Source organism: Diadema setosum, chromosome 17 (assembly GCF_964275005.1).
Source record: "Diadema setosum chromosome 17, eeDiaSeto1, whole genome shotgun sequence".
Lineage (NCBI taxonomy): Eukaryota > Metazoa > Echinodermata > Echinoidea > Diadematoida > Diadematidae > Diadema > Diadema setosum.
In genome coordinates, this window is record NC_092701.1 from 22638755 (window position 1) to 22763068 (window position 124314).

General features: G+C 38.8%; 6 protein-coding genes across 8 annotated transcripts; 3 read left to right on the forward strand and 3 right to left on the reverse strand.

Annotated features, from left to right (window-relative positions):
* Window positions 1-212: 212 nt before the first annotated feature.
* On the reverse strand, window positions 213-55806 carry LOC140240424 (protein FAM78B-like). The gene is made up of 3 exons (XM_072320190.1): window positions 55622-55806; window positions 41055-41745; window positions 213-1363 (listed from the first exon to the last, which is right to left on the reverse strand). The coding sequence occupies exons 1-3, from the start codon at window positions 55686-55688 to the stop codon at window positions 829-831; spliced, it is 1293 nt and encodes a 430-aa protein (XP_072176291.1). The 5' UTR covers window positions 55689-55806; the 3' UTR covers window positions 213-828.
* An 855-nt stretch (window positions 55807-56661) lies between these two features.
* LOC140240425 (large ribosomal subunit protein eL28-like) lies at window positions 56662-62846 on the forward strand. 2 transcript variants are annotated; one of them, XM_072320191.1, is made up of 6 exons: window positions 56662-56711; window positions 58491-58579; window positions 59798-59857; window positions 60344-60410; window positions 61627-61742; window positions 62636-62846. In XM_072320191.1, exons 2-6 carry the CDS (start codon window positions 58496-58498, stop codon window positions 62726-62728), a joined length of 420 nt encoding a protein of 139 aa, XP_072176292.1. In that variant the 5' UTR covers window positions 56662-56711; window positions 58491-58495; the 3' UTR covers window positions 62729-62846. The 2 variants fall into 2 exon arrangements, with proteins under 2 accessions (XP_072176292.1, XP_072176293.1); XM_072320192.1 differs by having other exon boundaries at window positions 56688-56711; window positions 58495-58579.
* Window positions 62847-64506: 1660 nt separating this feature from the next.
* Window positions 64507-69724, reverse strand: LOC140240408 (aqualysin-1-like). The gene is made up of 8 exons (XM_072320176.1): window positions 69606-69724; window positions 68827-68949; window positions 68290-68413; window positions 67689-67798; window positions 67117-67255; window positions 66331-66515; window positions 65388-65559; window positions 64507-64613 (listed from the first exon to the last, which is right to left on the reverse strand). The coding sequence occupies exons 1-8, from the start codon at window positions 69711-69713 to the stop codon at window positions 64507-64509; spliced, it is 1068 nt and encodes a 355-aa protein (XP_072176277.1). The 5' UTR covers window positions 69714-69724.
* Window positions 69725-73509: 3785 nt separating this feature from the next.
* Window positions 73510-81815, forward strand: LOC140240931 (4-trimethylaminobutyraldehyde dehydrogenase-like). Its single transcript, XM_072320702.1, has 9 exons — window positions 73510-73719; window positions 74367-74512; window positions 75021-75150; window positions 75789-75995; window positions 76760-76884; window positions 77032-77172; window positions 78033-78221; window positions 80029-80258; window positions 81052-81815. The coding sequence occupies exons 1-9, from the start codon at window positions 73542-73544 to the stop codon at window positions 81257-81259; spliced, it is 1554 nt and encodes a 517-aa protein (XP_072176803.1). The 5' UTR covers window positions 73510-73541; the 3' UTR covers window positions 81260-81815.
* Window positions 81816-85199: 3384 nt separating this feature from the next.
* Window positions 85200-94064, reverse strand: LOC140240958 (selenoprotein F-like). The gene is made up of 6 exons (XM_072320730.1): window positions 94004-94064; window positions 92692-92814; window positions 91751-91927; window positions 90685-90748; window positions 88287-88336; window positions 85200-87212 (listed from the first exon to the last, which is right to left on the reverse strand). The coding sequence occupies exons 2-6, from the start codon at window positions 92737-92739 to the stop codon at window positions 87087-87089; spliced, it is 465 nt and encodes a 154-aa protein (XP_072176831.1). The 5' UTR covers window positions 92740-92814; window positions 94004-94064; the 3' UTR covers window positions 85200-87086.
* Window positions 94065-97765: 3701 nt separating this feature from the next.
* LOC140240750 (uncharacterized) lies at window positions 97766-118143 on the forward strand. 2 transcript variants are annotated; one of them, XM_072320517.1, is made up of 14 exons: window positions 97766-97827; window positions 100464-100561; window positions 101248-101395; window positions 101903-101965; window positions 103003-103074; window positions 104124-104175; window positions 105221-105428; window positions 107388-107505; window positions 108466-108538; window positions 109451-109508; window positions 110438-110532; window positions 110864-110946; window positions 112641-112871; window positions 116134-118143. In XM_072320517.1, the coding sequence occupies exons 2-14, from the start codon at window positions 100488-100490 to the stop codon at window positions 116488-116490; spliced, it is 1632 nt and encodes a 543-aa protein (XP_072176618.1). In that variant the 5' UTR covers window positions 97766-97827; window positions 100464-100487; the 3' UTR covers window positions 116491-118143. The 2 variants fall into 2 exon arrangements, with proteins under 2 accessions (XP_072176618.1, XP_072176617.1); XM_072320516.1 differs by having other exon boundaries at window positions 97802-97827; window positions 100445-100561.
* Window positions 118144-124314: the final 6171 nt, after the last annotated feature.

Below are 124314 nucleotides of genomic sequence, written 5' to 3' on the forward strand. Positions count from 1 at the left end.
TATCATTCTTTCTCTCATTTTCTATCGCTCTCTCTCCACTTTATCTTTCTCTCGCCCTATCTGTCTATTTATCTATCTCTCCCTCTCTCTCTCTCTCTCTCTCACACACACACACACTATCTCTCTTCTCTCTCTCTCAACAGACAAATATACCATGTGAACCCGGAAGACATTAAAATTCTGAGCATTTGTCCAACATGGGCGGTGACGTACACGAGTTGCATAATCAATGGGGCCAACTAAGGCCAGTCTGAAGACAATTATGCTATTTTTTTATTGTTTTTCTTGCACACATTCATGAACAAAATGTTCCTTAAAAAAATAGCTTGAAAGGCACTTCAGGTTGAATCATCCACTGGAGTTGAGGAAAATGTGGATCACCGGAGCCTACTTTGCACCGACTTCACTGATTATTTACGAAAATGCGAAATTATACGAGTTGACTGTTTTTTTTTTACACTATTCAGAAATGGAAACAAACATAATAAAGACAATGGGTGAAATGTCTTGGAAAGCTAGATTGCACATAACCACTGGAAGGTTGAGGGCGTCCGAAGTAATTTTGATGTTTGTCTTTTCACGTGGAGTACTGTCTCTGCATGCATGGAGCTTCCAAAAAGTATCGAAACATTTTTAAACTGGATGGAACGTTTGGTCTGTTGGATTTGATGAAAGTCGAGGCAATGGCCAGGCTGCAGATGGTATACGTATCCTAATTATTGCTTTCTGCCCATTTCAAAAAATATTTCGAGCAGTGAAATGACACTTCTTCTTTTTTCAACCTGTTGACGTTTCAATATCAACATTGTTCTGCAATATTATCCTGGTTTACTGGCTTACAGGAGGCACAATCACAACCTCGCGCCCAGTCATCGGCCTCCATATTAACGTCTGCGCATTGTTCGCATTTGGTGCGCGCAGGGCTTCGGGAGGTGGCAGCTCGTTCTGGTTCGGCTCCAGGAGCTGAGGTTGCTCCTGGATGATGGGGTCCATGAGGTGCGCGCGCCGACCCAGTGGCTGTCGGCCGTCGACTGCGATGTTGATCTGCATCCGCCACTTTATCGTGCGGAGCACGAACTTCTGGCCCGTTGTCTTGTTGCTGGCGATAAGCCAGACGGTGAAGCTCTGGTCGCGAGCGAGTTTGGTCAGCTTGACCTCGTGGCTGTTCCGAACCGGGATATCCCACGTGATCGACGGGTGAAAGTTATCGTTCATGCGCAGATGGCAGACGGTATAGCAGTTTGTTGGCCCTACGATCACACCTACTTCCGTGGTGCACCCGTACCAGGGATAGTGTTTACCATCAGAGTCACTAACGAAGCGCTGCTGGCTGCTCTTCAGTGCAGGAATCTCCCAACTCGATCTGGATAGGGAGAAGAGAAGATAAACACAAACTCGTTGAAAGCAATGACATCCTCTTTTCTTGTTGTCTATAAAAGTCATTACAAATAAGAAAACACATACTGCATCATGAAAAAAGCTAAATGAAATGATCAATCCGGACAGAAACAAACAAACAAACAAACAAACAAACAAATTGACAAACAAACCAGTTCGCCCCCAGCTATGCAAGGAGTCAGATGCAGAGACTATACTTGCGAAACTAATTATCTTAATAAAATGCTCAATCTACGTACATTATAAAGGAGTGTGGGGATCACACACACTGTACATACACACACACAAATTAAAATCGCCATTGCATGATTCACAGACACAAAGTTAATGCATCATTTTTGTCTCTTCTTGTCCTTTTTTTGTTGTTGTTATTTTTCGTTTCTGTGAAGGAAAAAGACCAAATCGAAAAGAGTTCCATGGTATTTACTGTGTAAAGAAATCATTCGTCATGTTTGTTGTTGTTTTCTTATGCAATCATAATGATTACGTGGCATCATTTTCTCCACCATCTCGGCGTTGCTAGGCGACAACATGAGCGATGCCAATTTCACAACGCAATATAATTGTGTAGTGAGTACAGCCTCTTGGAGGTGTTGTACGGACTGCACGATTTCTGACGATGCATCGATTTACGCACGTCCACAAAAGTTGCATGTCGATCAGACAGCTTGTATTGGTGCGATATTACAAAAAAAAAAAAAGTCTCAAGCGATTTACTATTCAAAAAATTTTGGTGATCGACGTTTTTATTTAAAAACACACTCACAGGCAAGAAGAACAAAATAGCACCTAAAATCGAGTAGGTCCTATACATTTTACATTCATTCAAGGTTCGCTTTTTTGTCTGTGCGTGTGTGTGTGCGTATGTGTGTGCTTAAACACAAACATCAATAGGACCACACGGCAGATTTTTCGTTGGCACGCATACATTATAGCAAAATATATCACATGATCACGGGCCTTTTACATTTCTTTAAAAATAACAAAATCTTAACATCATGTGATATTAGTTTGGTGCCAAGTATATAGTTACTACATCACCGTGATGAAGCTTGGGCCTGTACATTCAGATATACACACATACTCACACATACTTACACACACACAAACAGGCACAATACTATTGTATATTCATTATGACTGTTTGTGGGTGTTATAGATGATGGTGTGTGGGTCGCGAAGAGAGAGATATTATCAAATATCATGCATGATAGCAAAGAATATCCTATTAACGTATTGTTGTAATACAATACCAGTCGATTCATTTCGCCGTTCAAGTCTTGTCATTGGTTTTGATTTGTTTTGTATTAATAGAAGTGGTTCTTATCATCAAAACCAAGAATTACTGTTTCGCAGTCAGCGTTCAATGCAAACTCTATACAATGCATTTAGACATGATTGTGTAAAGAAAGCACGACCTTCGATAGAAGGATGTATGTGGACATGAGTTTCATGTCTTGAGTAGCAGGTTACTTGAGGTCAATGGCTGTTCGCATTTTGGATGGTTTGCTGTGCGTTCAACCAGGGAGGTTGGAAGAGATCTCTTCCCATCTCCCTGGTTTAAAGGGGATGGCTATAGTATCTGATCAGTGGGAATCAGTGGGAATGCTGGGGGATGATTGTTCCAAACCTTGTGGGATTCATTTAAGAGTACATTGTATATCTATTGTTGTGTGAAAATTATTTGCTTCAGAACGTTCTGCTAGTTTAATCAAGGAGGTACTAGGCAAAGCTAGTACCTCCTTGGTTCAATGCCCCGTCACTGTACATGCACGCTAACCTGGAAACATTAAACTGCACATTACTTGAATATGAGACCATTCTGAAGCAATTAATTTTCACACAACAATAGTACTCTTAAATGAATCCCACAAGAAATGCAACAATCATCCCCCAGCATTCCCACTGATTCCCGCTGATCAGTTACTAGCCATCCCCTTTAACCATGGAGCTACAACGAAACGATGTAGCTCCACATAACAGTTGAACTGTGCCGCGCCCGACAAAATGAATGCTCATTACACGCCGTCCGGTTGGTTCAATGACTAACACTGTCTTCACATAAATGCGAAACCAGGATTTTGGTTCTACCTGCAGAAGATAAAATCCTGTAGAAATTATTAATAAAACCATGTTATTAATTATTAACAAAACCATTATCAGGAGAAGGAGACCACAAAAGGAGTGAGGAAACTAGTTTAAAGTTCAGTGACAAAACTGACAAAGTGAAAACGCGATCGTCGCAACTTACAGCTTCAAATGATAAAATCGCAACTTCAGGTATTTACAAACAGACGTTACATTACAAAATGCTGCGTATCTATGTTGACGATGCTGCATGCAGACGACAAAAAAATAATAATCTTCATTTCAAAGGAAAAAGTGACTGCTGCACAGCACATCGTCAAGGCGAGATCTACTTGGGAACGAGTACTTTGGCACTTGTATGGAATACACACGCAGTCTCTACAGTGCAGAGGCGTTTAATGGAGGTCCCTTTCACAACACTTCACTGGAGAAAACATTGAGATAAACGTTATACTCGGAATTAAATGTTGAGTGTGAACGAGGTATCTCTCTCTCGAGGGCAGCGGAGGGAAAGGTGGTGATTACTGGCTGGCCTTTGGTAAATTGAATTCTATCAGCACGTCGCGATCCCGCCAGTCCTTTTTCTATAATAACCGCGGGGTCAGGCATAACCTAATTAAATCTGGGGATAGCCGACTGCCTATCAGCCGAGAAACTATAGGGTCTGAATCGCCAGGCTAAATCGACTGCAACCGGCAAGCAAAGCGTGAGAGGAGCGGGCGTTTGTCTTATCGTATTGCAATTGATTTTTCCAATCGAATTCGCATCAACACAACTGCATAATGTCACCATAACTCTGCCCCATACTGATTACAAATAAATAATTCGTACCAGAAATCACCGACAACAGAATCGGAGGGGGAAGGGAGGGAGGGAGGGGGTACGACTGCTGCTAAGGTCCTTGCAAAAACCGTGATGGTTGCTTCTGGAGCTGCGAGACAAACGCGTATAGGTCTACTCTGCTTATTATTATTGTAATAATAATAATAACAATAATAATAATAATAATAATAATAATAATAATAATAATAATAATAATAATAATAATAACAAACCAATATCAATTATAAATTATCGTCATTATTAATATTATTATTATCATTATCATTATTATTATTATTATTATTATTATTATTATTATTATTATTATTATTATTATTATCATCATCATCATTACTACTATCATTATCATTATCATCATCATTATTATTTATCATTATTCTACTTCTTCTGAAACAATTATTACCCTGTTGCCAGTGGCTATATGTATGACTGTTTGTATCAGGCTACCATGAATTAAGGAAACCGCTCGTTTGCGATTCTCGGCTCAGAAATTTGCCTTGGCACGGCTTCTTTGTTCTTCTGAGGGGCTTAGTCACGGCACGAAAATTACTTTATCATGAACCGTTGCCATGGCAACGAATCTGTGACTGGGAACGGGGCAGGAAGTTGAAAAGCGAAACACGGACGAAAAAGGAAGTGCATATTTGGGCTCAGTTCAAATAGGGCACATCCAACAGAAGTACGCAAATATACTAAGATGAGAAATGACCAACAACAATTAAAGAAATAGTCCTTCCGCAAACATTTTTTTTCACATTATAGCTATACTTTACACTGATTAAACAGGCAGGGATAAAAGAATATCTCTCATGACATGTTTGAAGGGTACCGTGTTATAAAGATACTAGAAATATGTTTCCACTTGATAGGTTTAACACCATAAGAATTATTTCATACTGCAGCACAGGTATACTACAGTCGATTCATATCGAAACAACAACTCAGCGAGCATAGTTACTTCATATTGTATGCCAATATCTATATCCATTCATCTATCTATATCCCTATATAATTAGATAGATAGATAGATAGATAGATAGATAGATAGATAGATAGATAGATAGATAGATAGATAGATAGATAAATGGATATAGATAGTGTCTGGAAAATAAGCATGGATTAAATGGAATATATTATTGCAAACGTAAAGGAGACACAAAATTTGTAGCAATAATAAGCATGTTAGTGTCTCCCTAAGTGTCGTCAAAAATCAATACAGTATATAAGTCTGGATCCAGGTTACGAGATACAATGTATGGAAAGATAAGTAAAGCATGGATTGAATGGGACATAACATAGTTGAAAACAGATTATTGTCTCCATCAATATCGTCTAGTGTCTCCTTAAAGGCATAATTTACCATTTGAAGATGAAACAAAAACCCATCCCTAGTGCTTCAAAATAGTTGCATAAAGTGAGTTAGGGATAGAAACAACCAATATAAAAATTTGAATCAGTATAATCAATTTGAAGTATTGTTGAATATACAAAATGTGAACAGTGGTTAGAATGTTTCCAGACTAAACCGTCTACAGTAACTATGGTTTGATGGGGGAAATAGTTATATCTCCTAATGTTTTAGGCTTTATTACGAAATTTGTGTATGGTAGGATGTTTTATGATACAACTGGCCTATAATGCATTAAATATGATATCTCGAACATTTTTCAAATCACTGCTCCCAACAGTAAACTGTACCTTTCATGTAGCAATGATAAGCATGTAGAGTCTCCCTAAGGTGACACTCAAAGACCTCGACAGTGTAGGCTCTTAATATTCCTCCACTTTTATTCGATAGCAACGGAGACGCCAGGCACTCAAAACTCAACGGCAGCTATATCCAGACGCATGAAGGTTCTGCATTGTCTCACCCATTCCGTAGTTTCCACTCAACGTTTCACGTCGTATCAAGGACTTTTGGTCCTTTTTATTCGTTCGCAAGCAATGCGCCATGGAATGATAATGATAGTACATGTAGTAGTAGTAGTTGTAGTAGTACAATTGTAGTCAGTATAGTAGTAGTATAGTAGTAGCAGTAATAGTAATGATAATACCAATGATAATAATAATAATAACCATCATCATCATCATTATCATCATCATCACCACCATCATTATAATCATCATAAGTTACAGTGCTCTGAAGTCGGATTCATATATCAACCATATCCTTCATACTCTACACTCTCTACAACAGGCAAACAGGCGTCAATACTCATAAACTACATACCTATTGAACACAGGAGAAAATAGAAGCTTGCTGTCATGTTAAACATAATTATGCCTGGAAACTATTCATACCTGTCGTTTTCATCTCTAAAGTCAGCGCAATAACGACACCATATAGTACGCAGTCTGTTTATTCTCTGCTCCCTTATCCTCGAGACGGCTATGATATCTCTCGACAATTTACAACCAATTTTTATTCCATCCATTCATGATACTACCGTTGTACACTTATTCTACCTCGTACTCGCTCAGCCCTTTCATTCGACCTTATCTTCTCATGACCTTCTGTAGTCTGTATAAGCTGTTATTTTCGCGTACAGATATTTTCGCGAATTAAGTCAGAGATATTTTCGTGAGATGTTGTTTTCGCGAATTGACAAAGACGCTATATCTTAAATGCATTGTTATCCTAGCGCTTGGCGACATTTTCGCGTGTTGTTAAATTCGCTATCCAAGTTATACTGTGATTTGCGAAATTCACGAAAATCACACCCTCGCGAAAATAACAGCTTATACAGTACACTGTGCTATTGTTCGAACACGCGGGCAATCGCCTTTCCCAATCCTCACTTCTATCATTTTGAATTAAATGTCACAAAGAGTGCTTCGCCTTACACAATACATGAAGAGATCCACGGAGAGTCCAACAACACTAATCGTCTGCAGACTTTAGTATCAAAGACGTGGAAACGTCGTCTCGAGTAATGGATAAAAAAAAAATGGTATCAACGGAGCTGATGCATAAAAGACACTGAGCTTTTGATTTCACAATACAGAGGCGAAAGGGCTGTTGTCCTACACACGTCGTTTGCTGTTGTTTTTGTTGCTGTTGTTGTTGTTGTTAATATTGTAGTTGTTTTATTTGTTGTTGTTGTTGTTGTTGTTTCTCCCACGTTATCGCGTGTGTCTGGAGTAGGAACAAACTGCTTGAACCCCGCAATAACAAAATATCATGTAAGCACATTACGATATTATTTTCTACTTATAGTGCATTCACTCATGCATTAAAACAAACAACGAGATTTCTGGGATGAATGTGACATGCGTAAAGAGCGAAGACTACAAGCGCCACTTTGAAATACCGTTGACCATTGTATAATTTATAAAGGACCAATATGTTCCTACACGGTAGAATTTCTCCAATAAGCAATCACAAGTGAAGTGATTTTTTTAGTTTAGATTTCCGATGGGTATAATAATTTATGCAGGTGTATGTGGGTGAGCTCACTCGTGCAAAACCTGACATTATATCATTTTGTTGGCGTTTACAGTGGGTTGTTTATCATTCACAGAATGAACTACATCATCCTTCCATCAAGCTTGTGGAAAATGGTAAGTCTACTAACCCCCTTTTTTTTAAAATAATCATCTGCAAAACGCTTGCAGATTCAGCGAAATAGCCTCTTTTTTTAATGTCCAAACCAGTAGAGTGAAATTTCAAATCCCCGGTATACGGTCGCCGGACATACAGAGAGAATTAGTTTCATGTTGATATCAATTGTGTACATTCGTGTAGCGTACAAAGTTCTCTGTAATTACCATAACATCCATCACAAATCCTTAGAGGCATAATTTACCATTTGCAGATGAAACAAAAACCCAGCATTAGTCCTTTAAAATATTTCTAAAATGTGAGTTAGGGACAGAAACAACCACAGTAAAAAAATGAACGGGTAAAATATGTGAACAATATAATGAAAATGTTTCCAGACTAAACCGTCTACAGTTACGATTTATTGAGAAAAATTTTATATGATTTAGGGATGTTTTGTGGTATAACAGACCTACACATATGCATTAAATTTCACATCTTGATTTTTTTTTAAATCACTGTTCCCAAAGGTAAACAAGACCTTTAATGTAAATGAAAGCCAAAAACTGAGAATTTGAAAAGTTCAATTGGTAGCGCTTTAGTCATTCCACGGAGGCACCATTATACCTCGTTGGTCATTCCAACAGAAGCACTGAGGAGCCTGAAAAACAGTAGACAAAATTAATGTACTGCATTTGAGCGAAGCATTTAGGAATTGAGCATCAATCACGCCAACATGAAATCACAAACCAGAGTCACTTGAGTCGCTTCAGGGGAGATCGCAATAAAATGCCGTTTAATGGCAGCGCCCCCGATGGGTTTCTGTTGATATTGTTGGAAAAGGGTTTAGAAAACGTTTGAATGTTACATCGATTGTAAGAATAGGTGAAGTAATGGGTAAAATGAAAATAAAGATAAGTATTAGGTGAATGCATGGATAGGTTATGGCATAAAGAATGCTGGGTACTCAAGAACAGACCAATGAATGAATATGATACACATATTCGCTGGCAAGAAAAAGTATGAAGACAGGAAAGAAAGCTTCGTGGGTAGAATAGATAAATGAACAGATTGATAGAAAAACAGATGGATAGACAGGTAGATAGAAAAGTGAATAGATGGATAGCTCGATATATAAATGGAAAGTTCAATAGATGGACGGATAGATAGATGCCACATGGACGATATCACATTTACTGACAGAGAAGTATTATGTGGATTGATTGATTGATTGATTGATTGATTGACCGATTAACTTACATTATAAGTCCACTTATAATTAATCGACTTTAAACGTCATGATTTACTAGGGATGGACGAAGGGGAGGAAGAAAAGAAGAGAGAAGAAAGCACAAAAGGAGAGATCAAAGCTTCGTAGAAAGCAAGCTATCGAATAAGACAAGCTTCTTGTAGAGAAGACATGAATAAATAAATTGAAGGACGGTACGGAAATGACCTGACGGCACTAGATAACACCTGCCATGCGTATATAACGTTTCGCACCAATTGCCGGGCCTACAAGGGGTTTGCTGTTTGTGATGCATGACGCTTGGTTACCCCGGTACATGCTATTATAGAAGGCATTTTCTTCGAGGCTTGTACAGCGTAGTGCAACGAAATGTAATGTGACCATCCGTTAGTTTATCAGTGAGGTAAAACCGACTGCAAGAAGAAAATTTGGCGAATGAAGTTATCTAAATCTGTTCAGAAGATGTTCAGAGCTAACAGTACCTCGAAACTACACGAGCTACTGACCACAGCATGCTACTAATAAGTCTTGCTTGTGTTCAGTTTTGCAAGAAATTATAAAACCGGGGTAAAGTATTGAGATTGTATGATTTGCGCTTTTGAAAATAGCATAATTAGGCTAGCATTAGGCCCGTCATGTTCCACAAGGCATTTCGAATGTCATTCAGTATCTTATTTGATATTGAGCTAAACTTTGAATCTGATGTAGGCTCAGCATCTATTGTCCTTCGTGTTGATTCATGATAATAGTGTCAATAGATGTATTGTTGCATTATCTTCATTAAATAAAATCACCCACGTTTGTCTTTCATTAGTAAACGCGCGCTCCCAAAATGACGGTTTACTCCTGTATCAAAGGTCATGGGTGTGTTTCTTCTAAAGAGACCCTGTCAATAAACCTACAACAAATACCTGATTCTATTGCGTATACACTTTGATGCTATTAAAGGGATTGTATAGTTTTGGTTGAGACCTAATTTCAGGTTTCTAACATTATTTGGTGAGATAATGAGAAACCTTTTATGAAATATGAAAGAGCAAGTATAATTCAATGAGGAATTCAGTGTCTATTCGATGAAAATTGGTTTTAAAATGGCTGAGATATCCAAAACAGAACGATTCTAATAAGTGTGGGACCCACACTTCATTACGATCGCTTTGATTTACTTTGTTTTTGGATGTTTCAGTCATTCCAAACCCGGTTTTCATCAAATAAACTTTGAACTCCTCTTAAAATGGTATGCTCTGTACTTTTTCATAAGTGTTTTCTTGGTATCTCGCAAAAAGTTAAAAGCCCAATTCTCATCTCCACCAATACTGTACCATCCCTTTAATATGATAGATAGATCCATCGCTCATATAACAATGTGTAAATTATTGCTATGTCGGGCAATGCTTGTAAGAGCTTGTGCATGGTTGTTACGTACAGAATTTGTTATCAAAAGTATAGATCCAAAGACTTGACTTGGACTGAGCAAACAGCGTAATTACGACTATTAATCAACTGTGTCGCAGCCCAGTCATATTCACCTGACGGTGCAGGCCTACTTCTCTGACAGAATGCTAGACATGGCTACTGTTCTGAAGTGATCTAAATGGCTGAAAGAAAAGGGAGTGACGCATAGAAATACACAACTATAATCATGAGTGACCTTTTCTTACGTTTCCTCTGATTTGTTAACCTCACTTGACCTCCCCTCCCCCTCCCAAGCTGAACGTGATACTCTATAGGTGCGAATGCAGATAGTGGACAGGTTTAATTAGCGGGATCTAGGAGCCGTTTCTCACTATAGTGAGAGCATGGCTCACTTGATGGTCATACATGGCTGCCATGACACTTGGGACCAAAGGCCAAAATAGTTCGTCGCCCGAAAGGCAGAATGACATTTACACTGTTCACCACCGCCTACGGAAAATTCGCCTTTCTGTATTCATTTTCAACTTATGCAAATTACTCTTTTTTCCTCAGGAGCAAAATGGGAAATGGTGTCAACGTCTCACCCAGCTCGCAGAGCTGTAGCGCGAATCGCTCAGAATATCCACCCACTCCATCAACATCCATGTCTAGGGTGAAAAACTAATCATCTACTCGCAAGTTGCTTCATCACCGATAAAAAAAAGGGGACAAGAAAAGAAAGGAATAGGATAGGGAGCGTTTGCGTGGCTGTTATTCTAGATTTAGGAAGAGACTCGTACGAGCGCCCCCATGCGGACAGCGTTGACACCGTCCGCTAATACAGCATGCCTCAGACAACACCTGCCGCAGTATCTTACGGAGTTCTGCCTCGACGATTTTCACGACTCGATAAATTTCATCTCATTTACGGTATACGTTGCGAAACACACACCCATCTCTCAAAGCTATCAGGGCTTCGTAAATAATAATAATAAAAATTCAGGCATATATAATTTTGTTTTTCTTTTCAAAAGATGTCATGACCGCTGACCTTTAGATGGCATCTAAGGAAGACGTAGAAATACTTGACAGATGCATGTCGTAATCTGCAGCAGCCATCCTCGCTAAATCAATGAACTAGAAGACTGTTCTTGAAAAATAAAATAACCGGACTGCAATGACAATTCACACAGAGTAACAGATAACATGGGAGGAAAAAATCAAACCCACAGTCATGATGTATGTTTATATTCAATTTGGGCATCTGCCTTGCAGCGCGTGGCAAATCGCGCAAGAGTCCTGAGTAAAATCAATTGAAATGGGTGCATGACGGAATATATACGGACACATTTCACTTCTGGAGGTATATAATTTGAGTATTGACGCATGATATTGCAACGCTAAATTCATCTTCAGTCGAGGAAGCTTGCTGAAAAGAGGGTAGCAGCTGTAAATACGACATCAAATCATTCAATGTAGATCACAACACGCTTGGGCGACGACAGAATGTGAAAACGAGTGTAAACTTTCAGAGGGAGATCGACTTCCTGGGTGCTCAGGACCAGACAGACAAATGTTTTCTTTAGTTACTTGCCATGCTATTAATCCAGCAAGATCAACAAATACATGACTCAATTATCAATCCGCCTCGTAAAGGTATGAATAACGCAGGTGTGAAACCGAGAGAATTAAACGTAATCATCGATTCTTTATCCTGACAACTACACTATGTATACCTCCAATCAATGTTGACGATACAATGTGACCACCATTGGTTATACTATATTTCAGTTTTTTAGTAGGCTATATTTCATTTCTCCAAATGTACATTTTAACATTAGCCCATCAATTTTGGTAAACCATCAAGTACACTTTACAAGTACACTTTACACACATGCTCTCCAAGCACACACACACCAAAACCCCCATGGTCCCGCACGCATTCTCGGGTGCAACACATCCATACACGCATCATCCATAGGGTGTGATAATCTTTTATTACTCTGACATAATATACACCTCCCTGCATATACAGTGTCTGGCGCACGTGCTGGGTTGGAAAGATATTACTGTCGGCGCTCTTTCTCAAACACTATTCCCCGGCATAGCATTATTAATTCGTCAATCACATCTCAGTGACGTCACAGAGCATGCACATGGACATATATATATAAACTTCGGATGTATCACATCATCAATATACCTTTAAAGGATACCTGCATGTTAATGATTTTTTTTTTTTCGAAAAGATACGTTGAAAGGACGATCAAGGAATGATATAAAGAGGACAGGAAGGAGAAGAAAAGCGAGAACAAAAGAAAAAGGAAGGAAGAGGAGGAAGAAAAGAAGAAAAAGAGGAAAAGAAAGGGACAAAGAAACAACAGGAAAGAGAGGGAAGACAGGGTGTATGCAATTAAGAATGACGCTTCTTCGACGGAACTTCGCATAAATTTAATGAATAACAGATGATTAAAAACACATACACACATAGTTTATTACGAGTGGAGTGCGAGGATGAATATCCTCACAGGAAGGTGGCACTCTGACTATGACCGAAGTTCTACCGTCATGGACCACGTGCGATGGACGAGCTAGCGGAAGCGCACCTTCCGACTATCGGTTGACTACAGGAATCGGAAATGGATCCACTTGAACATGATTAACGAGCATGGTTTTGGAAATGGACCCCTTCATGCTCCTACGACATAGTACTTTAAACAAAACGGCGTGCAAGAATTCGGAACACCATGCAGCATGCTGTAGGGTCTGAACTATCAAGTTTTGCTAGTACGCACTGCAACGCTTCCACAACGAGGATGATTTACGAGTAAATTGGCTTTGTAATGACCTACTCGTATCAAGTAGGTCCTTACTCTCTATTAGCAGTGACTGCAAACTTACAATCACCACTACTACTTCTACTACTTGCAGTTACGGTACTCCTATATACTAACGATAGAAAAGGACCGAGAATTCGAATGACACTGCAGCATATTACACCAGGTTTGATCATCAGACAATGGTAGGATTGTGATGGTATCTCAAGAAAGTTCCCACATCAAACGTGATGATTGTACAATCTTGAACGCGAACACTCATACAGCGCAAGGAATGGCGATCACAGTTTAGGGGATCTTGGCATTCTTATTCGTGACTTGGTTCAGCTGCGCTCATTACGACAGTTAAGTGAAATTATAGGATCGAGAACATGAGTTACATTACCGCCTAGCACGCAGGGTCAGAAAGGGGTCGGGCGGCGATCACTTATCAAGGCGCTGGAATTGGCTGTTTGTGCCATTAAAAGGAATCTTTCTGTCAACACGCTGGAGTTAAAGATAGAGTGCCGAGAAGGAACAAGAATATATCAGGTTCAGACAGACGGATGAGAGGTCGAGGGACTGGAAAAGGGGGATTTTTTTTTTCTCACGGATAGCTCTGGCGTCCAAGCTGTGGAAACATTTCTAAGCTACATCATTTTTATCAGTCATTAATCCTGCTTACAACGAATCCCCTCGGTATATTTCCAAGTCCGCTCGCCACATAATTCCCTACAGCGTCCAGACAGTCTGGGGCGATGTAAAAGGGGGTTGCACAAACCGATATGAGAGGGTATACAAATAGCCTCATTCAAGACTTCTGGGGCGATGTAAAGGGGGTTGAACGAACCGATATTAGAGGGTATAAATAGTCTTATTCAAGACTTCTTAGGAATGAAGCGAACAGCTCTTTGTCCGAGGACCACTGTATAAACTGACTGTTTCTACAGCCTACTGTGCGTTCGAAGAGAGGTAGAGCAATCGTGATAAATCTCCATGAAGTAATCTAAGAACAATGACGAAGCCGAGGGTGGTGCAGCAAATGTAATTAAAAGCAAGGTCCTCCTCATTTAGTCGTGCGTCACGCCAATTTAACGCGCGACCTACCCTAATATTTCAATTTCCACTCCCCAGCTCACGTTCAGTTTAAAGTATTTAAATACCATTACACAATGCCCACCATAAAACTGGTACCACTCTCACTGGTCAGCTGATCTAATTCAGTGGATTACAAATCGGGATTACGGCCACAAGGGCTTGATGGCGACAATTTAATGTACAATCATTGGTGTGATAAATTACAATAGATGCGATAGAGTGAGGATTTATGTACCGTGCACGCACGAAACGACGAATGCATGATGTGATGAAATGCATCCAAAAGCAAATGAGGCGAGAATTAATGTGCATCAATGTGTCATCACTTAGGTTCTTCACGGAGAGAATGAAAGAAGATAAGAAAGAGGGAGAGAAAAAAAAGGATAGAAAGAGAGAGAAGGATGAGGGAGCGAGTGATGAGAGAGAGCGCAAAGATTCTAGGGATTTACGAGATGAAGATGCTGCAATTGATGCTGGTGGAGGCTTTCTGACGTATACGAAGATGTGACGCTAAATTCATGTACGTCGATGTGTCATCACTTTTGACTCCTTAATGACATTACGGCTTCGTAACAGTCGTCTGCGCACCATTTCCCGCCTAATCTACGCAAGCCAGACACTGCACCAGACTGCGGTGTGGACGCACAGCGGAAGATGGCAGCTTCTTAGTCTTAGTCTTTGAACCGTTATGCAATATTTTACTGTGCGTATAGATATGCAAGTGGCTCCCAGGAGCACTCGTTTCTACCCTGTAGAAATGTACGGTATTGGTATCTTCAAAACACCGTGAAGCTCTATTGCGTGACCCACTACACAAGCTGACGTCACAATCGAATTTGCTGGGCAGTTGTACCCTGTAATGTCCAGGTTTCCGGTCAGAGGAAACCGGACATGAATGACAAGAGGAGGTTTTCATATGAGTGGCGTGGATGCCTCAAAGGCAAAGAGTAGGCCCTGTATAAGCGAAGGGGTTCACACAGGACTTGATGTACACTCCTAGTATTTCTTACTTGCGAGATCAGGCACCTAGTGTCGAATAGGCCCCGCAGTGAGCTTTGTTTGCGCGTGGCAAGCAGTGCATGCTATAGCGGGGAGCACCCTGTCACGGCTAATGGCAAACACACACACACACACACACACACACACACACACACACACACACACACACACACACACACACACACAAACAAACAAACAAAACAAAACAAATAAAACGATCAATGATGATTTTTTCTCTACAGATTTCGACAATGTAAAGCATTGCGCCAAGTATAACAGAGATATTCTAAAGAAGTTTTAAGAAGTTTCGATCATTATCCACAACTGCGCGCTTCTCGCCATAAGACGTTAATCTACAATGCAGCAAGATGATCTAAGGAAGACATGAAAGTCTTATACAGTATACTAATAGAATGGCGCCGTTGTTACATTGAAGGAGGGGGTATGGGAGATGATAAGGTTGAATAACACTGGGGCTATACCATTGCATAGCACAGGGAAAGTTGGTGTCGGTCCCCATAATTATGACGTGTGTGTGCGTGCGTGTATGTGTGTGTGTGAGTGAGAGAGAGAGAGAGAGAGAGAAAGAGTATGTGGTGATTGCATCGGTCACTGTTGCCACACACTTAACGGTCAAGCTCAGTACATGATTACCCACACACACAACATACATGTAAACCCACACACATACTTCCGCGCAGACAACACAAACACAATCACACATTGACACACACACAATACAGGGGCCCTGAACGATAATCACGTTGATGAGCCAAGAATAGGTCAGCACCTCGAGTCGACTCGGGGGTACACAAACGGGTAAAAGGTGCCATGACAACCAAACATTGTGACGTCATCAGGCCCCGACGGACTGGCCAACATAATCTCGTAGCCTTTTAAGAAAAGATCATGAAATGACCAGTCAGTAACTGACCACAATATCGTAGCATTCGATTTAAGGCCAAAGCGGTACCATGGGACGAGACAAACAAACAATATTAACCCAACGGGCAGACGCCTTATCCACAGACTATGCGCAAAGAGGAATGTTCAAGACCACTTTTCATTCCATTCACTACTACGCCAGGGTTATTGTATTTTACTGGTGGTTAACAAGCAACTACAGGTAGGCTACTTGGTTTTCCACTTGCCGTATAATTCCGACACTTCCCATCTGCATATTATAATTGTATATTCTAAGAACATTACGGTATGGAGGGCTTGTAAAAAGGTACAATTAATACGTCAAGGACTCGTTACATCATGCATGTGCTCATTGTGCATAAATAGGTGTATTAAAGGTCACATCATGAACTCCATGTCAAATTATATTCACAGCGCATCTCATCATGAATAATAATTATTCAATAATCTAGCAGCAATATCCCCACCCATTACTTCCTCCCATCTTAAAGGTTACCGCTTTTTGGATCATTATAACTCCATCACTCTATGAAGACGTTATCAACTGATTTCTACCGTATTAATCTATCCAGAAAAAAAAAGAAAAAGAAAATCCAATGAAAATTTATGAGCAGGCCTGTGGGCAAACCTTTTGAGGAAATGACATCACCATCTCACAATAACTCACGAAATTATGTTCCTTCTTTTCTTTTTAAAGAAACAACTAGAAATATATAGAAGATATAAACAATGTCTCCACTTTTTGTCAGATTTCACGTAACAACTTTCACCACAGGTAATAGTCCTTTCATTGACGCTACCCTTTAATGGCAGAGTTATAGTTGCGCTCTCCCTCTCTCCCTCTACCCCCCCCCCCTCCACTTCTCTCCCTTTCTTTCATATCTCCCTCTCCGTAATATATTTTCACAGGGACTATGGGTAATCTTGATTTCGTTCACTGATGGCTACAGTATACCAATCTAGTGCTGGCATTCAGGGTAACCACTATCGCGTTTTAATGTGCAATAGCAAGGAATAAATTGTTAAACTAATTGCTGCCAGCATGTACGTTGTATAATGATCAGCATCACTATGTGTGTTCTTGTCATTGCTTCAAAACTACTAGTACTATTTTCCACACAAGGAAACCCGGTTTGTTATAGAAAATACAGACATCCGGTTATTACAAATGAAACATACTGCGTCAGCAGATAGCAGTTTTACACGTAAGTAAGAAAAAAAAAAAAAGAGGAGGAGGAAGAAGAAGAAGAAGAAGAAATTCAGAATTGCGTTTGGGTTTTGAATATTTTTTTTTTCACTGCTTTGTAAGACTAGATTTTATTCTAGGGAGAGACACTGGTATCACGGATATATTTCGGAGTTGTTTTGTGTGTGCGTCTGTCTGTCTGTCTGTCTGTCTGTCTGTCTGTATATATATGTATGTATGTCTGCATGCCTTTCTGTCTGTCTGTCTGTCTGTGTGTATGTTTGTTTGTTTGTGTGTGTGTGTGTGTGTGTGTGTGTGTGTCCTTGTTTGAATAAGGCAATTATAATTCGTGAAATCCCCAAGTCAAGCAAAAAGCAATTGCCTGGAATCGAACGATTATCGGCTTTTCTTCTTCTTCTTCTTCTTCTTCTTCTTCTTCTTCTTCTTCTTCTTCTTCTGTACGCTTCCTCTCCTCATTCCTTCCTCCCCTCTTCCTCTTCTTTCTCCTTCTTCTTCTCTTTTTGCCAGCACAATATCCACAATATCTACAGAAGCCATCTTCGACAACAAATCCAACTACCGCATCTCAGTCCATGTCGACATGAAATGCAAGTACTTTGTACGTGATATCATTACGATGCCTTGACTTAATCATCGGCCGCATTACTCCAAGGAGTATATTATATGTCCACAGAAGAATGAGAGGGGATGTCCATAAGAACATGGCAAATTAACTGCATTATGTGTTGCGGGGGGGGGGGGGGTTGTCATACCATGAAACAGACCTGGCCGATTCAGTCAAGCACACAATGTTGTATGGCTGAATTACAAATACATGTATCTCGTAGCAAATGATATTTCATATAGATGATAATTATTGTTAGTATAGCTCTACTGTCATCAAACATTAATTTCAGGCAACGTGAGTTGCTTAAGAGCTCGAATGACTATAATCTGCCCGTTTCAAATAGATGCTCGGCGGCGAAATCATCTTGGAGTGGTTGACGAATTGACTGCAAATTTGAAGTTCGCTTCTTGCGGGAAGCTAAAAACACAATTACAGTCCGTGGAACATTTCTTCACATTAATCATGATTAATTTATTATCCGTTGTGAATCCGTAGTGCCGATCAACTTTCCGGGAAAAGAAGTTAAAACTACAAGAGAGTTCTGCTTCAACATTTCGACCTTTTATCAAAGGAGACGATCTTTGACATTCACGTTTCATCAGGGAAGTTAGCTAAACTGTATATTAGTGGCTGATGCAATAAACCGAACCATGCATTTCCAACAAGCCTGATTTGAGGCTCTGAAACAGTTGGTTCATAGACACGTGGAATCCCCCCCCCCCCCTCTCTCTCTCTCTCTGTAAACTCCTTTTACACGTAGGAAGTTACCATTATAATCATCCATATTCAACATGCATGAGATATTAAATAATCTCATCTTAAAGGGATGATATAGTATTAGTTGAGGTGAGGATTCAGCCATTACATTTTGGCAAGATACTTAGAAATCGCCTTATGAAATGGTAAAGAGCATACAAGTCTAAAAGGAATTCAAGTTAATTTGATGAATATTGGTTTTGGAATGGCTGAGATATCCAAAAACAAAGTAAAACAAAGCAATCCTAATAAAAGCATGGGACCCACCTTTTATTAGGATTGCTTTGTTTTGGATATCTCTGCCATTTCAAAATCAATTTTCATCAAACAAACTATGAATTCATCTATCTCAGAATCATATGCTCTTTAATATCTTATTAGAGGTTTCTCATCGTCTCAAGAAAAAATCATCATACAAAAACGTTCGAAACGTGTAGCTCCATCTCACCCGAAACTGCACCATCCCTTTAAAGTAACATGAATCTTAGGGAGACTACAGGGCAATCACACAGACGGAGTAATCTGACATTCAGCGCAATAGTCTTCTAATTACCCAAGCCTTGAAGGAGACTAAATGCAATCAGAGAGACGGGTAATGTTACGATCAACGCAGTTTCTTTTCCAATAGGGGAAAAAAAGAGTCTTGAAGGAGACTAAAGGGCAATCAGAGAGGATGGTAATGTTACGCTCAAAGCAGTTCTCCTTCTAGAAACAAAGTCTTCGAGGAGACAGATAGACCAAGAAGACTAAAAGACAATCATCGGGATGTATAGTGTTACATTTACAGCGCAATTTCTCTTCTATATAGATAGCAAAGTCTTGATGAAGACTAACTCGCAATCATACGCATACACACTGGTACTGTTACATCAGATAACGCCTTGAAGGAGACTATAAAATGCAACGAGGATGTTTTAAATGCTGAGTCTGCTCCATCAGGCATAATATGACAATGATTCAACCAGTCGGAGAAACGTCATGTAGACACTGAAATCCTAGTCATTATATACTGCAGGGTGAATACACACTTCCTTTGCAAGCAGCATCCAAGCAGTTCGACGGAGTTTCAAAGCACACAATATCTATTACTTAAATAAACAAGAGTTTTTAACTCCCCCCCCCCCACAAAAAAAAAGAGAAAAAAATCAAATTATAAGATATTTGAAGAGACCAACGTTGCAATGATAAAACAAAGAAAAGATATAATATGTTGTATTAATTGATTTACTTATTTCATTTATTTCTTTATTATTTCTTATTTATTAATTCATTAATTTATTTATCTATCTATCTATCTATCTATTTACTTATATATTTATCTATTCTTTTATTTATTCTTTGTCACTATCATTGTTACTATCATCCTTAAATCCTTTCACAGTCTCCAGAAAGGAATGCAAAATGATAGTATGAATAATTTCCCGTTTTCATGAAAGATGGATAATGACCTCAGCTGATGAATGGAAAGACAAATGCCGCGGAAGTGAATGATTGTGGAAATAATAAGACAGGTGGGGTGAGTACATGTAAGTCGTAGTTTCAATTACAAGTGTGAAAGTTGCAAAATCATCTTGTGAAAGCATTTTTTTTTTTCGTTCCAAATGGCAAAAATGATTGATGATTTATCAACGCCTCGAATGAGTTTTGAACGGGCATTCTTGACAAAGTCCAAATGATAGGCGAGTTTCACTCAGTTAGAAGCAATAACATAGAAAATGTAGACCTTCAAATATTTGGCGTAAACAAAGATTTACAGGTCAAAATAATAGAAAACGATCTATGAGTGTGTGCATGCTAGATGCTTACAAAGTATGTTGTACTCATGTTAAAATTGTATTCATGAGGAAATGTCTTCTGATTTGTGATTATAATTTTGTTTTATATTTCACGTGTTTGTGAGTAAGACTTCAAACAAAAATAATTTCTAAATGTGCAATAAAGATTAAAAATATCTATCTATCTATATGAATAGATAAATGAATGAATAAATGAATAAATAAATCATATATATATATATATAATGTATAGGGCCTACTTGTTTGTGCATTCGTTTATTGGCATCTCTACATGATTGTTTATATTATCATTACAACATCCTCATCCTGATCGGTATTTTTACTGTTTTAACTCATAAAACTGAGAAAGGACATTTCTCATCGTAGAGCAGTAAAGTATAACTATTTTCGTCACTCAAAGGGCGTGTGATTGCAAAGGGGGGAAGAAGGTATACCAAACCCTTAGCTTCCCGCCTAAAGACGGCAGAGAGTGTGTGCTTTAGTACGAGAGACACATGTAGAACTCTACGCCAGTCAGCTATCCGGTTTAGAATCGACTCACGCAGGAGCTTGCTATAAATAGTAGTGCTGAAAACTAGTGGTTTCCTGTCCAACAAGTCAGCTACACTGTAGGGGGGTCCACTGCGCTCTTCGATCCCAGCAAACATCAACCTGATACACTATAAAGCGCACATTAAACATGCAAACGATGCCCTTATATTGACGCCCGCGCCTGCAGAACAAAAAAACATTTTGGTCAGTCTTCTACAACATTTTTTCTCTATTCTTACGGACGCCATGTATCGTTACATTTTTTTTTTCCATATCATTTATTTAGATACGTTGTAAATAATGACAAGTACGGTATCGATTATATACATACATGTATTATATATATATGGAGACTGGAGACGAAACTTTGCTTGGGTAACAAATCTCTTTTTGGGGGGCACATGAGTAAGAGCGTAATAGACACTACAGGGGAATACTAAGTTTTCCATTATCAAAAATACATTTTTTTTGTGTGTGTAAAAACGTACCCTCCCCCCCCCCCCCCCCAGGAAAAAAAAACTACCTGAATAGAATTAAAAGGTAAATGAATTGATAATCTTACAACTGTGAAGAGCCGGGTATCAATTTGTGACTGTAAAAAGTATCCACATATTAATCATTCATCAATTAGTTTGTTGATACTGCGCATGCGCAACACATCACTAAAGATCACACGATACTGAAAGAAATACGAAACGACCTAGCAGTAGCACCGTGGGAATATCATACGGCAGCCTATGTTGATATGACAATACAGTTCCGAAGTTTATTTTGATTTTCAGACAAATGCATGATAAGGTCAGATCCACTGTTTCACTTAACGAATTTCTGTAGGCCTCACTCATGGACAATCAATCAACTCGGAAAAGGTCACACGTTAACTACCAATTCTGGTCTAAATCTGCTGATTCGTTGTCATGTAACGTCAGTCGGTTGTTACTAAAGATAACCATATTTGATGAGCCATTAGGCTGACAGGTATGTTGCTGGTGCAATTTCGCCACTTAACCAACTTTTACGAACCATACTCAAACACATGCAAACTCTACACTGTCACATCAATGCATCAGATGGGGCATAAGAGTGCACGCCAATGTTTAAGTTATGGTGGAGGAAAAAAATCGCAGTGGTCTCACTCGATGCTGTTGTGGAGTGAGCATGCACTATACACGCAGACAATAGGTGTATTCACACCGCTACGCACGAACCATCGAACTGACCATAACCTCATGCGAGGCTCTTGAAGATCGTTCACCGATAGGAATATCCACATCACGTCTAAACAAAGCAGTTTACAAAATACATGTATTTGCATCTCTGGAATCCATCAGATCATGTATGTTTCGTATCTACTTCTATGATAAGGTAGAAAACGGTATTTAAAGAAATGAAAGGAATCACGGCATAGAATCCGGTGGAAAAATACTCCCTTATAAGTTATATTATACACAGTGTACACGCGTGCACGCATGAACACGAAATGACAAATGACTTATCTACACCATTAAAGGAGACCTCCGGATAATTTTCAGATTTTTACATTTGAACAACTATAAATTAGTTATACAGAGGACAGAGTTTCAGAATTTGTGATGATTGGGATGAAAAATGAGAATATTTTCAAAATTTAGAACAAATTGCAATGAACAAGGATGATGACATGGCAGAGTCACCATAAGAATGCATGAGTTGGGGCTCAAGGAAGCAGAACAAAAGAAGAAGGCATGCATAGATTATACACAGGTGAACTCGCAAGCAAGCGGTATTGTAATGGAATTACACTGCTACATTTCTGAAATATGTGAACCTCCTATGTCATCATCCTTGTTCAGTGTAATTTGTTTAAGGTTTTTCAAAGTATTGTTTCTCTGCTCAAGAACCACAGTAAATTCCACAAATCTATACATGGAGTTGTAGATTTATGTACTACATGATGTGAAATTATGAAAATCGTCTGGAATATCCCTTTAAACTTCTTCTCATTACTCATCCGCAGACAAATCGGACAGAATTATGATTCATGCCCACGATATTGAATGGGATGCCTCATTTGTATAATGAGCTCGAGTGGTACATTCCTCACAATATCCGAGGGATCATAGCTTCGCAGACGTAGTGAAGCAAAGAGTGATACATTCCGCTCAGGACTGACCAGATCGTCTGCTTTAAACAAAGAGGAGGAAATTGGCATTACCCCTCTCTCGCTCAGGCGTTTTCATCATCAATGATAAAAAAGAACAAACAAAACAGTCTGCTATACAGTCTTCAAATCTATGAATTGTTTCTCTTGCATTCAATTAGCAACGAGTTACTAGTACTCCATCCAACTTTCCCTGCTACCTATATTGTAAACACGCTAATTCTGTGAGCTTTAAATCGAGGTTGCATGCGTTACTCCAGTTGCTGCTATTTCGGGCAAGGCTTGAAGAAGCTTTCTGGTTGGTGGAATACAATGTTACACATACAATTTATATCTAACACGCCTGGAATCTACTTTACAGGCATGGGTTGCTGCTATGTCGGCTTCCGAAGTGGCAACCATTTTGAGTTTTAACGGCATATTATTCATGTACAATTCCAATACGCTGTATAATAACAAATGTGCAAGCCCATCTATACTGCATGGATAATTATAACAAGTTATTAGGCGGAGTCGACCCTGCATGAAACACTGGTTGTGAGGCAACTTCGGGTGACGCTTATCATGCTCCGACGGGCAACGTTTACGAAGGAAATACGCATACTATATTTGAACGAATAATATCAAACTGTCTGCTGGTCGATGCTAGGATACGAATTCAGTGACAATGCATGATCTTGATGTCAATATAATTTTTGCAGGAAGATGGCATGGCACATGGTAGACGTAGGCCTATATGTTATCATATAAACGATGTTATGTTATATCATATCATATCATATCATATCATATCATATCATATCATATCATATCATATCATATCATATCATATCATATTATATTATATTGTATTATATTATATTATATTGTATTTTATATTTTCTTTTTCATACACTATGTACTGTATCATCACAATAAATATATGTATTATTTCCCCCTTAGTCTCATTATTCTAATATTACAGCTGTCATGGATGTACATGTTACATAACCCCCCCCCCCCCCAAAAAAAAAAAAAAAAGATATAAAAAGATTCGTGTGCAGTTCAATAAGGGTCTTGTGATATTATTGATTTATCGCCTCTACTGTTTAGAATGATCATGTGAGCATGATTAATTTTCTTGACGTGTGAAAACATAATAAGCAGACTCTTTATACATTGCACATAATGCAGCTGTCTTATTTCATCCCATTTTAATGCCGCCTCTACCATTCGTTTCGTCCGATTTCACACAGTGCCTTATTGAAGCCAACTTGAACATGGTGTGAAATTGCACTTGAATAAGGTAAACAATGATTCCATGCAGACGACATCCTTGACAACCTTACACTTAACCTGTTATCTCGAGTGTCGTCTGATTGCGTGACAACTATATCTATCTCCTTTTTTTCTGTGGTGGTGATTTTAAACAACTTCTTAAGCACTCAACGAATAACTTAACTATTCAAAGCATTTATTGAAGTATACATAATGTTGTCAAAATCTCGCCGATTTGAAATCAAGAATGTCCTCGTACGTCATTAAAGGTGAACACGACGCTTCGTGAACATATCTGATTTCTTAGTATATAATGATGCTGATATTGGGATGAGGCATACACACAGGTTTCGATATCGTAGACCGACGCGCAGATTATGCAGGAAACGAGCGGAAAGAGAGATAGATTCTCTGCATTTCCTTCCTTTAGTCCTGAATAAACTTAAGGCAGAATCATGACAAAGCGCGTTTACCGATACGGGAATTTTAGAGCACATCCTATTTATACCTGACGAATCTAAACGCGCAAACGGATTATGATATAATGAATGAAAACAGAACCAACTTCGATGCCACGAGACTTTGGAAATAATTATACCCAAGTTGTGATCGGCAATAATATGGTTGTTGTTGTTGTTTCTTTATTATCATCATTATTATTATTCTCTACTATTATCGCAAAAACGATGTCCTGGTGAATCACTGAGAGGAGTATCGGATGATGACTTTCATTATATTATAAGTACCCTTGAATTGAGTTTACGAAGAGGCGCAACGAACGAAAATGATCACTTGTCTGGAAAGCGCCCCTCCCATGTGCTTGCACACAATACTGCTCTCAACTGGTAGTGGTAGCAGACATATAATATTCTCTCACTTCACAACCCTATTTATACCTCAAAAGAAAACTCCTCGACGCGCTCTACTTTATCATCTCATAAAACGAGTAAAAACCAAACAATTGAGGTAATATCAGAGGTCATTGTATCATTACACAGGATAGAAACAAATTCCATGTAGGTTGTGAAACTTTGAATTTAAACATGTTCTCTATTCACAGCAGTCATCGGTGGCAAAAGTGGGGGCGCTGTGGCTTAGTGGATAAAACCCCCGATTCCCACATCGGAGGACCTCGAGTTCGAATCCCGCCTAGTGCTTTACGTCCTTGGACAAGATGTTTTTACCCACCATGTCCCTCTCGACCCAGTTGTATGAATAATACCGTTGTTTGATTCTATATTCTATATTCTATATTTACATCAGCTTACAGATGGATTGGAGAAGAATTCCCATTTAAGCACAAACAAAGTTATATTATAAGTACCCTTGAATTGAGTTTACGAAGAGGCGCAATGAACGCAAATGATCACTTATATGTCTGGAAAGCGCCCCTCTCATGTGCTTGCACACAATGCTGCTCTCAACTGGTAGCTGACATATAATATTCTCTCACTTCACAACCCTATACCTCAAAAGAAAACTCCTCGACGCGCTCTACTTTATCTCATAAAACGTGGCGGTGAGTTGGCTCAGTCGGTAGCGCGTCTGCCTCACGATCACGCGGCCCGGGTTCGAACCACAGAACTCTTGTCTGTGGTTCGAACCCGAGTCTGGACTGAGCAATGTTGTGTGTAAGCATACCGTCCCCTCTAGCAAGAGGCAAAACACTCTGTCCCTCGGATAGGACATAAAATGGAGGTCCCGTGGATGAGAGAGTAACAACTCATGCACGTAAAAGATCCCGCTTCATTCATTCGTCGCAAAGAGCAGGGTGTTTAACCCGATGAAGTGGTCCCACCTCACATCCAACTGGACCCCATGGAAGACCAGCTTAACGTAGCTGAATATGGGCTATCCAGCCATCCTCTCAGATGGAAAAGAACAAACAAACAAACAAACAAACAAACAAAGTGAACGTTATTACTCGGATGAGTACCACTCTAACGCAAGCACGATTCTCAAATTTAGCCCCTTGGGCCTGCACCCCCTCTTCGCTTCGATCTAAAACTTTCTCTTAAAGAAGAACTAAAAAGAAATTTCACAAAATGTAAGTGTATTTGCTTTTTAAAAGGACATAGTCCTTCGACTTGATACTTACATATCAAAGGTATACAAGAGAGTACTATTATCCAACTGTCTTCTGAAACAGGTAAGTTCGGCGCGTTCATTATGCTGGAAAATTGCAAATATGTGAAATTTTCCTCACAGATAGCAATGTCCTATGTGTACTGTGACATCACAAGTTGTATAGTCTCCTCATCAAGAGATGACGGCTTATAGATGTATCTAAAGCTTTAAAAAAATCAATAACTTTTGAAGGGATTGTCCGATTTTCATCAGACTTCATTGGTGTGTACAACTATTGCTGCATTCACTGAATCCATCAATTATTATTTTTTAATTATTATTATTATTTTTCTTTGGGGGGGGGGGGGGATTCATCTTTAACATAAATTCCAGACAGTTAAAAGTGGGTCTTAAAGAAAGAGTAAAATAAGACAAGCAAGACAGTGAAAATTTGATCAAATCGGATTATGAGTAAGAGTGTAATGAAATTGCAAAGATTCGCTATTTTTGTACAACAGTTCTTGAACATTATTCATGAATATGTAAATCAGTGAGCTGATGATGTCGGCACCTCACGTTTTTCCATTGATCGTGTGCAAAAAAAAAAAAAAAAATTAAATGGTTAAAATTCAATTTTCCGGTGTTAAAATATGAAACATCTTCCTGATAGTTAGGCCCTATATAGGAATGAATTACTATTATATACAGTTTCTATTCGAGCCAACACCCCGCACCGCAACCATCCCATCCAACAACAACAACAAAAAAAAGATGTTTTGCGAAATGAAAGCTGATACGTTTTCAGTCATAATCATTTAGCCCCATTGTGCAGTGACATACAATGTACTCGATCATTGACGTTGATGAACACGCTACTACAAACTGCACACCATAATCAAATTTGTCATCTAGACAATATACCATGCGTACGTTTCATTTGTAAACTCACTCAAACATAAATGAACAAAAATCAACAGAATGACAGCCTCAAGAGCGCCCCCCCCCCCCCCAGATCGGGTGATCCGAATTCGAAGAGGATAATGATACTGTTGGCTTGGATCAATTACTACATTATTACACATAAAAAACGACAAAATGTAAACAGACCCTTATGTAGGCATGAATGATATATCAACAGTGCATAAATTGCACATTGAACAAATATGTGAGAAAAAACCCGAATGTATATCGAGAGGAAAACTATGAATATAAATGCCATAATTCTATTACTCAGCATTTCTGGGTTTGTTGTTTGTTTGTTGTTGTTTTCGACAACATTCCAACGTATATGGTGTACAAAAAAAAAAATGTACGTTTCGCTTCGCGTAAAGATTAAAAAAAAAAAAGCCGCCAACTTTGTTGTGACACTCCGGCGAAAGGATATGCGTTGTGAGCGAGTCATCTGTTCTACAAGTCAGAATATCAAGGCAGTGCCATGACAACAGGAAATCGGGTAAATGGTGTTCACAGGCGAACAGGACGACCCGTTTTTAAAGGGGCACGCTCACCAGACGCGCGCACCAGACGTTGTAAAGTAACGCGGCGATGTATGAGCTACACTTCACGGATGACTCTTGTTAGAAGCGCAAAATTAGAACATGAAGATTATCTACAGACTACAGCCTACACTGCAGACAAAAATAAGTGCTTTCGAATTGATATATGAGAAGGGAAGATTATGGCATACAAAAAGATAGTCATCATAACAGCAGATTGCACTTGCAGCATGGGTCGGATGTTATGACAGTTAACAGTCGTTTACATCGTACATGGCATTTTATGCCATGCCCTTTCTCTATTCGGTTTCATCACAACATGCATAATTGTGTAAGTAGCACTTCCGGTCAAACAATAATTCAGCGAACACAATATACTTTATATTACAATAGTTTACAGACTACGACATAATGCCCACTTCACATCGTCTGTCCATGCACTTCAGTTTGTCTGCCTCAGCTTCACTTGTTTTTGTAGGTCTATTTCTCTTATAAGAATTCTCCCTTACACCCATGCACGCTTCGGGGAGGGGAGAGGGGTGTTATTACGTAATCACTTGAGGCCTTTGCACACTCTTCGCCACTTGGACACTCAATTTTCAATAGTATAGGGAGAATTATAATTATTATGTTCATAGAACATAATGCATGGAGGCCTGACCGTCTTCGATCGTCATACCCGTGCACCTTACTTGCGGCAATTTTGGCTGCACAGTCCTTCACATTGCGTTCTATGCTAGCATCGCAGGTGTCAAGTAGAGCAATTATTACACCCAAAACTTGACGTTGTAATACTGTAATTACATGCATAACAAAATACATGGAAGATGGTTTGCTTTTATGCCATCTGTATTATTCTCCATGACGAATGATAACATCTGTACTGTAACCTCCTGAAGTGCTAATCTTTTTTGAGCAATGATTAGCGTTTGCAAGTTCAGAGCAAAATAAATGTCATCATCATTATCGATGTTTTCTGCTGGTCTATGTCACCTAAGAGTAATAATTATTATTTAGGACCTACCGGTACATGTCGTTCAGTGACACTATTATCTAGTCTGTTCGCTATCATTCTATTACTTTGTATGCATGGCACGGTTATGATATCCATGATCCTTCTTCATTCTTATTATTACTGTTATCATTACCACATTATCATGATTATGATTAATATGATGACGATGATCATCATAACTATCATTCTTAGGTAATTTATTATTATTATTATTATTATTATTAGTAGTAGTAGTAGTAGTAGTAGTTAGTAGTAGTAGTAGTAGTAGTAGTAGTAGTAGTAGTAGTAGTAGTAGTAGTAGTAGTAGTAGTAGTAGTAGTAGTATATTATTATTAGTACATCATCATCATCATCATCATCATCATCATCATCATCATCATCATCATCATCATCATTATGCCTATTATTAACATACAAATTCATACTATTCTATCACTGCTACCATCGTCGTCACCATTCTTGTTATCATTAATGCCACTTTCATTTTCAATACCGATCTTTGTCATGTTTGGTCAAAATCCTCATAGTGCGCTTTGAGCACTCTATTTCTCAGTGGAAATGTTGCGCAGTATTATGTCAGTATGATTACATTACCCGGATTCATTCACGAAACCAATGTGAGCATTCGCATTTAAATGCCTCTACCTCGGCATGCACTAACATTCAAATTAATTTCAGCCCGAAGTGAACATTAACAGGTGCTACATTGAGGGGGTATGTGCTGCCCCCCCCCCCCCCCCTTTCCAATTAGTTCGGGATAATAAGGATGCACGGACACTGGGGAAAAGATGTGAGGCCGTTGGCTGACTCATCAACAGCGCCACATTTGCCAACAGACGTCCTGCTAATCAGGAAGCAAGAGAAAGATATGGGAGAGGAAAATAGAAAAAGGAAAGAGAGAGAGAAAGGGGGGAGGGGGATAGAAAAGAGAGGTGGACTAGACAGCGGAACCTGCTACAACGATAAGTGACTAGAGAGTGGAGTACAAAGGCGTGTACACAGTCATCCCTTGCCAATGATTTAGGAACTACACTGCACTCCTAAACACTGCTCCGAAACAATGGCGAAAGACTGAGGCACTGAGCTAGAGACGGCCTGCTTTTTCGCTCTACTCGAGAGGGAAATCTGGCCTACAGAACAGAACAGAAGTTCAAGCAATACAGATTTTTTATGTGTGTGCGACAACGCCTTATCTCACGCCTATTGGCATAAACTTGGAACAGTGTATTCCCCACTTGGAAAATGACTCTACTTCCCCAAAACTATTCATTTTTACAAACCAATTCATGAGCATCAACTCTGTCTTCTAATCAGTTTTATGACGTCTGCTGTCATCTCTTGCTGCGAAATTAAAACTTGGATTTGCACTCAAACTTTCTAATTATCGAAAAACTTGGATTTGCACTCAAATTTCTGATTATCGAACTTTCAAAAACACTTTCTAGCGATATCGAAACACGTACACAAACGCACTGGGACACGGTGGTCCATATAGCCTTGAATGCGTGCCTATTCAAAGTCTACCTATAAAGATAAATACGTAAAAAATGATAATGGTATCGTTTAATCAAATGTTTGTACAGGTTCGCTAGTTTTTGCGTTTACTCATTAAGCAGGTTTTTTTTTGTTTTTTCTCAATCACACAGCGAAGTATTTGGTATTGAACATGTTGAATGGTATAGCTCTTTATCGTTATTCATCGTGTACACTTTTAATGAATCAGTTTCTCCCACATCACGTATCTTTTGTCAGAGCACCTTTTTTGCGTCACTTCATGTCGGGTTTTTTTTTTTTATATAATAGCTAACAAGATCGACACTATCAAACTATTACAACAGGTACGTGCTACTGATACCCATCATTTTCACACAGACAGCGTTTATATTCGTGAATTCTAAGATTTGCCCCTTCGGCATATAAAAAATGTGAAAAGTTCACTGATATTCGAGACATACTCGTGGAATTTCCCCCACGTCTCCGGCAGTCATTTCCCTTTAAACATACATGTACAACTTTGGACGTGCCGTGTTGAAATTTGAGCCATGCATCAATTCTAAACTAACTCCAAACGCACAAACTTAACAATTCAGAGGAAGTAAAGAGTGGAATGAAATTTGATACGAGTTTCACTAATTTAAGGTCCATTAAATTAAAACCACGATACACGTGTTGTAGTCCCACATTAATCACACATGCATGTACATAATTATCAAGGCCAGAAAGCTTATCATGCTAAACGATGAGAACCATTGTTGTTTTGTGCCTTTTGTCTGTATGTTTGTATTCTCTAAATGTCTGTGACACATTCATTTTCTCCACTGTGATTTCCTTTTCCACCTATACATAATACTTTGAATCTATCGTGCTGTGTTTCTACTGTCATTATTGTCGGCACGGACTTGCAGATTAAACAGCCACGCTGGCATATTATAGCAAATTCCTTTTTATCACCGCGTTGATATCAAGTTGAAATGAAAATCAATGAATGAAATGCAGAAGACAACGCGAGGGTGATCCAATGACGCATGATCCACGCTTACTTCCAAAGTAAACTTCCCGCCAACATCAACGCTTCTCTTATGAATATTCGATAGCGATCCAATTGATATTTCGGCATTCTGGTGAACTCTTGTTGTCACATATCAATATACACTGTATTTTTTATGTTACTTTGCAATGTACAGTATAGACCTACTGTATATCAATGGTTTCTTCTTTTTATATATATGTTTTGCTGTTTAATGTACACAATGTTCATTGTTCATCAACATCATTCAGGGCCCCAAGGAAGACCACTACTTATTGCTGAATGGGCTACCCTGACAAAAGATTAGAAATAAGTAAATAAATACATAAAAACATGCTAGCGCAAAAAAGAGCCAAACGTTGCTCATCGCAGCGTTCCTACGTGATGAAAACAAATAGTGAGTGTAATAATACAATTTATGAGTTCGAATATTGTAGTTGTGCAGGCTCATTTGTAGTTTCCTTGAGCAGACGGATACACTCCATTACAAAATGTCAATTTCGATTTGGTTTGTCACATACACCACCACACACATATTACCTCCTCCACCCCAATCCCGCCACACACACACACACACACACACACACACACACACACACACACACACACACACACACACACACACACACACACACGCACACACAAACACGACAGGAAGAGTCTAACTATATATAATGCACAAGAGTCATGACCTTTATCACATAACAACTACAGTGTACATTGTATTATATCACCACGCAAACCATAGTGGATCGGTGATGTGTTATACCCATAGAGCTGTTACAGCTCTATGGTTATACCTTATCACCAATGACTTTTATTTGCACTTAAAAATCTTCCGTGCAGTTTTCTGCGTCACACGTTCACGGAGAAGTGATGGAAACCTCAGAGCTTTATCTATTTGAATTATTGAGTCATGCATAGTAAATCCATATATAGCACGCAAAACTAGACTAAACAAGGAGCTTCGAAGCTCCTTGACTAAACGCAGAAACAGTATAGTATGACATGCGACTCATTGTGAGGAAATTCAGCGCGAAAATGCATACATCTACTCCTCTATTCTCCCATATTACTGAAAAAGGAACTTAATTGATATTGTTATAAGAGACAACACCGCAGAGAAAACATATGATAAACAGGAAATGATAACAACCGTGTTTTATGATGATTTCGCTTTGTAATTTTGCACGTGATTACAATTTCTGGGGGGGGGGGAGGAATACGACGAGGGAAAGACTTAGTCTTACACTTGTGAGATAATTATCGACACGCAAGTCGGGGACTTTTCCAATGTACGTGGAAAAGTGGTCAAGTCATGAGTGGGATTTCCGTTGGACTTTCTGCAACATATCCAGGTATACCAACTTATCTTTTTGCTGTATAGCAGATCTTCATTCGTTATAGGGATGGTACAGTATTGGTGGAGATGAGAATTGGGCTTTTAACTTCTTGCGAGATACCAAGAAAACACTTATGAAATAGTACAGAGCATACCATTTTAAGAGGAATTCAGTTTATTTGATGAACATCGGGTTTGGAATGACGGAAACATAAAAAAAAGTAAAAACAAGCGATCATAGTAAAAGGTGGGTTCCACACTTTCTTAGAATCGCTAGAGCTGTTTAGGATATCTCAGCCATTTCAAAACCAATTTTCATCACATAAACGTTGAATTCCTCATGGAATTACATGCTCTTTCATATTTCATAAGAGGTTTCTCATTATCTCACCAAAAAACGTTAGAAACCTGAAATCAGGTCTCAACCAAAACTATACGATCCCTTTAAGCAAGCTGCCTTTAAGGCGAGGACGCATAGCTCAAAGGTATCTAGGTTCCTATAGTGAGCAAAACCTGAGACGAAAAGTAACAGAACGATGAAATTAAAGAACAAATATCTGTAAGCTTGGTATATTTAGGATAAGGATGTCATGGCTCAAGAATATCAACATACGTCATTTGACACTGAGACCAACAGCCACCTCTGTGAGAAGTCATTGTACTTTATAGCAAGCTGCGAGACTGCGAGACAAACGCGTATAGATCTACTCTGCTTATTATTATTGTAATGATAATAATAACAATAATAATAATAATAATAATAACAATAATAATAATAATAATAATTATTATTATTATTATTATTATTATTATTATTATTATTATTATTATTATTATTATTATTATTATTATTATTATCGTTATCATTATTATCATCATTATTATTATTATCATCATCATCATCATCATTATTATTCAGGTCTTGGGACTGTGGCGTCACTTGAGAAGAACTTCTCCTTTGCCTTCAGCATTCACCAATCGTCGATAAATTTTTATTTCTTTCCAGATGTGTAAACACACACACACACACACACACACATACACACACACACACATCACGCACGTGGTTGCACTCAAGATATATATACACAAGAAAAGCTGGGCCTTTGTCGAGGCACAGAACGCCTTGCCATCATTCTGTTGTTCTGCGTTGTAATTGAGAAGTTTAAACAGGAATTTAGCAAAGACAAGCAAATCGAGGCGAGGGTAGAACGTAAAGGATGATCAAGTATTCACTTCAGCATAATGATATTTTATTAAGTCATAATCTTTCCTGTGCCCCATTGTGCCAAATTTATCAATGGCGATTTTGTTTGATGTTGTTTGGGGAGCTCTTTTTCCGCTGAATTTGAAATGAATGTTAATAGACTTTCTCGGAAAAGGAAAATGTTCTCCGTAGGGTAACAAAATTACTCGAACAGGTGGAAATGTATTGTATTATACGAACAGGGTGAAGTGTTGTCAAAGCAAACATGACGTACACTTTTGAGATATTGTATTATACATTAAATCATAAAATATTTATATATCTTCCCCTGTACCAAGAGCAGGTACAATTGACAAAACGTAACGTGCAATGGAACACGGTCAGTGCTTGATACCATCGACTATATCACGTAATTTTGTTCATTCTCGATTTTCTTTCTTATCGTGCGAATGTGGTTGCTGGGTATAGATACAGAGTATGTTCTAGCAACCACTTATCTGCAATGTATCTAGATCGCACGAATGTCCTTTTCATTTAAAATCGGGATATGTCTTTGATTGCGTGACTTTCAATTTTCATTCTCATTTCCTGTGCTCTTCCACTCATTGCTTTATTTTTTCTTTGTTGTTGTTGTTTGTTTGTTGGCGTTCTCTTTTTGGGGGTGGGGGTGAGGGTGGGGACGGGATTGGGTTTACGTGGCGATGAGCGGAGAGTTCTCGAGTAAGACGTAATGCAAGTAGCTATATTATCATGAAAACTTCATTAAAATATAGATCTGGACATTCTATCCATATAGCCATACCACTTGGCAAGAGTTCGATGAAATTATAGCTGGACTTGGACTACATACTACACAAACAAGGATACATACACGAGTGTCTTCGTTTTACTGTGAGGTTTTGTGTTTCTTCGCTGTTAATATTCGTTTTTTGGTTTTGTCTTTTGTCTTTTCCTCCCGGATAGTTGATGTCGAGAGAATAATTCCCCTCGATTATGCAAACAGAAATATGTTCTGCACTCGTCACGATTTAATATTTGAGGTCAAAATTCGTCACCTCCTGCATCGTCGCTTAGCCTATAAATACCCTGTCGACATCACTTTTACTGAAATATCATTGATATCCTACACGGGTGACATACTTGTAACTTAATCACTGTTGGCAATAGTATACTGGAACGAAGCTATAGGCAGTGTGAACAGCCGCACCCACCCCAAAAACATGGCGGGGATTACCTTTCATACTTCTAAATCTTTAAATCGGATCATCATTTCGCGTCTTGGCAGTGACTAGGAACAAACGGTTCTTAGTCCCGCTTTGAGGTCGTGTAATATACCTGTCGAGCATTTCGGCAATACAATTACAGCACGCAAAAGGAAATGCACGTATATCTTGCGAAATATTATCCCTAAGGCATCAATTAAAGGCAAAATAACAAAGTCTTTAATATCCAAACGACAGCTATCAAAACGGATACGGCTGTATGATGGGACTCCCTACAATGTATATCCATAATGAGTAATAATCAGGTCATCTTCGAGAAAAAAAAATCATTCAATAAGTCGTGCCAAAATCAAATCTTAATTCCGTCCCAAGTCGATAGCAGCATTGTAAGTTGTAACTTTGCAACCGCGTGCAGTGAACCAAAAAGGGGAACTTGGCAAAATATTTGGTCTTTTCCACATACAATCCACAACCAGCCCACGAGGCAGTGTAATTGACTTCATGAAAGCAATAATCGGAGCTTGCGTATTTTGTATGCACACGTACAAATTAATGTAGGCACACACTTGTAATACACACAAGTAGATAGCATTGTTTTGATCAACCAGCAATTGATTTCTGTGTACACGATATCACTGCATCGAGGGTAACCTCGTATACTGCATTCTGTTTATCTGAAGTTTTTGGTGCGAAGCAGAACGTGTCGATTTTCGACAATATGAAAAAAGAGTAATATTTTGCCTCTATCTTCCAGAGTGCTTGAGCAAACAGCCAACCATGACCTTGATGATAGTAAACGCCACAACAAACCAACCTTCGGCCTCACGACTCTTGTTGGTTTTAACTCTTTTGTTACGTGGCTGTGGCTCTGTGTCTGATGCCCTGACTTCAGACAACCATGGTGACTATACATAAAATCTCGAAGTCGCAGGGCGCATGAGGGCCCATAGTGTGACTTGAAATAATGTGAAAACTTAAAGGTAGGGAATCCCATTTGCATGCCTTAAATGAAGAGTTGTGTAAATACAGTGGCATGTTGAAGAGAGTATCATTTTAGAAACTCCCATAAAGTATTGAAAGTGGAAGGTAACATTTAGTACATTTTTATTGACCGTTAGATTTTGAATTGATTTTTTTCGGGGCTCACCGATAATTCCAGTACATTACTAGGCTACCTTTGCAGACCCATGCACTGCATGTGTGTCCATCATGTATATTTTGTGAAGAAAGTTCATCAAAATTTACAAACATTTCTATATACATTCTTGCCACACACTCTATATGTTATTACATCAGCTCTTATCCCTTTAGATTTGTGTTTATAGATAATAAAAAAAAATACAGAAGGCTGCAACAAAAAGGCTTAAGTGTGGCTGACACACAGAACTACTGAGTAGCTGAGTTTTGTGCATTATTCAAATTGTAGATAATTGTTGACTTCCAAATTTCTCAGCAGTAGCCTAAACAAGTCCCCTGAGGTTCATATTTAATGTTTTGCTGCATTTTGGGAGGTCTGTAAAAGGTATCCCCTACCTTTAATGACGGTACGCGAGAGGGTTCAATATTATGTAGATCATTATTTTGTTTTAAATGGGTTCAGTGCAGATCTTCTCCAAAGACACACGTATACTCAGTATTCAGATTTGAAAACCGAAAGTTTCAATCAAATACAAAAAGCTAGTGATTCAATGTCTATTCGTGTAATTCGCGATTACTTCAGTCCTGAAGTTTGCATTTTGTTTTGTTCTGTTTATTTGTTGTCGCTGTTTTTTCGTCGACTCTCCTCAGAGATCCTCGAGAGAAGAATAAAGTTTTACAACTTCAAAGATTGCACATGTTTTCTGAATCTATTATACGCCGAAACAAATATATTCCACAAACATTTGAAAGAGACGTGTCCAACCTCCTTAATGAGGAAAGGTTCCCCCCCCCCCCCCCCCTCCGATAATACTGCCCTCATGAAGAACAGATATAGTTGGCGATTATCAAGCTGGTAGCATTTGGTCCTTCAGTTTTTTTTAATGAAATTTCCTTGATTTGATGTTTGATTAGGGATGTTGCTCAGGACGATAATTTATATTAGCATGTATAGCCTATTTATACAGGAGTTAGACCTGCAGATCTGAAGTGATATATATGGGAATACTCCCTGATTTGCTGACGAAAATATGAAGGATGCGTATATCGGTCTTCAGTGATTACTGACATAGATTGAATGCTAATACCGACTCTCACTGAAATTTGGTAGAGAACGAAGTTATTGCACTATGATCTTTGGCATACCATCATGATAGTACAGCAGACTATAACTTCTAAGGTCAGACTCTAAAGGCGTCGTTATATAGTGTAAACTGAGTTGATGTCTGCCAAATGCGGTGTACAAACATAATCATGACGTGTACATACCAAGGTTCATTCTGAATGAGTCATGGATATGGCTAAAAACTAAAACAATATCTCCCTACCTAGCCTTTATTTTTGTTTTACAAAGAGTAGGTATTACTCAGAATGCATAAAGTTACCGTAACTTTATAGTCCATGTGCAAAACCGTGCAGCATAATGTGTGTTGGATCCTCAATTTAAGTGCAATGACCTTTCGTGGACATTGTATGACTGATTTGTCGATGAGTGGAAAACGATACTTAAATAGCAATTACACATCGGTTTATAATAAATGTAGGCCCCTACATGTACGTCCTTTCTGAGCACGTCAATTATTGATAACTCATGGTAACACTAAACTTATACTTGCCATTTAGAAGAGCCATGAAGATTTTGTGTAGCTCCCTTGTTCTCAAGGATCTTCGTAATGCGGCAAAAATAAAAAATCAGCGCCCTTCTATTATAGAATTCAAGAGGCTATGATAATGCATCTAAATAATTTTTTTTTAATAACTCCAAGTGAGACAATAGAACTCAATCTGCATACAATGTGTATGTAAATATATAAATATATGAATATATAAATATATCAATATATAAATAAATGAATTATATATGTATAATATATTATACATATATATGATATGTATAATTATATACGTTATATGCCTACACATTATATCAATGCAACTTTTGACAACACATCCTGACAAATTCCAAAATTCAGACGACAGCAGCTGTACCTAGCACAGGAGTGTCGTGCGCCAACTTCGCAGAAAAGACGGGTATACTACAATTTTTTATTTATTTATTTATTTATTCATTATCTTTTTATTATTTTTTTATTTTTTGGTCACACAACCATACCTGCAACACACACTCGTGCTGTACATAAGCATCAAACAATAGAATACCCTTACAACTGTACTGAGCGCAGCGTTGTAAAATTTAGTGCTTTGTTGCTGGGCAAAGACTTCACAGCAGAGCTCGAACCCCACACCTACAGAAATGGTATCGGCGGATTCCACTGTAGCATAACTGATTGACTTAAAACGCCTAAGATAGCGATTTGTAAATTCAATTGCGTGTTATCATTGCGACGCAATCTGTTGACACAGCCATGACAAATACAGCTTGGTTTCGTGCTGTTTTATTTTCTTTTCAACGAACGACACTTTTTACTTTTTTTCCGGGTTCTCCATTTCAGTCTTAAAACTATCCAATACACACTCTCCTTACGATGATTCACAACGCTTCCCCCGCCCCCTCTCCGTTATGTAAGAAATGTATAGCAAGACATGGCATATATTCAGTGTTAACTTTGACACGATGTCTTCATACCCTACAGCACAAAATATTAATACGAGTGTTCTTCGTCGCCGATTTCTGGAATTCAAGGAAGAAAAAATCACTGCCAACATCAAAAAAAAAAAAAAAAAAAGAAAAAGAAAAAAAAAAAGAAATGGTTCATTTTCACGGTACGACACAAGGGTGCCTGATATTAAACAATCTGTAGTGTATCCCCTTCAATACCGCGGTCAATAACTTAGAAGTATACAAAAACTACTTTCTATCATACAGTTTTAGCTCGGACTAGCAAGAAATGATAGTATTACTATTAGTAAGTTAAATCTCTTGAAAAGATAACATTACTTGTTTAGAGACTAGCAATGAAGAAAAAATGGTACCATCTAAATGAAGTTGATTCAAATGATTTCGATGGTGAAAAATATTATGTCCAATGAAGTGTTATTACTTCTTTGCACGAGGTGTTCTACATGAGTTGGCGTAGTTTTCAGTGCATGACATGTACATGTATATAGATACCGTTCACCGGCTAATCTCGTGAAATCAACTCTTAATCACAGAGTCAAATCTTCACACATCATCCAACACCGGAAGTGAATGTATAAAGGTCACATTTTCTCGAGTGACCTGCCAGTGATATTCATATCCTCTAAACTGTGTCGGGTAAATTCGGGAGGAAATTCGGCACATCCCGTGTTCTGCATAGGCCGGCTGCCATGCTACTTTCTTTTCCTCTCTCTCCCTCTCTCTCCCTCTCTCTGCTGTATACGTCACTCCGCTTTACACAAAGCAAATGAATGAAAGAGTCTTTTCGCATGGGCTGTACATTTAAATACAACACGCTGTGCTTACTATGGGGGGGGGGGGGGGGGTGCAAATACTGAAAATGACACCTTTCCTGAAAACCAACTCGTTGCATTTCCTGTTTTAACTTCTCATATTATCACAGCCAATCACTCTCAAGTGCCAAACACTGGACGAATATCGGAGGCTTCAGACTTTTCATGTGTCGTCATAAACGAGGAACAATTCAGTCTCACTACACAAGATCTTCATTGGAAGAAGACAAATTCCAAGAACGCTTTATGAGGATATTTGAAAGAAGCGAGACACTTTTTGGTACTTTTTTTTTCTTTGCTCCCCCTCAGAGTTTACTAAGAAGGGTTGAATTCTCAGGAGGATATGTTTGGCATGTCTCGCAAATATATCGCATTCCGTGTATGAGAAGAAATAAACTTTTAGGTTGGAGCAGGAACCCAAGTTTCCTTCTTCTCTTCGCGTCTTCAACTTGAAATCAAGGTTAAAAGACATCTTGGTCATTTGACACTTCTCATCCCAGTTTCAATTTGCCAAACATATTCTGGTATATTATAATCATAATTCCTGTCTCTGTTCCTGCACGGAACTTGTGATTTTTGAGGTTTTCATTCGGTAAACTTTGGCGTTTAATACCTCGAAGAGAAAGAGATGTGTTAAAATATGCACCTTTAAATGGCTAGTATTGTGACGAAGGTTTAAAGTTCAATACCCTCCAGGATATGCATGTTTCCCTGCGTAATACAGTACACAAACACACACACATACACAAACACACACACACACACACAAACAAACACACAGAGGGAATGTATATGACAGTAAAGAACAATAATATTAATAATAATAATGATAATAATAATAATAAAAATGAGAGTGACAATAATAATAAAGGTAATGGTAAACAGAAAATCGTTATCGATCCTATGATTATTGTTATTACTATTATCATTATCATCAACATCATCATCATCATACTTGACATTTATACAAATAGAATGGGGTAAGTGTTATGTAATACTTACACTCCTAGGTCTCCATAAGTAATAAAGAAATCCATATTGCTGCAGCCCTGTACCCATCCCACCTCCCACGTGTCACTGGAGCTAACTGGAGGAAAGCGAACTTTCGCCGACGCCCGAAAGTGAGGCGTCTGGTATTTCAGCACCGTGGGCGAAGTCTCTATGAGCGTGGTCGGCTGGGGGTCGATGCGGGCGTGGAGGTCAGTGACTTTGATATCGCCTTCGAGGCCGTGGTTCTTATTCCGTTTGGATAATATACACCCCATGGGGCTGGTCGGTGTGTCGGGGAGGTGGAGGTAGTGAGGTCGGGAGGGAGTTGCGGGAAAGGTGGTCGGTGCTGGTCGGCTCCGTCGTGAGGTTGTTGGGGACGACAAAGGGTATCCGCCAGGTGCTCCGGAGGCTGTGGTCGGGCCACCTCCTGCTAAAACTTTGGGAGAGGAAGAGTCGCGATCTAGTGCCGGGTTGCTGGTCGGGGACGGGTAGTGACTTCGTCCGCCCCGTGAATATTGCCTGTGGAAGTCCTGGTCGTAGGTTGCCGGTTGTCGGTGGTGTCCAAAGTACTGCTGGTAGTTGGCGTCGTCTTCGATCCCAGTTGATCTGCTCGAAGACGGAGTGGAGATGGGGCTTCGACTGCGAGGGGCACCAGGTCCTTGTCTTCGTGACTGGCTGGGCGCAAACTCCCCACTCTCTCTCCCTTAAAGATGAAGTTGAACAGATCCAAACGAAACAAAGTAGCAAAATATGAATCCAGAGCAGTTTTATGTGATTATCCGGGGACAAAGAAAGACTATGGAGTAAACAAGCTGTTGAAAGTGTGTCCCTACCACTTCTGAGCGCGAATAAATCCCACAGCACTAAGTTTGGTCGTACTTTAACAACTTGGCCAACAACTTGCCCGACTTGTGTATCAAAGTTTGTCGCTGCTGGGCGCTCGCAACGCGACTCGGCTGCTGCGAGAGAGGCTGACTTACTGCACAACGCGATAAGCAAGTCTGCCTCAGCTTTGAGTATCACGGCCCCACCGATAGACTGACTATGAGAGACTTCCGCTCGCTTCATTTCCACTTGGTACATAGTGCCTGGCTAGCTCTGTGAGCCGACTTCGACGACTGAGGAAGCAGTAATCAGGTGGACTTGCTGAAGCACTGAGCTGGCAGAACCAACAAATTCTACGCAGCTGTGTACAAAGAACATAGCTGGGCCAGGCTGTGATGTTTTGACACACGAAATATACCGGGTTACCTCCACTCCAACAACGCCCAGCTGACAGACACCACGGCTCGGCGTATGTGTTTGTGTAGCAACCGATGGCTCCGGACACCGACGAAAAGTTTCAGGTAAACTACACGTGATGTTAGCCGCAGCAGAAATACCAACGCCTCTAGATTTCGTCATTTGTAGAATTTGGGCCACAATCGGTGCAGATTGTCACACGTCCAGAATGTAAGCAACCGACAATGAAGGATAAAAACAGCGTGACGCTCGTATTCAAGACCAGCACTACGAGCGAGATGACACTACCAGCATGTTTCTACCACAGCCGTGCGGGCGATCGAGTAACGATGAGATTCCGGCAGCGAGCGGAAGATGTACGGAGATAGCGTCGCCTCGTAGGATATACCAGTGGTATAAAGTAGTGTGGCGACGTACACGGGATCGGAGGTTATACCTTCCGTAACCAGAGCGAAAGCTGCCTCATGCATCTGGTAAATACAGACTGTTGGCATGTGAGCTGTGGGTCTACAGAGCACAATACCAGCTGTGTCGTGGGTGAAACGGTAGGTAATGGAGAGCGTGCCTATACAGTCGTTGAAATGTATCAATGGAATCGTTCATCCGTACGGAGGCGGAGGCATGGTATGGTATGAGCATACAATGCAAACAGCGTGGTTCAGGTGGAGATGTGTTAACACACCTACGACAACGACAGAGCAATTTGCTGTCGAAGATCTCCCCCCCCCCCCCCTTCCGTGCTCACTCATGTGTGACAACAGAAATCGTCGCCATCACAACTGACCAGGTATTGGGAATGACAGTCGGTAACAAAGTGTATGATGAAAGATTATTTCAGCCGCCCACCGATTTATCGAGTCATGGGGGGGGGGGGGGGTTCTTGATGCCTCTCTCTCTCGAAACTTCAGACAACAACAATATTGTATAGATATGTGTATATAGAAATAAAAATCATCGTGCGCTGCATAATTTGAATAACTGAATAAAATGTCATTTTGAGAGGAGATCAAAGCAGTCACGTCGGCCTAAACCAGCGTCGAATCTGTCAGAATTAATCAGAATCAAATTTATTTTTGTTGGTGTGTTCGGGGAGAGTTCTTCAGACGCTCGAGAGTTCTGTCTGCATACCAATCCCTGGATCGGATGACGCGGACCAAGTTTCCACCACTCTGAATAGACGGACCCCTCCTCTCACAGCACGACCTTTCTTTCGACTAGAGTTATTCGTTTCTATGGCAACCCCGAGAGCAACGTCATAAATTTGTAGTTGGGATAGGCAATAGGACGATGGCTAATAAAGGCATGAAATGTCGCTAGATTCCCCTATTTATCATACATTTACTGAAAGTGCGGGCTTTTATGCCTGTCATGATATGACACTTTCATTGCGATACCAGGTCTTTTCTATTGTGGTTATGATACACATTGTAATTGACTTAGAGCGACTGGTCAAGAAACTAGCGAGTAAAATCATTCATGAGTCGCATACATGATTGTCTCACATGTAGTCACAGCAGTTTGCTAACCAACGGAGTTTTCGTAGCAGTTTTTCGCTTGATATGACTTTCAGATTTCCATAGATTCCTGAGGATTTCACCCGACACTATTAAGGTAATACAACTGCAGTATGAATTCTTATGGAATGTTTTTATCGCACTGATAAGATGATAAATGTTCGCTGGTTATTGTATCATAGTTCGCACATTGACTTACAGAACGTAGTGCAGTCAGTAGTGCAGTGCGCGTAGAGTATACATGTTCAGTGAGAGGATGTTTTGACGTGGAGGTGAAAGTGAGAATTCAAGTGCTGTCGTTCTCAAATTGAAAACAAGTTTGATTTAGTGTGAAAGGTTATCTGGACGATGAAGGTTGTAGCACAATAATATGTATGATATAATTGGAGGTACACTGTACATTGCTGTTTTAACGTACATATAGGTCACCAAAATTAAGGCATTTTCTAACCGTTAGTAGGAACTACATTATTGTTAGCTTGACTCCATGGAAACTGTTCCGCGCACAATGCCGGTCGCGGAGTGATATTTTAACCAACATTCCTGGTGAAGAGGCACACGCCTAGACTTAGAGTTAGGAGTTTTACAGTATTGTCACGACGGTGCTATTTGTATCACGTAGAGTATTTCATAATGATTTTCACATGTTGAAGTATTGTTCAAACTAATCAAAGGAGAGTTGGTTATATTTGAACTGCTATTAATTCAGCTCATTGTTTGAGTTTATTTTCACTGTTTAATCTCAGCATCTCAGACAGAGTGTAAAAAGGCTTACAATGCTTGAAGCAAAACATCAAACTGGTATAATCTGTATTCTTTCTTACATGCATACGCAAATTGGAAAAAAAATATATTTTTCACATTTTTCCTCAATTTCAAAGCATACCATGCATTTTGGTTTTACTCTCTTTGTTGTAGTGACAACTTGATTAAATACACTGTAGGCCCTATTATAAATACATTATGGAAAACAACAGTATAAAAAATGAGAGAAGAAACTCATTTCTTGTCATTCATCTATTGAGATGAAGAAGTTGAGCATGTTTATTAGTGTAGCATTGTATATGTGTTTTTTCATAAATGCCTTTCTTGTCTGTTTCGTCTACAGGGTAACCGACACTGTTGTTGAATTTTTGTCCGTTTGTATACCACAAGAGATTAAAGAAGGCAACAAAATCAAGTCATACGCCTGATCTATTCTCTTTATTGCAACAACGTGAGAGATGTACATGAAAGTCTATTGAGTCCACCACAATCTTCAACAACAGCTGTAAACGTGGGAAACAATTGCTACAAACGTATGTAAGCTGAGACATCATGGCTGACATCAATAAGCTGAAACTCTCAAGAAGAAACACAAAGGGTAATTTGACCCGAACCCTTTCAACTATCAAAAGTCTTCTTGAAGATGATGCCAGTGATTTGGAAATATTAAAGGGTTATGTCACCAAAGCTGAAGACCAGTTTCACCGAGTCGAGGAGAAGCATGCAGAGTTAATCGACGCAATCGAGACTGAATCACAATTCGATGAGGAGGAAAAGTGGATGACGGAATGTGAGAAGGACTTCATTCAAGTTCTCGTCCGAGCAAAGCGTTTGATTAATCGTCTTTCTCACCCCGCAAGTAATACTGATTCAACATCAACCTCTCCAACACACACTGCATCGCCATGTCCTTCAGAGCCTGTGAATCCGGGAACCACGATGCCAATCTCTAGTCAAGCTCCCCCTACGTCGTCCCCTGCTCCAATGCAGTCAACGTTGCCTACCCCAAAGATGGCAAGGATGAAATTCCCAACCTTCAGCGGGGATTTAAAGGACTACAAACGGTTCAAGGAACTATTTGTTCACTGTGCAGGAGGTTTAACCGAGATTGAATGCTTCTATCAGCTCACCGAGGCAATGGTTAACAACAGAGAGCGCAACATGATCAAAGGATGCATTAGTGTTGAGCGTGCTTGGCAAGTGCTTGATGAATATTTTGGAGATGAAGACAAGGTGGTTGATAGTCTGCTGAAAGAGCTTGACGACTTGAAACCATACGAGTACAAGGGCAGGGTCAATCTACCAGCCATGAGACGGTTTGTTCAGACCCTGCAAACGTTTGAAACACAAGCAGAGACCGTTGGTCTCTCAGGAGAGCTGAATAGCAGGATTATGTTAAGCAACATCAGGCAGAAACTACCGGAGGAGCATCGCATAGCTTTCTTCAAAAGTGTGAGAGACGAGCACACACCGGATACACTGACCGGTCTTGTGAGGTGGCTGTACAGTCAATTACTGTTGCTCGACAAATCTAAGCCGGCCCGTACAGAAACGCTAACGTCATACAAGAGTGACAAAACCAGTAGATCATCCAACTCTGCCACAGTTAATCCGTCTTCAAGACAACAAGGCAAAGGTTCTCGACCTGAGGTACCCAAGTGTGTACTGCACAAGGATTCACACACACACTACCTGAAAACTTGTAACAAGTTTCGAGGGCTTCAGTTAAAGGAGAAGTATGACCTGATGAAAAAACACAGTATCTGCAACCGATGTGGACACAATAACTGTATAGCCGGGAAGCCTCCGTATGATCTAGGGTCTTGCCAATTTGCTTCTCCCTGTAGTATCCGAACATGTGGTAGCGATGCTCACTTTTCGGCAATCTGTCCGGTGGTGTTCGGGAGTGATGTCAGTTCTCCGAGTCAGCTGAGTGACCCTCCAGGGCAGTTTAACGCCAATGCCAGGCCCTTCCGTCCAGGTCCGAATCCAGCTAATGCGAACGCTGCCACAGGAACGCAGCTCGGTGGCATCCTCCCAACAGTTATGGGCTATCTTCGTTTGGGCAACACTCGTCATTTGGTCCGGATACTACTTGACGGCGGCAGCCAAGCCACCCTAGTCAGAGAGGGGATCTTTCCAAGGACGGAGCATGATAGATATCAAGATCATGAACTGACACTGGTTGGGGGAAACAAGATTTCGCGCAGGTTAAGACTCATCGATTGTCACGTAGAAGATCTGGAAGGAAGACGGTCCTACCCACTGACAGTGACAGAGATCAATAGGCCTTGTGGGAATGCTCCAGTCATTCAGGCAGGCGACTTGAATCAATATGACCACTTGAGTGACGTTGAGGTGAGCGCTGCTCCCTCCACAACGATCGATGTCCTACTAGGAGTTGATAACACCCACTTAATGATATGGGAGGAGTTCTTGCGTGGCCAAAGATCTGACGACCCTGTCGCAGTACGGTGCCCATTAGGATGGTTTGTTCAAGGAGGGCGTTCATGCGGTACCACTTCACTCCTGAACTACCTAAATGTCTCGGCTATTGGTCCCATAGAGGAATTCATCGGGCTGGAGACTATGGGATTGGAGCCCAAAAGATGTCGGTGTTCGTCCGACTTCCTCGACAAAAATGCGACAGAGATCATGCAGCGGAGCATGTCTCAACTGCCAAACGGGGCATACGAAGTCGCATTACCATGGAGGAAATCTCCTGAGGAACTACCGGACAACTATGACTATGCAGTCAAAAGACAAAAGCATCTTGAGAAGCAGTTTGCTAACAGGCCAAACGAATGGGAGATGTATTGCAAACAAATGCGGGACCAGCTCAAGAGAGGCGTTTCTCGACACGTGACTGAGGAGGAGATGAGGGAAGATCGCGCAGCAGGGAAGAAGATGTGGTTCCTTCCGCATTTTGCTGTTACAAAGGACTCGTCATCAACTCCTGTCCGGGTGGTGTATGATGGGAAGGCACGTTTCCAAGGTCACGCCCTGAATGATTATCTGATGAAAGGGGAGAATGTAAACTCTGACCTCTTCGAAGTTGCCTTGCGATTCAGAGAAAAGGAGGTAGGAGTCATTGCTGATATAAGCAAGATGTATCAGGCTATCAAAATCAAGCCGGATGACGCCAGATTTCATCGTTTCATCTTCAGAGAGAACCCTGGCCATCCAATGCAGGTGTTTGAGCTTACTACTGTCACGTTCGGGGACAAACCATCGCCAACGGCTGCCATCATCACTCTCAGACATGTTGTGCAAGAGCATGCACCTCAAGATGAGGAGCTAAAGGAAGTAGTCACCAGGCAGTTCTACGTGGATGATTTGAATGAGTCCGTTCCTGATGTGAAGCAGGCTCTTGAGCTCAAAACGAAACTCACAGAGATTCTGGCAAAGGGCAATTTTACCCTACGCAAATGGCAATCCAATGAGCAGGACGTCTGTGATGAAACAGAGGATACTAAGTCGGCTACAGTCTTGGGTACCAAGTGGAATCTGGAGAGAGACACTCTGACCGTCAAAGAGGTGAAGTCTGACAAAGGAATTCCGACCAAACGCAGCATCCTGAAGCAAACAGCATCATACTATGATGTCTTCGGAATACTCTCTGGAATACTTGTTCGGCCAAAGATCCTCTTGCAAAAGCTGTGGCAATTGAACCTAGACTGGGATACGTTGAGAAGAAAAAGTTTCACGTTCGGAACGCAAAGACACTTGCGCTGAGTGTCAATGCTGCTTGCAAGACATCCCCAATCATCGAGGCTTCGAATTTCTCCAGTTGGCCTAGGTTGAAGATGGTCACTGCCAGAGTATTGTCTATGAAAGAATTGCCAAAGGACCAGTGGTTGAGACAACTCACGAACCGAATTTCACAGTGGCCATCCTGTAGGCTGGTACGAGAGGCTGAGCTATATTGGATTCGACATGCACAGAAGGAAATCAACTTCCAGGATCCACACATCATGAAGCTGGATCCGTTCTTCGATGAAGAGGCCCAGGTGTTCCGTGTTGGTGGGCGAGTGGACCGCGCACCAGTATCCTATGACGTGCGACACCCATATCTTCTTCCTAAGAAGAGTCACATCAGCTGGCTGATCGTCCAGGAATGTCATGCTCACTCTCTACATGGGGGCCATCTACGCACAGCCGCCGAGGTCAGGAAGAAGTACTGGATCGTGGGAGATAGTGACATCGCAAAGCGTGTCGTTCGTGGATGCATCATCTGCAGGAGACATAGAGGCAAACCCGTTCAACAAAAGATGTCGGACCTTCCAGACTTCAGAGTAGATCGTTGTTCGCCTCCGTTCCAGACAACGCTGGTTGACTATCTTGGACCGGTGAATGTCAAGTTGAGTCGTAATACGACAACTAAGGGATATGGAGCAGTCTTCACGTGTGCAGTGACGAGAGCTGTACATATCACATGTGTGCCAGACCTATCCACTGATTCCTTTCTACAGGCCCTTGAACGCTTTGTAAGCATCAGAGGGGCCCCATCAAGGCTGATAAGTGACAACGCAACCTGCTTCAGGGGAGCTGATAACACCATTAATCAGTTGAACCTGAAGTTAGACCACGACCGTGTCAGAGAGCGCTGCCTCAGATACAGTGCGGAGTGGCGGTTTGGACCTCCCGGGGGACCTCACCATCAGGGAGCTGTGGAGCGAATGGTCCAAGAGGTGAAAAAAGGAATGCGACACCTCGTCAAAGCAGACAGACTAACATTTGTCGAGTGGGAAACAGTCTTCTCACAGATTTCTGGGCTCATCAACAGTCGTCCCATCACGGCTAAGTCATCATCACCTCTAGATCACCCACCGCTGACCCCAAACCACTTCCTCATCGGCAGAGGTGATCTATCCTGTCCCGAGATTCCGTGCGATGACTTCAGAGGCGACTTGAGAAAGCGGAGGGAAATCTGCAATGCCATGGTAGACGGTTTCTGGAAACGATGGATGGAATGCCTCCGGAAACTCTCTCCTCGTCCCAAGTGGCAGCAGTCAGCCGAGAACTTAGAGGAGAGCGACGTGGTTATCATCATTGGTGACAACAAGGCTCGCGGCTCTTGGAAGATGGCGGAAGTCGTGAAAGTCTACCCGGGTAAAGACGACCTTGTGAGAGTTGTAGATGTCAAATCCTCGGACGGTATAGTCGCGAGAAAACCCGTTACAAAGATCATCCTTCTGATGAAAAAGTCAGAGCGGGATGATTTGAAGTGATTAAATCGATGGCAGAAACTATGTCGAATATTGGCCTTATCGACCTTTAGAATGTTACAGTCTGTCTTAGAGTTTACACACACAAAAAATGATTGTATTCCCAGGAGATGAAAGCACAACGGACTCCAGATACAGCAAATTGAAAGACTGTTAATGAAAGGACTGTTATTAGGAAAACAGACTGATAGATCTTGTTTGTGCTTTGTTATTTTTTTTTTCTGGACATTGAACTTTAGGCCGCATTTGAATGTTAATATGTTCAGGGAAGTGATGTTTGATGAGTTGTGACGTCCCATCACTTTTTGGGGGGTTGGAATGTCATGATATGACACTTTCATTGCGATACCAGGTCTTTTCTATTGTGGTTATGATACACATTGTAATTGACTTAGAGCGACTGGTCAAGAAACTAGCGAGTAAAATCATTCATGAGTCGCATACATGATTGTCTCACATGTAGTCACAGCAGTTTGCTAACCAACGGAGTTTTCGTAGCAGTTTTTCGCTTGATATGACTTTCAGATTTCCATAGATTCCTGAGGATTTCACCCGACACTATTAAGGTAATACAACTGCAGTATGAATTCTTATGGAATGTTTTTATCGCACTGATAAGATGATAAATGTTCGCTGGTTATTGTATCATAGTTCGCACATTGACTTACAGAACGTAGTGCAGTCAGTAGTGCAGTGCGCGTAGAGTATACATGTTCAGTGAGAGGATGTTTTGACGTGGAGGTGAAAGTGAGAATTCAAGTGCTGTCGTTCTCAAATTGAAAACAAGTTTGATTTAGTGTGAAAGGTTATCTGGACGATGAAGGTTGTAGCACAATAATATGTATGATATAATTGGAGGTACACTGTACATTGCTGTTTTAACGTACATATAGGTCACCAAAATTAAGGCATTTTCTAACCGTTAGTAGGAACTACATTATTGTTAGCTTGACTCCATGGAAACGGTTCCGCGCACAATGCCGGTCGCGGAGTGATATTTTAACCAACATTCCTGGTGAAGAGGCACACGCCTAGACTTAGAGTTAGGAGTTTTACAGTATTGTCACGACGGTGCTATTTGTATCACGTAGAGTATTTCATAATGATTTTCACATGTTGAAGTATTGTTCAAACTAATCAAAGGAGAGTTGGTTATATTTGAACTGCTATTAATTCAGCTCATTGTTTGAGTTTATTTTCACTGTTTAATCTCAGCATCTCAGACAGAGTGTAAAAAGGCTTACAATGCTTGAAGCAAAACATCAAACTGGTATAATCTGTATTCTTTCTTACATGCATACGCAAATTGGAAAAAAAAATATATTTTTCACATTTTTCCTCAATTTCAAAGCATACCATGCATTTTGGTTTTACTCTCTTTGTTGTAGTGACAACTTGATTAAATACACTGTAGGCCCTATTATAAATACATTATGGAAAACAACAGTATAAAAAATGAGAGAAGAAACTCATTTCTTGTCATTCATCTATTGAGATGAAGAAGTTGAGCATGTTTATTAGTGTAGCATTGTATATGTGTTTTTTCATAAATGCCTTTCTTGTCTGTTTCGTCTACAGGGTAACCGACACTGTTGTTGAATTTTTGTCCGTTTGTATACCACAAGAGATTAAAGAAGGCAACAAAATCAAGTCATACGCCTGATCTATTCTCTTTATTGCAACAACGTGAGAGATGTACATGAAAGTCTATTGAGTCCACCACAATGCCTTTTGAAACATCCCCCTCCCCCTACCCTACCCTTCCCTCGCTTATAGCCAGAAATGCAATCACTATTTTTCGCTCATGTCTTCAATATTGCATGCACTGTCTTGCGAAGTCTTTCATGTGTCTGCTACACGCCATGTAATCAAAGCAGTATACTTCACGCTCTATTCATCATCGAACAAATATATTGTGTCTACACGTACATTGTTTTCGTACATCCGAGGACGGTTTTCACAAGTGCAAACACGCATGACAATGTGTAGTAGACGATAAATGCGTAACGATAACACAACGTGACACTTGCTCACGCAGTTGTTTAGTTTACAGAAATATCCTATGAGTTCAAAGGTCACCAATCAAGACTGACTGCATTCAGCTCCATACCTTGGCTGATATTAGTTTATTTTGTATCGTACATATCATGTTATTCATTATTTTATTATCAAGCAAGTAATTTATATACTTTGTCCATTTATTCATTCAGTCATTCATAATTATTATGTAGATGTCTTTTCATGTTTATTTTTTTATTTATTTATTTATTTATTTATTTATTTATTTATTTATTTATTTATTTATTTATTTATTTATTTATTTATTTATTTATTTATTTATTTATTTATCTATTCATTCATTAACATGTGTGCGAGAGTGGTTGTAGGCGTGAGATATCAGCAAACAATCGCAGATGGAGGCAGACCCATTATGACGTAATCATCGAACTGAAACACGCCGGGTGTGCCACGTGAGGGATATGAAGACATGGAGATGAATCGAGTGGAATGCCCGGCTAAGGGATTTCCTGAGAACTCTCTCCATATTGATGGAGTGGAGCGCACTGAGATGAGGACCGACTTGTCGTGATGAAAGGCGACTTCCATACCCCCAGAGACACTTTTATCAATCACACAGTTTGATCACTTCAAATTCAATGCGTTTGCGTGCACGACGATGAAAAAAATGAGGATCACAACATGAAAATCGTGATAACAAATGGTAACACACACAAACAAAAAACAAAAAACAAACCACTACATGTACAAACAAACTAGGAATCCATAGCTTTATAATGGTAATGATTTCAGTGATGACGATATAAATTATGACAATAAAAATGATGAGAACAATGTAAGATAATGGCGATCTGATTTCGAATGTAACAAAGACAAAATGACAATAGTTAAAATATAATCAATGCAATAACGATAATGAAAACACCATCAATACACCTGACATCTGATGATTATTGTGATCATTTGGCATGATAATCATTATTTTTATCATTGTTTTTTAATCATTAGTCCCCCTGCTATCACTACAATTTCTGTGGCTTTATTATTATCAGTAATAGTAGTAGTAGCATCCACTATTGCTATTGCTATCCCTATTATTATCAATATTATCATTACTATTAATATACTACAATACTATTATTACTATAACTATTAACATTACTATTGCTATCACTATCACTATCACTATCGCTATAACTATCACTGTCACTGTCACTATCACTATTACTATAATTATTGTCATAATCAATGATTATAGCGTCATCATCTTGGGTTAAGTAAGGCACAGTGTATTGTATCTCATTGGGATGATCGAGAGCGTTCTTGCGTTTGATCATGTCAGTCGCTAGATGGCGATATGAAATTCTGAGCCCAGACGGATTTTTTTTCCCCCTGTCTCCACCGAGGCAGGTTCACGCGGGAATGAAATGTCTGGATATGTTTTGTTTGGTAGCAATTCCAGTTAAATACAACATGAATTCAAAGAATCATCAAAAGTTACGATATTGCTGATGATAATGATTATGATAAATGTATATATTGTGACCATGGAATGTGAAAGCAACTCTAAAGAAACTAATGAAGGATATTGAAGATGTGATAACAATAACGATAATTTTGATAGAATAAATAAGGAATCATTATCGCATATCATCATTATTTATTGTCATTTCATTTTTAAATCATACCCTATGATCATCATTTTTATTAGTATTATTTCCATCACTAATCATAATTTTCAATAATAAAACATTCATAAGGAATAGCCTTGAACGATTTTTATGTAATTGGTGAGGAGGGTAAGGAGTAAACGTCTTGTTCCAAAATTTGCCACAACAATGAAGTTTTCCCCCTTGGGACAAAAGAAAAAAAAAATGCGCTCCCAATAACAGCAAGCTCATTTTCCTTCGAGTACAGCTTAGTTACTGCGCTCCGTTTGAAAAGGCCTATAGAACTGAAACAATGAGTTAAATTTCAAGCTTCAGTTTATGCTTTCCTTTCAACCTTTTCACAGCTGCTATGAATAACAAATGACATGCATGCCTGTACTATGAGAAGTTTAGCGAATCACACAGAAAATCGTTTAGAGGCAGACACTTTTGCACTGAAAAGGATCAACTGAACTTCTTTGTAATCGAGAATCAATCAAATCAATCAATTCGTTGGCCTACAGAATCATTTGTTACACGAACTTCAGCACATAATGATACTGTAAGCGAGTCTCGGCGTCTTTTCTTTCCCTTACAGCAACCAGACAAAATATTGATACATAATACGAAGTTTCAATTCTATAAACAATTCAGACAGTCTCCCATCTAAAGCAAAACAAAAATTAAAACAGTTACCAAGAATTCGGAGGGTTATAGCAACGATACATTGAATAGGTGCTGGGAGGTAACGAAAGTGAAATGATTTTCAATATGCACTGTGCGGAAAAAATAATGCTGTAAGCCTACTTGGCAATCGAAAGAGAAGCAATTTCAGCTAGTAATTAATAACGTTGAAGTGGCGGATCCAGAGGAAGCGCACCGGGCGCGCGCCCCTTTATTTTTTGTTAAAACAAAAGAAATAAAAAGTGGAAAATGGGGGAGAGGTGCGTGCGCCCCCTTTAATTTTGTAAAGGCGCCTCATCTTTACGGGATTCCTAGATCCGCCCCTGCCTTATGCTGGAGGAGAGTCTTGTGGCTGCGTGCATGCACTGTAAAAACATCGGTGTTAGATTTAACACCACTGGTGTTAAATCTAACACCAATCAAACTTCAATAAAGGACCACACCCACAGGTGTTAAAAATGCACTGTGATGGTGTTGAAAAGTGTTCACCTGACACTTCGTGGTGTTAATTTGACACTGTACCTGGTGTTATTTTGACACTAGTGTACTGGTGTCAATTCAAAAATGACACCACATGGTGTTGATTTGATATTTGCTGGTGTTAATATCAATGGTTTAACACCCGTCCAGCTTCAATAAGGGACCACACCAGCTGGTGTTACTTTGGTGTAAATTTATTTTCACATTTTTTTCAAAAATGTGGTATTTCAATGTAAAATTCTTGATCGTCTTGTTTATATAAAATATCAACAAGAGGTGCAGTTACTAAGAAACTCTTCAAAAAACAGTTTAAAATTTGGAAATGACACCCGTAGGTGTTAATTCAACACCATAAATGAGCACCGAAAATTTAACACCAGCTCGGTGTTCACTATTTAACACCGGACTTTTTGCAGTGTGGTGTATCGTACCTCTCGTAGCATTCAATGATAGTACTAGTCGCAGCAGCACAACTGCTAATGACTCAATGAATTACAATTTACTACAATGAGATGAATGTATCGAAATCTGTGCATGCTCTAACAAAAGAGGGGTTTTTGTCTTTTTTTGTTTTTTTTTTTAGTTTTTTTTTTTTAATCCAGCGTTCCACATCATGTAGATCTACAACTGAAATCAGCCATTTCAAATTTTTACAATAGCATACAAAAATTCAGGAGGAGTCTAAAGTATGTGAAACATTTTTTTCTTTCTACAAGGAGAAGCATTATCATTGACTTATACAGATCACATTTCGAAGTCATGTAACAAATATTACGCTGGTACCACTTTTTTTTTCTTTTTTTTTTACAGTATAAAAGTCGTTTTTGCAGAGATGGAGTAAGGAATTATGTACTGTCAATAGACGGACGTAATGCATAGTAGGTTAATCTGAAAGGATGGGTCTAAATAAGGAGAGAGTGGACAAACAAATTGATGATATCAACTAAGTCATATTTTGAGTTAATCCTTTCGTTGCGTTCTGTAGAAAATAAACATACCTTTGTGACTTTTCGAAGTTTTCTTGCGCTTCAGAAAACGAGAAAAGGGTTCTTTTCTGCTCGTCATCTTTGCCCTTTTTTCTTTGTTTCAGTTCTTTCGATAAAAATTCTTCTTTCTCTTCCCCCCTCCAGTTTTCGTCTGCATCGTAACACCAACTAATTGAACTTTCAACTGATTCATTTAATTTCCAACAAACCTACTAGTTATCAAAAAGTCGTGTCATCAAGCAGAAAACATGAGTACACACATAACTTTGATTGGTCGCGTATTGCTAGGTGACGTCATTATCAACGACGCGCATTGCGCGCTCACACGCGACAATGTTTATATTATGACGTATACTTTTCAATAAGTTCATGACGGGTCAACGAACTACTGAATACTATACTGTAGTAACTGACATATTAACTCAGTGAAAGAGACTCGAGGTGATTGTTATCCTTTCGTGCAGCATACAAGTCTGCGATCATTACCAGCAGTATCAGAAGTCCCTAAATATCTGCAAAACCCTTGAAATTCGCATGTATACATGTGTTTCCGCATGCGCAGCCAGCGCAGAACAATTATTTGAACATGATAGGGCTCTCTCTGAAGTTTACTGGTATGCACTTTTACTTTTACAAATGGTTTTACGTGTGAAAGTAATTGGAGTACAACGTGTACATGTATTGAAAGCATACACACACGACTTTAATTAAGTACATTGACTTAATTACGTACATTGCAAGACTATTCACGACATTAGTTCACCCCATGGCCCGCAAAATACCGAGCCTTCTCTGCGCAAAAGAGGTTTTGCACAGATTGAACAGCGCCAGCTTTTGATGACTGCAGCTGCATGTGGTGCACCGGCCTATATTACTACGCTTCAAATATAGTTCTCCATTTAATCTATTTAGTTTGATTAAAAGCGTGAAGCATTAAAAATTCGTATTAACATGTTTTAATAATGATTATAGGATATTCCTTTTTTTTAAACGCTGCAGTGGTTTATACACATAACCTGACATTTAGTAAGCCGGTGTCACTAAAATATTGTTGCGCACACTGCCAGTCGATCTTTTCCCCAGTCCCACGTACAGAAGGAAGGTACATGTGACAAATTTATGTGCAAGAAAATTTGTAATTTGGGGGTTAACACTATTGAATCCTGTAATAAATTTGTTATCCGATACGTTAAAATAAGTATAGAGTTTGTGACTCTTGATTAGAGTTGTGAAGCAACGCAAAATGACTCAAGAATATGATCTTGAGCCCATTGAAATGACCATTGATATCGTATCCACGACACTGCAGCTGCTTTGCAGTACACTTCTCACGTAGCGTAGCCTACTCTGCATTGCTCACTTCGCAATCGATCGCGCAACCTGCTGCATGCTGCTTGTGTGTATGGTTGAGGGGTCTAGATATCGCGCACGAAAATTTGTGATGCTCTTATAATAGAAATTATTCCACAATCGTACCTGAATTTCTCAATAAATATCACGAAAATGCAGAAAAATCACCTCCCAGAATCTCCTGATGATATGATGACGGAGTAGTGCGCTGTCGCTGTTTGACATTGTATGTCTCGGGGTATGTAAAGGTCGCGCAGCTGCCCTCTATGACATGTAGTTTCATGCATGAAAGTGTGCCCCTCTGTGGCTGTAACGCACCTGTACTTCGGCTTTCGTAGAATGTTATAAACGATCGATCGAACAAATTACGAATTCTATCGGCTATGAGCGAGACGACACATCTAGGCTACAACATCCTTAAAACAGATTTTAAGCTAAGGTAGGTAAATTACCTAGAATCTCTATACAAGGTAAAAAATTGGAAATTTAGTGAAAAATTTGTGCGAAAAAATTGGAAATTTAGTGAAAAATTTGTTTTCGAAAAAATGGGAAGTTTCGTGAAAAATTTGTTCAAAATCAAAATTTCTTACCTGCTTCCTTCTCATGTTTAGCGGTTGTCAGGTATGTTTATTCCATGGGCATATTAACAAATTTTGCGCTTAGTCCTACGGCTACACGTAATATCGCTTGCTATACGCAGTTTCGCTATGCGTGACCATTAAGTCCCTGCGCGAGATCTAGTACCCTACTATACATGTGTATGTGCGGTGTTCGTGTACTGTAGATTCATTGCCCATAATCCTGATAATAGTGGCCGTAGAATCGTGGCCGCTATTATTCTGATTGTGATCCAGTGATTTTAGACAAAAAGGGTTGTCGGGCTGTCATGAAAGCAATGCACAAGTTTTATCGAGATTTTGCCAGTTGGTGAAAAGCAGAATACCAGATGGGCATTACAGGGCAATTACTTATCACTAGGAACTCGCAATTGGCGCCCTGCCCTTAGCTTGTGGCGTTAAAAGCATTGGGTTGGGCAGGTCATAATCGTATGCAATGTTCTGCCAATCATGTGCCATCTGATTCCGATGTACCATGCATGTACTATGTAGCAAAGTGACCAGACTTTGACTTTTTTTTTTTTGGGGGGGGGGGGAGGGATTGGGGGTCATGTTTGTGGTTGGATATTCTGACTGGGGTATCATTATGTATTAATGAATGTTTGTAATTACTCCAGCTAGGAGTGAGTGCTGCGCTTACTGGTGGTGTGGTGACAGAAATTACTGCCATACTGGCAATCAATGCAATGTAAAACTACAACCTGCCAAAGACTCATATGATGACATGGGCATGTGTGTTTGGGTACAGTCTACAGAATTATGTTTCATTGTGACAGTAAAGATGAAGAAACAATTCAGAGCATACTTCATTGGTTCTACCCCCAAGAGGTTTGTTCCCAGAGTGAGAGTCTGTTGTGTATAATTCATAGACACATGTAAGGTAAAGTTTGTGTTATGTAATCATTCTATCTCAGACAGGATGGCATCTGCTGATCTCCAGTGGCTGATTCTTCGTGACAACTCCTGCTTCCTGAGGAAAGGTGGCGGTGTTGTGCTCAGCACGGTGAGTACCTCACACTTTTCACTCTTTGGGTCTGAATTCACATCAGTAGACAAGTTTAAATTAATCTCCATGGTACAGAGTTAGTCTGTGGATTAGGGACAAAACGGCACATTGTTTGTGTACCTTTCACATGCATGTATCAGCGCATGTTCATTGTTGGATGTCTGTTGATATTACATGATCTGTCCAGCGTCACACACATGTAAGCAGACAAAGTATGAGTAATCTGTGGGTTGAACTTAAAACTACCTTTGTGAATTGGAACCTTAAGTTATCCCAATCTTGTGAGTGTTGAGCTTTGATTTCATAGGTGACTAACCGTGGGGATATGTTCCTGAATGATCTATGCTATTTCACTGTGTGCTGTGATTGTTGTGACTCATATTGTTCTTGACTCAACTCTCATGATCTTTTTGCAGTCTACAGTTGATTCTGCATAAGTTTGAAGTAAATTTTTGAAGTGAAGTGTTGGAGTGTTGCTTATGCTTATTCTTGAATCCCATTGGATTAGAATTATGCTTAATCAACTTCATTGTGAATAGGTCGTGCTTTGTCTCATTGGATTAAACTATATTAATTACCAGAAAATAATCAATGATGATATATCGAAAGTTCATATGCATAAATGTCAATATTGTCACGGTTATGGACAGGTACTCTTTGAATAGCATAGTGTGTGTTGTATGATATTTACATCTTTTCATTACAAGGTGGCAGACTTATATTTGATAAGTTTGATATTGAAAATGCAATTTAACACTGTATTAGAGATGGAAGTGTTTAAACGCTGGGAAACAAAATGTTTAGAGACTGGAGAATGTAGTTATGTTTGTTCTCTTCAAGTAACAAGAAAATGAATTGCCCGTGAGACACTGCAAGTGAACAGAGCATGTTACCAGCAAGGGATCAGGCTGCTCTCTGTCTCTCTCTTGTCTTTAATTTTACACATTATGTATGTTGCTTGTCTTTGTTGACATTGTATTCATTGTATTCATAGGTTTGATAGTGAGAAACTTGCTGTATTTTAGATCAGGCTGACTTGTGAATGTTTGTAAACATATCTTCCAGAGACTCCTGTACCCTTCAGGTATCAAGAAAATGACCTCCATGTAGGACACAGTAAGTGAACATTACAGGCGAGGGGAAAGGGTTTAACTTACTTTATTTGTTGTAAATTCCATTCGTGTCATGCTTTATGCATCTTGTCTCTGTCAACAGGAGCCAAACAACTTGAAGAACAGGAACTCCTTCAAGTACAATGGTCTCATTCACAAGAAGGTTTGTGAATTAATCATCTTTTTTTTTTCTTCCGGATTTTATGAACAAGTTCTGTTATTTTTGTGTTTACTTTTGTATGAAGTATAATTATGGTGTCGTTTTATTCAGGATGAGTCAGTGAGTTTATGTGTTCACAATCCAATGATTATTTCATTATGTACTTGATATAGATTATTCTACATCAATTTGCAAAGTGGCACTACTTATGTTTGAAAGGGGGCATTGTAATCTGCCTTGATATATATTTGTCAATACCTGCTTTCACAAAATTTTGCTACAATGAAATGAACATGAAATGAACACACAAGTCTCAAAATTAGTATTTGCATGTCTGTAATATACTTTATTTGTTCAGCTATAACATCTTGATATAACGAAAGAAAACTGCTGGTCTGGAGGACTTTGTTATAGCGTGTCTGCTTAGTACATCATGGCAATGCTTTGTACCATTAATTGTCTTATATTCAATTTCAATATCCTGCGTAGACTGTCGGCGTTGAGGCTGCAGCTGATGGCAAAGGTGTTGTTCTTGTCACTAAGCGGATCAAGGGAGGTGAGTGGATCAAAGCACTCCATCAAAACATACACGTCATATGTATTGTTGAACAAGAGGTGACGACTGAAAGCCATTCTGCATGTGTGCTGTTTGAATTTTGTGTCTAAGGGAGATACAGATTAACTGCATAAATGATTTTCCTAACTTGTCATTTTTTCAAGAATTTGTTACTGTATGCGTAGACAACTATTTCTATTACCAGTGAAAGCATAAATGTGCTCCTAGACATAGCTAGGTGATGCAGAAGAAAGTGGAGTTGAATTATGGCCTGTAATTGAAGCTCTTGGTACTCTTGGACTTAAGGGACAAGTTCACCTTCATTAACATAAGGATTGAGAGAATGTAGCAATATTAGTAGAACACGTCATTGAAAGTTTGAGGAAAATCAGACAATCCGTTCAAAAGTTATGCATTTTTGAAGTTTTCGTGCAGTCACCATTGGATGAGAAGATTACTGCAGTGTATGATGTCACATGCGTACAACAATTTAAAGGAAAATATAAAGAGAATTTCACAAAATGTCATCTTTTGAAAAAAGTACACATTCCCTTGACTCGTTACTGACATAAGGTGTATGTTATGGGTAATATTATTCCCATTGCCTTTAAAAAGAGGCAAGTCAAGAGCTCTTTTATTATGCGAAAAAAAGTGAAAATATGTTGAGTTTTCATTACATTTTCTTTATACTGTTGTACTCATATGACATCACGAGCCTTAGTAGTCTCCTCATCCAGCGGTTCCGACACAAAAATTTTAAAAATTCATAACTTTTGCATCGATTGTCCAATTTTCCTCAAACTTTCACTGATGTGTTCTACTAATATTGCTGCATTCTCTCAATCCTTATGTTTATGAAGATGAACTTGTCCTTTAATGTAATTAGCCAGAATTTGTTTTGCTGTCTGTTTGTTAGCTGGTATGTTTTCATCTTCTTTTAACTTGGTTGCTAGTAAGTCAGGCAAGGTGACTGAAACAGTGTGACAGTCCTGACACAGCCACCATTGTGATACAGTAGGGAGTTATCCAGATGTGAAATCTTTTTCATTGATATAGAGTTTGACATCTGTGCTAACGGGGAAAACAAGCAGAGTATTAGTAAAAGATATTACTGGAGGAGTAATGTTATATGTTCTTTTTTTGTGTGTGTGTTTTTGTTAGAATTCTAAGTGTGATTTAAATTTGTAATTCATGCCCCATGTTTGCCATTTGACAGCAATGAACAAGCCCGCCAAGATGTACAATCGCGTGGAGATGAAGAAGGACTCCCGCCGCACCTTGACCGCCATCCGCCGCACCCTGAAGAAGGGATACCGCAAGGACCTCAAGATGGTGAGAATTTCCTGATCTACTCCGGGAAGATATGAAGGAAATCCTTGCCTCTGACCTAATTGCTATGGATGTAGGGTCCTGTTGCATAGAAGTAGAGATCAAACACAAGTTTGTTTGTTTTATGTTAAGTGCTGTCTGGGGCAAATTATTTGTATAGGGCCCCATTTTTCTCTCTCTCTTCTTTCGTTCTTTAAAACAACAACAACAACAACAAGTCAGAAAATCAAGCATATGTCTCCGAATACTCAAATTCTTATTAGCCAATATGTGACTTACGTTAAATTTTCTCATTTATATTTGATTGCATCTCTTTATGCAACAGGGCCCAGATGTCAATTTTCTTTTTCTCAAAGGCATGTGGCCTAGATTTGTGTCATTCTTTGCCTTTGCATTATGTTTGTTAGTCTTGTTTTAGTTCTTGGTCCTTTGTAACTTGGTGATGCCACAAAACACGCAGATGATTCTGAGTACATGTGTGAGCATACATAGAGAAACAAACTAATCAGAATGTGTCATTACGGGAAGGTGACAGTCAGAGGCCAAATATTAGTATTCCAGTCAATATTGTAAGGGAGATATTCATATCAAGACTGTTAATTGAGTAAAGGTTTATACATTCTTTATGATTCCCCAACCTTAGGACTATAGATCTGCATTGGTAAATTGAACTATGGTTTGGAGAGCATGGTACTTGAGTAACTGTGAGGAACCATCAAAAATAGAAACAGGAGTCATTTCAAATGTTGAATATTTTCTGTGATAATACAGTCAGAACAACATTTTCTAAATAACCCAGCTCCACACATAAAGATCATGAGAGTACTGTCAAATTGTACTTGTGACAAGAGATGAGTTAATTGTTTGTGTCATGAATTTGAATCCTCTCCTTCCAGGCCGCTCTCCGCCGAGCCAGTGCCATCATCAGGAGTCAGAGGCCGGTCACAACCGTTCAGAAGAAGCGCTCCGCCAAGAACAGGAGAACATAAGCTCCGTCTCCCCTCTCTTCGGGCGACTGGTCGTGATTTGTGAACTCTCATGACGTCATGTTGCTCATCCACCATGCTCAATAAATGATTGTCGGTCTGTACATGCAGCAAACACAAAGCTTCATACAGTTTTTTTCTCGTTTTATTTATTGATGTTATCTGTGCTAAACTTGTGAAAGTCAGATTTGTAGAATTGAGTCCAGGACGTGTAGGAATATTTACTTTTTGAAATGCTTTGACAGTGTGCATCAAGTCATGTGTAGATTGTGGCATGAGTGTGTGTGTGTGTGTGTGTATCTTCGTGCCACTGTTTGTTTGTGTGTGTGTGTGTGTGGCGAGGGGCTTTGGTAGGGAGAAAATGATGTTTACACCGAGTGGACAGTAGCATGATTACCCTTCAGCTTTTGATGAATGTGTTGATGGCAGTGGAATGACATGGAATTGATTGGAAACGTGAAATTTGGGAGTGCAGTGATCAATTAAATTTGAACCCTATTACAGTATATTTTATGCACACTCCTTCAGAATAAGAAGAGACAAATTCAGCCATGATATATTACGGTAGCATGTATCACCAGGTACTTTTTGCTAACTTTACATACATGTACAGCTGCATATTAATTTATTACAATGTATTCCTTTGCCAAAAAGGCCATTTGCCACTCCTTATGCAATATGGACAGCGCAAGCTTGGACTTCACCATCAGCAGTACAGAAAGAAGTCCCAAGTACCCAAGTGTATGAACAAGTGTGCGTGTCTGTGTGTGTGTGTGTGTGTGTGCGTACATGCTTCCATGTGAGTGAATGTCGCCACTTCCCTCAATTCAATCTCGATGGTGTAATCAATTGACTCAAGTGTCTGTCGCAATACGTGTATGATGTTTGTTTTACTCTGTGCTTTGCAATCATTCACACTGGGATTTTGCACAAGGACAGTGCAAAGGCAAATACACACATTTACACTTGTGCATTGTCAAAAAATACACACCACACAACAATATATTGCAATACATAATACTAGTAGTCAGAAGGCTTGAAGGGAACAGACGAATCAGAATTCCACGATCAACCACCAATACTGGGAAATGTGAGTTTATTTTACATCAGGCCTACCCTAGTGGCGAAACTGTTCTTCAAATCACATTTCAAAGATCACGACTCGTGACTTTCAATTCTGATTTTGTTGTGCTTCAGAATAACATTAGCCTTGTCTCACTACCTAGGTCTCACCAATTGTGTCAGAGAAACCTTGGTGTGTTCGTTGGTATGGTCACATTCCAGTTGTCACATTTTGTTGTGTTTGCGTCTCAGAGATGAAGTGTAATAGTACTCCCTTCAACTGGAATACAAATACAGAGTGTAGTGTTTTCAGTGCAATAATAATCACCGTTGCATAAGGCAGAAAATAATTGGGTAAGTGTCAAAACATTGAACAGTTTTACTTAACTGTTGTACACTGTAATTAGCAAGCTTTTCTTGACATAAAATTACATGTATCTGTAAGTGATGCATTCGGACAACACACGTAACAACATACTTATATCACATAAGACAAACAAGTATGTACATGAAGTACACGCCCATCCTATGTCAACTGGTTTTTGATGTGGACGAAATGTGACTTGAACTTACACACGCTAGTAACTGTCTAAATATCTGTGGTTTATGGGAGGACCAATATTATATTTTACGATATTTTGCCCTTTTTCCTTCTGCACTGACAGAGAAAGAGAGAGAGAGAGAGAGAGAGAGAGAGAGAGAGAGAGAGAAATGAATCTCTAAACGTAGAGCAGTTTATTGACAGATTCTCCGGCATTGGAGATCTTGTCATTTGATGCGTTGGCTAGCATGGCTTCAGTACTCTTGCCGTAGAGGGCGATAGCACCTGTAAGCAAATCAAAAGAAGAAAGATTTTATTTTCCATGGCATGATGTGGACAGAGAGAGAGAGAGATGGGGGAGAGTAAGAGTAATTATTAAACGTATTAGACTGCATTTACTGTGTCGGTGTGGTGGGTTAATAAATACATTTCATTTAGTCATGCCGCAATGCCTTTTGAAGACACTGTGTAACTTGCGCTTGCTCAACAATGAAGAATGTCACCTGTTGTTTATATTGACTTGTATGTGTATAAAAAACACTCAATTATACACAAGTTTTGAATATTATGCAATCATCATAAGCAGGAATTATTTGTAAAACAAAGAACAAAACAATTATACATTTAACATGAACTACTGTTAGGAAGTTTTGAGTCTGCGAAAACTGGTCATTGGACAGGCTCCCTACATTTTCATGCCTTTGCTTTGTTTTGTTTTGTTTTAGTATTTCATACATTTTCAGTCAAGCATACATCCATCGCTTCATATCAATTAATGCAATATCAGGAGCAAAACTGATTTAGAATGGTAACCTTACCTTTTAGATAATGTATTGCTAATATGACACGATTACTCCATATGATACATTTCTCATTAATCCCGTGATTGTATACAGCCCTAGAATACCACGCGATGGGAAGGTCATTAAACGGGGTTTAGTAATTAGTTCAAATGGATTCTGAAAATTGGTTATGAAGGAAATTGATATCCATTAGCTATTGATCATACTGATCATGACAGAACTGAGAATGATCGTGTATCTTCGTACGTGTATATACCTGCGACGTGTGGGCAGGCCATGGAGGTTCCGCTCAAAGTCGCGGTGGCTGTGTCGCTGGTGTACCACGTGGAAGTGATGCTGACACCAGGGGCGAAGATATCGAGGCAGGAGCCGTAGTTAGAGGAAGATGAGCGAGTATCGGAGCTGTCCGTGGCGCCAACGGTGATGGCCTGCAGCACATAGTTATAAAAACAAATGTCATTACCCCTTACAAATGTCATTACCTCCTTTGTGTGCTTCGGTACCGTTTGACACCGAAAGCCCCGCAGCCTAGCACACACTGTCCATAACTCCTTGACTTGTAGGCCTACATGCCTGCCGAGTTCATTCAGTGACGTCACAAATATCAGACGTGTTCGCCGAGTTTTGGTAGGTTTTCGAAATAGAAAAGGAGAATGGTATTCTTCTCGCTGTATGTGGCGCAAATCTTTTCCGTGTGTTCGGGAATTGTAATAACTAGGGCTAGCTTAAACTCCTATTTGCAATTTCATGAAATATCGTTCATGTTTAATATCTTTGAATGTACAGTTCAAACCGTTTAGTTCAATTCCGGAAGAAGGATGTTACAGGTCGGCTGTAACCAGATTGTGTGAGAACGCCATTGTACACAATTTTGGCCAACACTCGCAAGCTTTGTTACAGATTTAGAGTGTCAAATACATGTATTTCGTAATTTTGAGCTTTGACAATAACGGGTTTATGCGTATCGGCTGGAATAGTGGGACACACTGTTGAACCGACTATTGTGTTAAGATCCTTGATCGAACTGAACCTAATCTACTCTGACCTTTACCGGTGTGTAGGCCCCTCTAAAAACGGTAACGAATCCACACTGTTGAACCGACTGTAGTGTTTAGATCCTTGATCGATCGAACTGAACCTAATCTACTCTGACCTTTACCGGTGTGTAGGACCCTCTAAAAACGGTAACGAATCCTTACCGCCGAGACGCGAGCTGGGGAATAGTTGCACGCATCTGCATTGCTGCCGCCAGCTGAAACGGCGGTTGGGATACCCGCTGCGATCATGGCCGAGACAGCATCGTCAAGAGAGGTGGATGCTCCTCCACCCACAGACATGGACGCGATGGAGTTACCGTCAGCATTGGCTATGACGTACTCGCATCCTGCGGTTAAAACAAGAAGAAATGTACAATGTATAAGAGGACAGGAGACTCCAGAGGACTTGAGCCTGACTGAACTTTAGCCCGATTCCAATGCCACGTATACTTTATTTTTCTTTTTATTGGCATCTGTTGGGTGGTAGAAGGCTCAATGGTGCACCACGTATTCTTTTTTTGAGGGGTATGTGGCCATGAAAAGGGCCTACCCACTCTCGACGTCAAATCTTCTACCACCCAACGTTCTACCGCCACGGAAGACTTTAAAGATTTCATCATACGCCTCTACGAGGAGTAGACCTTCAAGGGTACAAGAAGTATTTTCTTATGCCGTCACTGTTAGGCCTTCTACCACCCAACGTTCTACCGTCACGGAAGCCTTCAAAAATTGGCATCTGTTGTTTTGTACATGATCTCGTTCGTGGCTCACGAGCAGACAAAGGCCTGATAACAATCAATAATTTCTTCGTCTGATGTATGTGTGTGTCTTTTCATTTTGTTTTCGTTTTGTTTGTTTGTTTGTTTTATCAGGACATCCGGGGTTTGATTTGTAGTCAACTTAAGATTGATGAAATGATGTACATATTTGAAAGCCGATAGTGTATACCGCTTAAAATGCCGCCAGTGCTACCACTTCCAAAGCAGTTGAGGGTCTTGACACCCCTGATCTGCACCTCCGTAGCCACCCCGTAGGAGTCCGATCCCACGATACCAGCACAGTGGGTGCCGTGGCCGTTGCAGTCTTCCTGTAAGAAAAGGAGTGAAGGTGTAGCCAAACAATTTGGTGTAGCACACAATTACTGTCATAGAATCATCGTGAATGTGTCATTTGTTTACGGTGTTCATTCAAACTTTGTTATGATATAAGGAAGTATAATGATATACCCTTTTTGGAATACAAAAGGAAACTTCGCCAAACGCTATCTCGATAGCAGTTTTAAAAATGTGTGGTATGGAGTTAATTATGTATTCTCCTGCTATCCACAAATGCCTACAGCTTGTTGTCTTGCAAAATTAATGATGCTTAATGCTTAATGATGCAAAGACCAATATTACTATGGATTGATTACAGATGCTCAACATCAATCGAAACAATACAAAACTGACCTGGCCAGAAAGTGTAAAAGTAAGATGAACATTCATACTCTTTCAGGGTTGTTGTTTTACATGAACACTTACGTTTTCACCTCCAGCATAGTTCACCACCTGCTGAGCGCGGCCTGAAAATTCTTCATGGGTGTCGCGAACTCCGGTGTCGATCACCCAAACAGTGTAGCCACTTCCAGTGCCTGCGAAACCATTCAAAAATTTAAACGTGTTAACACTTTCTAATGAAGATCCTATGAGCTCATCAATATTCATCACGATCAAAATCACTCCTGTAGATAGCCGGAAATGATGACGTTTGTGTCGAAATGATTGTAAAATCAAATCGCGTCAGCACTCTTTATTGCAGATCCTATGAATCTATCAATATTCACCACGATAAAATTTCACTCCTTTTATTACCATAAATAATGAAGTTGTTGACTATTCCTTCGAAAATTGTTTCGGGAATCTGTCGTTATATAGGCTCGGATGTGCTTATTTAGGTTTTTTTCCATGTTTTGATCCAATGGATATGTATGATTTTCGTTTCGCTCCCACTTTTCCTATTCACCAAAGTCGTTTGTCTATAAACACACATCTGATCTGATGGATAGCTCCTAAATGTCAAGTTTTCGTTTCGCGTCAACTGTATGTTCTCACAAAAGACTAATGCCTTTCAAATCTTGCTTACCCCTCGGTCCATAGTAGTTATCAAGGGGTAGATCCCTCTGGTCGATACGGTCCAGACCCCAGGTCACCTGAGCGCGGTAGACGCCTTCCTGCTCCACGTACTCGACGGCTTCTAGGCTGCGGACCTGTCGGGGTGTACAGCAACAAGGAGTCGAGAACCACTATACTGATGCCCTATAATGCTTCTCCAGGGACTCGGGGAGGAGGGACGGAAGAGCGCATAGAGGGACCAGGAGAGTTGGGGAGGGGTCTAGGGGAAGTTGGGTGCACGGGCGGGGAGGCAAGGGATGGGAGGAGACATGAAAAAAGGGGTTCCACTGCCGGTGGTCATCGTGTTGTTGGTTAATTTATTGCAGTTCGCGAATCAAACACAACAAAACACGAATTCATTCGACAAAGTACAATTTTATTAGCATTAACATATAAAGGAAGAAAAGGTTTGAACAGCTGGCAAGTAGGGGGCCTACACATGAATAGAAGTCTTATACCTGTATACGGTACCTGGTTTTCTACACGAGTCTCTATTTTTCAGACTTACGACATCAAGAACCCTGTCGGACAGATCCGCGGCGAATCCTCGCAGGACGCGACGGAACTTGTTTCCAACACGACCACCGGTAAGACTGACAGCGGAGGCGATTTTGTCGATATCGTACTCGTCCTGAAATGGGATGTATTTTATTAAAGACACAATCATGATATTGATGCAAATGAGAAAAAAAAAAATCAGTTTTAAAGGCATAATTTACCATTTGCAGATGAAACAAAAACCCGGCGTTAGTGCTTTAAAATAGTTTTAAAATATGAGTTAGGGATAGAAACAATCACTGTAAAAATTTGAATCGGTAAAATCGATGTTAAGTATTGTTAAATATACAAAATGTGAACAATCGTTATGATAAAAATGTTTCCAGACTAAACCGACTACCTTCATGCGGTTTATTGAGAAAAATACAGATCTCCTTATATTTTAGGCTTTATCACGAAATTTTATATGATTATGTAGAATGTTTTGTGGTACAACAGACCTACACATATGCGTTAAATGTCATATCTTGAAAAAATTTAAATCACTGTTCCCAAAGGTAAACTGAAACATTAACGAATTACCCTGAGAGGGCCTGTTTATTGATATTTTCTTTTCTTTTGAAGTTTTTGTACAAGGAGGAGATGGACACCACCCTGCAAATCATTGCTTGCCATTTCATGAGCAGAAACCAGTGAGGTGCATACGATTGAAATTAGATAATGCATACCACATCTTATAATGCATTGATACATGGTGCATAGAAATTAAGAGAATCTCTATACACTGACCTTGAGCTTGATGATGTACTTGCCAGGGATGGGTTCCGAGTGCTTGAGTAGCGGAGCCAGCTCGGCTGTGGCAGCAGCCATAAGAAGGAGAGCAAGAAAAGCACGCATCTTGCTATACGAGAGAGGTCACAGAATATGTGCTATTTGCAGTTCGTTATTTCGAAGGTTCGTTGATCCGAAAATGCATAGGGGATTGGGGGTGGGGGAGAGAAGGGGTTTCTTATCTCCAAAGGTTCCTTAATCCAAAATGAAATAACGTTCTTTAATCCGAACGTTAGTAATACCGAAGGTTCGTTAATCCAAAAATGAAGTAAGGTTCTTTATTCCGAAGGTTCGTTAATCAGCTAGTTCGTTAATTCGAAAATGAAGTAAGGTTCGTTATTCCGAAAGTTCGTTAATCCGAAAATGAAATAAGGTTCGTTAGTCCGAAAATCAAACAAGGTGCGCAATTCCGAAGGCTCGTTAGTATAATACGCATTTTCTTTATAACAATTTCGGATTAACGAACCTTCGGAATAATGTACATCACCCCATCAATTCCATGGATTATTTAGCGTTTTTCTACAAGAGTTTTGCCTTCTTAGTGAACGGAGATTGAGTTTGGTGGCGATGCCCACTTAGGAAACCTTGAATGAATATTGAGCAAAACTGACTACTGCAGTAAAAACTGTATCAGTGTATGAAGAGTTTCCAAAATGTTTGCACAAAGACTCACCGTTTATGAAAAGCACCGGTCGATTTTGCAAAATATAAGTGTAATGAGAGAATTTGGACTCCTTTTCACAGGAATATCTCCGTTTAAAATGCTTCGTAGGAATTGTTTGCTCGTCCAACACTGTCTTTTCATTTGATGCGCTTTGAGAGATACAATATGCGACGCATCAATGTTCAACTAAACCTTATAGATAAAGCTGTTTACTCAATTTGTATCGCACGCATGTAAAAAGACAAGCTGTTTAAGCTCCCACAATATCATGCAGAAGATGATATTATGATATGCATATTCAGTAAATACTACTCATAATTTGATAGATTACATAAGATTCATGCAGGGTCATTCTGCTTAATTCAATAATTGTGAATCGTGTTCCGGCATGAATCGTACATAATTTTATGATTTCAGTAACTCACAAAATATGCATATTGTCATATTTCTGATCACTAAAAATCAATAAAGAGTTATACCTCCCATCAGTTGCCATCTTAGGCTGAAGAAAACTTTTTGTCAATGGAAACACCTCTCGAATTTCTCGTCGTATTTTGCTATGCTAGGCGAATAAAGATATACTCGTACAAGATTGTGAAGAGGGGTTTACTTGTGTGTTCGATATATATATATATATATATATATATATATATATATATATATATATATATATATATATATATATATATATAATTGGTTTCCCATAACCATGCAGAGATCGAGCTTGCCTACGTACAGCTGATGTAAAAATAATAATGTTCACAATCACATGCTACAACAAACAGCAAACAGTTAGTAATGATACAGATTGCCTGACTGCTCCTGTAGAAAGAATAGTATGAAACACAATGGGATCGCGAACACACCTTGATGGAATACTGTGTTCTTTTCTGCAGAGATGGTCAAATACATCTCAGTACGACTGTGTTGGTCTGTCAGATGAGCTGTATCTGAAATATCATGAACCATAATATATACTGGCCTAGATAGATCAAAGCAGGCATAAGATTTGCATGTCAAGAAAACAGGATTGGACTGTATCAATAGTGCCGAAACTCATAGGTCTATTATGCATACTGACATTAATGAAGGCTACCATGATCAATCTACAGACTATGTCTTACTATCGCATTTGACCTGGATCTGTCACATTTTGATGAACACGTTATCATAATGTAGATAACAACCACCTTCCACCCAAACGTAGTCTTTGTCAAAGGCCCTCTCTGTGTAAGTAATAAATTGCAAGAGCAGCGAGCTGAGGGCCTTCACGCGAGACTTCAGCGACAGTCGGGCCTCTGATGCGACAGGTCTCGCGCTGACGCGCTCGGCATTACAAACAAAGCTTGCTTACAGCTGTTCTACAAGACTATTACAAGGACATTTAAAAAAGAAAAGCAATGGTACTAAACACTTGTATTCATTACAGTCATCCCTATCTGTATAGCTTTTCAACAATATGACGCTAAGTAAAGTACCTACTGTTTTTAATCTTGTAGAAGGGGCATCCTATCATTTTTCGGGATGCATAAAGGGGGGGGGTGGCAAAACTTGGAGGATTATACACTGTATGCGATGGAGCGAGAGAGAGAGAGAGAGAGAGAGAGAGGGATCCCTCCAACATGAGGGAGCTATTGCATTTTTAGAATTAAACATGATCTGGTGCACTCTTTCGATGGAATATTTAGTTGGAAAATTATTCGGGCAAAATGATGTTTGGCCTACTCACCAACTTTTTTCCTCGGAGAAACATCTGCCCCTGCCTCCTGATCGACGTCGTCTTGAAGGGATCATGGGGAGGATATGTCTTGGCGAGAAGAACAATAATTATGTTCACATAATCATATCGATAGCACTTCGGGAATACGACTGCGCTTTTATGGTGTCCATGCGACAGGGAGGTGTAGTGGTCCTCAGATCCAAGTTCTTCCCGCGCAGATGATAAATGATTGTATGCAGAGTAACTAACACAGCACAATTCCTGTGTATGAAATTCGCATGCTGTGATTCAGTGAGTTTATTGAGAAGCCGGCATTGAAGATGGGATTGTTTGTAGTGAACGTGAGAGATCGAGATGTGTATATACTTCGCGAATCAGAGAGCAAGATGATGAGCGAATTATTGACGGTTATAGTGTAGATCTATGTATAACTACGTGCTTTCGCGTCGAAAGTTTGCCAAGAAGTGTGTATAGAACATAGAGCTGTTATGGTATAGAACGAGAATGAATGGCCGACTTGAATGTTCAATGGGAAGTTGTAAAAGGCAAGGGGAACTTTTTCTCGAGTTTTAGCGCAAGAAAGAAAGTGATTGGTCAATAGTGATGTCCCTCTCGCGTTGCTATGGTAACGCAAGGCGTGACTTGCGGTGAAACGACGAACATGCATCGTCCCGAAACAGTCCAACCGTGGCGTAAAAGCATTCTTTTAGTCAAACCAGGGAGGTTATGGAGATCAGACCATGGTCAAACCACGAGCAGATGTGATCTCGAGTTCAAAAACGAGAATGGACAAAACGATTGCAAATGGAGATGACGAGATATGAAAGCGATGAGAAATGACAGTGTAGTGGCCCTACAATCTGATATCTATGGTACACTATAGTTCTGTCTGATCTGCTGTCATCGCGAAGCTAAATTTCAAAAGATATAACATATTGGCGCTTTGGGATTAATGTCCTCATATGGGGTAAAATATATTTTTGCAGCCGTGCATAGTTGCTCCTAAGTTGTATGGCGAGTTCTCCAAGAGCTATCGCTGGTACATGTACCACAAACCAAAGAGAATCTTTTTTTTTTTTCAGTGCGTTTTAAATAAAAATCACTCGTGAAAATGAACTTTGAAACGAAATGATGGGTGCCATCATGGGACAAGACCAAGCTCATCTTCATTTTGACCTCTGTATCGATCGGATGTAAATGAACGACACGGGAAAGGTAAACATCCCGACGATGGCCTTTGCTTCGACTTCCAGAGGGAGCTTGCGCCCTCAAACTCCGCGATACCATGTGCACAGCGCGCGATGATTATGTACCATGTACGTATTACGTACAGCCAAGCTCTGACACTGTGATCCTTGGTACAGCTAGCTAGCTTACACTGTGCGTGCAGCCATATATCCAAATTCATCCAGCGAGGATGTGGCACACGATTGTGCAGACTTTCCCCGTGCACTTCTTACTTTGATTGTCATATTTGGTGCAATATATCATTATCTAGGCCCTACTTACAATGCTCCCTTACACTGCTCATCGACTTTTGCTTACGCAAAGTCGTTTCGTCAAAACGTCGCGATGTTTTATATCCAGCACCTTCTGGGATCAGCCGCTAAATTTTATCAGCGGCGAAAGGGTACGGCCCACCGGCGTTCAGCGCAGCCAGGACTTCCGCGTGCTGGAGCCATCAACAGGTACTCTCGGGCAGTCAGATTCTGTTATAATTTTGGACTGATTCCCTGGAAAAAGTCTATGTTTACATTTACGATCTCACATCTCTCCAATTTCTCGTAAAATTTTAATGAACACTTCGTCATTCTGAAGTGTATGTAAGCCTAAGGCTAGTTGTGAAATTGAGTGCTAGTTGTTGTGTTGTTATTTCTGTGTTTTCATTTGTATACACCTGGCTTTGTATACATCCACACAGATCCACACACATCCTCACGTGGACAACAGACAATGCAAGATGCCTTGCTGTGCGAGTACAGTATTCCCATTGACATTGAAAAACGATGGATGGATCTGTAATTTGCATTATTTTATATCAACAATGAATATGTTGCTGATATTGCATGAAAATGGAATTTAGAAGGATCATAGTTCCTAATCAAGTCAAATCTGTGAAAGGGATTCTCATACTACCTTTCATTCTCTCAAATATTTAGGCACAGACAAAACTTATCAGTGGAGCCTGGGGAGATTTTTTTTCTCTTCCCTATCTGATTTTTGTGTTTTCTTACAAAAGTAGCTTGTTGTAGATTATATCAGAATGGAATTTCCCTTAAATTCATTTTGTGTTATTTGTGATGATTTCTAAATGTTTCTATTTCCACTCCAACAGGTCGGTTACTCTGTGAAAGTCCCAGCTCGGGGAAGGAGGATGTTGACAGGGCAGTGGCTGCTGCACAAGACGCCTTCGGGGTGTGGTCGGAGACTCCTGCAATCGAGAGAGCGCGGACGATGCAGCGCGCTGCTCAGAAAATGAGAGTAGGGCCAAGCAATTCAACCATCAGTCTGTATAGAGTTTAATGATAAAGTAAAACCTAATGAAAATGGCACAGGATATCATGACACCATCTCCAATCATATTGCTGATCTTGGTGGCTATTTTCAGTTTGGACTGAAATTTTAGTGATAATATATTGAACCTTGTGACAAAAATGCTTAGTTTTACATGTTTTTACATGAGCTCAGTGTGAACCAAGCCTCATTTTAGGTCATGTTTATTATATCAATATGCAACATTGTGACTTCAAAAATGACTTCGCTGTAATAGAGCATAGCGAGTTACATCAAATTCTCTTGGGGTATTTCTGCAGCAGTTTTGACTGATGTATAAGCATACCATTTTGTATCTGAAATGCCAGGAACAGATAAGTGGGTGATTGTAAATGAACCCTTTAAAAAAAAAAAAAAAAAAAAAAATGAAACTTGGTCTGTGCACCCAATTATCTTCAGCTAGCTGATCTTGTCCCATTGATCCTATGTGCCCCAGGATAATCTGGAAGATTTTGCGAGGCTAGAGTCGACCAACAACGGGAAAGCCATCTGGGAGGCCAGATTCGATATTCACTCAGCCATCGACGCCATCGATTTTTATGCCGGATTAGCTCCATCTTTGACCGGTGAGTCTCCACAGGAAGCTCCTACCATGACCCCTTTGCTGGTGAACATGCAAGTGTCTTATTTTGAGGGTCTTGCTCTGAAAAGGTCCTTTTGAAGATTACAACATTTAAAGGGAATATTCATCCTGATATTAGGTTGCTTGTTATGAAAACAGAAAAACTAAAGAAGTTAATTGGTGAAAACTTGGGGAAAAATCAGACACCCAGAAAAACTTATGAATTATGTGAGCTTAAAAGTGATACATTTTGGCAACTCTGTGTGATTAAGTTATTGAGCAGCTCTCCAATTGTTTTGTTATCAAAATATCACCAATTCATATTTTCTCAAATGTTGGATGTATGGAGTAGATGACATGTAAAGCATGTAGATAAATCTTAAACAACTCATTTTAAATACTTTCTGTGGCGAAGTCAGCTGTACTTGTCCTGTTGCTAATCTTAGTAACACATGTTTCGCTCATGTATATGACAAAACACTTTTGTCCTTGCTTCCTTGTGTCAAAGTAGAGTTTATCTAGCTTTCAAAGATTATCAAAATACTTACATAAGCATCCTGATATGTACTAACTTTGGTGTTAAATCATTGGAGTGCAACCTATCTTTCATTATCTGCCCTGTTTCCTGCGGTGCTGTGATAGGTCATCACATACCCTGCCCCGGGGGATCCTATGCCTACACACGACGGGAGCCTCTAGGAGTGTGTGCGGGGATCGGGGCGTGGAACTACCCCATCCAGATGGCGGGCTGGAAGTCGGCCCCCGCCCTGGCCTGTGGGAACACCATGGTCTTCAAGCCCTCTCAGTTTACTCCAGCTACAGCACTGCTCCTTGCTGAGATCTACAGTGGTCAGTCTATGCAGCTCTGCATCTTCCTATTAATTCATTGATTTATTGATTCCATTATTTATTCATTCACCCATCCATATGTGCATTCATCCTGCAATTCATTAATTTGTCCATTCATTCATTCTTTTATTCATTCATTCATTCATCCATTTATTCATTCATCCATTTTATCCATTCATCCATCCATTCATTCATTCATTCTTTTTTCCGTCCATTCATACATTCATTCATTTGTTCTTTTATCTATTCATTTATTCATTCATTCATTCATGCATTCATCTTTACTAGTTTTTTGTCCAAATACTTAAATTGTAGGCAAGTTCCTTTGTTCAATCATCCGAAGAAATACAAGCATTAAAAGATAAGTGTGTATAAAACAGTCATTCATGCCCAGTGGAACAAAAAAAAACAGTTCTGGTATAAGTACAAAGACAAGTAAGGGTCTCTTGGGGGAAAAAGCAAAAGCAAAAGGAAAAACAAAAGACAAAATGTCACACCGTGTAAGAAATAAAGTGGGCCTTGGGAAGAATAGGGTGCCAAGTGACATGTGATACATTTTTTTTTTTCAATAAACCATCTTGACATTTATGTTGCCAGCTTTCATGGGCAGGGCAGATGGATTTCATTATGTCTGAAATATGTATATTTTGCTTTTCTATGTTAACATCGACAGTTTTTAGCCTTACACATATTGTGTGTACAACTTGAATGATCCTCAAGCTCTTAGGAGTTATCTCTCCCTCTTTCTTTCTTCTCCTGTTTAGATTGTGGCTTGCCGAAAGGAGTTTTTAATGTCATCCAGGGCCAAGGTGAAACTGGTCACCTTTTGACCTCTCACCCTGGGGTCAGCAAGGTCTCATTTACCGGCAGTGTACCGACTGGCAAGTTGGTGAGTCATTGCTTAATTCTTCTGTTTTCTTAGCTCTGCTTTTAAGCATACACGTAATGGTTGAAATTTCCTGCTTTGATATCCCCTTTGCCTTGAGGAGTGTGTATGTCATAGCCCCAATCATTCGGTTTTATGTTGTGTTTTCAGATCATGAAGACTTGTGCTGATGATGTCAAACACTTGACCCTTGAACTTGGGGGCAAGTCTCCTCTACTAATCTTCAGTGATGCTGACCTGGACAATGCTGCCAAGGGTGCTGTGATGGCCAACTTTCTCTCTCAGGGCGAGGTAAGAATCAGTGGCTAAGTAAAACTTGGTAACCGGAGGCCACAATGAAAAGGCCTGTAGCTATTGAATATGCCCACTGAAGCAGTTTCCACTAAAAAGATTCTTTAGCTCATCTTACATTGTAGCTGAGAGAAGTTGGTTTAATAGGATGAGAGTAGCTCAGTAATACTTGTGTGTCCTCACTGTGTTTGTATTTGTATGTTTTATGAGCAGATGTCTGTCAGCACAGTGTAAAATTCTGGTTCCGTGACATTGGCTCAATTGCTCCATGTAATAATTTATCTGAAATTTAGTTATTGCACACAATGGTACCAAAATTCTAGACTTGTGAGATGATGGTATTGACCTTCTAATCAAAATCATGTAGTTGTAGAACACATTGAACATAATACTCCATTCGTTTCTTATCTTTTATCCACTTTGAATACAAACTTGCACTGTGGAAGTTATATCATTTTGTGTTGTTTACTCAATAGTCTCTGGTGATTAGTTTATCAGAAAAGATATTCAGCAAATTGTTTGCTGTACTATGCTAATAATCATTTCAAGGTTTTTCAAGGTACACAGAAAAACTCAGTCTGAGGTTATGGAAGATGGAAGATTGCATAGAACATCTTTTAGATTATTATGCACCATATTCTTGCATATTATTATTAGAGTGAAATGAACTTTGTTGCATCACTTTTGTTTCTAGTGAATGTCTGCTTCTCTTTATCTGTTTTTCCCACCTTACTTATAGCTTTAACGAGACATTATTGCATATACTAGTAGTAATGTATATGACATTAATTTATGAAAGGTTTGTGAAGTGTAGAGATACAGAAACAGAAAACCTTAACTGTTGATGCATCATTGTCTAGGTATGCAGCAATGCTACCAGGGTGTTTGTCCACCGCAGCATCAAGGATGCCTTCGTGGAGCGCTTCTTGGAGCGAACCAAGAGGATGAAGCTTGGCGACCCTCTCCTGGAAGACACCACGGTCGGGGCCGTCATCTCGAGGGAGCACCAGGAAAAGATCATGGGGTACATTGAAGGAGCCATAAAGGAGGTAAATGTTCTCCAGAAAGTTTATGAAGCGCTAGTAGTTGAAGACATCATCTAAGTCTGTGCTTCTCAACCATTTGGCTATGATGTCAGCCAAAGATATGATAAAAAAGGTTTATGGGAGATCTAACTGGGCCTTAAAAAAATGTTGTAGGAGCCATAGTGGGCCCCTGGCTAAAAAAAGGTTGAGAAAGGCAGAGCTAAGTGATGTATGTGTTTGTGTGTGTGTGTTTGGGTGTGTATAATAGTGCGTGAGAGTGGGAATCATGTTTGTACATAGATATTTTCACAAGGGAATCAACTGAAGGCATTTTATCTGACACTTGAATACTGCCTTGCCATGGCCAAGTTTATAAAGTAAAGAAGTTTTCGTGATTGTAAACTGCAACATTCATAAATGCAATTATTACAGGAGTAGCCAGAAAACAAGAACAACACAAACATTGAACTAACATTTGTGTTTCAAGAGGCAATAATTTTTTTTTTTTTGCTCTTCAATGATTTCGCAATGAAAGGATGACTCACATATGTCACAAATATACAGTAATAACACTGAATAGTATTCAGCATAAACAGTGCGTTTGAGGGAAATTCCCATTTATTATTATTTTTTGTCCCCGCCGAACGAGTTCGAGCAGGGGACTATGAAACGGGCTCCGTACGTGTGTGTGTCCGTGTGTCCGTGTGTCCGTCCGTGCGTCCGTGCGTCCGTGTGTCCGTCCGTGCGTCCGTCCGTGCGTCCGTGTGTGATCAAAATGTTCAAAATGCTACTCCTTCGCCATTTCTAACCCGATTTTTATTCTGTTTGCTTTATATGATAGCACTACATGGGAGCTTTGAAACTTCTATAAAGAATTTCAGTTGTGACCTTTGACCTTGACCTTTGACCTATATTGTACATTTTGCTTCAAAATGCTACTCCTTCGCCATTTCTAACCCGATTTTGATTCCGTTTGCTTTATATGATGGCACTAGGTGAGGGCTTCAAAACTTGTACACAGAATTTTGACCTTTGACTTCTTTGACCTTTGACCTTGATTTTTTGCCTATATTGTACATTGGATACAAAATGCTACTCCTTCGCCATTTCTAACCCGATTTCGATTCCGTTTGCTTTATATGATGGCACTAGGTGAGGGCTTCAAAACTTCTACACAGAATTTTGACCTTTGACTTCTTTGACCTTTGACCTTGATTTTTGACCTAAATTGTACATTTTGCTACAAAATGCTACTCCTTCGCCATTTGTAACCCGATTTCAATTCCGTTTGCTTTAAGTGATGGCACTTGGTGAGGGCTTCAAAACTTCTACACAGAATTTTGACCTTTGACTTCTTTGACCTCTGACCTTGATTTTTGACCTGTATTGTACATTTTGCTATTAAATGCTACTCCTTCGCTATTTCTAACCCGATTTCGATTCCGTTTGCTTTATGTGATGGCACTAGGTGAGGGCTTCAAAACTTCTACACAGAATTTTGTCCTTTGACTTCTTTGACCTTTGACCTTGATTTTTTACCTATATTGTACATTGGCTACAAAATGCTACTCCTTCGCCATTTCTAACCCGATTTCGATTCCGTTTGCTTTATGTGATGGCACTAGGTGAGGGCTTCAAAACTTCTACATAGAATTTTGACCTTTGACCTTGATCTTTTTACCTATATTGTACATTTTGCTACTAAATGCTACTTCCGGCGGGGACATATATTACGCACCGCGTAATTTCTACTTTTCCTTGTTTTTTTTTTAACAATATGATGCCCTCACATCATATTTTCTGGTGGCTCCTTTTCTCTCTTTGTCCCCAGGGAGCCACAGTCCTCTGTGGAGGTGAGCGTGTGGTCCCAGAGGACCAAGCCCTGGCTGGGGGTTTCTACGTCGCGCCCACCATCTTGGATGATGTCACCGACGACATGGTGATTGCTCAAGAGGAAGTCTTCGGTCCCGTGGCAACCATCTTGACATTTGACACGGAGGAAGAGGCAATAGAGAGAGCCAACAACACCAAGCTCGGATTGGCTTGTGGGCTTTTCTCCAGGTGGGGTGGAAAAACTTGACTCATGTCACGTCACAAATAACCTAGATGTCATTTAGTCAGTTAGCCTACATTATGTTCTATCTAGTTTTAAGAGCAAAATTTGTTTTGTTTAATGTATACGCCAAATATTTCGTGAGGTTTTTATATTCTCAAATTTTGTGAGTCAGGTACTATTTGCAAATTTAAAGACATGCGAAAATATTGACTCTGATCTTGATATGTATTTTACATGCATGTATACATTTCCCCATTCAGTACTATTCTCCATGATTTCAACCACTTCTGAAATCATCGGGAAGTCCCGATTCGGGCAAAATTAAGACTCGCTAAATATATGGCGTATACAGTATGTTTGACATCAGGTTTGCTGAGAAGCAAACTAGAAGCTACTAGAGCTTGTGCTTGCCAGTTTCTATCATTGGCTTCTCTACTGTCAATGTCAACAAAATAATACCTGATGTCTAAAGTCTCTGAAATTTGTCCCTTTCATAGTTTGATTAAAAAAAGGGGGAAAAAAGAGAAAACCTCCTCTCATCAAAGGATAGTAGTTACTGTTACAACTATTATAGAGATGCTTTGCTTTGAGATGCAACAATTTTTGCAATACCAAGGGCTGAAGAGTGCTGATGTTGTGACTAAATGTGATTGACATTGTATACAAGGCAGATTTTTGTTTTACACCTAATTTGCAGAGAAATCTTAAAAAGCAGCAGTTGCCTGTGTGTAGATACCTTGATTACGTGTGATTGGTTTTGTGTGCAGTGTAGATTTTTGTTTTCCACCTGATTTGCAGAGACCTCCAGAGAGCACATCGCGTAGCAGCAAGACTGCAAGCTGGCAACTGCTGGATCAACAACTACAACAACCTGGCCCCCGGTGTGCCCTTTGGTGGCTACAAGCAGTCGGGGCTGGGTAGAGAGAACGGACTCGCAACCATAGATTACTACACACAGATGAAGACCATCTATGTTGAGTTAGGAGATGTTGATTGTCCTGTGTGAAGAATCTGTGACATTCTTTTTTAATTAGCCTTGCCTCCGGACTGCTTGCCAATTTTCCCCTCAGCTGTGCCTTGTATTTTTTGATAAATGCACGAGTCTGAAAAAAAAAAAAACAGTCATCTCCATTACTGAGGTTCATGTACAGGTCCTTGATACGCTTGCCTAGGAAGGATCTGTTTGACAGTAATGTATCCTCATGTAAACTGAACAAGGATGCAATATATGCAATGGGGAAAAGAGTGCTCAAGCCTGGAAGATAGGCTAAGGTTTGATGACTACATCTCATATGTTTCTGTATAAGTTTTGATAGAAATGACAAACTTTTCAATTTCAAGTGCTGCTGAAATATAAAGTCAAATGCTCTTTTAAAACCAGAATAAAGGAAAGTATTGCCCAGGGAGGAAGTTATTTTTAAATCAGAAAAATATGAAGAAAAAAAAAAGACTAACAAACAAAGAGAAGAGAAAATGAATGAAAATGTGATGGAAATGTGACAAACTGGAGAGAAGTTAAAATCACTTGAATTTTGGCAGTTCTTCTGACTCATCATTAATCAATCACTTATTTTGGGTTGGTTGAAAAATTTAGTGATCAAATTTGTACATATTAGTACTCATATAAAAACAATTTTTCTCTGAGACATAAAATATCCTGCTATACTGTCTTAGCAAGAAGTTATATGCTAGAATTTCTGTCCTGTGTTTTTTTTTTTCTTTCTTTCTTCTTTGCTGGCACTAAAGTGATCTCAGCATATGGATACAGCTCTTTTGTTCATGCTGATTACTCATTCTCTGGTCACAAGATCTTGTATGTGTAATATGAAGTGCAAAAGATGTCACACAACTCTCTTGAATTAAACAGTTTAGTGCCATAAAACTTTGTGTATTTTTTGAAGATGCAAAGTGAATTTTCTGTGAACATTCCTTATTATCTTTGAATCATCATTTATCTTTGAGTCTATTGAGCCTGTTTCCTACATCTTTATGAGACAGTCTACATTTTTGTATGAATGTATAAATTTAAGCCATTTTGTATTTGTTTTTTTAGAGCTGTTTTAGGTATATATGATTCAAGCGGATATCAAGCAGACAGAAATCTCCTATTGCAGTGCAGAAGAGTATATATATAGCACCTGCACTATAGAAATGTACCTTATGGTTATTATTTTGATAATGAATATCATTATTGTTATTGCTCATTTAGTTTCTATGTTAACAGTACACAATCGATGTGAGTGAAATGTTTTACTGTGATTGAAAATTGTAAGCCACAAAGAGATGTACATATATGTGTACATTTAAAAAAAAAAGAAAATAAAAAAGCAGTACTATCTATCATGACAAAGATGATTTCTCTCCATAGTACTGTATAGGCTGTTATTTTTGCAAATTTTGCGAATCACTGTTGGACCTCAAATTTAGCATTATGTGAAAATTTCGCCATGCCCTAGGGTAATAGTGCACTTACAATAGGCGCGGTGTCAATTCGCAAAAACAACATCTCGCGAAAATGTTGATGACCTCATTTGTGAAAGTATCTGTACGTGTAAAGATAAGCATATACAGTATTCCCCTGGTGATATGGCATTAGCATAGCTGTAAGAGAGGAAAAAGCAGCCATTATGATGGAACCCATTGCTTGATGACAAGAGTTTGCTGTTGAACCATTTCATCTGTATTTTTTGAGAAAGAAAAATATATTTCAGAAAATCTTACACATTATTCTCTTGTTTCTTTTTTTCAAATATGCTGGCCCTCTGTTTACTGTAAAAATGGATATTTTCATTTGAGTCATTTTTCGTGCTTGGCCGATTAAAACAAGTTTGCGTGTATTTGATTCTAAATCGGAATCAAGACCTCAACTACTGGAACATATGGCAAGCAAAAACTTTTGCATAATTATTTTCGTGCTAGGTTCTGGTTGCGCAAAATGTACAAAAAATTCAACAATGCGACAATTTCCACTTTTACAGTTGAAGTTTTGCACTCCTGATATGACAAACATACATGTAGTTACAACAAAATTTCATGACAAAAATTCAGGTCCCAGAATAACTATATAATCATATATCTTATAAACTTTATTTGTTCAGCTGTAATGAAATTTCCATATAACGAAAGAAAACCTGCCGGTCCCAAGGACTTTGCCACAACGAGAGTTGCCAGTATGAAATTATATTTTGTGAATCATTTGTGATTCAATCACAGTGTAATTGCCTTACATTTGTGTATACTAATCATGGCCCTTCATCTACCATGAATTCATTGGCTTTCCACGTGTAGCAATAGAATTGGGACGCCATATATGCGAGATCATTATAGTAGCCTTGCTCTGTAAAATTTCATGTTGGCTGTATTTTATGATACATACAATGTATGTGTATTAGATTTTATATCAAATTGATAATTTTATGCACCATGACACACTTTTGATATCATTGTATTGCTAGGGTTCAGTGTTTTCCATACTGATATTCTGCAAACATTGGTGATGATATAACTCTATGCTGCACTTTGAATGCAGTGGATGATGCTGCAAAATCAAGCAATTTTTGCAAGCTTTGATCGGTTTGTGTGACATTGTTGATTAAGGCTGTGATTGTGATGATACAACTTTAGTTTTCATGCAGCTGAAGATGCCACAAAACCAAACTATTTCAGCCAGCTTTGATCCAGTGTGTGATTTTGGTTTGTTTTTTGTTTTTGATGAAGGATGTGAAATGGAGCATGCAATGTATGAGGTAGCCTTTATAGGTCCAAACAGTGTTATCTTTATACAGTGTTTCATGTTATACATGTGAATGAATGGAACTAATGAGATAAGTATGGTGAAATGATTATATGTAGATTAAAGTGTCATACCGGTAATTTTTACGTACTATGGACATGTTGTTTTTGTTGAAGTTTGTGTTTTTGTTTTGTGCCATAGGCATCAAAAACAGTTGTGATGTGGACAATGAAATTACGCAGGTGCAATTTTACTGTGAAGAATTTCATCCGAGAAACAAGAGTGTTGGATGTTATGTTGTAAGGGAGGATATTTTCACTCTTCCTACTTTGCTCTAAAGATTTCTACAAAAGAATCAATCCTGGAGCTTAGGGATGTCGAAATTGAAGTCCCTACCCCCTAGCCATTTCACTTTTGACAAAATACTTGAAGGTCAATAATTTGACAAACGTGGGAAAATTATATATGCAGTACATTGTTATGTGTTTCATCGTTCTTATGTTTACATACATTGTATATTTATACTTGAAGATCAATAAATGACCAGCATGGGAAAATTATATATGCATTACATTGTAATGTGTTTCTTCCTTTGTACGTACCTGTACAATGTACAGTACATGTATTGGGGAATGGAGGGGAAGCACCACTGAAAATCATAATACATGTACAATATTATTCAATATATTCAAGATTACTTTTTTTTAAAACAGAACTGGACACAAAATACATGTACGGTAAAGCCAGAAATATCCGCAGCATGAAACTTTAGCAAATTTGAGCAGACAGCCTTTTCCATAGGGTGAGACTGCCATTCAGTGCATTGTGCAAATACAAAGCTTTTGTGTGCAATCTTGGCTCCTCACAAAATTCACAAAAGTTTCATGCATACAAAAATTTCTCGTTTTATGATAAAGTATGGAATTTCAATGAATAAATACATATATACTCAATAATGTTGATACTGGTCACCATTATGCACACAAATAGGATGGATTGATGATGTCATCACTCTGGCCTGCCCTAGATCTTCATAAAATTTTCTCCTTTTTTTTGACATGAAATATAAACACAAACATACTTCATTTATATAAACTGCACACCAAGAAAATGCAATGTATCTAATTTGGTATCGAGATCCTCACACTTTGTAAGTTAAAATGAAAACACAATGGCTTGAATGAAAATAACTACACAGACAAAAAGCACAATATTCGTTAAAAACACATTTTATCTTCTCAATTTCTCTTGACATCACATGAACAGTGTTTGAGGGAATTAATATTACACATTTGCATCAATTACGTTTTCAAAAACAACAATGCTGAGCTGCTTACTGGACACGATCACAACATAGCAGAAATAAGAATAACGGCCTCCTTCACTCAATGTACATGACATCTCTCGACCAAGTCACTTTCATTCATGGATTAAATTTGTGATCTACTGGTCAGTGGTTCTTGCTTTCCATTGCACCTTTACAGTTTGTGTACAGTTTGTGTATATTGTGTACATGTGTGTTCGTGTTTGTGTGTCAAGTACACCTGTAGCTGTTCTTGAATTTTGATTTTTAAAAAAAATGTTGGGGGAAAAGAAGAATTCAACAAAGTGCATTTGAAGAACTTCGACATAGATTATTTATATTTCAGGAATGGACTACGACTAAAATGTGACACTCAGTCTTTTAAAACCATTGTATTAATAACTGCTAACTTACTCTTCGACATTTCTCACAGTCGTGTATGATTTCTAAAAAGTGCCAAAAAACAACAAGTGCAAGAGGGATGATATTTTCAAGCGGGTATCAGCTGGTGGCATTCTACTACAAAAGTAACTTGCAAATTAAGAATGATGTTAATTTGATATGGCACTCAGATGAGAGGCACTAGTTCTGGGTTTGTTGTTGGGGAATGCTCATCATAAAACAGTTTATATCGGTACTCTACACTGATAATTTTAAATGGCTAACGGCAATGAATGAATTGCAAGTTAGCGTCACAAATCATACTCTTTTGTGCAGTGAAGAAGAAGAAGGAAAAAAAAAAGGAGCTAAAAATAAATAGTGAAAATGGGAATAATACTATCTCTTCAGTAAATTACTCACATTGTTGAAGGATGTATTAAGCTGCACCACACATAATTCATCCAACAATGCACACCGTCCGGTTTCTTGCACTGTTTTCATCCAGCGTGGCACAGCCTGAGCTTGCTGCCAGTAACTATCGTATCACCAACTTGAAAAGTGTGAGCGTGCGTGCTTCTCATGCATGTGTGTGGACAAAATGTTTCTGTCAGGCTCTCACCAAGTCTATTTTCCACTTCACACTCAAAAAAAGGAGAGAATCTTTTTTCTTTTCTTTTTTTCGTGCAAAGATTACTGAATATTGCAATATTTTCTCTGTAATGTGCATGCAGCCCATGGGGAAGTTTTAGCTAGAACAAAATAAGAGTGCAAATGACAAAAAGCTCATCGTAGAATTAATAGACCATACAGTAGTTGGCAGAAACGATAGTTACTGAGAGCACAGATTCCTCCAACATGGAAGATGTCACACTAGTACATTGCTTTTTCTATCCAAAATCTAAACGGAGGAAGACAATACTACTTGGAATGTACATGTATGAACTGCATATGAGTAAGGACATCCACGTCCTGAATACGACATCCAGAAGTAATCTTTACCCTTTTTTAGCACAGAGGGAATCAGCATTTTTTTGGGGGGGAGGGGGGGGGGGGGATACAACCTCAAAAAGGGTCTTCAAGACAGTCTAACCATCAGCTCTTGTTAACCATATATTGATTTTTTTTTTTTTTTTTTTTTTTTTTTTAATAGACTCATCAAATCTGTAGGCCTGCTTGTAAGGGACTTAAAAGTTATCATCAGTCAACAATCTGCTTCTTGATTTTCTTGTACACAGATATTGTGATAGGAACATCTCAGTTATGGGTCAGAACAGATATGAAATATTTTGACAATAAGAGGGCTTGGATCAAGTCATACATGGAATTTCATTTCACAAATGCATCTCACTTCTTCAAAAAAATCTAGCTGCAATGTACTAGTGAGACATCTCTGCGAGTTTGTTTCTAGGAAGCTATCTATGCAAGTTTTTCCTGAAGGAATTCTTCAACGGAGTCGGTGTTCCACTTTTCAATGTTTAGAGTTTCGACCACATTCTTGTCCTCGTCCAGGAACTTCAGGACGGGATCCGCACCTCGCACATACTGCAAAGAAAGCAAAAAGGACATCAAGATCCACATTCTAAATCAACCTCACAAGATGAATGTTGTGTACATGACCAGGTAGGGGAAAAAAAACAACAACATTTGTACAGGGGACTCCCGTTATAATGACGTCCTCAGGACGGGCAGTTTTCTTTTGTTATTCATTATAACCGAACAATTAAACAATAAAGATATATATAATAGATAATATTGCGGCCTGAATTTTTAATTTTTTGTAACCAGAATCATGTTACATGTATAACCGTCTTCGTCATAATAGGAGTGCGCTGTATTGCAGACAGCACAAAATTAGAGTAGAGCACTGCCCACAGCAGTGTCATGTTCATTTGTTTACTGGCACTGTCTCTCAAAAGTCAAACTCTATCACAAAACGTGAAATGTTGCTATGGCAATTGGCATGCCTCCACCATCTCGCATTATTCTCCCTAGAGGTCTATAGTACATTGTAACAATGTGAGATGACAGTTTCACATGATTTGCAAATAATGGAAATGATATGTTTGAAAGTTAGATGGCACAACCCAAAATGTGTTGAGTGTTTATACATATTCCTTGAACCAGGTTTCAGTTGGATTTTGGATGGGTAAACTGTTTCAGAGAGCAAGTATTCAAGAAATTGAGCATTTTCATTTGACCTTTGACCCTTGCCCTGTGACCCCACTGTCCACAACTCTCCTCAAATAATAACAGCCAGTAATTACTGGTAATATCCAATTTTCAAAATACTTTGAGCTACATTAGAAATATGGGAAAAATAGTGACATTACACCATTTTTACTTCACCTTTAACCCCAAGGCCCAAATCTTCCCCTACAGACTTATTGTGCAGTAACACATGTACATGTATGTACCCAGTTTTATGTACATACCGTACTTCAATTAAGTGTATGCATTGAGTAATTTCCAAAGGTAGAAAAGAGAAAAGGAGAGAAATTATCACTTTTCAACTACTTCATGACTCCATTCCTTACTTTATTAGTGTGTGTCGAATGCATGCATTTCCAAATTTGCATGATAAAATAACGATCAACATTTCTGTGTGTGTCATCGTACCTTGATCTTGAGGTTTGGAAACTTCTTTGGTCTCTCACTCTTCACAAAGGCTGCAAAAAAATAGGAGAGAACGAAAGGAGGTAGGAAATGATTGTGTGCAAAGGAAAGGGAAAATTCACTTACTGTAAGTTAAAACTAGAAATGTCGCTTTGGCGACTGGTATGCCTCCGCCATAATGCATGATTTTCCCAATAGGTCTAGATAGTACATGTGGACAATGTGTGATTACATTTTCACAAAATTGGCAAAATATTGAAATGACAAGTTTGTCACAAATGTGTTGAATGTTCACCTTCCTTGACCTAGGTTTAATTGGATGAATAGGAGAGCATGTATCTAGGGATTTAAGGACTTTTAACTCGACTTTGACCCATTCATACATTTAGGCATTCAGTAATTTTCAAGGTACAGGTGTGGAGAAAAAGTGCAATTTCTGAATTGAATAGTAAATTGTTACCATTTTCATCTGGCCCTTGACCCTAAAATTGATAAGATAATCACTTTCAGGTAGAACATGCATAATATGTACTAAGTTTCAAGATAACTTGAGCCACTTCCGAGATATGGAGGAAAAAGTTAGTTCAGCACTTTCACTTGATCTTTGACCTTTTGACCTTTGAGGCAAAAAAAGAAGAAAAAAAAACCTTTCCAGAGAATTTCTATTAGGTTACACATGTATGCATACACCAAGTGTAAAAAAAAAATAACCCTGCTGGCATTGCATGATAGGAGGGAAATAGTAAAATTTTAAAGTGTTGCACTTGACCTTTGACCCCTGACTTTTGACCCCATGAACCTCATGAACCCCATGAAATATACTATGTTCCATGAAGATACCTTGAACAATTTTCCAAGGTATGGAGAAAAAAAAAAAGAAGTTTTAATATTTTTACTTGACCTTTTGACCTTTGACCTTTGACCTCATGACCCAAACTTTCACCAGAGAATCTTGATTGGGTAATACATGTATACACTAAGTTTCAAGAAAATATTTTCACGTATTCAATAGATATGGTGGAAATAGTGAAATTTTATGTATTTGACCCTGACCTTTTGACCTTTGACCTCATGACCCAAACTTTCACCAGAGAATCTTAATTGGGTAATACATGTATACACTAAGTTTCAAGAAAATATCTTCAGGCATTCAATAGATATGGTGGAAATAGTGAAATTTTATGTATTTGACCTAGACCTTTTGACCTTTGACCTTGAGCATGTGCACCCAAAAGTTGATAGGCACAACTTCACCCCCTAATACACATACATGCCAAGTTTCATTAGGATACCTCAACAGGTTTCGATAGTTACCTTGTCCACAAAATTCATTACGGACGGACGGAAGGACGGACGGACGGACGGACGGAAGGACGGACGGACGGACGGACGGACGGACGGACGGACAACCCGAAAACATAATGCCTCCGGCACCACTTTGTGGCGGAGGCATAAAAAATAGAACAGAATGAAATACAGACAGCTATAAGGGGACTTTGAAGTGAAATACACTGGATCAACAATGGGTTTTTATTCTCACATTTGCTTGGAATTTAACACTAATCTTTTACATTCATACATTACGTACATCATATGTGACCTCATGTAGAACAAGTACAACTTCGTTTCTCAGCGCTTCTGGAGAACAACAATCATGTTGTGGTTGGTTTATAATTACTCCAGTGGTCTAACATCAAGAACAGGAATGCAGGAAAAATGTTCAATTTCCTTACCCACGCCATAATATCCCAGGATGGACACTCCAGGTAGGATTAATTGAGGACTAAGCAGGTATACTGACTCTATGTACTTTATGGAAATGGAAATGCATTTCTAGTTCTAGACAAGCAGTAGGTGTTGTATTCCGTTCGTACGTGTACAGTTTTTAGCATCCAACCCACACTATATACAAGTACAGCAAAGGTGAATTAATCATTCAACAATTATTGCCCACATCTAATGACATATTAATTGCAAACGTACTATCTTGACTAACAATGACATTATGACCGTACACCAAATTTAGTACAAGTAATCTGATTGACAATCATATTTCACTACAAAAAAAAAAAAAATAAAAAAAAATAAATCCACTCATGATGAACAAGACACTCTTAAACATTGTAATCTCTGTGTCATTACATTTAATCACCAGCAAGAATCACTATCTTTCAAAAAAATTGAACAGTTTCCTTTTCACTGCATTCCCATTACAGAAACCTTGACGGGGTCAAAGACACATTGTACCTCTCAACATCGCTATTTAATCTAAATTTAACATAAAAAAAAACACTTGAATTCACCAATAGAATATAATAATAATCTATCTTCTCCCTCGACACTACAAGCTCAAAGGCTGTCAGTTGCTGTTGCTTGCTGTATTATCTGGTTCCATTCTTACCTTGAATTTGTGGAAACCGACCCAATTTTCATCCACATACTTCCAAGTGGGCATGCTTGAAGGACTGCAGTGACCAGGGAGAAATGAATAGACACCACATTACACAGATAGAATGACATATGTCACTGACATCATTATGCAATGGATAGTATACAAATAATGAATGTTTATGAGTGCAATGGACAGAATATTTCATGAGGTGAAAGATGAAATGATCCATTCAACGAGGCTGCGCCTCGTTGAATGGATCGAACATTTCATCTTTCACCGAATGAAATATTCTGTCCATTGCACGAATGAAAAACATTTATTATTTGTTTTATATAACGCCTGAAAGAGATCCTTGTCCTTTCATGTTTTATTCATTTAGAAACAAGAGAGAATCTGAGATCGCGAGAGTGCTCACTCAGTGCTTTAGCCTTTACGCTATTATCAGTAGCACGCTGTCGCATACATACACTGCAACAAGTACACGCAAGCGTATACGCGTAGTGAGCCTGTCACATACATACACTGCAACACGTACACGCAAGCGTATACGCGTAGTGAGCCTGTCACATACATACACTGCAACACGTACACGCAAGCGTATACGCGTAGTAAGCCGGGCTCGCAGTGAGCGTGCAATGGAGCAGATCGTATGGATCCAAAATTGCACGGTAAATGGAACCACAATTGCACGGATGATGATGTCATAGTGAAATGGGCCGAATATTCAATGTCAAACAACCAATCAAATGACAAGGATCTCTTCAGTCGTTATATAATGGACTTTATACATGACAACTATCTTCCCACCATCATTGTATCCAACAAGGAATCACATTTAAAACTCTTGTAGGCATAATGTTTCAATGCACGTATTCAAATCTAATCAAATAAAATCGTTTTTGACCAATTTCAAACCAAGTTTACTCAATGAATGACTTTTGATTATCAACACAGATAATATGGTGTGACTGACATGGACCTAAAAACAGAAAACAACAACTTGGTCATACAGCTGTATGACCACTCCAATCTCTGTAGTGTCACAGTTGTGAAAAAGAGTGTGGATAAAGCATACCACTACTGCTGTGTCTTCTGTGTCCTGTTGGCAGCAATCTTTGCACTCCCCCACCAGACACTCAAGCTTGAAATCCTTGAGGGTGTCACAAGAGCTGCACAGCAGGTTGGAGGAAAAGCCCCTAGAGAGACAGAAATCTGGTGACAGTTGCCCCTGGCTCCCTGCCGTCCTCGAGATCTGTTGCCAATAGCAACGAGATGGAAAAGAAACACAAATCGGTGCAAGAAATCATCACTTTCAAGCTATAACAGGATCAAAAAATACAAACTTTCCTGAAGACTAGGAGTTTCAAAGATTTTCTTTTTTCACAGCTTGTAAATGTAGTTCACCATTTATCAGCCATCCTGTATCAACTTCATCAACAGCAATGACAATGCAGGGGTTGCACTTAACTTTTTTTTTAACTAGCCAGGCGGACTACTTAGAATCAATTTTGACACTGAAGCAATATTTTGGCTAGCCAGACGGACTAGTTACTTCAGAATTTTATGATTTTTAGCTAGTCCGATGTGATTTTGGGTGGCCAATGGCCAGCGGACCATCGCTAATTTCGAACCCTGCAATGTTTAACTGGTTATAAATGTCATGCATGCACTTTGTACTGTATGCCTTCTTTGTCACCAGTGATTTCTGCACAAGTGACACACTTGATGAGTCATAATTTGCATCAAAGACATAGTGGCTGTGAAGATTTGAAACATTCTTTTACTCACAACTGACAAAATTTGCACAACAATCTCTGTGAGATCATGATTTTTAAAATGCTCTACATTTTAAAGGGCAAATCAATAAAAACTGCTTGTGATGCAGCATTACTTCACCATGTTCCAGTGCTAAATTCAATGCAGATTCAATTTTCCCTACTTTTTTTCTTTAACTCTGGAATGGTCACTGTAATATCTTAAAAACAGTATACTTTTGAAAATGATTAGTCAACTGACCTGGAAGATGAGGAGGAAGAGGGCCAGGAACAGCCACAGGTCCACCATGTTGGTGGTGAATACTTTGCCACCTACAGCTGTAGGTGCACTTGATGAAGATGTCACACGGCAGATTCAATGAACCTAATGGAATACAAAACATAAAGACATTTTTTTTCTGTCTAAAAAAATATTTAAAATGTACCAAAAGCAAGCAAGCAAACAAACAAACAAACAAACAGCTGTTTCATTTGCCACTGAGATGAGACACACGGTGTATATTGCACACACTTGATAATTTAAATGGTCATTTATTGTTTGTGAACTGACAGTCCCAATTTGGCAATATATATAAGATGCAGGTTTCCTATGGCTATGGTGTAACATGTCAGAGTACTGTATGTTGCTGTGACAAGACTAAGGGCAAATTTTTGTTCCAGTCTCTATCATAGAATGGGTCAAGATAACTCTATGATATCATTGGTCAAGAGCTGTGATTTTCTCTTGCTACACATCCATTCAAGATCAATTCATTACAGCGATCATGGACAATGGCCAATGTACACTTAGTGGTAAACATGCTATCACACACTTGAAGCAAGAGTTTGTGCACCACACTTAAGCTTAACAAGCCTCTGCACACTTAGCTCGCCATGCATCCTGCTATATGTACTTTCCCATGTGTAATGATTGATTGATTGTCATTAAAAAAAAAAAAAAAAAAAAATCCATAGTTGCCTTACATGCACAATTCCTAGAATCCTACTGATGCACTCAGGCCTGTACATCACTTTTATACTCCAGGTATGTATATACACTGTACATGTAGAATAGACTATGGAGTTGTAGGTTACTAATAGTAATACTACCCAGTACTACAGGTACAGTGAAACCCCATTTAACAAGGTCTGTGGAGCTGCCGATCATTAATACCTCATTATATCTGCACACATTAAAAGCAAAGAAAAACATAAGCACAAAGTCATAAATTAATCAATCAAACTTAGAGCAGTCTATGCGTTGTTATTACACAATAGATACACACTAATAGATCTAGTAATTATTGCCTTCTGCCTTGCCACTACCACTGCACTGCACTGGAGCTGGAGTTAATCCCCACACGTAATTATAGGTGTGGGACTACAATGGCATCATTCCATTGCATTGATCGTTTCCCTGTCCCTGGAGTGTTTCCCATTTACAGATCTCACCATAAGGCACTGCCATTTACTAGAGTAGTAAGAAATCTAAGAGTATCCTTTCCCTTTCAAACCTTCATATCTAAAACAACATAATTACTAATATAATGACAATGAAATTAATGTTAGCTTACCAATTTTCAGGTCTTTATATGGCCGGCGTTTCAGCGTTCGTCCACGTTCAAACACACGACACACACACAGTACCATACACATGTTTATACACACACACAATAGTACACGCACACATACTACAAACACTGGCTGAAACCCCACGTCAGCTTTCCGAAGGTGCATACAGCAGGATGGTGTGTGTGTGCTTGCTCGACACACTCAACGTCACTCTTTTTCTTTTCTTTTCTTTCCTTTCCTTTTCTTTTCTTTTCTTTTCTTCTTTGCAGCCGAGAATTACTTAGTACATGTGTAGGAGCAATTGTGGATCGAGTGGGAGAAGCAGTATTATCAGAACACATCAGTGAAAAATTAGAGGAATCCGGACCTCACACGTACAATCGAATAAAAAGTATTGTAAAAATTCCTGTGTAGAAAATTACATTTACTACATTTGCGTGCTCAAAAGGTAACAAAAAAAAAAAAAAGAAAAAAAAAGAGGAAAGGATAATTTTCCAAATACATGTATTCCACCGAAAATACGTATAGGAACCTATCTGCATCAGCTGTTGCCAGGTATCTTGTCAGCAAACAATCAGGGAACCAAATAGCCGACCAAACAAAGACCATCATTTTTTTATTTTTTTTTTATACTAAATTCTGTGAGGAGAGTGATGGAACACACGAATTTGACCAAAAAAAAAAAAAAAAAAAAAGAGAGAGAGAGAGAGAGAGAAAGTAAAATAAAAAGGAACCTGGCGTAAATACTCAATTCTGAATGATACTCGCCATTAAAAATTACAAAACAACATACTTGAATAACATACTGAAAGTCCTCATAAATCCTCCTTGAGCGTTTTCCGCAATCCAAGATGGGGTCCAAAATGGCCGCCATTATTCCTGAAATTTTTATAACTTTTCAACCAAGGAACCCACGTACAAAATTAAAATGCCTATCATAGTTATGTGTTTTTAAGGATGAGAACTCAATAAACTACATATTAAAAGATGTTGACGCACACAAGTACCGTAATCCAATAGATGACGTCCAAAATGACTGCCATTTCCTGAAATTCTTATAACCGTTTAACCAGGCATTTACGATACAAAATACCAAATGTTTGAATATAATAGGCGCTATGTCTTGAAATATAAGAATTCAATGAAATACATATGAAAAGATGTTGACGCACACATACCGTAATCCAAGATGGCATCCAAAATGCCGCTATTTCCTAAAATTCTTATAAACTTCCAACCAGGTAACCCAAATACAAAATTGAAATGTCTAAATATGTTTTGAAGAATGGAGAACACGGTTTAAGCTCTTCCTAAAATGCAAAATGGCGGGAATTCAGGGAAACGGGCAACGGGAGGGTGTGGAAGGGGGATTCCCCTCCCCCATGGGATTTTGCATTTCAGACTTGATATTCAGACATTTGATGCGCCCTATTAGTGAATAGAATATTAGATTTTTGTTTCCATAAAAAAGAAAAAAATATATATTGATGGAAGTATGCGGTGGTATATGGTTGCGCCTCCCACACGAGGGAGATTTTCGTATTTTCAGACCTGAAGTTCAGAGATCTGGTGCACTTTTTTTTTTGTGTGTGTGTGGAAAGATTCGATACTCGCGAGTTATTTTCTATTTTAAAAAAGTTAAGAAAATATATATTCAGGATAGTGTCGGGGAGGGGAGTGCATGTGGGAGGAGAATACTCCTTCCCACAGGGGAGATTTTGGCATTTTCCAACTTGAAATTCAGAGATTTAACGCACTCTTTTGGTGAAATATTTTATTTTTTTTTATCATAAAAGTAAGAAAATACGATGCCCTGTATTTATGGAAATATGCGGAGGAGGTGAGGAGGTGATTAACCCTCCCACAAGAAGGAGATTTTTGTTTCTATTAAAAGTGTATATTCAAGGCAATGTGCTGGTGGAGGATGTGCATGGGAGGGGAAACCCCTTTCCACTGTCCAGGGATTTCTTGCATTTTTATGGTCGTCATTAAACAGCCTCGTGATTTCTTAGTGTTATATTGAGAAAATTGTCCATCCTCAGCTAATAGTCTCAGTATCCCAAAACACTCCAACACGAGGGAGCTTTTACACTTGCATTGAAATGAAAATAATCATATCATTTACACATATTTCATGGAATATTTGGGAATTGTTAATCAAAGGGGTACTTAATATCGGGGAACTGAGCGGCGGAAGGGTCGGGAATTGCATATACAATACGTCGACCCTCCAATATGAGGGAACTTTTGCATATTGTAAGTGAAAGATCTGTGTGTACACTTTTTAATGACATATTCGGAAATTTGTCAATCTCAAAAGTGTACAGAGTCTCGCGTGATGGAAAGGGGCCGAGCGAGGGACATTTTGCATTTTCAGATTGCAATTCAACGATAAAGTGCATATACTCCAGAGGGGCATTTCATGAAGCAGGTGGGTCGGATATTTTTCTGACAAACTGTTACAAGCTGCTGAAATTCTTGCATCTGATTGGCTGTAAGCAAATTTGTCCGACAACTTTGTCGGACAAAATGCTTTATGAAATGTCCCCCAGGTTGAACATTTGTGGTTTTATTGGTATTCTTACGTGTTTCATGATCTCCGTGAAAGAGTTTTTTTTTTTTTTTTTTTGGGGGGGGGGGGGGGAGGTGTTCCTTATGTCTCAAAATATATATTCAAACACTGAAGTGCGTATCGGGATTACTTATAGTTGCAGGTTTTTGAGAAAAACAGGAAATGCCTCTTGCCCATTTTGGACGCCATTTTGGATTTCTGAAAGTGCCTTTATATGAAAGCGCTTAATGTGTGTTTCAGAATCTCTGAATAAGTATTTAGTTCCTTGTGACTCAAAACTTAAATTTCGACATTTAAAGTGTGTGTAAGAGAAATAGCTACTTGTAAAGTTATGAGGAAAAGAGGAAATGGCGGCCATTTTTGACGCCATCTTGGATTACGATACTGGCGTGCTTCAACAACTCTTAATATGTATTTTATTGAGTTATTCGTGGTTCAAAACATATATTTAGGCCTAGACATTTAAATTTTGTATTTGGGTTACCCGGTTGAAAGTCATAAGAGCCTAGTTTCAGGAATAATGGTGGCTACTTGGATGCCATCTTTAATTGCGGAAAACATAGGCCTACTTCATACTTTTTAAAATCGATGAATAATAAAGTAGGGCTTTTTTCTCCTGGAGCCGTATGCCACCCTTCCCCCTCTTCCACATCATCATCAGGATGGGCCGTTCTTTTCCACAGATAAACCACCTTAGATATCAAATCATTCTTTTTTTCTTTTTTTTTTTCCGGACTAACGAACCTTGCTACATATTCGAAGCTTCGGAATTACGACTGTAATTTTATTTTCGGATGAACAGACCTTCGGGATAACGAACCTTTCTTCATTTTCGGATTAACAAACATTCGGAATAACGAACCTTTCATTTTCGGTGTAGCGAACCTTTTGAATAATTACGAACCTTATTTCATTTTTGGATTAACGAACCTTAGGAATAGCACCACCTTTTCCGAATGAACGAAATTTTTTCCGAGTACCGGTAATGAACCTTCGGAATCACCCGGCTAAATTCGCACCTAACTTCACACAACCATGACCCATTTCATCGCAGAGTGCATGAAGTTCGCAGAGCGCGCGCAACGAAACAACTCGCGTACGTACGGATTCAGAGCATGCATTAATACTGCATGAAAAAACTGATCGATCAAAGATCTATGAATCAGTACATTATATACAGTGCATTGATGCCGATAATGCGGTGTTTATCACGGATACTACCAAAGCCACAAAGCCAAAGGATCCACGGACAACGTGAGTTTTTTGCCTTTTCTTTCGAATACTCAAGTACTAAGCTGACCTGGGAAAGCAAGTATTCATTAAGTTATGTCTGTAACTATATAGACTGTATTTGTGACTAATGTATTAAGTATGGGCTGGAAGCGTGAGATCTGTCCACCTGCATGACCTTACTGCGACCAGCCCCATACGCATAGCAACTAGACCTATAAATATGCGTATGGGGCTGCTGGTCGCAGTTATGCATGACCATGATTTTTTACAAACTTATAGCAATATCATCTAACGTCACTAGGCCTAACATTACTAACGTTAGATTTCTAGCTTTTACTAGACACATGTGCTTTAGTACAACTCTATCTGGCGAACATCACATTCATAATTAGAACCCTATGTACCGGTATGTAGAATCTATATAAATCTTACTGACGTGAGACTCTAGAGTTCTAACGTTAAGTCAACGTTAACGTTAGGCCACAGGGCCACATTAGGGGTGGTAACACTGGTATTCTGAAATCATTCCTAACGTTAGGAAGAAATTTCTTCCTACCCTAGGTCAGGATTTTTTCCTGAGTGGTATTCTGAAAATCTTCCTAAGTTTCTTCCTAAGTCTGTTCCTAAGTTTTTCCTAAACTTAGGAAGAAACTGAGGAAGGGGGCGGGAGTATGCAAATTTCTGACTTTTTTTAGGAAGAAGTTGGAAGAAAACTCTAACACTCTAACACTGTTACCAGGTATTCTAACCATTAGAATGCACTTAGGAAAGAAATTTAGGAAAGCTCCACCCCTGTCCTAAGTACGTTGTTAAGAATTGCAAGCTGCAGACATCATGATAGGTGTGCTTGTCATTTCGTAATACTGCGCGCACATGTAGGCCTACTTTGATGCACAAAATGAGCGTGAGAAAGGGGACATGCTGTGCAGACGTGTAGGCCTAACATTAGCCTCTACTATAAAACATTAAATAGATCTAGGAACCTACCGTTACTAGATTCTACTGACATATTATACTTCATAGGTACTGTAGACCCCCCGTACTGTACCAATACTACTGCTACATTTGATGGCGAGCTAGCAAGGCCTACGGTACTAGAAAATCTAGATCTACACGATATTTAGACCTCTAGTCATAGGGCCGAAGACTAAAGAGTAGATCAAGAGTTCTACATATTTGGTTTAATCACACAAGTAAATCGCTTGTGTATTTTGGAAGACACACAAAGGTGAAAGAAAATAGGTCTAGAGCCTAGGTCTAAACTTTTGATAAAGCTCAGATGGCATAGAGGATCTACAGCACCAATATAGACAAGATCTAGCCTGGCTAGAGTCTAGGCAGTCTAGATGGAGCAGATTATTGAATTTCAAAAGAAAGGAAAGTTCAGAAGTCCATTATGGCAAAAGAAAGCTCTTAATCTATTGATGAAAAACATTTCACGGTTCTTGACCCCTCATGGGAAAGGGTAGGCCACTCTCTTTGGTCTCCTGCACTGCAGCATGCACATTGTGTTTGCTGCAGGCCTGAATGTAGCTTGCTACTAGTATTTCTTTTATGGCACTTATTGACAGCTACCAACCTAAAGAAGAAAAATAACAGGCTCCTTCTTCGCATAGTTCTAGTGGGTCTCATAACTGACTGAGCGTATGTCTTGCAACAAAAAGTATTGTGGAAGCCCCCTAGAGCATGTTTAAATGTGTTTGATCCATTGTGAATGTCTTCATAAAAACATGTTACGGCTGCAGGAGATTCCATCAAAACAATGACTATATGCTACTGAAATCTTTCAAATCCCTATTCACATGAATAATTGGGGAAACATTGCATCAGACAACAGAAAACTCATGGAATATTTCAGCCTTTCAACAAGATCAAGCAAAAAAGAAGATAACAAATTTTCCAAGAAAATGCTGTCCTCTGATAGTGAGATGATGGGCATGACTATAAAATTTTTGAGACCAAAGCCAAAGGATTTCTGTTGAATCATCTCTTAAAGAACAGGGATTTAACCAATGATGTCAAAAACACGTTCTTACAGTGTTGATTGGGTTAAAAGACTGACAAATATACAGCAATCCCCTATACAGATACGTCCACATCTACCCTAGATGGCTGTTGTGTCAGTGGAAGCTTTGCAGACATAAGTTCAGGATTTTAATGTTATCATGACTTTTTAACATTGACGATACAATGAGAGCCTCAAGCTTGCATTATTTTATGAAATCTACATATTTTTGATTGATTTAGAGGTAATGTTTATTCTCTTATCTGTGATATGATACATAGTCTGTATTGATAGTTGCACGTAGATTACAAAGAAAATCACTATCTGAAGCAGTGAAGGAAACAGAAACAAATTTCTTTTTTATAGTGTTTGCTGATGACATGCATACAAATTGATCATTTCATCAACTTTTGTGCATTCATGTCAGTGATCTAGTTTTTCCAACAGTCTGCATTGTCTGTGATTTCCAAACAGCAAAGGAGTTGAAAAATGCTTGGGTTGACAAAGTAATTCTTGCATGTCTTACTCCTTAGATTTCTGAAACAAACAGAGGGCAAATGGTGATCTTCATGGGTGTCAGCTTTGATAGGTTATGTTCCTGGAGATTAATCATTCTTTTCCTTTTTGTGTTAGTTTGGGATATATACACCAGGTCCTTCCAAGGAAATGAGTCGACATGGATGAGTCAGATATGGAGATACTTGGTATTCCTGTTGAAAGGAAAACTTCAGCATCGCTCTTGGGAGAAAGGTGAGTGTAAATCTTGGTCACTTACTTTCACTTATTTCTTTTCATTTTCAACCAAAAATTTAGGTATAGAACACGTATCTTGCCAAGAAAAGAAAAACAATGTACATAACTGTATTCTGCATATATTGCAACACAATAAATTGAGACGCTTAGATACATGATATTTATAAGTAATCAATGTTGAAAATGGCAGGGAAGCTTAAATATAAGAACCTTTGGATAATTATCAGAATCTTCTTCTGTGTTTATACTATACACATGCATTTGAAAGGAATGTTGTTTATTGTGTCATATTTTTTTTTAATGAAAGCTGAATTTGAATTCTTCTAAAATCTTACATGAATAAATTTGCTATTTACCGTGCTCTCTTGACGTCAAACAGTTGCATTGTGTATGATGCTCCTGATTTCTTGGAAAATTGATATATTTGCAATATCTGCTGAGTGTTCCAGACACTACTTGGGTGGGCTTGGCAGAAAATAAAGATGTTGGCTTGCTAATCTACCTTGCTGAAACAGTGTCTTCTGTGTACTACATCGAGTTCTGTTTGCCTGCTTGAATATCAGCAAAGAAACTACCCAGCTTGAAAAGAGCAAAGTGTCCTCCATTTTTGGAATCTTCTGTCTTCAAGATCACTGCAGAATAATTCTCCTCTCAGCATAATATCTCTTACTGCAACTTCACAGCAAATCACACAGGATGTCTGTCAGGGAAAAATTAAGAGAAACTGAAGTTTATCACCACCGCACAGCTTCCAAACGCTCACATCAAAAGAAGAAGAGGAGGAAATCCCGAGGTGAGCACAAGAAAAGGAAGACAGCCAGGGAAGCGAAGGTGAGTGTCCCCTTGCTTGATGCAGCCCACAGTCAACTGATTGTTAAGGAATGAAGAGAGATTATAAGGAAGACAGGTTTGAGGAATTTTGTGATGTATAAAATTGACAAATGTACCTAAGTATCCTATGAAGTCTGAGTCATGCAATGAAACATTATACATATTGTTCAGTTATTGGCATTTCACTTTTAACTCATGGAGCTGTATGTTTATCAGAATTTGTGTTTATCCATCAGTGAATTTAGACAAATGACCCATATATCTGCATCTGCATCAATTGTACATTCAAATGAACTTGAGCAATTATCACATCCGAAACTGTTTTTTCAAGAATTTTTAACATTGAACACACAACAAACAGGAGAGATCCTTGAGTAATAGATGAATGGGTTTACCTGACCCTACAGAGAATTAGTTGTATTAACTACCTGCAGTTGATTGAACTGAATGAATAATGACATTTTTCTACCCTTCATCTTTTATCTGCTGTTCATATGTAAATAACAGACAAAATCCGCTTGGAATAATGAATTTCAGAAGCATGTCAGAAGAGCCAAGGAGATCTCTACTGTAAGTTGAAGCATTTTATATTCCTTTGTCTCCTTTCATTCTCAACAAACTGGCAATGTATACTTGCATGCTCTCACCAGCACACCTTTAGTCATAATTTTAGTATATGTAAGGTGTATGAAAAGATAATCTTGACCCCAGTGCATCAGAAAGTTATTTGGTTTCACTTCCTCCACATGCAGTTCCAGTTATGACCACGACAATTCTGCGTTTAGGAGCATGTTTATGAATGGTTTTTGTAGCTCTTCGTAGGTTTCATCCTAGCATAAAGATTGCGATCAATCTGTCTCAGTTCAACATGTAAACTGCTCTACAAAAGATTCCTGTTGCTGTGGCTTTAATAATCATGACATCTTGGGCTTTTTGCAACTCCTGTTAGGAAATTCCCCCAAATGGAAAGTTCATTGCTACACTCCCACATTTTTTAGTGTATGAGCTGTGCCCATGATGTGTGAAACACACTCCAAGTTCCAACCAGTTAATTGTTACCATATTTTTTTTATGTGCTTACACTTGACACCTATAAAGATTATCTTGAAAATCTTGCAGGATTAATTCAGCGTTCACTGAGTGTGAGTTATCACAGCTATAAGTGAGGATGCCATGCCATGCTCAAGAGGTTCAAAGGAATTTGAAAGTGGCTTGCCATTCTGAGGCCTTGAGATTTACAAATATTATGTTTTGATATACTATTGGTACAACCTAACATGCTCTGTAATACAGTGCTGTAAGTACATTTGGGGGGGGGGGGGGGGGGAGGGCGACTGGACCAATTTTCACATCTTCACGAACAAAACATACTATTATGTAATCGTTAGACAGACTGTGTTCTTTGACACAATTTTTGCTGTAACTATCACGTATTAACCTCATCACCTACCTTAAGGGTTTTCCTGTCTGAAAAAAAAAAAAAGAAAAAAAAAGTTGGTGATAATTGGTGAAGTCTGTATTTGCACATTGTGTGTGTAGGTTCCCACAAGCTTTGGTTCATTTAATCTCTCAGGATGTCTATGTGGTTGCCTTTATCTTCCTGATAGACCAGCAAAGCAGACAACTCCATGGCGACTGATCCCACAAACCGCTCATTTATCACTCAGAGCAGGATTACAGTAAGTATCTCGTCTGATTTATGGTAGAATGAGTGCTAAACTGATAGTGAGGATTAAATCGACATGAACTGGCTGAACATGAATGATCATATGAGTGAGCAAATTAAAAATGTGTTTTTGAAAGTATGCTTCCAGCCATGTGTTCATGAAATACAAACAGATATTGGAGTATGTTAAAGCAGGATATTTGCTTTTCTTTGAAGAAAAAACGAACAAAAAGAAATGTTACTATTGTGACTTTCAACATTCTGTTCTGATCTTAAATACACATTATTTATCCATACTCTCCTTGCACACGCTTTGTGTGGCATCTTCTTTCATGTGATTGTGAGAGTAAAGTTGAGTCGCACAGTTTTCTTTTCTAGCTTCCCAAAATTGCATCTTATGCAGCCCTTGTGTTTGAGCAAATATGTGATTGTACTCGATTAAAAATACCATTTTGTTTGGCCATTTCTGATGACACCTTTCCAAATGTTTTCAGTGTCATTATGATAAGGAGCATTCTGGAGATATCTGAACACATTATAAACAGATACCAGTAGTAAAGATAACTCATATTGGTGTCGCATAAGCATACCATCAGGAGGCCTTGAATATCATTATTAGAAGTTAAGGCATAATTTAGCAGATGAAGTCTGAGCATAATGTCTTTGTAATTTGGAACTGTCTCTTTTTATCTCGTTTCTTGCTGTTCTTTGTAAATGTTTAGTATTCAGAGTGATAACACATCTTTCACTTTAAACCCTTTATTGCTCGAAAGTGATCACTTGCTTGCAAATTTGTTAAAGCTATAAATGATAATCTATATGTTTGTAATTGATCTATAAATTGCAACACAGTGTGGAAGATGATAATTTCTTTACCTCTCTCAAATTAATTATCCAGTTTAATGACATGGTGATAATTTGTTTGCAAATTGCCTAAGGATTTCATGATATGCTGTTATGTCTTTGATATATTGTCAGCTAGTGACCACTGTTGTGCAAGGTTTGCAGGTCTCCTTGTATTTGAATATGATTATATCTGCTGAACTGATATCTTTATCACAGACCTACCTTGGCATCTACAATAAGGCAAAGCAGAGTGACAAAATTTCAAGAGGTAAACGTTTTTCATTCCTCTGCATGTTCAAACAACAAAAAGTGGTTACCGGTATTTTTTGTTATGATTACAGATGCATAGTACAAAAAATACTGAAATGATATGCTTAGCATTTGAAAATAGCTTTCTCACACAGTGTCCCTGGCTGCATTTACACAGCCTTCTCATGTTTTTTTCCTGATAGGATGCATGTGAAATTAGCATAGGTGGAGATTTGTAGTTATTGTTTTTTACCTTTGTTAAGTATGGACCTTATGAATTAGAAGTCAGAAGTTTGAAAACCCTTTTAATTTTGTTTTGTTTGCATAGAGAACTTGCATCATGATAATCCATAATAGTGTTGTGGATAGATTAGTCAGTGGCAGAGTGAACATGTCAAAATGACTTTGATTTCAAAATTCACAGACAGTGACTCACTGTGTCCGCGTTTTGAAATCAAAGTCAGTTGACATGTTTATTTGTACTTAGATGGTGAGTGTTCAGAGACATGCCTTTCCAATGCATTCTATTGTGGTAAGTAATGTACTGCAATTTAAGCTATTCATGGTCAAATTGTACAGCAAAAAGAAAAAGTAAAGAAAAGTAATTTGTGCACAAATTGGAACTTACATTCAACAAGACTCAACAGGAACCTACTGTATTCCTACAATGTACATTATTCATAGTCTTGTGCACCTGATGTAGAAATATGAACATTCCCTTGTCCTTTAAAATGTTCAGTGCATCAGATATTGTAAAGTACAGTTCATAGTCAATCTAATTCCCTTTGTTCAAAAAAGGAACTTCTCGGATTGGATTCATAGTCAATCTAATTCCCTTTGTTCAAAAAAGGAACTTCTCGGATTGCAGACTTTCTGATTGATGAACTTCATATTTTTAGAATTACCATGAAAAATTATACTTTCGCTCTAAAAATGGAAGAAGCATTTTACCTGAGGGCAGAATTTGAAATCTACCATTGAGCAGTATCAGCCCCCAATGAAATGTTGCTTTCATCAAGTTGAGATGAAGATAAAAAATGCAAATGTTGTTTATCCCACCAAAGATGTACAAGTCCCACCTGCTGTGAGAAGTACAGCCAGAGATGGTTTGCAACACATCCTTGATGTCTCCGAAGCCAACATTCCACCTGCTCCAAACCCAGACACGCCCCACTTACTAGATGATGTTTTGATTGAGACAAGAAGTGCACGGCAGTCCACTCCCAAGGCTCAGCTCAGGAGACCGGTACCAGCGGCCACCCACAAGTGTGTGTATGTAGTCTCACTTTACAGAGCACCATGGTATGGTGTGTGATGCTGTGGATTTTAAGCACCAGGACCTGGAATCAGATCCCACCATGTGCATTCATCCATTGACACAATGTTTTGCCAACAATGTGCCGCTTGACCTAGATCTATTAACATTCATGGCAGGACCTTTTGCCTGTGCAGTGTCAGCACTTCAAAATTAACCTTGGATAAAGAGGTCCATATTATCATTATTATCATGATGATGATGATGATGACAATGATGGTGATGATTATGATGATTATGATGATAATTATTATTATCATTATGCTGGACCCGTCATTTCCCTTTCAGATTGTGTGTTTTTGTGTTTGTACAGAAGAATGTAGTATGTGGAAGTTTGCAGCACCTTAAGATATTTCTGGTTAACTCATTAGGTCCAAGGGCGCCGGAAGCGGGGGGGCAGGGGTGGCACTTGCCCCCCCAAACAAAATGTTGGGGGGGCAAAACGAGTTTTTGCCCCCCCAAAGTGCCCCCTGTAACAAATAATTAATCACTTATTTAAAGACCAAAATGAACAATAAAGGCATATTTCTTGTCTAAATGTTGTAATTTCATGACTGAAAATTATAATACACTAACAACATACATTATTGTATCTATACACTAATAGTAACTTAATTATGAGTTAAGTGTATAGATGGTAGCCTCGTGTCCTCGAGTGTGCCCGCTGAAACATACCTTAAGTAAATCTTACATTTTTCATTTTCTTCTTTGCTTTCCAGCAGTATAAGAATATTTTTTATTGTTCGAACAAGCTTTTAATGAGTACATTTCAGATAAATGGCAAAGTGAAAGTGGCTCGCTCGTTCTGCCCGTACTTATAGTAAAATGAAAAGTTTTCATAAGTTATTATCATAGTCCTTCGCAGTGATTCCTTTTACTATGTTTAATTCCTCAGAAATTTAATTCAAAATGCTCTATAAAAGCGACTTTTATACTCTGTTTTTACAAAAATTCCCTACCGCGGGAGGGGGTATCCCCCTCCCACACCCTCCCCCCGCTCGGTCGCTTCGCTCCCTCACCGAGGATCTCACACCATCACATTATTATGTACTCCCATATGTTATGATCATAGTCCTTCCAACTGATTTTTTCAATATGTTAATTCCCTAGAAATTTGCTTTTAAATGCTCTATAAACGCGACTTTTATACTCTGTTTTTACAAAAAGTCCCTACCGTGGGAGGGGGTTTTCCCCCTCCCACACCCTCCCCCCTCTCGGTCGCTTCGCTCCCTCGCCGAGGATCTCACACCATCACATTATTATGTACTCCCGTATGTAATAATCATAATCCTTCGCACTGATTATTTTTTACTATGTTTAATTCCTTAATTTTTTTTTAAATGGTCTATAAATGCGACTCTGTTTTACAAAAGCTCCCTACAGTGTTTGTGTGTGTGTGTGTGTGTGTGTGTGTGTGTGTGTGTGTGTGTGTGTGTGTGTGTGTGTGTGTGTGTGTGTGTGTGTGTGTGTGTGTGTGTAGGAGGGGGTATCCCCTTTCCACCCCCCCCCCCCCCCCCCGCTCGTTTCTGTATAGTCAAAATATTTGGCAATCTTATAAATTTTGTTTATTGTTCATTGTAATGAAATTTTCACACTCAGTTTCTGGAAAAAAAGCACGAAAATTTATGTTTCTTTTGGAAGTGGAGGAAGGAATGAATGAATGAATAAATGAATGAATGAATAAATGAATGAATGAATGAATGAATGAATGAATGAATGAATGAATGAATGAATAAATGAATGAATGAATGAATGAATGAATGAATGAATTAATTAATTAATTAATGAAAAAGTAAACCGAGATGTTATCTTCTTTTTTCATAGTGAAGATTTAAATGCTTTGAAACAAAAGCTTTCAGCTTTTTTGGACTGACTACATGACTTAGAGGTTTCATTCCATTCCTCTTTTCTTCAAGTTCTCATGTGAAGGAGGCGGGAAGTGCAAAGAGTAGTCATCATTGTGATGCTGCCATGGAAACTGACTGCCTGCATGTAGGAGAAAGGGTAGACCCAAGATTCAGTTCTAGTCCTGAGGTATGTTGTCTTCACATATTCATCCTGTATTGACAGTTGAATAGACTTATAATCAGATTGAGGCAGAATTCAGCACCATAATTCTGTTGGATTTAATGAGAAGAACAGTAGAAATTTGATGAATGGAGTAGTGGCAGTTTTATCGAAATTTGACCTAATATTAGAAAGTTATGGAATTTTAAAATCTCACATGTTTTCATTGTAGCATTTAGACAAATTCTGTGTTTGGCTCTGTAGCCTTGAAGAAAATTGGGTCCCACCTCAATAGAAGTACAAATTAGAATAACAAAAGAGAAATAAAAATATAAAACCAAGGACAACAAATCATGTGTGAAATTGATGTGATGGTCATACATATCATAAAAATATTTGAGAAAGAAGAATTTCAAGGCTCCAGCTTCTGCAAATTTTCATTAGAAATGTTTCAAAGGGGCATTTCATGCTTTGCCATTCATTTGACTTTTGATTTTGAATTTGCCATACATTCATGTTAGCTAAACTAATCATGTAATGACATTTAAGGTTATATGGACCAAGTTTTTAGGAGGAACTGTAAATAAAACTGGTTTTCGTTATCTAATTCTTTCATATCCAGAGTAGATAACATTCAGCTCGGTAGACATATCACTGATTCACAGTTTGCCATTTAGAAGAATTATGTTCATACTTCAGAAATCAAACAAATGATGGATGGCAAAATGGAAATGAACAATGTTTTTAGCACAAAAGTTAATAGATTATTAGCCCCAGCAAGTATAAATAAATGATGGAATAAAGTTTTAAAAAATCGAAAAGAATAAGCTGCTTCTTCTAAAATTAATTTTTGCATCCATTCATTCTACAACTTGATTCTGTAAAGATGTGGGTTGCCCCAGTAAGTTCAATCTGATCTCTTAATGTAGCACCCATTTGTTACTTAATGATTCATGTTTCTTTGCTTTCATTGATGTATAAAATTAGTCATCACCAGTATCGGAGGCAGCTGATATGATACACTCATCATTCAGTCTCAGTACCATCTTCCCTGGAAGAGGTAAGAATAACTGTTCTTTATTCTTGATGCTGCTGCAACATTTAAAGTGCAACATCTCTCCTCCCTGCTGTAGCATTAGCTTAGAAATGAATTGATGTATGTGTACCAGAAGCAGAGAATGTCACTTTGACAGGACATGAAAGCAAAGTTCCTTACTGTGAGACGTATGTCAAGTATTCTACATCTTATCTATCCACATGTGTGGCATTCCACTTGTAGACCACTACTAAGAAAAAACAAAGCAAAACAGAAACCACATCATCAAACCAAGTGGATATTTAACCCAATGTACTTTCTAATTGTTATTAAGGAAGTCATAATTGTGAATCAAGAAAACAAACAATAATATCACCCAAAACAGAATTATCAATCAAATGCCTATTGTTGATTTTTTTCTTCTAAAGTCATCATAGTAATCATAGGAAAGAAAAAGGAAAAGACTTGCTGCAAGTATGCAATTTTTTTCCTGAAACTTAATCTTCTATTAATGAAACGGAAAAATACTTGTTTCAGTTAACACAAGATTTTAGACATTTCATTGAAAATGCAAAAACAGTTCAAAATTAAAGCAATTGGAGCTGTCATAAATGCAAAGTTTCCTATAGCCTTCAAAGTCAAGCCATACACATGAATCTCTAGCAATTATGATTATAAAGAAAGAGAAAAAGAATCCAAGACACAAAAAGGAGATGATGATTTGATTTTCACTTTCCCATCATATGGATTGATCATAAAAGTTTGTGACACAGATTTTGTTTTGTGAAATTGAATGAGTCGTAATTGTTCTTTCTTATCAGGAAATCTGCTGGCATGTAATGATAGTGACATGTTCGATACAGTCTTCTCTTTGTTTATGTCCTTTTTTTTGTTGAAAACCTGCATATGTCATGTATGTCTACACTTTATCTCAAGGCTATTTTGCAGAAATAAAGAACACTCTTCAAAAACAGTTGAAGAAACAGAAAGCAAGGTAAATATGCTTTCACTGCCATATATCTATATATTTGTTACAAATGTGTACAGATGTGATAACTTAGTACTGAAAAAAGCAAACAAACAAACGTGCTGAATTACAAGATAAAGTTGCTGTAGTGCAATTAGTAATTACTGTTCTCGTCATCCATTGCTTAATGTATGATATTTCATTTCTTTATTCACATATATTGTATTATTCTTTGATCTGTCAATTCCATGTATTGTTACAACATAACACATTCAGAAAATTCAAGATTCTGTCATGCTGTAAATTGGTTCACAACACACACACAATCATCTGCAAACATAAGAAAGGGGCTATTCATAGAGGGGTTTTATATGGCCTTTTTTTTTGTGTGTCTCTTGAGAAGATGGACGTTGTAAAGTAGACTCAGATGTTGAGTTTTGTCTGCTAAATGATATCTTCAAATACATAGTACATGTGTTCAAATATCACAGTTCAACAGTACCTTATTCCTTTCATTTGTATTGAACTATTCATGTTATGTCAACCTAAATAACCATTCTGACCAGTGTACTGCACATGAAACTTAGCTAGTAACCACACCAGGTATCTTTGTTGTTGTAGTTGCTTTGTCTGTTTATCAAGGTTTTGCTCTGTAACCTGTTTGATTAGATCTTTATCTATTACAGATTATATGACCAAGTGCTTGAGCATCTGAGCTTCATCTAATTTGGCGCACAGTGAAAACCTTATTCAAGTTAATGAAATTCTTGAATGGGGTATTTTTATTGCAACGGATTGTCAACTTTCCCTACACCAATATAGATATAGTTATAATCCTTTGCAATAAGTGAAAAACCTTATATGAATTTGAAATGATGTTTCTGACTGCACATCCTTTCCATGTGTTTGATTAACGCAACACTCTCTTCTGAATAAATATCTACCTCCTCTGTCAGTGCCGCCATCCAAACACCAAGAAAGACCATGCCTTCATCGAAGCACCATTCTTCTGTGAGAAAGAATTTAGCGATGGACTTCAGCAATTACTCAGGTATCGCAGATAATCTGCATTGCGTAAATGCCGTATATAACAGTCACTTGCCATGTTATCTCAGTAATGCCCAGTGTTACTTGGGGCAATTTGATTAAGTGTCTAAATTGTTTTATGACTTTGTTGACTAATACAGATTTCAAAGATCGTGGTCTCCAATGAACAATCGCACTGATGATCTAATTGATTCATGCAAGAATACCAGAAGTCCAGTCTGTACAGCCACAGTGCCATACTTCTTTCCACTGAGTAAAATTCTGAAATAAAAGCTATGAGTATGATGCCTTGTTTTCATAGAGTTTCTCTTCTCATTTTCTTTTTTTTTCTGTAGGCACTTCCACCTCCAAATCAGGGTCCACTAGTAGAAGTTCACATCCAGGGAGCATGGTAAAACGTTCAGATTTTGTTGCACGGGTCAGTACACTTTATACTTAAAGGGAAGATAAACACCAAGAGCAATGTGGATTGAGTGAAAGCAGCAACATTAGTAGAACACATCAGTGAAAGTTTGAAGAAAATCGGACAATCGATGCAAAAGTTATGAATTTTTAAAGTTTTGGTAATGGAACCTCTGGATGAGGAGACTACTAGAGGTTATGATGTTTGAGTGGACAACAATACCAAGAAAATATAAAGAAAATTCTACAAAAATCCATTTTTCATGAAAATTACAAATTCCATCAACTTGATATTGACATATGTTAAGGGTAGCAATTATTCCCCCTGCTTTCTGAAAGAGGTTGGTCCATTGCTCTTTCATGATTCTAGAAAAGTGAATTTTTGTTGAATTTCCTTTATATTTTCTTTGTATTGTTGTCCACTCATACGTCATATCCTCTAGTAGTCTCCTCATCCAGCGGTTCCAACACCAAAACTTTAAAAACTCATAACTTTTGCATTGATTGTCCGATTTTCCTCAAATTTTCACTGATGTGTTCTACTAATGTTGCTGCTTTCACTCAATCCACATTGCTCTTGGGGTTTATCTTCCCTTTAATTCAAACTCTTATAGATTGACCACCATATTCTACATGTTTCAATATTCTATTGTGCATCCTAGCTGGATATCATGTATCTTTTCATTTCTTTTTTTTAAAATTTAATCTATTTTTCATTGGGAATATAATAAAATCGAAATTGAAATATTATGTAAGACATGTCTTACATGCTTGATTTAATCTTACATAATTACCCCTCTAAATCAAGTTGTGATGAATGGTAAAAAAGTGTGTCTGCAAATATGGGCTTGAATCAAGAGCTAGTTTGTGAAAAGCTAGGGTGGAGAGTTCAAGTGTAAAGTTTTGATATTTGAATTAACTTGACACATGATTTTAAGCACGCACGTGAGATTTCACATAACAGCAATAGCAGTCAGTACATACCCACACTTGTGGCTTTAATTTCATCTCCCTGACAGTCAAGGCCTTTGAAGTATTGTGTATGAAGAGTAGGTTCTCTCAAATTGAAGTAGTTCTATTTTATTCATAATGTGATGTTCAGTATCCATTTCGGCACTTGCTAGATTATGCTCTTTATGATTGGTTAGAAATATTTTTTGACCTTTCTTACTTCTTTATGTGTCTAATGATCTGTTTCTGAGACACAATATCCGTGGAAGTGAATCAAGTGCTTTATAACATTGATTTGAGTTTATAATGCATTCAGAAAATAATAAATGCCATTTTCTTATGACATCCATTTAAAACAAACTGTTTCAGCTTTAAGGCACCAATCAGATTTATCATCAGAAAAGAATGATCTTCAAAGCTCTAACTTTTTTATGATAATTGCTTTGTCAAAATTGGAGATGTTTCTGTACCAGTGATATTTCTTGGTATCTAAGACATTATTGTATTATAGACATACGCATCATTTAGAATGTTTTTAAATGATTGTATATATATCTATCACGTTTCTTTCGTGAAGTCATTATTGAATGTATGAATGTTTTACATGCATGTGCATGATTATATTTATATCTGAATATTTTCTTGTTTTCAGATGAAGAACAATAATCTATTGATCAGCAAGAACACATGTTTCAACAAGCTGTTTGTAGCAGCTGTACAATCTACGATAAAAATCACCTTTTCTTTTTTATGCCACAGGGTGGTGGTGTTCCCAGGTCCCATGACCTTGCCGAGTCCGCAGCTACTGCTTTGTACCCGCTCAGACAGGACTCCCGCCCCTCTGCAGCCGGCTCCCACCACCTACCCCCTGCAGCCCCTGGCAGCAGTGGGCGTGTCAATCTCTTTCAGGAGTGTGCCCTAACCTTGCAACATCAGCCCCTGGTGAACACTGTGGTGGAAGAGGACTTCTTCCCCAACGTGGAGACTCGGGTATATTGGCTGCATTTATCAACTGTTTTAAACACGTTTCAATACCCACCATCAAAACGCATTTGCAAACACCTTTCAGATATCGCGTTTCTCAAGTTGTTGTGTTTATCAACTCTGTCATGAGTCAATTGGGAGGCCTTCTCACTGTGCCGCTCCATTTTGATCCGAGGATTGGAGATGCATAGTTTGCAGTGGTTGACATGAGCAGGTCCGAGCTATAATCACATTTCCGAACGACTTTACATTTATCAACTCCACAGAAACGCATTTCTTGCTCAAATGCATTTGCGATAGCACTTTTTTTTTAGCATTTCAGAAAAGTATTTCTATCCCCATACTCAAGACAGCTTTGCATTTATCAACTGCCCAAAACTCCCTGAAAGTTGTTTGGAAACCTCAATTCTGTGTCAGAGGTAAGGTGATAAACACACCTGTTGTCGGGTGGTAAGGTGAGGTGGTTCAGTTAATGGCACGTCTGTCTTGCAATCACCTGGCTAAGGTTCGAGTCCCAGTGAGTCTTGCTGAGCAATATTGTGTGCAAATATGCTGTCCCCTTTCAACTTTTCAACTTTCAACTTTATTTTTCATTTCCATTAAATAAACAGGAGAAATTATATATAATGCATAAACAAAACAAATTTGTAGTAATTTAAAAAAAACGTACATTAACAAAATACATTTGATGATGAGTAACAACGTAATTGCATATATAAGGTATATACATAAGCATTTTACACGGATGGGAATGGAAATGGAAATGGAGGGTCCCACTAAAAAGCCACTAACCCCTCTAGAAAGAGACAAAAACACTCTGTCCATGCAACACATGAGCATAAAATGGAGGTCCCAAGTGTGAGAGAGTCATGCATGATTCACAAAAAAAAAAGTATCCCATTTCACCTCCTTGGGAAGAGCAGGATCGATGCAAACCTGGTGAAAGTGTACCCCACAGATAACCTCATCAGAAAACCTGAGACGGATGCCAATCCCTCTTGGTTCATTCATTTCATTCATTACTTTTTTCCACTTCCAGCAGAAACATATAAACATCTTACAGAAATTGAATGCATGAATTACATCACAATGTAAAATTAAAGAAATGTGTCAGTTTGCAGAATACTGAAAGTATATGAAAGTGCTAAAAAGCAATGCTTGTAGGGTGCATCCTCCCCCCCCCCCCAAATGTAATACAACAAATCATCTTTGCCTGATAAACTCTTACTGATACATATGAAGCTAGGTTCACCCAAGCTTGGTTCACCTAAGTTAATAAAGTAGCAGTAGTTGGCAAACAGTATCCATCAGGGCATTATTGTGCCATGCGCACTCATTTTTTCCAAGTTACAAATTTAAAACAATCTGTTTACAAGTAGATCAACCCATGAGAAATAATCTGTTGGATGATTTCATAGTCATGTTGTAAGCAGGAATATTATGCAATGCTGGTGTCATTATATGAGGCTATATCTTGGATGTGGGTGTGTTGGATATATTTAGGGATCGGTTGCACATTTTGTTTTGTTTTGTTTTGTTTGTTTCGTCCTTTTTTTTTTTTTTTGTCTGCAGTTGTTATACCCCCGCCAAACGAAGTTTGAAGGGGTATATAGGAATCAGCGGACGGTCGGGCGGTCGGGCGGTCGGTCCGTTGCAAATCTTGCGTCGCGAACTACTTCCTCAGTTTTCAACCGATTCCCATAAAACTTGGTACAGATGTGTGCCTTGGGTTGTAGATGTGCAAGACGTATTTTTTGACAGTACCCAAAAGTACGTTGCCATGGTAACGGCATATTATGGGCGAAAATGGGTACAAATCTTGCGTCGCGAACTCCTCCCACAGTTTTTGATCAATTTTTATGAAATTAGGTACAGATGTTCATCTGAATATGTTAATGTGCAAGACACATATTTCCGCAGTGGCAAAAAGTGCGTTGCCATGGTAACGGCATGTTATTGGTAAAATATAGGGCAAAATGCTTCATGGCAAAACTACTTCATCAGTGTTCTTCCAATTCTCATGGAATTCATATTGAATGTTTGTCTTAGGATATAGGTCAGCATGACACATTTCTTGACAGTGACAAAAAGTATGTGCCATGGTAACAGCTCACATATTATGAGCCAAAATAGCCAAAATGATGGAAAATTTTGTGTTGCAAACTACTTCCTCAGTTTTTGCCCAATTTCCATGAAACTTGGTACAGATGTGTGCCTTGGGTTGTAGATGTGCAAGACGTATTTTTTGACAGTACCCAAAAGTACGTTGCCATGGTAACGGCATATTATGGGCAAAAATGGGTACAAATCTTGCGTCGCGAACTCCTCCACAGTTTTTGATGAATTTTTATGAAATTAGGTACAGATGTTCATCTGAATATGTTAAAGTGCAAGACACATATTTCCGCAGTGGCAAAAAGTGCGTTGCCATGGTAACGGCATGTTATTGGTAAAATATAGGGCAAAATGCTTCATGGCAAAACTGCTTCATCAGTGTTCTTCCAATTCTCATGGAATTCATATTGAATGTTTGTCTTAGGATATAGGTCAGCATGACACATTTCTTGACAGTGACAAAAAGTATGTTGCCATGGTAACAGCTCACATATTGTGAGCCAAAATGATGGAAAATTTTGTGTTGCAAACTACTTCCTCAGTTTTTGCCCAATTTCCATGAAACTTGGTACAGATGTGTGCCTTTGGTTGTAGATGTGCAAGACGCATTTTTCGACAGTACCCGAAAGTACGTTGCCATGGTAATGGCATATTAATGGCAGAAGATCAAGGAAAGATCTTGCGGATTTAACTACTTCCTCAGTTTTTTGACCAAAGCTTATGAAATGTTCTTTGGCGGGGGTATAACCAGTCGCTGTAGCGACATTTCTAGTTTTTAGTGAAATCTATGGCCAAAACCTACAGCCATCAAAGTGAAACCCGCATAAAAACATCCCTTTTCAGAGCCATGCCTGTTTTAACAACAAGGCAATAAAGCTGTTCATGTGACTTTCATCACATTTCTTTTCTGGATCCAGTTATTCTTGGAAGTGTTTCAATAAGTGATGCATCAGGTTGTTTTTGTATCAGATATCGCTTTGGGCTGTTGATTCTGCATGTTTTAAAAATATTCTCTGGATAGTCAAAACAGATATTGTATCAAGTCCAACATAAAGGTAAATGTCTCAAACAACAGCTTGTGATTTGCTTATGTTTTCTATTACTTGCAAAAAGCAATTTATCTTTGCTTTGAACATGTGATATTATTGTACAGGTTCTACCTGAGAAGCCCATGGTAGACATCATGGACTACATCTATCTCAGTGACGGACATGACAGTCTCAGCCACCCTGAATCCCACCCAGTGGACTATGACCTCCTCAGTGCCTCTACCAGCAACCTGTCTTCCCAGTCCCTCAGCCACGGCCACTCCTCGATCCTCCTCGGCAAGCCCCCCAGGATCCACAAGGGTGGGGCAGGGTGCCGATGGCAGTATCTTGAGGAGTGTGACAGCAGCTCCGGGGATTCCCCCCTGGGCCGGATATACACCCTTCCTCCACCCCCTCCTACCCTCCCCCTGCCCCCCAGCTCACCGAGCCCTCCAGCAATGTTCCGACACCGGCTGTACTGAGCTCCCATCTTGCTTTTGTGGAAAGATGATTATTTTGTTGAAATTCGTCATATCAACTTTGGTGGTTATGTTTGCATTGCTATGTGTAATATGAGACCCATCTAATCTCCATGAATACATGTCGTCACAAGTCATGTGAAAATATATATCAGGTAGCAAACTTAAGATTGATGTATTTTGGATATGTTAAGAAATTTGTGTTGTTTTAATCTTTCATTCTGTCCAATATAAAGCACTCATGGTACCATCTTTACATACTTCACTTGGACCAAACGCAAACACCTTATCATCAAGCACGTTTTGTGCGATCCTGCGGATGTTGTAGTAGTGTATGCTGACTATTCTGGAAGATTTGAATAGGTGTGGCTACGCATAATAAAGTTACTGTATATGCCATGTATTTATTTCATGAAATCGGGAGTTCTTGGGGATGTCATATGAATGGTCAGATTTGCTATCCTGGAGCAGAGTATTGGACGGAGGAATGTATGCTTGCACATCTCATTTATGTCAGGATCAGAGTTGCAACCTTGCAAAATAGATGGCATATACAGTAGGTCTTGTAGAGCAGAGTTAGTTGTTTTATGATTGATCATAACTCAGTTTTCTGCAATAGGAATCTGTTTGTTTTAAATGTCGTTGCATATTCTTCACACCAATATCACTACAAATATCTTATTTGTCATGATTGATGCCTGTCCCACATGTTCATAGAACTTAGTTTATAATTTTTAGTATTGTCATCAATTTTATATACAATGTTCTATATGGTAGATGGTTTGACCAGCTTGGCAGCTTAGCTGATATCATCACTGAGTCATCTACCAGTATCATCCCAAGAATTTTAACTTTAGTAGATTATAGTAATGTGTTTATAGTTTATAGTAATGTAATATGTTTCAGCTCCAAAGGAGTTAAATTATATTTTGGAGACATAGCTTTGTAAATGCATGTAAAGCATGTGCAAGGCTTACTGTTTTGTTTGTCCAAAATGTCTACAGTGTGAAAGTTTTTTTTAGGCGTCAGTTGCCTTAATCATCAATTCTTGATACCTATTGTGCATTTTAGCATAGGCAACAAATGAAGATCGAAGACATTTTGCTGAAAGTGAAATGTTTAATCTTGTGATGATAGATGCAAAGGATAAATCTGATGCCATTTTGTGATTGCAAACACATCTTATTACCCAACAATATATCTAATAGTTCTCTCTTCTGGAGAAAAAAACCTCCCACACTTTTGTAGGCATGGAATAAAAGAAACAATTCTAGATGGATGAATTGAAAAATGATTTTTTTTTTTTTTGAGACTACATTTATTTCATTGTGACATTTCCACACACAAAGAAAAAAGGAATGAAAAGAAAGGAAAACAGGCAGAATGTGCATTGATCATTTTCCTTCTCAGAGTATCGGAAGCATCTCATTACGTCGTGCTATATCCTCATCAAGTATCAGGTATCTATTAAAGCTCTTTAAGATGAGGATTGAGAAATTGGTTTAGAGGAGAATTCTTCATGTGATTACATTCCTGACAACACAGATCCATACTGTCTGATGATATGTATATTGATTGTATATGTTTGAGACTTAGACAGGCTGAAGAAAAAGAGAATTACACTCTTTCTGAAATAAAGTGCCCATATTATTCAAATGTCATTGGTGTGTAAATTTACTTCAAGTTCAAGTTTCAAGTTTATTTAACCAATTCATTAAACATTTGACATTTTACAAAAGGATACAGCATTAAGAATGATGAATGGTTTGGGACCCCAAAAGAAGCAGAGCTTGTAAAAAGGGGGTCCCGGATAAACATATAAAACAAAGCAAAACATACTAAAGTTTTAAACATACTAACAAGAAGTATAATAGTAACATATTTACATAGGACAGATGCAACACAAGCACACACACACACACACGCGCACACACACACATTCAATCACACAAACACGTGTCACAAAAATGCTCATGCACATACATATAGTTCACATGAAATTGCAGAAAGATACTTTCTATTTTACTATACTTTTAAATTCAGCTTCCCTGATCAATTCTTGTTTTACAAATTTCCCTCAAGATAGATGCAACACAAGCACACACACACACACGCGCGCACACACACACATTCAATCACACAAACGCGTGTCACAAAAACGCTCATGCACATACATATAGTTCACATGAAATTGACCTAATTGTGTACTGTATATGCCGAATATTTCGCGAGGTTCTTATTTTCACGAATTACGCGAGTTGGGTGCTATTCGCGAAATTAAAAACACGCGAAAATATTGACTCTGATCCCGATGTGGATGTGACGTACGCGTGTACATTTCTCTGTTCAGTGCAGGACTCCACGATCGCGAATTTAACCTCTCGCAAAATTGTTGGGAATTCCCGATTCGCAAAAATTTAGACTCGCGAAATATATGGCGTATACAGTATTGTACCGTACATGTCTTCGATAACATTCTCATTGTGAGAATGACATTTGTTTGAAATCACAGACAACACCTATATATTATAATCTTATGTGTATTGTGTGTGTGTGTATCTTAAGTTGGTAAAGAGAGAATTCACCTGAAAAGGGCTCTTTGATGTGAAATTAAAGATATATGGACAGTTACTGCCCTCCAAACAACCCATCCTACAAATGCATGTAGGCCCACACAAAACTCTTGCACACACTTTCTCTCTTACTGGCTGAGGCAGCTGCACCAACTAATCTAGTCCTCTGATCATGTCATTCTATCCACAAGAGTGTCTACATCATTCATTCATTTTACCCCGGCCCACCAAGGAAGGAGGTTATGTTTTCTTTACTGTTGGTTTGTTTGTTTGTTTGTTTGTTTGTCTGTGTGCAAAATAACTCAAAAAGTTGAGCATGGATTTTAGAAACCTGCAGGAAAGGTTGAGAATGATACAAGGAACATATGATTAAATTTTGGTAGTGATCCGGAAATTTTTGTGGATTATATGAAGGATTTTTTATATTTTGGCAGGTAGGGCCAATGAACTTGGGAGTTCAAGCTGCGCATTTTTTAGGTTTTCATACGTGCACTAAAGTGCGTGCTCTAGTTTCTGCTAGGGATAGGGCGTGGCGCGACGCTCAACTGAGGGTTACTGGGATATCGGACTATCTTTCAGCAGGCATGCGTATGGGTGAAAATCACTGATCTCAATGGAAGAGCAAGATCATCGGTGAAAAGTAACTGCTCTGCGGAGGTCTGCGCTCTCAATGCTTTTCTAGTTCATTTGTTCGTTCATTCATTCATTCATTCAAATATATGAAAAGAAAAAAGCATGGTTTATAGTTTGAGCAGTCGACCTCCCCACCCCCTGCAAATCTAGGTCCTGCAGTTATACGATTATAAGACATTCCCAAAATAAAGTCTTACATGTGTGTATGGAAAATTATTTTCAGTACTGGTAATGAGACCTACAGTGCAGGGCTCAAAATTAGCAGTGTGGTCCAACATTAGCAATGGCCCGGTGGGCCGGTATGCGGTACGTGGCCAAGGGCCACTAAAAGTTGATGTCAAGCCACCAAATCTCCTCCTTCGTGGCCTGATCGGGCATCTAAAATTCAAAAGGAATTTTCCTATGTCTTTTTTTCCCCATTTTCTAAATGTTGGCTTTTATCTTGGACTTTTTTTCTTTTAGTTTTTTATTTTATGTTTTTCCTATATGTCTTTTTATTTTGGGCCATCAACGTTTCATATTTGAAGATTTTAGTGGCCCGAATGGGCCATCGGAGAAAAATGTTAGTGTCGAACTTGGAAAATATATTGCAGTCATGATTATGATACAGACATTCAGTGCAAATGCTGTTTCTTTCTAAAGTTATAGAGTAGGCAATATAACTTTACTGCAGTAGTACTCTCGAAGCAGACGATGACTTGCGCCCGTCAACGAACGGAACGTACTACAGAGTTGGGGGAGCCCGTGAGCCACAGAACTCTAGAGTTCTGTGGGGGAGGGTGGGGGAGCAGGGGGCGCGCATCACAATCCGCCCTCAGGACTCTGTGAATCCGACTCGAAAGTGTGTGCGCAGCGCGCGTATCATGAGTTTTAGGGCTAGTGTAAATGTACGGTCGGTAGCGCGCGAGATATGGAGGCGGACACCGCCAGGTCACCCAACCATCACACCGTATGCACCGCGCCGCGCGGTGTCGCGTATTACTAGTATTCGTAGTGAGTGCATCTATGTACAGATACTATATTGGCATGGTCTTGGTGGTACATGATTCGACAGGTCATGCGTAGCGTAAAAAAAAGGCGATACAATACTCTACTAAACTTCACAGCTGGAGATCCCGAGCTAGATTTCGAAAACGAGAGTAGTCGAGCTGGAGGCAGCAATTATTATGTTGGTGAGTATGTATTTCGCCCAGATCGAACATTTGGGGTATGTGGAATGTGTCATGGAAACATTTTGTTGTGGAATCGGTACCTGCGCTGCCGCAAATTGTGACTGTGATTGTGATTGAAAGGATGAGTAACTGGCATAGAAATCTGCTGTGTACTGCCACTGTATGATGATGGTGCCAGTCAACTCGCCAACGCTGACACTGACATTCGACAGTGACACCCTTCTAACTAACGACGTTATACCTAGACTTCTTAGTTCTACTTCTAGTAAACTTTATTGAACCATCTCTAAACATTAGAATACACGTCGCGTCAGTGAGAGAGGTTCACGTTTTTATTGTATTTTGAATTTACTCTGAATTTACCTTGAAAAGTGTGACACCTCCATCTTCAGTTCAGTAGAGTAGGATCTAGAATTCTAACTTTCGATAAAATATCTTCTAAATCAGCAAAGTGTGTAACAAGTTAGGGTTTTAGATTCTAATGGGCTTTTGTATGAGCCTCCAAAGTCGAATAAAAGAAGTTTTAACACTTTTTGAAGTGTCGGAAAATCTCAATTGCTTGAGTTCAAATGCTGGCAATCGGCACAGTACGAAAGCAATTGGCACAATATGAATCCGTTCAGTGTATGGTCGATCGTTTGATCTGAACGTAGTGATCACAGCGGCTATTCTGTGGTGTCTTTGAAACGCTAAAATTGTGTTTTTTTTTTTGGTTTTCCTCGACCAAATAGCGGTTGTCGCTTCTATACAAAGTGGTTGAGCGCGCGTGTGTGTGTGTACAGCCCCTTACACTGTGTATCTTTCTCTTTCTTTTATCTTTGCTTTTTTCATTTTCAGTTATTTCTAACTTTCCCTTTCCTCCCTAATAAACTTTTTTGAGGGTTTCCTCTTGTCTAACTTTCTTCATTTCCTATTTAATCTTACTTTCTTCCTAATTGTTCTTTGTTTCCTTTGAGGGTTATATTTCCCTCTATCTACCTTTCCTTTCTTTCCTGTCCATTTTTTTTCTTTTGTTTTGTTCTGATGTATCCTTTTCTTTAAAAAAAAATCCATTTGCAACCTGGACAATTCTTTCTTTCCTTCCTTTTCATCTTTGTTTTCATTCAATTTTGATTCATGTGTCATTCTGTTATTCTCCCTAGTGCTTTTTTGTTTTCAATTTTTTTCTTTGCCTTCTTTTCAAACATATCCATCTCCCCCTTGCTTTCCTTTATAGTGCAACATAAGTTTCTCTTCTTTCTTTCCTTCCATTATCTTTTGTTTTTATTTTAAATGTACTTTCTATTTAGTGAACCTTTTGTTTCATTTTTTCCAGGTTTACCTCTTTAGCATCTTTTTATTCATTTCCTTCCCTCCCCTTTCCTATCCTTCCTCTTATTATTTCACCCTTGTCTTATAACCACATTTTTCACAATCGTCTTTCATTTACACACACACACACACACCACGAACAACAGTCTCAAACCTCAATCAGTCGCTACTGGTACCACAAGACTCGAAAAACAGGTTTATCTTTTTAAAGATACCATAGAAGAACTTATTGTGATCGCTATGAGATCGATACATTCGGATCAATTTGAAGTGCTTACTGCCATGCCGTTAAAGTGTTTTGTATACCATGCGCTGCGCCGTCTGCTCCTGTGCAACGCAGTTATCGCAGAGCAAACTAGCTGCGATCAACTTATTCCGACAAATATAAAAGTGTCAAAAAGGCGAAATTCCATTTCTACTGAACTTGGGTCTCACACAGATGCAGTAAGTGCAGTTGTTGGATATTTAGAGTGAGCTTTTGCATGTTTGGAGATCAATTACCAAGGAGGTGTGAAAATACACTAGCGCCCCTTCCTGTACCTACAATGTTTTATCAATATCATGCATCCTGTATTGTATATAAGCTACTTATCTGTTTAGATAGACTCTAAAAGAACATTGCTATAGTCTGAACATGATAGAATGGGGATTCTACACTGTAAGTACTGGTATTCTCAAGATGGCAGATGGAATAACATTAACATCTCACATAGACCAGCACTGCAGCAGTAGGGCCAAGGCCTAGTAGTAGTACCGGTAGTAAGCCTAGGTAGTATTGCCATCACTGGTCAAATAATGTGAAATGTTGTGTGTTTTTGCAAGAATTATAATAGATTTCTATCATATAGTATTTTATGAAAAGAGCTTCTTCTTGTTTTCTAATACAATGTAGTAGAATGTCTAGATTCCAAGTCTTGACAGTTTCTTGCCTGTCAGAGAGAATACTTGTCACAAACAAAACTTTTCGTAAATGTCAAGCAAATGGATGAGGTGGGAGTGATAGTAGATCTATCTACAATCGTACTTGTAGACCAAGTAAGTCTGCTTCAAACAACGCCATTGCATTTTTTTTTTTTCAATCTGAAGCTGTGGAGTAACTAGAAGCAACCAATTCGACTATCATGCTGTCCCAAATTTGACCGTCAGCTACTTGAAACCATGCCTTTGCGCGCGGTTGAATTTTGGCATGGAGGGGTCGAACCTTGGAACCTTAAGCCAGATATTTTTTTTTTTTTCAATAGGTACATGTATTTCTAGTGGATATGTAGAAGCTATGACCAGTATCAAGTTCAGAATACCTTTTATCCCTTTGTTGTGCAATATTGGTATATATACCTTTATGTTTTCAGGAGATGATATGCCAATACTGGCACAAGACCCAATTCTTAAGATTCTGTCCCACTATGCTAGGTTTATTCCAAAATTTTTGTATTTTAGAACACTGCCAAGAGGGCAATAACTTAATGTAGGAACTCATGACAAAAAGAAGAAGAAGAAGTGAGATTCAATAAGCTCCGACCAGAAACTTTACATCGCTCTGTAGTAACCACCAAGTGATACTGGTAGGTATTTGACTGTGTACTTGTAAGCTCTGTATTAGTGACACGATGTGGGCAGTTAAATGTATTTGACCTTCGGCAAGTAATGTGAAACTGATATTATGCACACTTCTCTTTCAGTTTTGTTTTGTTTTTGTTTTTTGTTTTTAAAAGGGTGCTGATTTTGGTTGAGTGATGTTGCTGTAATAAACATTTGAGGAAGACTAGTTGGACAGAAGATTCTTTCTTTCAGATGATTACTTGAGTACGTGTACATTGTATGTACACTCTCCCCTTTTATTTTGCAACTGCTGATCTCAGTTTCAGGATGTGGAGTATTTGGTGAATGTAAAATATACATGCATAGCTTTTAAATAGACAACAAAGCCTCCCCCTTTCAATCTTATTGCAGGATGCATTTAAGCAGTTGCTAACTATTCATCCCTCGTCGTCTACATTGTTTAGGGCGAACTGCAAATGGTTGGTTTGGTATCGTTTTCTCATTGTTGTGTACAGTGTTCTAAGAAAACCACTTCCCCAATTTCGCAATCTGCTCTTTGAGAGAATTGAAGTGGGATCTCTAATTTGCTCATTCACATG

Excerpts from the sequence above, each read along its gene's own strand:
- LOC140240408 (XM_072320176.1), bottom strand. The coding sequence starts at position 69,713 with ATGCGTGCTTTTCTTGCTCTCCTTCTTATGGCTGCTGCCACAGCCGAG. Across the intron at positions 68,950-69,605 it reads AGTACATCATCAAGCTCAAG|GACGAGTACGATATCGACAA; the intron begins GTCAGTGTATAG and ends ATCCCATTTCAG. Across the intron at positions 66,516-67,116 it reads CACTGGCGGCATTTTAAGCG|GATGCGAGTACGTCATAGCC; the intron begins GTATACACTATC and ends TTTTAACCGCAG.
- LOC140240750 (XM_072320517.1), top strand. The coding sequence starts at position 100,488 with ATGGATGAGTCAGATATGGAGATACTTGGTATTCCTGTTGAAAGGAAA. Across the intron at positions 103,075-104,123 it reads TCACTCAGAGCAGGATTACA|ACCTACCTTGGCATCTACAA; the intron begins GTAAGTATCTCG and ends TCTTTATCACAG. Across the intron at positions 107,506-108,465 it reads GATTCAGTTCTAGTCCTGAG|TCATCACCAGTATCGGAGGC; the intron begins GTATGTTGTCTT and ends GTATAAAATTAG.
- LOC140240931 (XM_072320702.1), top strand. The coding sequence starts at position 73,542 with ATGCTCCCTTACACTGCTCATCGACTTTTGCTTACGCAAAGTCGTTTC. Across the intron at positions 77,173-78,032 it reads ACTTTCTCTCTCAGGGCGAG|GTATGCAGCAATGCTACCAG; the intron begins GTAAGAATCAGT and ends ATCATTGTCTAG. Across the intron at positions 78,222-80,028 it reads TTGAAGGAGCCATAAAGGAG|GGAGCCACAGTCCTCTGTGG; the intron begins GTAAATGTTCTC and ends CTTTGTCCCCAG.
- LOC140240425 (XM_072320191.1), top strand. The coding sequence starts at position 58,496 with ATGGCATCTGCTGATCTCCAGTGGCTGATTCTTCGTGACAACTCCTGC. Across the intron at positions 58,580-59,797 it reads GCGGTGTTGTGCTCAGCACG|GAGCCAAACAACTTGAAGAA; the intron begins GTGAGTACCTCA and ends CTCTGTCAACAG. Across the intron at positions 59,858-60,343 it reads ATGGTCTCATTCACAAGAAG|ACTGTCGGCGTTGAGGCTGC; the intron begins GTTTGTGAATTA and ends TATCCTGCGTAG.
- LOC140240424 (XM_072320190.1), bottom strand. The coding sequence starts at position 55,688 with ATGACGAGCAGAAAAGAACCCTTTTCTCGTTTTCTGAAGCGCAAGAAA. Across the intron at positions 41,746-55,621 it reads AACTTCGAAAAGTCACAAAG|GGAGAGAGAGTGGGGAGTTT; the intron begins GTATGTTTATTT and ends TTCATCTTTAAG. Across the intron at positions 1,364-41,054 it reads ACTTATGGAGACCTAGGAGT|ATCGAGTTGGGAGATTCCTG; the intron begins GTAAGTATTACA and ends CTCCCTATCCAG.